At 47.3% G+C, this 125,602-nt stretch overlaps 5 protein-coding genes, 1 long non-coding RNA gene and 2 pseudogenes across 6 annotated transcripts; 7 read left to right on the top strand and 1 right to left on the bottom strand.

The window, feature by feature from the left end:
- Positions 1-26,393: 26,393 nt before the first annotated feature.
- Positions 26,394-28,638, top strand: LOC136147357 (uncharacterized). Its single transcript, XR_010659173.1, has 3 exons — positions 26,394-26,438; positions 27,996-28,092; positions 28,551-28,638. It is a non-coding gene; the product is annotated as an uncharacterized lncRNA (long non-coding RNA).
- A 7,684-nt stretch (positions 28,639-36,322) lies between these two features.
- LOC136147325 (myeloid-associated differentiation marker-like) lies at positions 36,323-37,667 on the top strand. The gene has a single exon (XM_065906694.1). The coding sequence runs from the start codon at positions 36,345-36,347 to the stop codon at positions 37,209-37,211; it is 867 nt and encodes a 288-aa protein (XP_065762766.1). The 5' UTR covers positions 36,323-36,344; the 3' UTR covers positions 37,212-37,667.
- Positions 37,668-41,697: 4,030 nt separating this feature from the next.
- On the top strand, positions 41,698-42,636 carry LOC136146933 (myeloid-associated differentiation marker-like). The gene has a single exon (XM_065906049.1). The coding sequence runs from the start codon at positions 41,698-41,700 to the stop codon at positions 42,634-42,636; it is 939 nt and encodes a 312-aa protein (XP_065762121.1).
- Positions 42,637-50,234: 7,598 nt separating this feature from the next.
- Positions 50,235-59,356, top strand: LOC136147459 (myeloid-associated differentiation marker-like). Its single transcript, XM_065906880.1, has 2 exons — positions 50,235-50,358; positions 58,392-59,356. The coding sequence occupies exons 1-2, from the start codon at positions 50,235-50,237 to the stop codon at positions 59,354-59,356; spliced, it is 1,089 nt and encodes a 362-aa protein (XP_065762952.1).
- A 16,698-nt stretch (positions 59,357-76,054) lies between these two features.
- Positions 76,055-77,072, top strand: LOC136147458 (myeloid-associated differentiation marker-like; annotated as a pseudogene).
- Positions 77,073-87,103: 10,031 nt separating this feature from the next.
- Positions 87,104-87,952, bottom strand: LOC136147414 (myeloid-associated differentiation marker-like). The gene has a single exon (XM_065906810.1). The coding sequence runs from the start codon at positions 87,950-87,952 to the stop codon at positions 87,104-87,106; it is 849 nt and encodes a 282-aa protein (XP_065762882.1).
- A 16,932-nt stretch (positions 87,953-104,884) lies between these two features.
- On the top strand, positions 104,885-105,718 carry LOC136147457 (myeloid-associated differentiation marker-like). The gene has a single exon (XM_065906879.1). The coding sequence runs from the start codon at positions 104,885-104,887 to the stop codon at positions 105,716-105,718; it is 834 nt and encodes a 277-aa protein (XP_065762951.1).
- A 15,375-nt stretch (positions 105,719-121,093) lies between these two features.
- On the top strand, positions 121,094-122,089 carry LOC136147456 (myeloid-associated differentiation marker-like; annotated as a pseudogene).
- The last annotated feature ends 3,513 nt before the right edge of the window (positions 122,090-125,602 follow it).

The raw sequence follows: 125,602 nt of genomic DNA, 5'->3' as shown, positions 1-125,602 counted from the left end.
ATCACTGGTTCTCTATTTCCACATCACTTTCATGCTTCCACCACCAATGCGCTATTACCTTCACTATCACTTCCTCCAGCACAGTTATCATCACCTTCAATTTTACTTCCATGGAGTCCACTTCCTTCATCACCTCCATTGCTGCTCTGTGATCTTCACTACCACTTCCACCGTCATGGCCTCTGTCATCATCACTTCCGTCTTCTCCATCATTACTTCCTGGCTTATTATCACTCATCAACTCCGCCATTATGACCACTGCTATTTATCTCTTTGACCTCTATCCTTAGCACCACCTCCTCATTATCAGATTTTTCTTAATTGTCTCCATGTCCCTATCTTCGACACGAACATGGAAATCTCCTATCTGGCCCTTGCCCATGAATGATATCTGTGTAAAAATGAGCCTCATTCTGTTGAGATTAAGGAGACCTGTATAAAGAAAGTCAAGTCAGATTTTGCTCAATCCCATGGACAAGGGCATTCACATCCCTTCTTGGGCACTAGAGCTTGGCACATATGTGAGTAGTGGGGGAAAAGAACATATGTTCAGTTCAGAGGGTGGCGCCACATGCTCAACAGCTCCTGCTCTGAGTCCCGCTGCCCTGTCATTATCAGAACCAGGGTTCCCTGGGCTTGAGGTCAGTGATGCAGGGAGCAGGAAGTGGCGCCAAGCCTGCTGGAATGAGTGGTCAGTTCAGCCCAACCCTTGGTCTGCCCTGTCTGCAGGCTTACTGGGAAAGCATGCTGGTGCTCCAAGACTCCAACCTCAGGTGGTTAGGCATAAGTGCCAAACATCCCTAGCTTCCCTTAATAATCACTTTGACTCTCCCACCCCTGAAATTATCAAAACCCTCCTTGAACCAATTCTTGTTTGCCTCCCTACCATCTCTAGGGTGGATTAATTCCAGATGTTTGCAGCTTCCTGGGCAAAGTACTGCTTCCTGTTTTTTTTTTTCTTCCCCCCAAAGCATCCCTTCCCAAGCTTCTTGGGGTTACTCCCTGCTTCTACCATTTTGAAGTGCTGAACTTTCTCCATATTTTTCATGACATGAACACTTTCTCTCTTCTCGATGCTCTTGAGAATGAACCAGACAAATAAGTAAATCTATTTGCAGACTAGGTTCCTGGATGCTCTAATAGGCTTAATCGATCTTTCCCCCTGTGTAATCATGCCTTTATCATTGGGGAATGGGGTGCATCGACCCTGGCTCTGTATCATGAAACTCATACTGTCAGGTACCCATCCAGTACCTAAGTATGTGCTTTCAGGGTAAATTCAGAAGAGGAGCAGGTTATAAAATTCTCTTTCAGATTTGGCCTCTCTCACCATCCTGCTTCCCTCCCTTAGCCCCCTGCCATCTGTTGAACAATCACAGCTCTGTGCCTTTGCCCTTGAGGCTTCTCCTCTTAGAAAGCCCTTCCTTCTCTTCCTCCTCTGGCTCAAGACCCAGCTCAGGCTCTGGGTCCCTAGAAGGCTTCCTTGATACTCCAGGGAGAGCCAGATGCCTTCCACTGGGCTCCCCAAGCTCCCTGCTCTCCCTCAATTAGAGCATTCATCACACTCCACTGTAACTGTCAGGTTAGGTACCCCCATCAGGCTGCACTATCTTTCCCCTAAACTGAGATCTTCACAAGGGGGTGGGGCATGGCTCCATCTCTGACTTGAAATAGTTCATACTATTGGTTTGAGATCTCTCCAGTAAGAAGTTTCTTGAATTATGTTTGTGACCTATGAAACTTATTAAGTCAGCTCATAAAAGAGAGGCTTGAGGATGAGAGAATTCATCCTTCTACAGAAGAGAGCTTACCGTTTAGATCAAACAGAGGAGGAATGCAGCTGGGGCTTGGATGGATCAGGACACAGTGCAGACACTGGGATACAGTGAGGTTCAGGACCAGCTGCCTCTCTCTGGTAGGGGGCTTCTGGGTTCCTGTGCTTCCTCAGACTCACTTCCCGTTTTTGAAAGCATCCTTTTTGCTCTGCGATGATCTATAGTTTCACTAGCCCAGTCAGCATGCATGTGTGCTAAGTTGCTCAGTCGCGTCCGACTCTTTGCGACCCTATGAACTATAGCCCACTATGCTCCTCTGTCCATGGGATTTCCCAGGCAAGACTCCTGGAGTAGGTTGCCATTTCCTCCTCCAGGGGATCTTCCCAACCCAGGGATCGAATCAGTATCTCTTTCGTCTCCTGGATTGGCAGGCGGGATCTTTACCACCAGCGCCACCTGGGAAGCCCCGACCCAGCCAGACAGGTTCATTATTTAGCAGCTATTTTGAAGTCCTAGCTCACATCTTTCCTGGACTTTCAATATGACATTTTAAATAGTCTGTGGCTTCCTGTGGACTATTTACTTTTAAAGCAGAAAAATGTTCTATTTATTTCTATTTTTCCCTAACAATATTTTCATAGTTCCTCTTACTAAAAATGACGGGTTTTTTTTTTTTTTTGGTTGTTCCCCTATCACCAGGAGGTAGAGTTTAATCAAGTGTGTGTGTTGAGGTGAGAGGTCTACCCAAATATTTCCTGTGTAAGAGCCAGGTGACTTAGGACCAAGCCCTGTGTGTGTCCTTTCCCTGCGGGTTCTAAAGCTATAGTGCCTACCCCAGGAAATGCTTGCGAATCTCCTTGTCAAACATCTCTTCCGTTCTGTGTTTGGACGAGGTTATTTCTGCTTTCAGAAAAGATGTCAGGTTGAGTGTGCACCATCACTGTGGGTGGATGGGTGTTCCTGGCCCAGGGGTTTCCAGGGTCACCACCCTGGCAGGGTGTGTGGAAGGAGAGGAGCTGACCAGCCTAGACGGGCTTCGAGGTGGCTGAGGTCCAGCTCTTGAGAAGCAGAATCAGCTTCACTGTGGGCTTGGGACCAGTGAACTTTATCTCAGTGTTCAAGAGTCATTGGGTGGTGGGTGCCTACTCATGCCACATAAAAGGGAGACATTTCCCCCTCAAAAGACTTCATTCTCCCTGGTCTCTCTGGCAGAGCCTTTCCTATCCTTTCCAACAGGGTACAAAAATTCCATCTAAGCAAGGGCCAAGGTCAGGGCTTCCCTGGTGGCTTAGTGGTAAAGAATCCACCCACCAATCAAGAGATGAGGGTTCAGTCCCTAGGTTTTGGAGATCCTCTGGAGAAGGAAATGGCAACCCACTCCAGTGTTCTTGCCTGGAGAATCCTATGGACAGAGGAACCTGGCCGGCTACAGTCCATGGGGTCTCAAAGAGTTGGACATGACTTAACAACTAAGCAACAGTATCAGGGCACAGGTTGAGAGACTGTTGCTCTCAAGCTCGTATACAGCTTGACAGGGCTCCCTTAGCTAGCTCAGATCAGGCCCGCCACCACTCCCTTTGCACCGCACCCCCCACCCCCCGCCCCCGCTGCCTCCACTTCCAGGTTCATCATCTGAGCAGAGTTCTTTTGGTACCATGTGCTTTTATTCCCTTTTGTTATCAGTCTCTTCTCTGAACAAAGCTGTGCAGTGCAGTCTTCCACGTATTCCTTTCTGGTGCTCTGTGTCCTTTCAAACCTAAGGCTGCGGACTTTCTTGCTGGTCCAGTGGTTAAGAATCATCTCCCAGAACAGTGTGGAGATTTCTTAAAAAACTGGAAATAGAACTGCCATATGAACCAGCAATCCCACTTCTGGGCATACACACCGAGGAAACCAGATCTGAAAGAGACACGTGTACCCCAATGTTCATCGCAGCACTGTTTATAATAGCCAGGACATGGAAGCAACCTAGATGCCCATCAGCAGACGAATGGATAAGAAAGCTGTGGTACATATACACCATGGAATATTACTCAGCCATTAAAAAGAATTCATTTGAATCAGTTCTAATGAGATGGATGAAACTGGAGCCCATTATACAGAGTGAAGTAAGCCAGAAAGATAATGATCATTGCAGTATACTAACACATATATATGGAATTTAGAAAGATGGTAACGATAACCCTATATGCAAAACAGCAAAAGAGACACAGATGTACAGAACAGACTTTTGGACTCTGTGGGAGAAGGCAAGGGAGGGATGTTTCGAGAGAACAGCATCGAAACATGTATAATATCTATGGTGAAACAGATCACCAGCTCAGGTTGGGTGCATGAGACAAGTGCTCGGGCCTGGTGCACTGGGAAGACCCAGAGGGATCGGGTAGAGAGGGAGGGGGGAGGGGGATCGGGATGGGGAATACATGTAAATCCATGGCTGATTCATGTCAATGTATGGCAAAAACCACTACAATATTGTAAGGTAATTAGCCCCCAACTAATTAAAAAAAAAAAAAGAATCATCTCCCAATGCAGGAGACGTGGGTTCCACCCCTGGTTGGGGAACTAAGATCCCATATGCAGTGGGGCAACTAGACAGCCTTTGAGCTGCAGCTACCGAGCCTGTGGGCTCTTGAGCCCATGCCCTGCAACATGAGAAGCATGCATGCTTCGGCGAGAAGCTGCAACAAAGACCCAGCACAACCAAAACAAAAACCAAAAATGCACAACAAAACAAAAAACCCTAAGACTAAAGTCACTTAGAAGACATTTCTATTTTATACTTTAAAGTATGCAGGGTATTGTGAATAAATCTGCTGTAGACATTTTTTTTTCATGTCTTTTTGGTGAACATTTGTACTCCTCTCTGTTGGTGGGATCACTGAGTCATAGAGTGCTATTCATCTTTAGTAGATTCTACCGAATGATTTTCCAAAGCAGCTGAACCGACTTACTCTCCCACTAGCACTGTCTGAGTGTTACGCTTCTCCACACCCTCCCCAACACTTGGGATTATCCATTTTTTAAATTTTAGTCTTCCTGGGGAGTATGTAGCAATGTCTCATTGGGTTATTGTTTACATTTCCCTGACAAGTAATGATGTTGGTTTTCTTTTTTCCAAAATAACCATTTTGGGCATCTTTTTTTTAAAGTTTCTTTTCAAATATTTTCCCTATTTTTTAACTGTTTCTCTCCTTATCACTGACTTGTGGAGTCTTAAAAGTAGTCATTCTAAATAGGACTACTTTGTCAGTATATATATTGCAAATGTCTCTCAGTCTTTGGCTTATCTATTTGCTTTCTTTTTTAAAAAGATTTTTTTTTAATGTGGACCACTTTTTAATGTCTTTACTGAATTTGTTACAATATTTCTTCTGTTTTAGTTTTTTGGCCATGAGGCATGTGGGATGATAGTTCCCGGACCAGGGATCAAACCCTCACCCCCTGCATTGGAAGGTGAAGTCTTAACCACTGGACCACCAGGGAAGTTCCCTCTATTTGCTTTCTTAATAGTGTCTTTTGATGAACAGGTTGTTAATTTTAATGTGTCCCAGAATGTGGGAACTCCTAGAGTCCTAAATCATTAGCTCTAGAAACAGTATTAGGACTCATTTGGCTGAGCCATCTCGTTTTATAGAAGAACCAATTAGGGCTGACAAGAAAGAGGACTGTAAAAATGAAAACTTGGAATAAACTCTTTATTCCTAAAAGCTAAAGGAGTTCTGGGCTTCCCAGGTGGTGCAGTGGTAAAGAATCTGCCTGCCAGTGCAGGAGATGCTAGAGACGCATGTTGGATCCTTGGGTTGGGACGATCCCCTTGAGTAGAAAGTGGCACGCCTCTCCAGTATTCTTGCCTGGAAAATTCCATGGGCAGAGGAGCCTGGTTGGTACAGTGCATGGGGCCGCAAAGAGTCAGACATGACTAAGCATACATACACGCATACATACACACGAAGGAGTTCTATGATCATCGTTATTATCTTTATCAACAAGGTCACTGAGATTTTACAGACTTACTTCATGGCAGGCACTATCTAATTAATCACCACGTAGGTGTATTTTTAGGGTCCCTGGTTAGTTCATCCACCCAGCTGATCTTTCACCTGGTCTCTTTCATGCATATCATGCCGTCAGCAAGAAGCAAGCACATCCTGAAGTTGACAGTTGACAGAACATGCTCTCCTGCTCTAAGGCACAACTTCTGGGCTGGAGTAGAGAGAACTCTGGTGGGAAAATTTTGCTGCTAATGTATTTATGGAATGAATGTATTTAATTCAAATCTGTATTCCTCTTTGTTGTTGTTTAGTTGCTAAGTTCTGTCCACCTCTTTGCGACCCTATGGACTCCTCTGTCCATGTAGGCCACCAGGCTCCTCTGTCCATGGGATTTCCCAGGCAAGAGTACTGGAGTGGGTTACCATGTCCTTCTTCAGGGGATCTTCCTGACCCAGGGATGGAATCTGTGTCTCCTGTATTGGCAGGCAGATTCTTTACTGCTGAGCCACAAAGGAAGCCCTGTATTCCTCTAGCAAGGATGAAAATACAAACTTTAAAAAAACAAATACAAAAAAAAAAAAAAAAAGCTAAGCCTTACCTAATTAATCCTCCCAACAAGCCTATGAGGAGGAGGCTAGTGTTAGCATGTGGGACAGATGAAGAGTGCAGAGCTTGAATGGGCCCAGGTCACACAGCTGTATCTGCCTGACCCAGGGCTGTCTGAGTCTTCCTAACGGGCCACTCTGTGCCCCTCCAGTGCTTTCATTGCTCAAACATGTGATTTCTGTAGGCTTCGGTGCTCATATGGTCTTTGAGTAGACCTGGCCCTCTGTTCCAGGAGGGCATGGGTCCACACAGCATCTTCAGGGTCCGCCCCAGTCTGCTGTGGTCCTGAGGCTACAACCATATGGGAGCTACCTCTAGATGTGCAGATGTGAAGGGCTCTCCCCAGAGCCTGTTTCCTTGCATACCTTCCCACTTTCTTTATCTCTGTCGGAGTCTCTGTCCTCTGTGTGGTGTTGGGCCAGTCCCCTTATGGATTCCAGCCACGAAGAGTGATGTGAGGCTGCATTTTGTGTGGACCCATGGAAGTCTTATGAGCAAGTGTGAAAACTGACTCACCTTCACACCAACCCACAGTTCCCCATAACCTGGGGCCCCAGAACTCATGTCCCAGATTTTCTCAATCTTTCCCTATGGAGTGGAGACTTTATAAGTAGAAGTGACATACTGAGAAGAAACCCTAAAATGACTTGAGATTCTTTTTCCGCCCTGCAGACCACGAGACCCCATTTGTACGTGCGTATAAGCCCGTATACATGCATCAATGGGGCCAGAGCCATGGGGCTCCAGGATTGGGGCTGCCTTTGACCATAGAGGATGATCTGTGTGGTGGGATTTAATGGGGCAAGGGGGGCTGGGAATTCATTTTCTTCTTGACTCACTTGGCCCATCCCCTAATATCTCTTTCCCTGGTGGGGAGAGGTCATTGCTTCGTGTTGGGGACAGACCTCTGTTGGGAGTCCTTCTTCCTGCCTGCAACTGTGCTGCGTCTCCAGGAGGTATAATCCCAGGGGGTCCCAAGTCAAGTGCAAGGAAGTGTTATTCCCACAGAATGAGGAAGAGCTGGCAGGACAGCCCAGAAACAGGGACTTTGACCCCCTTGCTCCCTGAAACCCTAGGCCAGAGGCAACCTTCAGTAGCCTCCTAACTACCTGGCTTTCCTTGGGGAGGGGAAGAGGAAAAAAAGGAGAGAAAAAAGAATGAGGAGGAAAAAGAGGGAAAAATAAAGAGAACACTCCCTCTTTCCCTGTCTCAATGGTGTGCCCATGTTGTCCTTCAGGGCCCTCTCTTGAGGAAAACGTAGGGCTGGAGACCAGCAGATACCTCATCCTTAAAGAAGGGCTTGTGATTTTTCAGACAGAGCCCCAGAAGGGGTCTGTTTTTTAATATAATCGTGGAACTGACTTGAAATATTTGTAAAGTGCATTGGTGTCAAGAGTTAGTCCTGTGCAGTCATAAATATAGGACACTGATTTATGTATTTGTTTGTCTCTCCAGCAAGGAAATATCCTCTGCCATGCTGGTCCCTGACACAGCAGACAGCAGAGGAGTCATGAACCCTGCTCTCAAGTCCAAGGCACTGGGGAGGATTTCCAGCAGAGGTAGGCAAAAATGGATGACGTTCAGGGTGTGGAAATTGATGAGCTGGAAGAGAGGGGAAGAACCAGGAGACAGGTAAGGAGACAAGACTCTTGTAGACCCAGTGGAGGGACCCCCGTTTTGTGTAACAGTTCTTTATTTGCATGTGGTCTGTGGCAGCAGTTAGACAGCTGGCTAGGGAGCAAGAATGCTGTGATGTGCCTTATGGAGAAAATACACATACTAGATAAGCTTAGTTCAGGCATGAGTCATGGTGCTGTTGACTGTGAATTCGATGCTAATGAACCAACAATATTATTAAATAAGATGCCCTTAAATAGAAACACACATAAAACAGAGCTATGAATTGATGGTGGATGAAAATGTGACCAGAGGCTGGCAGGAGCCTAACCCTATATTCCCCCAGAAGAGCAATACTTCAGTGTTTGCTAATTCAGTGTTTACAGTGACTTGTAGGACATTAGTGAGACTAAGGAGAATTTTCTGTAGATCAAATGGCAAGAAATAGACAACGTCTATTAGAACTGACCAAGAGAAGAGAGGGGAGCGTGGGATGAAGCGGAGGCAGGACGGACAGTGGGAAGTGTCAAGGGGACGGGGTTCTTGGGGCTGAACAAGGGGCCAGCAACCGTGAGGCTGTGAGGAGGACAGCTGGGCCATCGGCATTTTCAGTCAGAGGTCACAGCAAAGAGGGACCCACTTAGAGAAATGCCTGAACCCTGCAGGGATGCAGTGGGAGATGGGTCTCAGCTGGGATGGGGGCGGGGCAGGGTGCAGGTACACCTGGAAGGGAATTCTTTGACCAGGAGAGCATCCCAAGGTGCAGTGAGGGGTTGGGCCTTGAAGATGAGGGGTCATCCCTGCCTCCATGGTATGGGAGACAGAGTGGACAGGACTTCCTGATCAGCACCAGGCTTCCTGAACCTCAGGCACAGGCTACACACCTCCAGAACAAGGCCAGAACTGTCCTTGGAGCAGGGGAGTCCGTCCTGGGCACCAAGCCCGCCCTGTGGGCCAGCTGGCCAGAGACAAAGTCCGGGGCAGCGGGGCCTTAGCAGCCCAGGAAGAGGGGGCAGAATGTCAGGCCAAGACTGGGGACTTCAGGAGAGTGTCTGCCCTTTGTCCTGTGCTCCTAGGAGGGGTTGTGGACTGGGAACCATAAAGATCCCTCCATTCAGAAACCATCAACCCCAGGAAGACAGGCTGTGGTCAGAACTGACTTAGTCCTTACAATTGATCTGAAAGTCACCCACTCACACCTCATTATGTCACCCAGGCACACCTCATTATGTCAATGTTCTGTTTGCACACAAATAACCTTTTATTGACATTAAAAAAACAAAACAAAACTAGTAAGTCATAGGTTTTCAAACTGGAAAGTGCCTCCAGAAGTCCACTTCCTTACTAGGAGCAAGCAAAATATTATTGTGCCCACATGACAATTTAGGAAGAGGGCACAGGGGCCCTTATAGATAATATGGAGCAGATGGAGACTAGAATGGGGCTTCCCAGGTGGCGCTAGTGGTAAAGAACCCACCTGCTAATGCAGGAAACTCAAGAGATGTGGGTTCGATCCCTGGATCAGGAAGATCCTCTGGAGGAGGGCATGGCAACCCACTCCAGTATTCTTGCCTGGGGAATCCCGTGGACAGGAGCCCAGCGGGTTACAGTCCATAGGGTTGCACAGAGTTGGACATGGACTGAAGCGACTTAGCATGCATGCATGGGGACTTGAATGCAGGTCTCGTCTCCCTAGCTTGACTCCCCCTCATGCGGTTTTGGGACTTGACTTTTTCCATTCGATCCCTGTTTTCCTCCAACACATCTAAGGGAGTGTGTTGTAACAACACAGTGTAAGGGAGCCGTGTGCCTGCTGTGATGTGCACTCGCCTTTCTCTTCCTGCTCCTGATAACTTTGGCCCATCTGTCCCCCTTCATCCCTGACTCTCCCAGTCCTCTACCCATCGCTTCGCTCTGTGGTCCCAGAGAAAAGTGTCTGTGAGGGTGAAGACACGGGTGGGCTGCTTTGCACAGCAGGGTTCTGTGGCTCCTTGAAAAACAAGGTTTGCTCTGTGTGCCGTGCCATGGAGGCCAGCTGCTGGGGGAGAGCAAAGGAAAGAAAATCTGTTTCAGAAGGCCCAGGTGAAGGCGGCCAAGACAAATACACCCAGCCAAGGGAGTAGGAGGGCTGGAAGATTCCAGATGCAGAGGCTTCGCTACACCACCAGGACTTGACCAAGGAGCTGGGCAGAGGAGGGAGGGAGGAGAAGATGTCAGGCAGGCTGTCTACCTGCTGCCCCCGGAGCCCAAGCAGGAGACGTTTTCCTGGGGACTGGCCTTTTGTGGGTGGAGGAACTGAGCAGGGTTCAACCAACAACACAAGCTTCGCTTGGAACCCCAAGGCCCCACAGTGGGAAACGGGGGAAGGGGTATGTGGACCATGCCCGACGTTGTCCCAGGTGATGACCAGCTAGACCTTCTGCTTCCTGTCTGTCTCATCCCGCCCCCCCGCCTGCCTCTCTCTATGTCACATGGCTCTTCTGTCAACAATGGCTGAGCAAGAGGGGCCGAGGGGCCAAGGGGATGTGTGGGTCCTTCCTTTAAGGCTGTTCTGGGAACCAAAGTTGGGCCTCATGGAAATGTACGCTCTGAAAGGACAGCCCCTGGTCTCCTAGCACGAGACGTTTACCCAGGGCGGGCCCCGGTGAGTCAGGGGGCCATGCGTCCCCAGAGAGAGTCACGCTGGCGGGTTGCAGGCTTGAACAGTAGGGCATTCTGCTGCTGCCTGGCTCCTCACCCTCTTACTAGCACAGGGAAAGGGAAAGGCGAGCTGAACCAGCAGCAGACAACATGGGCCCAAGGGGGAGGACCACGCTGGCTGGAGCAAGTCCGAGGACCTGGCTGGGCAAATGGCCCTGGGGCTGGGCCACCAGGCAGAGGTGCTGGGATCTGCAAACGGTGCCCTGTCCTTGGAACCAGACACGTTCCAAGACACGTGTTGGCCTGATGTCAGACACACAGCTCAGAGTGGGCAGGGCAGCGGGACAGAGGCCTCTATGACCAGCCTCACCATATGTCTGAGGCCTCCTGGCTAAGACCCAAGGGTCTTTTCTGAAATTTTGAAGAACTGGTCTCTAGAAGAGAGTGATGCTGCTCTCTAGGGTCCCCCAAGGGAATTGGAGGGATGGATCAAAGAACCTGGTTGCTGCTGTTGTTTGGTTGTTCAGTCCATAAGTCATGTCTCTTTGCTACTCCATGGACTGTAGCCTGCTAGGCTCCTCTGTCCATGGGATTCTCCAGACAGGAATACTGGAGTGGGTTGCCATTTCCTTCTCCAGTGGATCTTCCTGACCTGCATCTCCTGCATTGGCAGGTGGGTTCTTTATTGCTGAACAACCAGAGAGGCCCCAAACCTGAAGATATCCTCAAAGTAAGGAAGAACTTGTCAGTAACTGTAAGATTTCTCACAGGACAGATGAGATTTGGGATTAGCAGATGAAAACTAGTATATATAGGATGGATAAACAACAAGGTCCTCTTGTATAGCACAAGGAACTACATTCAGTGTCCTGCGATAAACCATAATGGAAAAGAATATGAAAAGGCAAGTTTATATATATGTATAACTGAATCACTTTTCTATACAGCAGAAATTAACACAGTGTCAATCAACTTCAGTAAAATAAATTGAGTGACAACAAAAAAGAAAGAATGAATTATCTTTCATTAAATGTGTTCAGACAAAAGGTATGGTAACCACTTTGGCGGGATATCTGGAGGGGAATCATGAACCGATGAGTGGTTGCAGGAGATTCTCTCAAGGACATGTCCTATCCCAAAAGCTTTTAGGTCCTAGGAATTGAGTCAGTGGCATGCATGTTGGCAAGTGTTTTAATCTAACCAAACCTCAGTTTCCCCACCTGAAAAACAGTGTGTCTGGGTTGCATCATAATGAGGATCAAATGAGCTTTGACACTCCAAGGCTATAGTGACATGTAAGATGTCACTAACAGGTTCTAAGTAAATATGGGTGGCTATTAAATGATCAAAGTCAGTAGCTGACACTATGACATTACCCCTATATCTACTGAAGTCTCAAGTGCCCAGTCTTGCCTCACTGTTCCCTAAATCAACAGTCAGACTGGAACACACACACACACACACACACACACACACGCACTCACCTCCTCCCATTCTGAAGAATCTTTCAGTTTAGACAGAAAGCAGACCTGCTTCCTCCATCTGGCTTTTACCTTTTTAAAGTGTGAACTCAAAGATCATCTCTTTTAAGTTCTTATGACCTACTTGCCCTGCTTGTACTAGACTTTGCCTGAGATAGCATCCCTATAGTTCTTATCTAATGGTCTGTTTTTTGTTTGTCTTTCCCATCAGGCTAAGCTCCTGGGGGGCAGGGATGGTGTTTAGTGCATCCTCAAGGTAGAGGTGTTTAATGGTAAAGACTGCGTGCTTTGGTATTGAACATATCTGGGTGAGAGTCCTGGTCTGGTCTTGACTAACGGCAGGACCTTGGTCTCCTTGCCAGTAATTTGAATCTCAGCTTTCTCATCTGTAAATGGGAATCAAGTGAGGGTAAAACACTCAGAGCTCTTGAGAGGATTAAAGAAAGAAGGGATGTGGGAGTCTGGAAGAGAACCAGGTACACAGGAGGGCTTCCCTGAAGTCTCAGCAGTAAGAATTCACCTGCCAATGCAGGAGACTTGAGTTCGGTCTGTGAGTCGAACATCCCCTGGGGAAGGAAATGGCAACCCACTCCAGTATTCTTGCCTGGGAAATCCCATGGGCAAAGGAGCCTGGCAGGCTAGAGTTCATGGGGTTGCGAAAGAGTCAGTCATGACTTAGTGACTGAGCATAGGTATGCGGTAAACATCCAATAGATTTAGCTATTGTGATTGTGATTATGGATCACGTGTGCCCAACACACAGCAGTAGCTTAGTGTGGGTGACTGAATGGACGGAGAAGAGACTGAACAAATAGACATTTGCCTGTCCCCTGGCTGGCTGGGCTGAACTCATCATGACCTTCTGCGGTGGGCCCCAGGCACTCTGTCTCCCTGCAGTGGAAAGTGTATGGTGTTAGGGGTCAGGGAGCAAGGCGAGCCCCTTAAGGGCAGGGAACTGGGGTACCAAGGGGCCAAGACTTTATTGGGGTCCCACCAACGCTGCTCTGGAACACCGCACAGGAGGCCCAGGTGGGCGGTCCTTGTTGGGGAGCCCTGGCAGGTCTCAGGCACAGCCTGAGTCCCATCCGCTCTTGTGCAATCCTCACTCCCAGGGTGACTGTTGCTTCTGGAGTTTGTTTAAGGAAAGTGGCGGAGGGAGCATGAGCTTTGGAGCCACTCGGCGGCCGCTGTGGCTGCGCAAGCAGACACACAACAAAGCAGCCCATTGAAGGCCAGAACCACCAAGTCCCATAAACAGCCTTCAGAAGGGACACCTTGTCCCACATTTACAGAAATGCACCCCGGGCTCTATTTAAAGACCTACACACTGGAATAAGCACGAGTCGGTTTATTTCTGATTGTCCACATGGCCCCCTGGGATTCTCTCTGAAGAATGACTGCACACCCCTATTGACCCTACCCATCCCCAGCCATTTCAGCCTCTGAGTCTTTTCACTAAAATGAACAAACAATCTAGCCTATTCATTTAAAAAATTTTTTTCTTTCTGAAACATAGTTTAGCCAGATCCCTCTTAGAGGGCTGAGCTTGGGCCAAATATAGATGTTTAATAATTTAGTTATTTTGATGTTACTGAGTAGCAGAGACCAGGTGTTTATTTGGGGGGGCGGGGTGGGGAGGGGCCTGGAGGAGGCACAGGGTGTAAAATATAGGTCAACTGCAAACTCAGATCCCATGATGATTGTTCTCTGGGCAGAAAGAACTTTAAAAATGCAAACAAGAGACAAATGAGACCTGGGCCCAGACTACCCCCGCTTCTATCCAGCCACTTATCCAGCATCTCAAGTGACCCTGTGAAAACTGCTCCAAGCAGGTGAGAGGAGGAGCCAGGTTGTATAAGAAGTCTTACAACAAATGGCAGGTGGTCTGAACATCAAAAGATTATTGTTAACTAAACAAAAGCAGATATCCCAAGTTAAGGAATTCAGTGCCTTTCTTATGCATGGAGAGATATAAGAGTCTGGGCTCACTGAAATCATTAGTTTCATATGCATCTCAGCTATGGGGCCAGCTATCATATGCATCTCAGTTCCTCAGGGTTCACTGTAGGTAGTGGCTGCAGCCTGATGGCTGTCAGATCACAGGTATTCTCCTTCCTGAGTGCCCTTCAGTTCAGTTCAGTTCAGTCGCTCAGTCGTGTCTGACTCTTTGCGATCCCATGAATCACAGCATGCCAGGCTTCCCTGTCTATCACAAACTCCCAGAGTTTACTCAAACTCATGCCCATCGAGTCAGTGATGCCATCCAACCATCTCATCCTCTGTCGTCCCCTTCTTCTCCTGCCCCCAATCCCTCCCAGCATCAGGGTCTTTTCCAATGAGTCAACTCTTAGCATCAGGTGGCCCAAGTATTGGAGTTTCAGCTTCAGCATCAGTCCTTCTAATGAACACCCAGGACTGATCTCCTTTAGGATGGACTGGTTGGATCTCCTTGCAGTCCAAGGGACTCTCAAGAGTCTTCTTCAACACCACAGTGCGAAAGCATCAATTTTTCGGCGCTCAGCTTTCTTCACAGTCCAACTCTCACATCCACGAGTGCCCTTAGGGCTCAGGAAGTCACCTTTGGAGGGCGGGAGTTGCTGATGACCGTGACATCCTTGTTTACTGACATGGCAAGACATACTCTGTTTCTCAACACTCAACCATTATTATTCTCACATTAGAGACGAAGAGGGTTTCCCAGGTGGCACTAGTAGTAAAGAATCCACCTGCCAATGCAGGAAATGCAAGAGATGCAGGTTCAATTCCTGGGTCGGGAAGATCCCCTGGAGATCAGGGCAACCCGCTCCAGATTTCTTGCCTGGAGAATCCCATGGACAGAGGAGCTTGGTGGGCTACAGTCCATAGGGTCGCAAAGAGTCAGACATGACTGAAGTGACTTAGCATGCACAGAGACAAGGAATTAAGTCTTGCAGAGACCATATGAGTTGCTCAAGGTGGTAGAGCTAGCTGGTGGTGGAAACGGGTCTCAGGCCCTAATCAGCTTGATCCAGAGCTGGTGGACTTGCTCCCACCCTTCACTGCCAAGCAAAGGAAGGGGATTCCAGCTAAGTCTTGAGTTGAAGAGGCGGAGGGATCCCTTGCCTACCCTTTCCCATGCTCACAACCTTCAGCAATACGTGAACCGTGAAATTCCAGATGTTCAAGCTGGTTTTAGAAAAGGCAGAGGAACCAGAGATCAAATTGTCAACATTCGCTGGATCATTGAAAAAGCAAGAGAGTTCCAGAAAAACGTATATTTCTGCTTTATTGACTATGCCAAAGCCTTTGACTGTGTGGATCATAATAAACTGTGGAAAATTCTGAAAGAGATGGGCATACCAGACCATCTGACCTGCCTCTTGAGAAACCTATATGCAGGTCAGGAAGCAACAGTTTGAACTGGACATGGAACAACAAACTGGTTCCAAATAGGAAAAGGAGTATGTCAAGGCTGTATATTGTCACCCTGCTTATTTAACTTATATGCCAAGTACATCATGAGAAACGCTGGGCTAGATGAAGCACAAGCTGGAATCAAGATTGCTAGGAGGAATATCAATAATCTCAGATATGCAGATGACACCACTCTTATGGCGGAAAGTGAAGAGGAATTAATAAAACCTCTTGATGAAAGTGAAAGAGGAGAGTGGAAAAGTTGGCTTAAAGCTCAACATTCAGAAAACTAAGATCATGGCATCTGGTCCCTTCACTTCATGGGAAATAGAAGGGGAAACAGTGGAAACAGTATCAGACTTTATATTTTTGGGCTCCAAAATCACTGCAGATGGTGATTGCAGCCATGAAATTAAAAGACACTTACTCCTTGAAAGGAAAGTTATGACCAACCTACACATTATATTAAAAAGCAGAGACATTACTTTGCCAACAAAAGTCCGTCTACTCAAGGCTATGGTTTTTCCAGTGGTCGTGTATGAATGTGAGAGTTAGACTATGAAGAAAGCTGAGCACCGAAAAATTGATGCTTTTGAACTGTGGTGTTGGAGAGACTCTTGAGAGTCCCTTGGACTGCAAGGAGATCCAACCAGTCCATCCTGAAGGAGATCAGTCCTGGGTGTTCATTGGAAGGACTGATGCTGAAACTGAAACTCCAGTACTTTGGCCACCTTATGCGAAGAGTTGACTCATTGGAAAAGACCTTGATGCTGGGAGGAATTGGGGGCAGGAGGAGAAGGGGATGACAGAGGATGAGATGGCTGGATGGCATCACCGACTCGATGGACATGTGTTTGAGTAAACTCCGGGAGTTGGTGATGGACAGGGAGGCCTGGCGTGCTGCGATTCATGGAATTGCAAAGAGTCAGACACGACTGAGTGCCTGAACTGAACTGAACTGATAATAGGGACTAGGATGCTTTTTAAAGAAAAATCAAAATTCCTGCAATACAGGAGAATCTGCCTGCAATACAGGAAACCCGGGTTCAATTCCTGGGTTGGGAGGATCTCCTGGAGAAGGAAATGGCAACCCACTCTAGTATTCTTGCGTGGAGAATCCCACGGACAGAGGAGCCTGGCAGGGCTGAGCTGGGCAGTGGGACAGCACGGTTCCTGCCCTTGGGGAGCGTAGTCTAGTGGAGGTCCTGAAAAGGAGTGCTGAGCGACTGTGGTGCGTGGTGGATAGAAGCTTAAGGATGAGATACTTGGGAACACAAAGGTTTGGGAGCTCATGGAAAGCTTCAGGGAAGTCACCCAGCAGAGGGCGGGGCCATTGGAACCAGTTCCTCTTGTGTCCAAAGTCGTGTGCATGTGTGTGTGTGTGTGTGTGTGTGTGTGTGTGTGTGTGTGTGTGTGTGTGTGTGTGTGTGTGTACATGCATGCATACTCAGTCATGTCCGACTCTTTGTGACCCCATGGACTGTAGCTCGCCAGGCTCCTCTGTCCATGGGATTTCACAGGCAAGAATACTGGAGTGGGTTGCCATTTCTTTCTCCAGGGGATCCTTCCCAACCCAGGGATCGAACCCATGTCTCCTGTATTGACAGGCAGATTCTTTACCACTGAGCCACCTGGAAAGCCCACTCACCCCCTCATAGGAATGCGTTAAAGACAACTGTCTTTCCCTAAGCGGGGCTTTCTGGAGACATGACGCTCAGGCAAAGATGATCGTTTCAGTGATGAAGTTAGCAGGGCCTGTTTCAACCTCTCCAAAGCTGACTTAAACCTTTGGACTAGAGCTCCTTCCTCAGGACCCCTAACCTTCCTGCACTGGCCTCCCTGTCCTCTCTCCATCTCTCCTCCTGGAGCCATGTAAACCCAGGGGGCTGCCGCAACCGCAGCATCAGGGCTGAGCACCCTGCTCCCTGCCAGCTCTGAGGGGAGCCGCCTATTTGACCAGATTGCACCTTGGGATTCACTCCTGCTGCTTCACATATCAGGCTTTCAGGCACCACGGCGCAGAGCTTAAGCTCTTCCTTTTTCAAAACTGGGAGATTTCTGGCAACCTTGGGGCAGGATTTTTCTATTTTGTCTCCTTTTTTTCTTTAATAGCAAAGGGCTGGAAAATGCAGAAAACCCTGTGCTCAGCAAAAACCTCCCTCTATAAGGAAATAGCAGGAAACCGCGTTCCAGGATGAACACCAGTTTAGGTGTTTCTTGGAGGCTCTGGCTTGGTTACATAATGCCTGATGGCCCGGCGCATGCGAGCTGGCACCCCTGAAGCTTGGCAAAGCCCACCTTTGCTTTGTGAGCCCCTTGCCCGGAGCTGCTCAGGTCCTTGGGAAAGCACACACTCTCTCTGTGATTAACAGTTTTCTGTTTAATGCTGACTTCTCCGGTGCCCCCTTCTCCTCTGCCCTCCTGGCTCATTTTTCATGGAAAAAACAACAGTTTCCATGATGAGCTCAGAGTACAGGCAGGAACTGAACCTGTCTGGGCTTTTTGCTTCCCCACTGGAGGGTTTGTGGATTAAGTGACCTGTGGTTTTTGCTTGGAGCCAACATTCCATGATTCTATGGTTTTTCTCGAAGAGAAAAGCTTCTCCCTATTCTTGAGTCTGCAGACCGTGACTGAGGAGGAAGGCTTCCAGGCAGAGCCACGGAGTCCCCTCCTCCTTGGCTGTGACTAATCCTGTCCTCTCCCCACCTAGCAACAACACACACATACACACAGGGTCTTAAGCAAGCGTGCATCTTGTGGACTGCCTTCTTTCTTTCATTCATCTGCCCATCCATCCATCCATCCATTTATTTGCTTATTCATTCATTTGTTCCATGACTGCTCATTAAGTGCCCACTGTGTCTGGCAGACACAGAGGTGATCAGATCCCTCCTTGCCTTTGAAGTAGGGGAGGGGCGGCATGTGGATCAGTCAGGTCACGCTGAGTGAAAGGCTGAGTGTAGGGGTTGGATGAGGGGGCTGTGAGGAGAAGTGCCCACAAGCATCCTGGTCATATCACCTCCTCCTCAATTTATGCTTGCTCACACTGGACCCAGAGTGGATAATATGCCTGTGAAGTGCCCTAAACACTTTAGAGATGACATCTCCATCCTGTGCTTAGGAGAGCTGGCCAAGGTTCAGGACATGCATGCAAGTGGGGAAGTCAGAACCAAACCCAGGACCCCCTGAGTGTTGTTAAGTTGGTGATTCTTATCTTGATGACAGCTAGCAAGGTTCAGGACTCTGAAATAAGACAGGGTGGAAAAAAAGCATTCAGGCTTCACTGTAGAATTCCAGAGCCAAGAATTGTCATCTACTTCAGCCTCCTCTTGGCAGGTGAGGAAACTGAGGCATAGATTGGACAAATCATCCATCCATTGTCCGCGGCTTGGAAGAGGCTGAGCTGGGAGAATGCCCAGGTCTCCTGACTCCAAGCTATTCTCCAATAGGCCCTGGTTCAGCCCACTGCTGTAACTGCTTACACCCCCGCTTCCTAGAACTTTCCCTGGGAGGTCCTGCATCAGACTGGTTGGCCACAGCAAATGCTGCTGCGCTAGCAAACAGGGGTGAGCTCATCCCCTGGGGTGGTGTGGCAGGATGGTGGTGGTAGCCTGGGCCTCGGCTGCCATCTGAAATCATGGATGAAAATAGCTCGCCTGCGGTCTATTGATACCCAATACTCTATCATCAGATTGGGGAAGTCAATTAAAAGTGTCTGGTTTCCCTCCCCGAGGGCCTGGGAATTGCACAAATGCCAGAGACTAGTGGCCAAGGGGAAGAGGGCTGTAACCCTCCTTATTCAACACCAGAGCCAGAGGCCACACCTAGCTGGTCTGCAGGAAGCATCAGGCAGCTCCCAGGGACTGGCAAAGAGGGACCAGCTCTCCAGTCTGAAGAAAGGCTCAGACTCAGGTTGCATGAACATCTGGCCCTCCTGGAAGATGCACAGGAAACAGCTCCGGATGGGAGGGCCCTGGGACCGCCCTGGAACTTCCTCTGGCCAGTGGAGCTGAGGCCAGGAGACCAGGCTGGTATGAGATGGGAGCCACTGTGGCTGATTCCAAATGGGACCTCAGGGATCCTGGTTAATGTTCAGACCAGGGCAGAGGTATGAGTGTCCAGGGGACTGCAATCTCCTCTCCTGTCACCCATGAAACACAGAAATGTGGACCTCCTTTTCTCCAACTAGATGCTGACCTGGGCCAGCCAACACGAGACAGAAGTCAGGCTTGCCAAGCCCTATTCTGACTGAAGTCAAGCCATGCGCCTTCCCCAAGACAGTTTGGCCTCTGTGGGTTATAGGTTGGTAGAGTTCTGTCTCATTACCCAGCCAACTCCGCTTCCACCTTTTTCCTCCATTCCGCTTCCTCTTTTCAAGCCCCCAGGTTCCTACTTTCCTTGAGTGGATGGTGAAAACTGTGATACCATGCTGGACCAGCAGTAGTCCAAGTTGAAGATCCAACATCTGAATCACCTGTGAGGGCTTCTTAAAAATAGAGTGTTAGGTCCCTTCCCCAGAGTTTCTCACTCACTAGGTCTGAGATGGATCTAAAGAACATGCATATTGAATGAATTCCTGAGTGATGCTATTGGTCCAGGGACCACACTTTGGGAAATGCAGTTAATGACCAGATGAGGAAGGGGGCAACCTTAGCTGACACAACCAGGGAAGACCTCCCTGAGGAGGTGACATTGACCTGGAACTTGAAGGATAAGGAAGAGCCAGATGTGCAAAGGTATGTTGTTCAGTCACTCAGTTTTGTCCCACTTTTTGTGACCCCATGGACTGCAGCATGCCAGGCTTCCCTGTCCTTCACCATGTCCCGAAGTTTATTCAAATTCATGTCCATTGAGTTGGTGATGCCATCTAACCATCTCATCTTCTGCTGCCCTCTTCTCCTTTTGCCTTCAATCTTTCCTAGCATCAGGGTCTTTTCCAATGACTTGGCTCTTCGCATCAGGTGGCCAAATATTGGAACTTCAGTTTCAGCATCAGTCCTTCCAGTGAATATTTAAGTTAATTTCCTTTAGGATTGAGTGGTTTGATCTCCTTGCAGTCCAAGGAACTCTCAAGAGTCTTCTTCAGCACTACAATTCAAAGGCATCAATTCTTCATGTTCAGTCTTCTTTATGATTCAACTCTCATATCTGTACATGACTACTGGAAAAACCATAACTGACTATATGAACCTTTGTAGGCAAAGTACTATCTTTGCTTTTTAATATACTGTCTAGGTTTGTCATAGCTTTTCTTCCAAGGAGCAAGCGTCTTTTAATTTCATAGCTGCAGTCACCATCCGCAGTGATTTTAGAACCCAGGAATAAAAAATCGGTCACTGCCTCCACTTTTTCCCCTTCTATTTACCAAGAGGTGATGGGACCGGATGCCATGATCTTAGTTTTTTGAATGTTGAGTTTTAAGCCAGCTTTTTAACTCTCCTCTTTCATCCTCATCAAGAGGCTCTTTAGTTCCTCTTCACTTTCAGCCTTTCTGCAAAGGTCTAGGGGTTTCTAAACTCTTCTGTGCCACAGGCGCTGGGACAGTATGGTGAAGCCGATGGACCCCTTCCCCAAACGACGCTTTTAAACACATAAAACAATATACACAGGGTTACACAGGAAAACAATTAAACTGAAATTGACCTCAATCCATAGACTCTCCTGGTTAAGAACCCCTAAGGAAGGAGTGTTTGGGGTGAAGAGGGAACAGCAAGTTCAAAGACCCTGCGGTGTAAATGAACTTGGCAGGTTGAAGCCCAGGTTCAGTCTCTTGACTGAACATAGGGGTCCAGAGGAGTAAACCCAGGGGCCTGGAGTTGTGGGGGCGGGAGTGGAGGTGTGGGGATGTGGTAGGTTTTCATCCATATTCCCCCCTATGCTGGAAGACATCAGGGCTTAAAACAGGGTGGTGATCAGATTCATGTTCTAAAAGATCACTTTGGCTGCTGGATGGAGGTTGGTATGTCAGGGGGACAAGATAGAAGGCAGGAGACCCATGAACACTGTTGCCAGCCCCCAGGTAACGCACAGAGAGGGGATTGGGTGGGTGGCGGGGGTGTATGGGGGGACAGCTTGGGGAGTCAAGGAGGATTTGGGAGGCACACTTGAGTAACGTGCTTGTGTGTTGGCCACAGGGCAGAGGGAAGGCAGGACAGGGAGTTGGGGTTTGAGCCTAGTGCTGACTGTTCGTAATTGACCATGCGATCTTAGACCAGTTGCTTCCCCTCCCCTTCCTCAGGCCCTAGCGGGGAAGGGGAAGGATGGACTAAACTCTAGTGCTAGTCTATAAGCGTTTAGCGCAGGATTGGCGAACCCTCCGGCTAAGAAGTGCTGTTTGCCCGGGGAGGGTGATGCCCGCGGTGGCGGCGCCCCTGTGGCTGCCCAGCCTGGCCTGCGGGCTGCTCTACGGGTGGAGGGGGCGGCGCGGCGGCGGGGAAGGCGGCAGCCAGGTGGCGGAGCGACGAGGCGGCGAGGCGCCTCCGTCTGGCTGCCAGCGGCGGCTCGCGCGGTTCAGCAGCGCCCGCCCAGGGCAGCGAGGCGTCGAGGGAGGCTCCCGCGGCCGCGCGGGGGCGAGACTAGCGCCCTCCTCCTCCGTCTCTGCCGCCGCCGCCTCCTTCTACTCTTCCTCCTGCTCCTCTGGGCAGAGCCTTTGGAAAAAAGGGACGGGCAGAGGGGCAGACGGCAGTTGGCCGGCTCCGCGCCGCCCACCCGGGCAGCGAGCACTCAAGAGGAAAAACTACCACTTCTCAGCCCTGGCTCCCACCCACCCCCATCCCTCCTCGCTAGGTCCCGGGCCCCATGCCTGGAGGAGGGGGCTCCACCGCTCGCTAGAAGCCTGAAAGGGAAATGTTCCTCCAATTTCACTGCCACAGCCCATCATTTCCTCTCTTAGATCTTTGAATTGCAGTCTGGAGACTGCTTCTGGGAGGCTTGGTCATTTAGTCAATCAACAAACTTTATTGAAAAACCAATCCTTGCTGGCCCAAAGCTGGGCTCTGCTTGCTACACGTATTAAGATCCAGGCACTGCCCTGGAAGAGCACCAGTCTAACGGTGAAGACAGAAATGCGTGCTAACATGAATTGAGCACCTATTTATTGTTTGCCAGGTTTTAAAGGTAGGTGGTATTATGCTCATTTACAGATAAGAAGACAGATATCAACTGTACAGTATAGACTAAGATAATAGATGGGTAAAATTACATCTACAACACAGTATATAACCCCAAAGAAGTGAATCTCTTAGGATATACAGACCTCACTTACAAAACCCACTGGAGTGGCTACATTTAAAAAGACTGAAACTTCAAAAAAAAAAGACTGAAAGTATCAAGCATTGTCAAGGGTGAGGAGCAACTTGAATTTTCAAACGCCATTGGTAGGAGTGTCAGTTGGAACAAACATTTTAGAAAATGCTTGGCGGTGTCCATTAAAGCTAAACCTGATGCAGCAATTCCACTCCCAGCTGCACTTGGCACTTATGTCCACCCAAAAGCATGTTCAAGAATGTTTCTAGAAGTTTTATTCACAGGATTTCACTGGTGGTCCAGGGGTTGGGAATCCATCTTGCCGTGTAGGGGACTTGGGTTCTATCCGTGGTCAGGGAGCTGGGGTCCCACATGCCTCAGAGCACCTAGGCCCCTGAGTCACAACTAGAGAATCCGTGTACTGAAGTGAAGGATCCTGTGTGCTGCAACTAAGACCTGAAACAGCCAAATAAATAAATAGAAGCTTTATTCATATACAATAGCTCCAAATTGGAAATAACCTAAATGTCCAGCAATAAGAAAAAGGGTGAATTCAGTGTGGTTTAGGCACATGATGGAATATTATGCAGCACTAAAAAGAATGACCTAATGTTGCAGATAGCAACACAGATGGATCTCACAGATAATAGTTGGTGAAAAAGTGCATACAGTTTAATTCCATTTACATGAAGTTTCAGGGCTAATTTAAGGTGATAAAGGTCAGAATAGTGGCTACCTTAAGAGGTTACTGACTAGAAGAACACAAGGAACTTTGTGAATGCTGGACATGCTCTAAATCTTGATCTGGGCAATGGTTACACCAGTGTAAACACGTGCAGAAACTAACCAAGTTCCACACTAAATATCTGTGCACTTTACTTTTTAGAAGTTATTGTTGTTCAGTCACTCAGTCGTGTCTGACTCTTTGCAACCGCATGGACTGCAGCACGACAGACTTCCCTGTCCTTCACTATCTCCCAGAGCTTGCTCAAACTCATGTCCATTGGATCGGTGATGCCATCCAACCATCTTGTCCTCTGTCGTCCCCTTCTCCTCCTGCCCTCAATCTTTCCCAGCTTCATGGTCTTTTCCAGTGTGCTGACTCTTCTCATCAGGTGGCCAAAGTATTGTAGCTTCAGCTTCAGCATCAGTCCTTCCAATGAATATTCAGGACTGATTTCCTTTAGGATTGACCAGTTGGATCTCCTTGCAGTCCAAGGGACTCTCAAGAGTCTTCTCCAACACCACAGTTCAAAATCATCAATTCTTTGTCGCTCAGCCTTCTTTATGGTCCAACTCTTATATCCATATATGACTACTGAAAAAATCATAGCTTTGACTATATGGACCTTTGTTGGCAAAGTAATGTCTCTGCTTTTTAATATGCTGTCATATCTCAATACAAACAAAGCAAAACAAAGAACTCCTGCCTATCAGTAAGGAAAAACTAGGAAGTACAAAGTTTGATAGGCAAAGAATGCAAACTGGTAATTCACAGAATAAGAAATCCTAAGAGCTAACAAGTAATTGAAAAGATGCTCTGGAATTCCCTGGCAGTCCAGTGGCTAAGACTCCGCCTTCCAATGCAGAGGGTAAAGTTCGATTCCTGGCTAGGGAGCTAATATCTCACATGCCTTGCAGTCAAAAAATCAAAACATAGAGCAGAAGCAATATTGTAGCAAATTCAATAAAATCTTTTTAAAAAGATCCATATTAAAAAATCATAAAAAGAAGAAAAGATGCTCAATCTCATTAGTAATAAGATGAATATACATTGAAACATGATATCACTTGACACCCATCAGAATGGCAAAGATCAGCAAAGCAAACGGGTATTCAGCCCTGGCTAGGATGTGGAGAGATGGGGGCTGGAGCACTGCTAAAGGGCAGGCAGGTAACTAGTTGGCTCAGGTGGTGAGAAAATAGTCAAGTCAGCAGAGCTGAGTGATATAAAGTAAGTGCACACCTTGGGACCCAGAGATCCAACTCAGTGCTTGTACAGATCAGCAAGGGGACTGGAAGGATGACATGTTTCCAGTGGCACCATTTATGGGAGGGCGGGATTGGGCGCAACCTTGGAGTTGATCAAAGGGAGGGATAGGGATCTCCCTGGTGGTCTAGTAGGTAAGACTCTGAGCTCCCAATGCAGAGGAGCTGAGTTTGATCCCTGATTGGGGAACTAGAGACCGCATACCACAACTGAGAGCCCGAATGAAGCAATGAAGATTGGTGTGCTGCTTCTAAGACCCAGTGCAGCCAAATAAATATTTCTTTTAAAGGGAAGGATAAGTAAAGTGATGGGGACACACTATGAATGCTGCATAGTAATTAGAAATAACAAACTTCTAATTGCAGAGTATGCATAGTGGAGCTCCCAAAATAAGATCAAGTGAAAAGGTAAGAAACAACTAGATTTACAGCAAGGTATGTAAGGTAACCCCCCACCGCCCACCACATACACAACAGCTCTGCTCATTTTATGAGAATTTGTTCATAGTTAAGGGACTATGTTAAATATCAGAGTGGGTGCTTAAAGGAGAGGGAGAGTAAAGGTTGGGAATGAAGAAGAAAAATAAAATATGACCCAGTCATTATACTTCGAGAGAGAAATGAAAGTATATGTTTATACAAAGTTTTCTACATACATGTTCACATTATTTGTAATAGCCCCAAATTGGGAACCACTCCAATGTCCATCAACAGATAAATGGTTAAGCAAATTGTACTATAACTGTACAATAGGCTGCTTCTCAGCAATTAAAGAGGAAAAACCATGATACACAAAACAGTATGGGTGGCTTACAAAATAATTATGCAGAATGAAAGAGTCCAGACAGTATGATTCCATTTATATACATTTCTAGGAAACACAAACTAATCTGTAGTGACAGGAAGCAGATGAGTGGTTGCCCCCAGAGTGGGGGATAGAAGGAGGGGGGTGGTGGGGGGAGAGATGACCAGAGGGCATGGCGGTGATGGATTTGTTCACTACCTGGGTTATGGTGATGGGTTCTTCAAGTGTATGAACATGCCAAAACTCATCAAATCGCACACTTTAAATATTCTATGTCAATTAAAGCTATAAAAAGAAATAAGAAAGGGCTTTGCACTAACTAATGGTGATCATATATTTTGAGCTAAAGGATATCATTAACCAACTTGCTGTGCTTCAAATTAAAAGCTAAAAACAACAACAAATGCAAATAAGTTTAAAAAAAAAGAAAAGAAAAGCTTAGTTGGTTGAATTGGCCCAGGCCTAACAGCTGGGATGCTGACTCCAAGACTGTAACCATTAGTCTCTGTGGCTCAGGGCTTACACTAGTTCAAGGTGCTCTATAAGCAACTGTATTGGTGGGGAAAGTAGAGGCAACCACATTCACCCAACCTTTAGGGGTCATCTCTGGGAAGGAACCCAGGTACTCAGAGATGGGGTGCAAGGCCATGACCTCTAGGCCCTCCCCATCTAGTCAGAGAGAGATTCTTAGACAAATGGTCTCAATGCTGAGTGAAGTCAGGGAAAGCTTCCTGTAAGAGGTGATGCTTGAGTTCCAATAACTGCTTGGCCCGGAGTCAGCACTCACCAAATATTATCTATTTGTTTTTTACTATTCCCCATGATTTTAGAGAGAGTAGAGTGGAGAGGAAGATGGCATTCCAGACAGAGGGAAGTACACCATCCAGGGCAGGTAAGCATGTTGGGGATTCATAGATGATTTGGTTTGGCTGTGACTGGGCAGTGGGGCAAAGTACCAGAGAAGTCTTCTTGGGGCTGGTTGACATCCCTCTGAAAGCAAGCCCCCACTTGGACATGGGGGCATGGGATAGTTCAGGGTGGGTGTGATGGAGGGATCAATGAGCATTCAGTTGTTCCCCCAGCTATGCAGTTCGGCCTGGAGTTTTGCACGACTGACCAGGAATCTCAAGAGTAATCTTGGCGGCTGCCCGGAGCCTTGCCCGGTGCCGTCTAATCTGCAGATGGCTTTAGTCCATCCAGAAGTGGTGTCTTCACTGAGTCCCTCACTTTCCTGACACTTAGTAGAAAATCAACAAGCCTTGGGTCCTGTCTCCTTCCTTTCTCCAAATTCTTGCAGACTGTGCCCAATACATACCCAGGAGGCCACTTGACCAAACAAGGACTTGACCAGAAAGTAGGAAGACAGGCCTGGGCTGGGCCAGATGGATCTGAGTCTAGAAAATGTTAGTCGCTCAGAGGTATCCAACTCTTTGTGACCCCATGGACTGTAGCCTGCCAGGCTTCTCTGTCCATGGGATTCTCCAGACAAGACTACTGGAGTGAGTAACCATTCGCTTCTCCAGGAGATCTTCCTTACCCAGGGTTTAAACCTGCATCTCCTGTATTGCAGGCAAATTCTTTACCGTCTGAGCCACCAGGGAAGCCTGGCTAGTCTAGAAAGGGTCAGGCAAAGGCTATGGGGACCAGTAGCCTTTCAGCCGGGTGGAGAGAGGGAGGGCCGCTTTTGATTCTCTGCCGTGAAAAAGCCCCATTGTGGGGTCTTCAGGGGAGAATATATTTATTTTGTTTCCTGAGCTGTGTGAACAGGGCACTGTGCTGCCTGGGTTGAGAGGCTTCTGTGTGGCTGGGGAGGGATCACACCCCCCTCCTGGGTGGTGTGCTATGAAAAGGCTTCATTCAGCCGGGCCTGGCGGCCCACCGGCAGCCCAGGCTCCTGGGCTGTCCCTGGGGGCGGCCTGGCTTCCCTCCCTCTCTCCCTGAGGTACGGGCTTGGGGCTGGGTGTGGGTGTGGAGGCCGCCAGGTCAGGCCCAGTCCCCGCGGGGCCCCGTCACCCTCAGGTTCGGTCCCTCAACTGCACACCTCGGTGGGGAGCTGACCGAAGGAGAGGGAGGACACAAGAGCCGTTTGGTCCCTGTCTCGACTTGAGATGTAACTCACGTTGAGAGAAGTTTCACACATGCAGTCATAGAGAACTGCTGAGGCCGACCTTCACCAAACAACTTTAAATCCTTGTTCATTGCTAGGCCATGTTGCCAAGTTGGGGGTTGGGGGGGGCGAGCTCTGAATGTTTGCATAATTTCTATGATTATTTTGTGAATAGCACAATTATGTTGCATTATTTTGGGGTGTGTGTGTGTGTGTGTGTGTGTGTGTGTGTGTGTGTGTGTGTGTGTGAAGAGTGTTAATTTGTTCACAGGAAATGCTTTAAACACACCTCAATTTTTGGAGCCCTGTTTGGCATCTTTCTATTTTTTGGTACACTGGTAGACTCAGTCCCTGGAAGTGGATCAAGATCGTCTGGACCTCTGAGGGCCCTTGGCAGAGACAGCCTGCCTCCTGAGCACGTCTGGATGCGAGGGGTGAGGTGAGCGGGCAGGATGCCCGAGTCCTGGGCAGCCATGGGAGCCGTGGGTGGAAGGATTGCCTCCTGGCCAGCCGTCCCTGTGAGCGGGCAGAGAGGCCAGGGAGGGGTCCTTCTGCGAAACTGACTGGCTTCCCAGGTGATCAGGCTCCTGGCGGCGAAGATGAAGTTCAAATCCTTGTGGGGCCGTTCTCTATCTGCCTCTTCTACTGTGCTAGGCTCCCAGGCCAAGCATGGGCTCTCTCTCACTGGACGTGCTCCCCACCCCGCTCAGACCCCCACCCCAGTTCTCTACTGCCGTTCTGGGCTCACACCACCCACCTGGCTCCACCAGCAGAAGCCATCTTACTCAAAGTTTAAGGAGGAAAGCCCAGAACCCCCAGCTGCCGTGGGGTCTATCTCAGTGAGTGGGTGGCTCGCTGTGACTATCCTGCCTGTCACACTGGCCCTCTGTCTTCTAGTTCCAGCTCTGTCTCTGCCTCACTGAATGACCGTGGGAGGTCACTGAGCCTTGGTCTTCTCATCTGCACAGGGGAAGGACTGCATTGATTGGTTGCTGAGGGCCCTCAAAGCTCCAATTTTCTGTCAGTCTGGAAATCTGGATGCAGGTATACTGCAATCAGACTGGAAATATCTTTACACGAGTACATGGGAGGTTATGCCTGGATGCTAGCCATTCTGCGTGCTGCAACACTCCCCAAAGGGGGTTGGTTTCTCCTGGACATTTGCCTCCACATTAAAGATGTTTGACTGGGGCTTCCCCGGTGACTCAGTGGATAAGAATCCAGCTGCCAGTGCAGGAGACATGAGTTCGATTCCTGATCCAGGAAGATCCCACATGCTGCAGAGCAGGTAAGCCCATGCACCACAACTATTGAGCCTGTATTTTAGAGCCCGGAAACCACAAATGGGAAGCCCGTGCACCACAACTAGAGAGTAGCCTGTGCTTGCTGTAAGTAGAGAAAAATCCTTGCAGCAACGAAGACCCAGCACAGCCAAAAATAAATAAATAAAATGAAATTATAAACAAAGATGTTTAACCAGTATACAGCCCCCCTCATCCCTCCCTCTCTTTGCAGACAGTCTTAGAGCAGGGCTGGATGCTGGTGTTAGGAGCGGAAGTTGGGGAGTAAGGCAATGGGGCTAAGGAGGGAGGGAGTTGGGAGTGGGCTGCACTGGAGGAGTGACTGCTCAGCCCTGGGGAGCCCTGAACTCTCAACTGCCTATTCTGAAACAGGGTCTGGTTTCAGGTTATGGGCCATTGAGCCCCTGGAGAGGTTCCCTTCCCAGAGGAGCAAGAGGGCCATTTGCTCTCCAGCAAGACTTCCTGATAGGGAGGCATCTCAGTGGCCCTGCACATGCTCTCAGTCTTGGACTTGTACTCAAGGGTGAAAAGAAGGTGAGGGAAGCATCTGGCTGGGCATGGCTCAAATGCCTGAGAGATGCATATACCAGCAATTCTAGCTGAGATGTGACACTCTGAACTTGCAGGAGAGGGATCTGGCTTATCTGACACACGACGTAGTCATCCCAGAGAAAGCTGGGATGTTCTCAAAGGATGAAGGATGAATTCACAGATAGATGGATGGATAAAATTAAGCTTATCTGAGAGAGAAATCTCTAATGACTTTATGTAGTTGACTCATTTATTTAAGAGAGAAAAACTGAATTTCATCTCAATGTTTTGAGCCTGATGGACTAAGAGAATGAGTCTGAAAAGGAGGGCTGCTGGTCAGGGTTGTGGAAAAGAGATGAATGTTCAGCTTGCAGAATGGGGATCAGGCAAGGATGACTTGATCAGAGATCTGTTGGGTTTGAAGCAGCAGAACAGGAGCCAAGTGGGACAAGGGGTTCTTGTCAAGGTGGGGATGTAGATTTGGAAACTTCATACACAGAGATGATAGCTGACAGTCTGTGAATGAGTCAGTCCTCAAAAGAGAGACATTATGGCAAAATATGAAGAATAGGGATCTTAAAGCTTGAATTAATATCCTTTGGTTTATAAATGGGCAAACTGGGCTCCAGAATTTGCCATTCATTCACCTAGCAATCCATCCATCCAACCATCCATCCACTAAACAAATATATTTATCCAGAAGTTATAATGTACAAGGTAATATTCCTGATAATGTTCATGGTTAAGGGCCTGACAAGGGATAGTGTCAGCAAGTGGGCAGTGGAGAGAGAAGGATATGGGAACCAAGGAAGGAGGATGTTCAGGAAAGCCAATAGCATCCTATCTCATGGAGCTCAAAGAGCAGGAAAGTTAAAGAAAACAAGTTGGATTTGCTCTCTGATGGATCCTGGGAGAGAGTTTTGGTAAACTGTTGGCAAGGAGGAGTCATGAATGAAGGAGTTAAGGAGAGACTGTCTATGCTTCTGGAAGATGGACAGAAATGATGTTTATCTTCTGCATCATGCTTTTCAGTGGTAAAGCACTACATCTGTGCAACCAGCATATTAATCAATTACAGATGTATTGTCTGCAATGTCTAAATATGGTTCCATCAGGACAAGTTTCCCTGATATAGAGCAGGTGCTCTATTGCCTACCATCAGTCATTTATTAGTGAAAGCATGTGCTTTGGGAAAAGCCCTGTGCCAGACAGCGAAGACCTGGTTTTGAGTCCTGGCTTTGATGTCTGTCAACCAACCAGATTACGTTGGCCAGATCATTCAATAAGAGCTTTTTATCCGTACACAAATGAAGTTACTTCCTACCCCTTATCTGGTATTGCTGTTCACTTTGGACTCTCCGCAAATATATTACTTGCAAATTGTGGCTGCTAAATAAATACATTTGTTGTGTCGATGGATGAAAGGATGGATGGCTAGGTGGATGAGCTACAAATTCTGGAGCTCAGTTTGCACATCTGTAAACCTAGGGACATCAATTCAAGCTTTCTGAGAGTCCTTCCATCTCCAATCATCTATGATCTTCTATGACTAAGCTTTTAATTAAAATCACAAGCAGAATTCTTCCAAAGTTGTTTAGAGCTAAGACACCTGGACCAATTAAGCTTCTATAGATTATCCCAGTGAATCTCCTTGAGGTTAGAGACTGGACCATCTATTATCATGGCTCCAAAACCTTTCTTCTATGATCAGAGATAAAATTTTAAAAGGTTGATACTAAGCATTCACTGAAGGGAAAAGGAATCACTTCCAAGTATACTCTGATTCTCTAGAGACACTTAAGGATGCATAGCATATGGTTGGGGCTTCCCTGGTGGCTCAGACGGTAAAGAATCTGTCTGTAATGTGGGAGACCTGGGTTCGATCCACGGGTTGGGAATATTCCCCTGTAGGAGGGCATAGCAACTCACTCCAGTATTCTTGCCTGGAGAATCTACATGGATTCTTGGGTAGGCCACAGTCCGTGAGGTTGCAAAGAATTGGACACAACTGAGCACGTGGTTCTCATGGTAGACAACATGCCACAGTGTTTGCCAGCAACTCAAAGATGTCCTTGATGGCAGGACATGTCCCTGTAGCTCGTTTCTGGTGAGCCACCCCTATGTGGCTTGGCATTTTCAGGTTTGAGCTTGTTTTTTCCCTGATAGCTCAGTTGGTAAAGAATCTACCAGCAATGCAGGAGACCTTGGTTTGATTCCTGGGTCAGGAAGATCCACTGGAGAAGGGATAGGCTATCCATGTCAGTATTCTTGGGCTTCCCTTGTGGCTCAGCTGGTAAAGAATCCACCTGCAATGTGGGAGACCTGGGTTTGATCCCTGTGTTGGAAAGATCCCTGGAGAAGGGAAAGGGCACCCACTCCAGTATCCTGGCCTGCAGAATTCCATGAGCTGTATAGTCTGTGGGATCACAAAGAGCCAGACACAACTGAGCGACTTTCACTTTCTACATCCATCAGTCCATCAACTCAGAATCCGGATCATCAGCACAGAATCCCAGTTACAGTGTGAAAGGGAAGCTGACCGTTTGGAAAGCATCCAGAGGCAGGTGGCCAGGAGGGTGAAGGGTCTGGAAATGCCTGAAAATGAGGAGCGATGAAAAGAATGAAGGGTATTCATCCAGAAGAGAAGATGACACAGCACCTGCTGCCAATAGTGCTGTCCAAGCTCATTGGGACTAGAGTTTGTACTTTTTTCTCTGCATGGTCCTCCTGAGAACAAACCTGTGACTGGTGAATGGGAGGAACAGGGAGGCTGATTTCACCTCATTCTAAGAACCTCAGGAGGTTTTTTTTTTTTCAGCCAAGTTATAAGAATATAGAATTGACTGCCCAGGGAAGCAAAGAGTAGGCTGACAATTGCCAAGGATGGAGGAACACAGATTGCCGTAAGCTGGGTAGTTACACCAGGTGACTTCTCAGACTTCTTTCAGTGTGGAGGTTCTAGGATCCCAAAGAATTTCGAAGTGGAGTAAGGAGAAAGCTCTTTGCTTTGTCGATTTAGAAATTGTCTGCTGGTCTTAACTGTGGTTCATCTCATACCTGCTGATCTTCCCTAAACACATTTCTCTACTCAGTGGTTTGGGTCTCCCAGCTGAAATGATTATAAACCTCTTTTCTCTCTCTCTTTCCTTATTAAAGGATTTTTTTGGGGGGGATCTTTTTCTTTTCCAAATAAAGAACTTAGGAAGTCTCAGGAAGACTGGACCTATGTGGAGAAATTCCATAAGAAATAATTAACCAAACAAACAAACAATAAACCTCCAAGCCAAAATTATATGACAGTGAAGTGCACACCTCCTAAATTCAGGTTGTCCGGACTGTCCAGAGCACAGAACTTTTGTCTGTCTTCAATATCTGATGGATTTGCCTGACCCAAGATTGGACTTCTTAAGTTTGATTCTGAGCATGGGTAGGTGGGAAACCCTCTGAAGCTCACATCTCCTGAAGATGGATAGAGAGGGAGAAACTTGGTTTCCATGGCAATGAGGGGTCCCAATCATAAGCAACCATTTTTTCTACCTGGAGTCAAGTCTTCGAAAAGTGACTCAGCCTGAGGTTTGCACATTGGGGACCTCTTATCTGGTGGTTGGTGATGTCAGTGGTGAGATTTTCATGGAATTATTCAGAGTATGGCCCGCAAAACAGAAATTAACCTATCAGCTGCAGGGCCTAAAATAAAAACTGATTCGCAACCACTTTGTGACAACACCATTGCTAACCAGACGTAGCCTTTGGCTCCCAGATCCAGGGTTCAGTTGGAATTTTTTTCACAGTAGCATAAACTCTCAGAGCCAGCATGGCTCTTCGGGATTGTCCAACCCCCTCATTTTACAGATGAGGTTTCGTTTGAAGCTAAGTTCCAAGCAGGATTTGCATCCAACAGGAAATCATTAACATTTTCCAGAAGCCGCCCTTGCGTCTCTGGTGAAGGCTGCTTTAGCACAAAAGTCCGTGTCTTGTTTCAATTAGCTTGCATGCTCTGGGCACAATTACTGGAAAATGAGGAGCAGGGCAGAGGAAGTGACGTCACTGGAGACCCCGGTAAGAGCCTGGTGATGTTTTGACAGTCACTGAGGCCCTCACTAATGTGATTGGTGATGGAGACAGGAGTGAGGCTGCTGTTCCTGGAGAAGCTGGTTCTAGGTGGCAGCTACTGGTCCTCAGGGGCCATTATGGGAGCGGCACCTGAGTGTCAGGCCTCAGGTAGGGGTGGGAGCGTGTCCACGTGCTGAGTACCAGATACAAGAGCGCCACCTACTGTCTGAGGAGATCAAGTGGCCCTCTGCCTCCACTGTGGGCAAAGAAGCTGTAAAATATGCTGGGCGGCTTCTCCAGGGCTCTGAACTGTTTGAGGAGGACCATTTTCTCCAGCTGTTGTCCCCAACACCCTCCCCCTCCGCCAACGTTGGTTCCTCCACCTGCTGCATCTCGCAGGGGAGCTAGGTTCCACCACGCTGACCGGGGTCACAGAGGATGGGCTCCAGTTCCCTGGGTCATGGGCTTTCTATGGACTCACAGAAGCCTCTGCCTCATGGGTTTCTCTTCTGAGCATATGTGTGTGTGTGTGTGTGTGTGTGTGTGTGTGTGTGTGTGTGTGTGTGTGTGGTGTGTCTTGGGGAAGGGAGGGTAGAATGAGGGAGTTGGTGCTGTTGTGCTGACAATGCAAGTCCTGTTCTGCAGCCCAGAGGAAAAAATTAGTACAAACTAGAAGAAAGAAAATTTTGGTGTTTCCAAGAATACTTAAATAATGCTGCTATTCTGGCCCTGAGATTGTTGGTTTGTTTGAGTAATATCTCTGGCCTGAGTCCTTAACACCACTCTGGCTCCCAGAGGCCAGGCTGGCTCTGTCACATCTGTAAGGATTTCCTCAGAATGTGCGATACTCAGAGGGACTCCGTGGTGACACAAAGGAGCCAAACACTGGGCCATAAGGAGAGATGGTGAAGATGGCATGTCACTGTCCAGGGACACCTCTTGGGGCTCACAATTCATAGCATTTCAGACGTGTTAAGGCTTTCATGGGGCTTCTTCAGTTCCACTCCAGGCCTCTCCTCCATGGGGAAGGTTGGCTCCATGCCTGCATCCCTTCTGGGTCAGAAGACACCTATTGGACTGCCTCAGGGACACTGGTACCCTAGAATTCCCCCCAAGTCGTCTCCACTCTGTTCCCCCCAGCCCCGCCACAATCCCAGGTGCATCCTCAGGGCTGTCTCCTCCAAGGAGTCCAGCAGGTGCCTCCTCTTTCAGCTTTTGCCTTTATAAAGGGGCTGATCATCCATCCATCCCCACCCACTCCCTGGGATGCCCTGAAAGCCTCCATTCAGCATCAGACACAGCATCCTTGTTCATTTCCAATCCCTTGGTTCCCAGCTTGGAAGCTGCTAACCAGTCTCCCAGGCCAGGAAAATCCTGCTCAGGTAGGACTGCTCCTAGATCTTTCCAGACCTCCACCTGGATGGCAGCTTTGGAGCTTAAGAGCCAAACATGTTAATTTATTCTATGGTTCCTCCATAATCCTCTACCTTGGAGTCATGCTGGATTGGGGTCTCCCTTCCCCAATGTGCAAGAGTTACATGTTAAGGTAAAACTTGGGGGAGGGGATTCAGAACAGTCCCTACTTCCCATGTCATCTTGTCCCCACAGCCTTGCTCTCACCCCATGGCTCCTCCCTCTTCACCCCTGAAGCCACCCTCCTCCGGGTGGGGCCGTGTCGCCTCAGATGGCAGCTCCTTCTAGTGATGGCTGCAAGGAGGAAAGGCCGGGACCCATATGTCTTCAGGTTGCTGTGGAAGGAGGCCGTGGCCTTGAAAGTGTGTTCTGGGTCGCAGAGCCTTGAGCTTTGGTCCTGGGCTCCCACCCATGGGCCCTTTTGACATGTGGGCTATAGAGCAAAGCCTTCAAATCCGCAGCTTTGGCATTGTTATTTGGGTTCCCATTTCCTAGTCATGCAACCTTAGTATGTGAGTGTGCTCAGTTGTGTCTGACTCTTGGCAGCCCCATGGATTGTATCTTACCAGGCCTTTGTCCATGGGATTTTCCAGGCAAGAATACTGGAGTGGGTTGCCATTTCCTTCTCCAGTGCCACCTTTGGGAAGGACTTAATTCCCCCAACCTTAGTTTTCTCATCTGTAAAATGGGGTTAGCAGTACAATCCACAGTCCCTTTTCTGAAACCATGTGGGTCAGATATGCTCCAGGACTCCGAACTTTTCAGCTTCATTTATGTAACATGGTGCATCTATCCTACATGACATAATACCCCATTGGGGTCTGAAACACCTTGTAATCAAACATATTAGTGTTTCTGCAACTGAATTTTGAACATTCACACTACATGAAATAAAGACCATAAATGGTCTGGTTCTGTTCAGTTCAAATTTTGTTACCAAACAATTTTTTTTTTTAATTCTTGTTCAATTTTCAGAACTTTGAAAGGTTGGAGTTGCAGATAAGGGTCAGGCTACCCTGTGTCTCCACAGATAATGGGACGCAGCAGAAAGAGGTGAAGAAGTGTTCATGGTCTGATGCCAGACCCAACCCAGCTGTGAGCTTTGGGATAAGACAAGTCTTGTGAGAAGGTCAAGGGTGATGGGTGAAGGAGAACCATTCGGGGGCAGCTGTGCTGTTACCCGAGTGTCTGAGCCATTGATTCCAACTCCACAGATCCTGAGCCTCAGCCGTCACAGGGCCCTGAGCCTTTCCCTGGCATCTGACTTAATCCCCCTCCAGGGCTGGACCTTTCTCTGGTGGATCCTCAGCGAAGACCCCTGCCATACCGGTGACCAGTAAGACCAGAACGACTACCACATGATCGTCCTCAGGCCCCGGGCTCCCCGACCATTATGGGCTGCTGCCTCCGACAGCTGCAGCTGTTCTCCACCTGCATGGCCTTCTCTCTGGGGGCCAGCGTGGGCACCTGGAAGGGGGCCATAGGTAACTGGTCCATGTTCATCTGGTGCTTCTGCTTCGTCCTGACCCTCCTCATCCTCATAGTTGAGTTATGTGGGCTGGAGGGCCACTTCCCCTTCTCCTGGGACAACTTTCTCATCACCTGCAACTGCTACTCCGCCCTCCTCTGCCTCTCGGCCTCCATCATCTACCCCATCATCTACGTTCAGCTCTTGTCCAACAGCCACGACTGGGACCGCACCATCATCTCCACTGCATTCTCATGCCTCGCCTTTGTGGCTTATGCCATGGATGTGACCTGGACTAGGGCCCAGCCCAACATGATCACAGGCTATATGGCCACTGTGCCAGGCCTGCTTAAGGGGCTGGAGACCATTGTGGCCTGTGTCATCTTTGTCTTCCTCAGCAACACCTCCCTGTACCTGCACCAGCCGGCCCTGGAGTGGTGTGTGGCCGTGTACTCCATTTGCTTCATCTTGTCATCCGTAGCCATCCTGCTGAACCTGGGCAAATGTGACAACAGGCTGTCCATCCCCTTCTCCATTTTCCAGCTTGTGCTGACGCTACTTTCCGTCCTCCTCTACACCACTGCTCTGCTCCTCTGGCCGCTCTACCAGTTCAATGAGGAGTTGGGCAGGCAGCCCCAGCGGTCCAGTGATGTGAACTGCAGCAGTGGACTCCCCACCTCTGTGTGCATCTGGGACCAACAACTGGCTGTGGTTAGTTTGACAGCCATCAACCTGCTGATTTATGTGACTGACCTGGTGTTCTCTGCCCGCCTGAATTTTAACAGCAGCTGAGGTTTTGCCCAAGGGCTCCCAGTTCTTCCCTTGTCTCACCTGAAGTTCATTACCAAGCTCTGATGTCCTCTTTCTGGCTCTCCTCTTTCCCTTCTCACATCCTTCTACATTCATCTCACTCCCTTTCCCATTTCCTTCCCACCTTCTGCTCTGCCTCCTTCCTATTTTCTTTGGTTGCCTATGTCCTGTTTTGCCTTTTTCTTGTTTCTCTCATCTTTTCTACATTTTCTGCTTTTTTCCCCCTTTCTGGTCATCCTTGGTTTTTTCATCTCCTATATCATGACCACCTCTCTCCATTTTCCTTCTTCTGATCCATCAGGACCTGAGACTCCTTCCTTCTCTGCCCACCACCCCCTCCCACCTCCTAAGGTGCTGACTCCACAGCACACAGCCCTCTGTGCAGCTGTCTACACCCTGGGCCTCCGGAGGGGCCTCTTTGCCAAAACGTGTCTGTCCCCCTGGTATATGTGTGATAGGTTTGGGAATGGGGGTGTATAGCTAGGCATTGGGTCCTCTTTCTTTGTGTACAGTGTGTCTCCCACTTAAATAAAATCAGTTAAATAAAACCAGTTAAAATAAAAAATCTCTGGAGGTCAGTAATTTCCAGCGGGTGGGACTCTTGAAGCAGAGACCCTGGGTCTCTGGGCCCAGCTGGTGGTTGGCCTCGTCTGACATTGGCTCCAGAATTTTTCCAAGCTTACTGAAAATGCACTGCCTGCAGAGGCCATCTTAAAGGAAGCAAAGACTGAATGCTTCCCTATCCCAACTACTCTCTGGGGAATCAAAGTAGGAGCTGGTGAAGAACCCCAGAGTCTTGAAGACTCCTGTCTGCAGTATTGGTGAGGGGCAATGACGTGGCCTCCCTGCCTCAGTGATCAAAAGAGCAGGTCCTGTCTCTGCAGTGAGAAGAACATTGCCCTGCCAGCCTTAAAGCTGATGTCAGCCTGCCTGGGATTTTTTGTTTTCTTTTTCTGGTCAGGAGGACAAAATTGACTGAATGGACCTGTTCTTAAAGGTGAAATTTCTTTTCTGTTTTTCTGGGGAAGGTGGGTTGACTGAGTGGGGATTTTAACTGCTGTAGTCAAATGAATTGCAGTACTTGTGTGTGTGTGCACACACGCGTGTCAGTGGCTTTTTGCCACTGCTTTCTGCTTTTCTGAGACTCAGGCATAAAGTGACCTATATAAATGTAGAAAAAAAATATGTATGGTTTCTTTTAATTACCTGGAGTTTCCAATCCCCATCAGCCCCTGCTGTCAACCATAGAGAGAAATCTTGTCCTTTCGTCCACATCCACAATGTTCTTTTTTTTAAAACCTCAAAGATAAAATAAACAGAATGAAAATGAAACCAACAAAATCCACAGGTCCTAATTGCCCAAATTTGACTAGAAATCAGAAAGAGCCTAGGTCTTAAAGGGACCCGGTTAGCCCTTGGATGCCTGTCTTTAAAGGTGTGTGGTTTGTGCATACTGACTGTGTGTGGTTGTGTGTGTGTGTGTGTGTGTGTGTGTGTGTGTGTGAGTGGGCAGGCATACATTAAGACCAGCAACCCTTTAAATAACTGACAAAGTCATCTCAAGCCTTCTTCCTTACCTGTTCTCAGCCACAAAGGCTCAGAGTCCAGCATCCTAGAGTCACCAGGGCCAGAGGGGCCAGGCAAGCAGAGCTGTGGGGGAGGGGAGGGGAAGGACCCCCACTGCTGCCCCTCACCCCTGTACTGGGATGAAGCATGTGATCTTCACCCAGAGGCAGGTGGGGTGGAGGGGGAGGGCTCCCAGGAGGTGGTCCTCGTGGCAGGAAAATCTTAAGAAGCAGTACAATAAAATTCGTATTTGAAGACAAGAAAAATTTATTTGGCCAAATACACCTAAAGTTGGGTTAAAAAGTGAAACATATTTCTTTTTTGCAGGACTTCTTAGGACTAAAAGAGATCTATGGCAGTAAGTGAATCCCAGACTTATGTGATCAGGGAACTGTTTTTTCCCATGGAATATCATGGACAATATTCAATGGGATACTCTTTGGGAACCATCAGTCACATCCCCCTCCCCCAAGACTGGTTCAACAGCTTGACTGGAAAGGCTCTAACAACATCACCTCCCACAGTGGGCCATCTTATTTTGCAGCAGCTTTCATTCCTTAGGGAGTGCAAAGTCCACTTGCCTTGCTCTCTGAACTTGCACAGAGAATTTCAATCTCTGCTCAGCTGTAGAGTTCTTTGAAAAGTCCTCAAGAGTCCTTGGCTCTCCTCTGCTCACTTACTCTAGACAGAATGTCTTTGCATTGATTCAGGTGCTTGTTCAGGGCAGGAATTGGGTTTTGCTGTGGGATCTGCAGTGCCTGGCACACAGTGAACATACAGTAAATAGTTGTTTAGAAGAGAAAGGCATAGAGCCTCCCTGGATGGCTCACACAACCACAATAGTGCCTCCATCTCCAGAGCTTCCACATTCCTGGCTGCTTCGTTGTCAAGCCACAGGCTTTCCCAGGGTTTATTATCAGCAAAGGTGACCAGGCCCCTGATGGCAGGAAGCTGGCTGGGGCTCAGGGTGCTGGCCCTTCAGCCCTGGGGGCCTCTCAGCAAATAGTCCCTTGGAAACAGGGCAGCTGTCCCTGAGGAGGGGCGGGCTGGAAGGGGCCTCACTCCCCCCACACTGGACCCTGGAGGAGCCCCTGTGTGAGCAGGACTGCAGCCCTGGCTGGCAGGACTGCCTTGGGCAGGTGATCTGGGCAACTCCATGGTCTCCAGGGTCCCCGCCACTCTGGCCACGTGTCCCTGTCACAGCCCTGAAACCTCTTCAGGCCCCTGTTCTCCTGTCTCAGTTCCAGTCCAGGCCCCTCCTACATGACGAAGGTTGGCTCCAAGCCTGCATCCCTTCTGGGTCAGAAGACACCTACTGTGCTGTCTCAGGGTCACTGGGATCCTAGAATCCCCCCCAGTCATCTCCACTCTGCACCCCTTCACCCCTGCCCCTGTCCCGGGTGCATTCTCAGGGCTGTCCCCTCCCAAGGGTCCTGCAGGTGCCTCCTCTTTCAGCTCCTGCTCTTAAAAGGGGACCGACCATTTGTCCATCCTTACCCCCTCCCTGGGATGCCCTGGAAGGCTCCCCATCAGCATTAGACACAGCATCCTTATTCATTTCCAATCCCTCTTCCCAGCTTGGAAGCTGCTAACCAGTCTCCTGGGCCAGGAAATTCCTCACTCAGGTAGGACTACTTTCTAGATTTTTCTGGACTCTTACCTGGATGACAGTTTTGAAGCTAAAAAAATCAAACATGATGTCAGTTTATTCTGTGGTTCCTCATGACGCCACCCCAGAGTCATGCTGGGTGGGTGTCTCCTTTCCCCAGTGGGGAAGAGTCACATGTTAAAGCAAAATTAGGGGGTGGGAATTTAGAACAGTCCCTACTTCCCACGTCAGCTTGTCCCCACGGCCTTGCTCTCACCCCATGGCTCCTCCCTGCTCACCCCAGAATCTTCCCTCCTTAGAGTGGGACTGTGTCCCTTCAGATGGCAGCTCCTTCTAGTGATACTGCAGGAAGGACAGGCCAGGACACGTGTGTCTTCAGCTTGCTATGGAAGGAGGCCGAGGGCCGTGAAGGTGGGTCCTGGGTCCCAGAGCCCTGCGGTTTGGTCCTGGGCTCCCACCCGCGGGCCCTGCTGACATGTGGACTGTAGAGCAAAGTGCTCAAACCCACAGCTTTAGCTGTGTTTTCTGAGTTCCCTCTTCCTGGTTGTGCATGCCACCTTAGGTGAAGGCATTTGATTCCTTGAGCCTTAGTTTTCTCATCTATAAAATGGGGTTAGCAGTATAATCCACAGTCTCTTTTCTGAAACCCTTGGGTCAGATATGCTCCAGAATTCAAAATTTTTCAGTTTCAGACAAAGTGACATGGTACATCTATTCTATATGACATAACATCCCACTGGGGTCTAGAAGTTCCTTGTAATCAAGTACATTAGTGTTTCTACAACTGCACTTTTGGGCACTCATAATACATAAAATAAATGAAGATCATAAATTATCCTAGATCTGTTCAGGTCAAATTTTTCTACCAAATGAATTTTTAAAAATTCTTGTTCAGTTTTCAGAGGATTGAAAGTTTGGGCTTGCAGATAAGGACCTTCCTACCTTGTGTCTCTATAGATAATGGCACACAGCACAAAGAGATATAAAAAATGTTCATGGTTGAGGCCTGAGCCACCCCAGCTGTGACACTGGGATAAGACAAGTCTCTGGACAAGGCCAAGGTTCTCCCCACAATGGGTGGGGAGAACCATTTGGAGCGGCTGTGCTTTTACCCGAGCATCTGAGACATTGGTTCCAGCTCCACGGATCCTAAGCCTCAGCCCTCATGGGGCCCTGAGCCTTTTAAAGGTGTGTGAGTCAATCCACTTCAGGAACTGGATCTTTCTCTGGTGGGTCCTCAGGGAATACCACTGCTGTACTGGTGACCGTGACCTGCCTGACCATCACAACACCATGACCACCCGGTCGACATCCCCAGACTGGGACGCCCTGTTTGGCATGTGCTGCTGGCTCCGCCTGCCGCAGCTCTTCTCTACCTGCGTGGCCTTCTCGCTTGTGGCTGACATGGGCTTTCGGAGAGGGGCCATAGGTAACTGGTCCATGTCCTTCTGGTGTGTCTGTTTCGCCATGACCTTCATCATTGCCATAGTTGAGTGTTGCAGGCACCCGTCTCACTTTCCTTTCTTCTGGTACAACATCTGCGTCACCTATGCCTGCTACGCTGCCCTCATCTGCCTCTCGGCCTCCATCATCTACTCCATCACCTACGTCCAGTTCGTGCCTTATGGTCCTTACCGGGACCGGGCCATCGCCGCCACTGCTTTCTCCTGCATCGCGTCTGTGCTGTATGTCATAGAAGTGACTGTGATGTGGGACTTGTATGAGCTCAAGGAGATCTTCTTCTACAAGCACACCTTGCGAGCCCTGCTGAAGGTGCTGGAGACCTTCATGGCCTGTGTCATCTTCGCCTTCCTCAGCAACACCTCCCTGTACCTGCACCAGCCGGCCCTGGAGTGGTGTGTGGCCGTGTACTCCATCTGCTTCATCCTGGCAGCTGTGGTCCTCCTGCTGGACCTGGCTATATGGGAATACATACCGTTCAGGCCCTTTTCCATTTTCCAGCTTGTGCTCACCCTGCTCTCCATCCTCCTCTACGTCAGCGCTCTGGTCTTCTGGCTGCTCTACCAGTTCAATGAGGAGTTCGGCGGACTGCCCCAGCGGTTCATGGACGTGAGCTGCATTGATGGACTCTCCTACGACATGTGCACCTGGGACCAGCGACTGGCTGTGGCCATCCTGACATCCATCAACCTGCTGGTTTACATGGCCGACATGGTGTACTGGGCCCTCCAGGTTTCTGTACAGACTGGGAGACAGCTCACAGACTCCTGATCCCCTGCTCATAGGAGGTATTCTCACTGAGCTCTGACATCCTCCGACATCCTCTTCCTGGCTCCCTCTCTCCCCATGCATCTCACTCTCTTTTCTGTTTCCTTCCCTCCTGCTGCTCTGTCTCCTTCCTGGTTTCATTGGTAGTTCAAGTCCTGTTTTGTCTCTTTCTCTTGCTTCTTTCATCTTTCCTTCATTTTCTGCTTTTTGGCCCTTTTCTGATCATCCTTGATTTTCTCATCTCCTGTGTCCTGACCGCCTCCCCCCATCTTCCTTCTTCAGATCTGTCAGGACCTGAAACTCCTTCCTTCTTTCTCTGCCCACCGCCCCCTCCCACCTTCTAAGGTGCTGACTCTGCAGCACACAGCCCTCTGTGCAGCTGTTCACACCCTGGGCCTCAGGAGGGACCTCATTGCCAAAGCATCTCTGTCCCCCTGGCAATGCCTTATTGGTGTGGTTGGGAGAGTTTAAAGGGTGTGGGAGGGTAGGAAGGGATTGGGCTTTTTTCCTTCGAGTGGAGCAACTATACTGTACACCTCCCCTTTAAGCTAAAAAAAACCTCTAAAGGTCAATAATTTCTAGTGGGCGAGATTCTTGCATGAGATACTCTGGGCTCCTGGGCCCCACTTGGTGCTCAGTCCTCCAAGAGATTGGCGCCAGAATTTTTGCAGGCTCACTAAACATCCGTTGCTTAGAGGGCGTCTTAGAGGAAGCCAGGGGTAGATGCCTTCAATCCCAACTACTCTCTGGGGAATTAAAAAAAATAAAGAACTGGTGAAGAACCCCAGGGTCTTGAAGACACCTGTCTGCAGTGTTTATGAGGGGCAGCAGTGTGGTCCCCCTGACTCAGTGATCAAAACAGCAGATCCTGCCTCTGTAGGGAGAAGAGCATGGACACTGCCAACTTGTCTGGGTGTTTTATTTTGCTTTTTTCCCCCTTTTTTTCCTTCTGTTCTGGGGACCAAAAATTACTGAGTGACTCTGTTCTTCAAGAGAAAGTTTCAAATTTTCTTGGGCAGTCTGTTTGTAGGGGTTGGGTGTTGCTGCTTTCATTGTCATTGTATTGTTTGTATTGTTTGAGTGTGAGGGGACACACACATGTGTTTTTCTGTGTCAGTTGCTTTTTGATGTTGCTTCCTGCTTCTCTGGGACTCAGGCATAATTTGAACTATATAAATGTGCACAATTTAAAAAAATTTTCTGAAACTTCTTGTTCCTATCAGCACTGCTGTCAATCATAGAGAATGGCTTTTTCTATTCCCCCACATTCATAATAACCTTTTCAATCTCAATATAAATGTGAAAGAAAAGAAAGAAAGCAAAACAAAACAAAATCCACATACTCTGCTGCTACTGCTGAGTCGCTTCAGTCTACTTGCCGCAAATTTACCTAGAGCTCAGAGGAGTCCCAGTCAGTTTCCACCCTCACCCAAACAGAGGTCTCTGGGAGCCCCTCCCACTGACTCCCCACCCAGGCCTGGACTAGAGCCTGGGGTGTGACCCAGTCTGTAACACTAGATGTTGGGCCCCCCCCCAGTGCCCAGTATCCTGTCCCCTAGCTCTTAAAGGGGCTGTGACAGCATCTGGATGCCTTGCTATAAAGGTGTTTGCTTGTGTGCATGCTCAGTGCACATGTGTGTACATGTGTGTGTGCCCTTGTGTTCCCTTGCATTGAGATCAGCAGACCTTTGCAGTAACTGGTGACTGTGAAGGTCCCACAAGTCTCCTGTCCTCAGTCACAAAGCCTCAGAGCCCAGCATCTTGGTGTCACCAGGACCAGAGGGGCCAGGCAAGCAGAGCTGCGGGGGAGGGGAGGGGGAGGACCCCCTCTGCTGCCCCTCACTCCTGGACTGGGATGAAGCGTGTGATCCTCAACCATTGTTAGGGGGGTGGAGGGGGAGGGCTCCCAGAAGGTCATCCTATGGCAGGCAAATCTTAAAAAGGAATGAAATAAAATTCATATTTTAAAGCAAGAGAAACAAGTAAACTCTCAAGGGTGAAACAGATCACCAGTCCAGGTTGGATGCATGAGACAAGTGCTCAGGGCTGGTGCACTGGGAAGACCCAGAGGGATGGGATGGGGAGGGTGGCGGGAGGGGAGATCGGGATGGGGAACACATGTAAATCCATGGCTGATTCATGTCAATGTATGGCAAAAACCACTACAATATTGTAAAGTAATTAGCCTCCAACTACTAACACATATATATGGAATTTAGAAAGATGATCATGATAACCCTATATGCAAAACAGAAAAAGAGACACAGATGTACAGAACAGACTTTTGGACTCTGTGGAAGAAGGCGAGGGTGGGATGTTTCGAGAGAACAGCATTGAAACATGTATATTATCTATAGTGAAACAGATCACCAGCCCAGGTTGGATGCATGAGACAAGTGCTCGGGCCTGGTGCACTGGGAAGACCCAGAGGGATCGGGTAGAGAGGGAGGTGGGAGGGGGGATCGGGATGGGGAATACATGTAAATCCATGGCTGACTCATGTCAATGTATGACAAAACCCACTACAATATTGTAAAGTAATCAGCCTCCAACTAATAAAAAAATAAATAAATAAATGAAAAAAAATTGCAAATAAAATGTTTCTCTGCCCATTTGGGCCTCTTCCTTCCTGCTAGTATGCATTGTGCATTAATCTGACCTCCTTCTGCTGCTGCTGCTAAGTCACATCAGTCGTGTCCGACTCTGTGAGACCCCATAGACGGCAGCCCCCATAGACGGCAGCCGTCCCATCCCAGGGACAGGGGAGCCATCCCTGGGATCCTCCAGGCAAGAATACTGGAGTCGGTTGCCATTTCCTTCTCCATTGCGTGAAAGTGAAGTTGCTCAGTCATGTCCAACTCTTAGCAACCCCATGGACTATATAGCCTACCAGGCTCCTACGTCCATGGAATTTTCCAGGCAAGAGTACTGGAGTGGATTGCCATTGCCTTCTCCAATCTGACCTCCCAAAGAGCAGAAATATCTGCTCCACCATAGAAATCAATTTTTCTAGCCCAAGTCATGGAACTTCTTAGAAGATAACATTGCTTACTTACTTACAACCTTACTGAGGTCACTAGATGTATTACTTGTGTTCTTCCCATTTTACAAGATTCTTGTTTCTTGAGTCAACGATGAAAAAAATAACTAGGCTACTTGAACCCACCTGCAATGCAGGAGACCCTGGTTAGATCCCTATGGCGGGAAGATCCCCTGGAGAAGGGATAGGCTACCCACTTCAGTACTCTTGGGCTTCCCTGGTGTCTCAGTCAGTAAAGAATCCGCCTGCAATGTGGGAGACCTGGGTTTGATCTCTGGGTTGGTAAGATCCCCTGGAGGAGGGCATGGCAAACCACTCCAGTATTCTTGCCTGGAGAATCCCCATGGACAGAGGAACCTGGCGGGCTGTAGTCCATGAGGTCTCAAAGAGTTGGACACAACTGAGCGACTAAGCATACATAAGCACAGGCTACTTGAAATGAAATATAATACATAGTTCTCTAAGATCCATGATTGTAATAGTGTGATTCTAGATATGAGAAGAAGCAACAGGTAGAAACCGTCTCCTGGAACTGAGAGACTTGTAAGACTTGTAAGACAGGTGGTCCAGCTGTCTTTTAGCTACTGTTGTCAGGACAGGGTGAGTAATAGCATGTGAGTGGTCTATCCGTGAAATCCCCAACTGACCTGAGAATGAGCATTCCTAGCACCCTGGGACAAATTTGTGAAAAATGTCTCCTAAACCTTGGCTGAAATTAAGACAGAAACAGAGGGAATTGTGTAATAAAGAATGTTGCCGATTACCCAATTCTACAAGAATCAAGCCCAAACTTCCTTGGTGGTCCACTGCCTATGACTCTGCACTCCCAACACAGGGGCCCTGGGTTTGGTCCCTGGTTGGGCAACTAGATTCCATATATTGCAACTAGGACCCAGCCTAGCCACATACATAAATAAAAATATATGCTTTTGAAAAAGAGAAACAAGTCATTAGCCACTGCAGTCACTGATCTACAATCCACCCTGGAAGGGATTCAGGGTGAAAATCAGTATAAAGTACTTTGTGCTCTGGGACAAGTGTAAGAACCAGACCTCAGATAGTTAGATATTTTCAGAAGAATTTTTTTTATGAGCCCAGTTTCTTGCATCTTCCCATATTCAGAAAAGCACTAAAACCATTACCCAAGATATCTGGTCCTCATGAAGGGCAGTAACCTATACCAAGCTATATGTCCCCAAATCACATACATCCTGTTCTTCTTGCTTCTCCAGGACAGGTCTCAGAGCTTCCTGAGAGACTGTCTCCCCAATTATACTCTTCAGGTTGGCTCCAATAAAACTTCTTTTTCTTTCTTAAGTTGACTATTGACTAATTTTTCATCGATAAACACACTGACACACCCAATTTGTGTGCAGGAGTATCATATTCTTATATTTCCTGAATCAAATGGAACTCAGCCCTGGGACCTCACTTCCCAGGAGGATGGAAATGCCTCTGTGCTTTAGTAAAAGAATTGCCCAGGGTGGGCTCACCTGAGGGGCTCACTGTCCAAGACTGGTGGTTATCAGGGCGGCTGCTCCACCCCTCCTGTTGACGGGTTAAGGGTCATTTGTCACAATTCCAAGGCTGGTCCAGTCCCCTCACTGTGGAGCTCAAAAGAGAGTGTAAAGGTCCTCTGCTTAGTCCAACCCTCTCATCATAGAGGAGGAGCAGCTGGACCCCAGGGAGGGGCAGGACGTTTCCAGAGTCACCTGTGTGTGGCAGAGTCAGAGTCAGGACCAGGTGTCCTGTCCCCAGGCCGGCTGTCTGTCCATGGCCCCATGCTACTTGTGACAAGTGTGGCAGCAGCATTCTCCAGGCTGGGATTCTGCCCCGTCCACCCTCGTTCTACACAAACCTGCCCCGTCCCCTTGAGTAGGTCACTCACTGCTGCTGAGTCGGTTTCCTAATCTGCTAGATGGGGGAGGGGTGCCAGAGACCCCTGGTCCTTCCCAACGCCACCTTTCCCTGATCTTTTCTGCTGGGAGTACAAAGGGACTATTCCCAAATAGAAGAAATGGAAACCCAGCATGAGAAAGAGGTAGATGGGGGTCCACAGCTCGGTCCACAGTTACATGTGGTCCTGCCTCCAGTCAAGTGGCCCCACAGCCTTGGTCTGGTCTCCCTGGAGATGAACCATGAGTTGCATGGAGAGCAGAGCCCAAGAGATCTGGTTTCTGGTTTCAGTTCTGCCACAGGATAACTCATGAGCATGGATGAGTCTCATCACTGATCTGAGCTCCAGTTTCTCGTTCATGAAATAGGAAAATTAGTCTAAAATCATGGGTTTTGAGCTAAGTCCTGTGGAGACCTTTGTTTCTAGTGAGATGATGGGGTTGCAAGCAGGGTGTTGGCCCACCCAGCATTTTCTCTAACCAGAGCAACCTGGCTTGAATCAAACTCCCACTCAAGATCTCATTTGAAAATAAGATTGGAAAGATTGGAAGTGATTCATATGCTCATCTTTAGGGTGGTTGTTAATAAACTATGTTGTAGACAGGAGAAGGAATACTAAACATCTGGGAAAAAATGAGGTTGCTCTCAAATAATGATAAGGAAATATCTCCAGTATATACAAAGTAAAAACAGTAAGATATATAGTATGCTATTTTAAAATGTATAATAGGGAAAGAAATAAAAATAAAAATATCTATAGATGATTGGTTTGCTTCAAGAAACACAGAAAGGACCCCCAGGAGTTCAGTGGAGCAGATGCCTGGTCTTAATCAGGAAGAGGAACTGAAGAGAGAGTAGATGGAGCCACAGGTAGAAGTGAGGTTTCTCAATATATGGCTTTTAAAAGAATATTTTTATTTTGAGTCATGTAAATATATTACCTTTTCAAGAACTTAAAGTTTAAGTTTGAAAAATATACCAACTGGAGAAGAAGGGTCAGGGGAGGGATAGTTGGCAGATGGTCTCCATGTTCCCTGCAACTCTGATGGACAGTCTGGGGGAGGATATGAGAGATTCCCACACAAACCTGTCTCCAAAGGCAGAGGGAAGGGAGGTGTCTTGGGTCTAGGGGTCTGGGGAGGGGGAGCTGTGGCCCTCAAGACCACCTGCTATGACCAGGACTCCCCCAGTCCTTTAGCACACACAGCTGATGGAGAAGACCCCCGGTGCCCAAGCCTCAGGCCTTTCCCTTGCTCCCTGCATGGCCTAGGCTCCCTGTCTTCTGGGGCAGTGGTTAGAGGCTCCCTTCTCAGCCGGCCAGCCAGAGCCTCCTCCAGGCAGCATGACTCTAGCTTACGCCCCTACCCCCCAAGACTGTGGCCTGAGCTGCATCCAGAACAGAGCCCGGGGCACAGATGTTCCCATTCTCTGGCTCTGCAGCAGCTTCTTGGAATAATCATGGAGATAGCCTTCCTTAATTTACATTTGAGTGGAGAGAAGAGGATTTCTTCTCTCCTGGGGCATCAGGCACCTGGTTATCTGCCCTGGGAACCAGTGCAGGATGCCAATCCATGTGGCCTTTGTCTGTGTTTTTGTCTCCTGTCTCAAGGTGTCTGTACGGAGGCAGATGAGCTGAGGAGAAGGCAGTGTCTAAGGTCTCCACGCTCCCTCTGGCATTTTCTGGCTGGCTTGTCAACAGAAGTGGTCTGGCAGAGATGAGGGCACTGCTGCAGGACCTCTGGTTGGGGCACTGCAGTTAGAGCAGGACAGACAGGAGCCCAGAGATTATTCCTGGACCCAAGAGAAGAAGGAGGGGGCTCAGCCTTTCCTGAGGTTCTACTACCTGCTGAGTTTTGCAGGAAGCCAGACTTGAAATCCAGGCTCTGACAAGGAGTAACTGTGTAACCTTGAGCAAAAGATATAATGTAGTTTTTGGGCCTCAGTTCAACATCTATAAAATGGGGATGACAATAAATATATCTCTGAAGATGAAATAGAGATAAGTAACCTAGTCAGACTGTTGTTGCTGGAGAAATGGCCATTCCATTCCTCTTGGGTCTAGGGTGCAATGCCAAATCCAGGGAGAGTTTAAGATCTTGAACCAAGTATCTAGGTTCAAATCCCAGCTCTGTCACTTCCTATCTGTGTGATCTTGGCCGGTTGACCTTTCTGTGCCTGTGAAAATGGGGACACAGAGTGCATAGTCCAAGGGCTGTTGGGAGGAGCAAATGAATTCACAGCAGCGCTTGACCTGCAGTGAGCATGACACGTGTGACCTTTTGTAACTATCGTGTCCACAGCAGCCCCGCTGCAGCCCAAGTCCTCAGGGCCCCTTTCTCAGCCGACAGAACCTGTGAGCTATAACCTGAGGTCTCTTCTGGAGCCAGGCTGGGCTGGTGAGCGTTTGCCCTGTTGCTCATTTCTGGATCTGCTTCTGACCAGGGGTTGGGAGGTAATGATGGGAGCTCCATTCAAGCCCATCTCCTCACCCCAACTCCAACCAGCATCTATTTCCATAAATCCCTCGAGTGCTTTGTCTGGAAGAAGAGTGAGCTTCCTCAGGCAACAAAGTTCTCAGAAACCATCCATCTGGGCAGCTCGTGGAGTGGGGCTCCCTCTGGGCATCCTCCCCTCCCTACATTGACCCTGACAAACCTTAGGACAAATGACACCCTCTCAGCACTACAGCCAAGGGAAGGCACTCCTCTGGTCCCAGCTGCAGCCTGCTTGCCCCTCAGGCTCCCAGCTGCCCACTGCTACCAGCAGCACGCCATCCCTCAGGCCACCAGGTGACCACAGTGGTCCATGTCCATGCTGAGCTGGGGCCAGCTGCCCATCAGTCCAGACCACTGCCCCCAGTAACACTCTCGTTGCTAGTCTGGGACCACACTTTTTGCTAATCCCTAAGAAGAAAGAGCCTGTGTTTCTTTCTGTTGCTCCAGGTGGAAAGAAGGATTCCAGAATATTCTGTTCCTGGACCCTGCAGAGGCTGGCAGAGACCCAGATCCCTCCATCATCTCAACCTTTGCCCCCCACCACAGCACCCTGGCATCCCTGCTTTCTCCTCTTCCCGCTCCACAAACTTGTTTTAAGCTTTGTTCTTGGTGTCAAGAAGTTGCTCCTTATAAGCATGTAAGGAAACAGTGTTCTGCATCATCGAGCAAATAGGGGGACAGAGTTCCCAGTCCATTTGTAGGAAGCTGTCATTTTTTTGTTGAAACAGGCCTAATCTGTTATGTGTATATTATTATGGCCTATTGTAAAATAGAATGCAAAACTATACATTCAGCTTCAAGTAAACTATGAGGCTTCAAACATAAACACTACAATATAGATGCACCAAGTAGAGCATTTACCTCTTTCACTCATGAATATATTCCCAGCACTGAACTGGGCTGACACAAACAGGTATTTGTTGAATGAATATGACTTTATAATATAGCCTTATGAATATTGCCTTACAGCCTCAGAATCCAGGTTGAACCTCCTGACCAGGATACATTCTGTTCTTTCTGTCTTTAGTGGAAATGTTACAGAATCACTGGGTTTTGTGTTATCTCTTTTAATCTCCTAACAACATCATGGTCGTGTATAATGGACACATCTGTGAAGCAGAATCACTGAGAATGTGAACTCCCCCCTATATTAGAGGATGTCCCTGCCATGTGAGTTTTGGGGAGAGACTGGGCCTGAACCTCAATAAGAAACATAAATGGGCAGATAAATAATTAACCTGACACACATGGGCTTGGACACACACCCAAGGAGCAGGTGACAAACAGACACAGGTCAGATCATTTGCTTCTGCGGGGCCTGCAGTAGCACCCAGTGTGTGATTCCAATGGCCACGGTGCCTGAACCAGCTGCCCTTGGCTGTGCCCTGGCTACCTAGCTCCTGCCTTCCTGGTCTGAGCCTATTTCTGAGACTGGTCCCACCTTAATAATTCTCTAAGCTACCCAGCAGCTCTCTAGTACAGTTGTTCTCTTCTTAAGTTGCCAGAGATGTTCTCTGCAGGTCTAATCAAGAGCCCATCATATCTAAAAGCAGGTGCTAATTATCTCTATTTTCTGGATGATGAAACTGAGGCTTAGAGTGGCATTGACTGAGCACAGGACTGCCATATTCCAGGCTGAGCTCTGGCCTCAGTTCAGGGTTGGGGGACATGTAGATATGTCAGTGGAAAGGCACTGAGATGACCAAGAGGAATTGGGAGAAGTTCTCAGTGGCTGGAGGGAGGGAGGCAAAGAGGCAAGAGAGATAGAAAGAGGTGTTAGCTTGCGGGGCTTTGGAGGTGATATTTTGGAATGTGTGTTTCATCTTGAGGGAGCAAAGAGAAGCCTGAAAAGTTTTCTTAGTTAAGTTCACTCCAAAGCAGACATTCAGGTAAAAAATGGAAACAGAGTCATTAGCAGGAAACTTATGGCAGGAGAGCAAGTGAGGGGATGGATGCATCTGGACCAGGTGGTGACTCTAGAAATGAAGAAGAGAGAGGATGGATTCACAAGTATTTTGTGAAAAGCATCTGTGAAGGTGCTGCCATTGACTGAATGCGAAAGATGAGGAAGGATCAGCATGTTTTGGGACCAGGAGTTTCAAGAGGTGGAATTGGACATGTTGAGTGTGAGGTACCATACATGATTCAGAGAGAGCACTCAGGAGGTAGCTGAGATTAGCTCTGGAGGCAGGAATTGGGGATTTGTCATCATTCAGCCAATTTGCTTCATTCAGCATCTTCTTAAATGTCACATCCAAGGAGCAGTCTTATCTACTCCCACATTCCAATAACTCCCTCTTCACCTGTTTTCCCTTTGTCATTATATTTATTACCAGATAACATGCTATTATATATTGGTTTGCATATTATCCATCTAGATAGGTAGGATTCGTGAGGGAAGAAACTATTGGTTCCATTTTCTGCTCTCTGTCCAGTGACTAGAACACTTAAAGTCATCTGACTGGATAAGGACTAGAAGGTGCACAGAGAAGAGGGGGTCTAGGCTGGAGTCTGAGGACCTGAGGCCCTCAGACAATGGGAGAGGAGGAGGAGCGGGGAGAAAAGGAGGGATGAGAGGCTGAGTAGCAGGGGGACCATCACTCCAGAGAATGGTTCCTGGTGAATTGTGTGGAGAGATCTATTTCTTAATAAACTTTCTTCCTCTAGAAGCACACAAGCTGGGCCTCAGGAGCAGATGGAAGAATAGCACGTGTATCTGGAGGGACCTCAAGGAAGCGTGGAGGCAGGAGCTGAGGCTGCCTCCCTGAGCTCCAGCTGGTTCCCCCTTTCTTGGCCTCCCTTCCCAAAGCACTCAGTGTGTGGTGCCCAGAGGGAGTGGCGGGGCGCTGGGAGCACCTGGGACAGAGTGTTAGTTGTTAAGGGAGCAGGAGGGAGAGGTGAGGTTACAGCTGTCCCGGGGGGCATCAAGTGTCAGTAATCGTGGTCCCTCCCCTCATCAAGACCAGCTGAATGTTTGCTCTCAAATATTTCAAAAATCTGCCCCTGCCCTCCACCCCTGAAGTGTCTTTGCTCAAGGCCCATCATCACGTACCTGGACTATGGAATCAACCTCCAAACTGGCTACCCACCTTCTTGGCCAGCCTCCATTCCATTTTCCTCCTACAGCCAGCATCCCAGTTCCAGAGTGGGCCCCTAATGGATCAGCCCCTCCTTAGAGAATGTCAGTGAGGCCTTATCACTTACAGCTAAGATCCTACTTGTGTCTCTGGTGTCCATGTCCATCTACATTGAGCCCTGTCTGCTGCTCCTGCAACACTTCCCTTCCTCCCCACCTCACCTGTTGTGCTCACATGAGACCTAGGAGCTTCCCACATCAGATTACTTCACAGAAGTGTCACTCTGAAAGCAATCGGAGATGGAGTTGGTGGAATCAAGGAAGACCTCCTGGAGAAGGTGATTAAAAGTTAAGTCTTAAAGGACATATAAAAAGGTTAACAAAGCAAAGAAGTGAGGAAGAGTTTTGGGTTGTGTGATTTGCTCAAGGGTCTCATGAAGTTTCAATGGCAGAGTGGATGTGACTGCTGCTTGTGTGTGGGAGGAGGGAGAAGAGAGAATTGAACATGGCCAACTAGAGGCTAGTCTATATGCCCACTTGGGTCAGGAATGAGGTTTGGGGTGGCAGAAAGTAAGGAGTTGGAGCTGAGACACTTCCCTAAAGCCAGGACCACATTGCAACCTCACCTAGAGTAGACAAGGAAAACCATGCCCTTCAGCAAGAGGAAAGGTCAAAGCTGATCCCCACCTTGACAGGAGTTTTGGATTTTTTTTTAAGTCTCCACAAGAGAAGCAAAATCTAAGTCTTCATTTCCGGTGAAATGGGTCCAAATATACATGACCTCTGAGGTCAAACAATGCCAACCTGGAAATTAACACAATTGGCACCCAACAGGTGTTTGGTCTGGAGTGTCCTGAGCAGAAGCAAGTGCAATTATTCTGGGTGAAGCGTCCAACAAAGATGTGAGGACTCTCCCAGAAAAGTGGGTCCTGTAAGAGGGGGTCACAGTTTAATAACAAAGCACATGAAGGATCAACCCACTGTGAGTCCCAGGAGCTCCAGTGAACACACACTAATATGAAATACTCCGCAAACCAATACACTTTGATAAACAAATACACTAATGATAAACACATTAGAAAAAGACACCATGAAAAAAAGACAGGAAGATAGGAAAGAGAACTGTAATGGGTTGAAGAGGGTCCTCTTGAAACTCATGTCTACTCAGAACCTCAGAACGCGGCCTATTTATATAGAAGTATGGTGATGCAAACATACTTAATTAAAGATTTGGGGATGGAGATCATCCTGGATGGAGGGTGGGACCACAGTCCAGTGACTGGTGTCTTTACAAGAGAAAGGACACAGAGATTTACACACAAAGAGTTGAGAGAAGATGAGCACATAAAGACAGAGATGGAGTTAAGGGGGGGGGGGCTACAAGACAAGGGGTCTCCAGAAGCTAAAGCAGGCAAGGACGGACCCTCTCGGAGCATCACAGGCAGCACAGCCCTGCTTACACCTTGATTTCAGACTTATGACCTCCAGAACTGTGAGAGAATAAATCTCTCTTGTATTAAACCACCAAGCTCATGGTAACCTTATGCAACAGCCCTTATGCAACAGGAAATAAAAATAACTAAAACTTGGAAAATATAGTCTCTCGTATTTTTATAAATTACCAGATAAGCTAGCTGACCTATTCTAGAGCATGGTAGTCACATGGATCCCAGGACCCCTTGTTATTTCCTGTGTCCCCCAGTGTCTGAGACTCACAGGGGAGGGTCCACTGATCTAGAGAAGGGGAGTCAGTCCAAATGCCCACAGGAGCCAGGAAGGAAGGAAATAAGTAAAGGGGATGGAGAGGACCAGGGCCCCTGGAGAGGACCACCTGCACCTGTCAGGGGTGGTGGAAAAGAAGGAGGCCCTGTGCATGACACACTCTCATGTGTATAAAATGGAAAAAAAAGATACAGATATGCCCTACAAACATGTGCATTTATGTACACACAAGTCTACATATTTCAGAACATGTGAAATGTGTTGAAGGCTGTACATGGGGTTAAGGACACAGATGCTCCCTGGATGGAGAGGTGGACATTTCTGTGAGCAGGCAGGAAGCCTGGTCATGCCCAAGAGAAAAAATCAGGACATGTGAGATGATCATAGACTTGCTTTATGTCAATTATACAGAAGAATAAGAGAAATATAGAAAACTACACGAAGATATGAATGGAAAACTATATAGAGGACATAGCCTCATCAGCTCCAGTCCCCCAGCCCCCCAAGGACACACAGCCCAGTGACACCAGACCTCCTGAGGCTTCTAAAGGAGCTGGGAGTCTGAATTTTCGTGTGAAATTAAAGCACTGCAGCTTCCAAACCCTTAGGGAAAGAGATATTAATGCTAGTGATTCTACATCATTTCTTCATAAAAACACTGTGATAGAAAACTGAACACATCAAGAGTCCACCTCCAGTGCAAACTGGTTTGTAGCCCCTGACCTGGAGCAAATCAAGCTTCATATGCCTATGTCCAGAGTGGGGCCAGAGCCTTCTGGGTCCTCTGTGAGGGGGGCGGGGAGGGGAACAGATAGGGGGCATGGATTGAGAGCGCCCTGTCAGAGACCCTCTGAGGAGCCCTTCACGTGCTTTTATTCATTTAATTGACACATAGTTGGTTATAAGCCCATTGCACAGATGGGGAACCTGAGGTTCTGAAGAGTAAATGGACAGGATCATCCAGTTATGAAATGTCTTATCCTTGTCACTCTGGTGTCCATTTTCCCTCCTCCTTCTCTGTCCTTCTGGCACCTCCTCCCTCCTTCCTCTGTACCGGCCATGACCTTCCCCGCTCCCTATCTTCCAGTCCACACGCCTGGCTGCTGGGCAGGCAGGGCTCAGCCACATCCAGGCTGGGCTCTGACAGGGGCGCCACGTCCAAGCTCACAGATTAGTGTGGGGAGACTCAGGCAAACCTGCTGATTTCCAGGGGGAGGAATGGGGGCCCAGAGAGGGCACAGGCCTGACCCAGGGTCACACAGCAGGAACCTCCATGCCTCTCCTTCCCCAAGTCCTCCCTCTGTGCTATTAAATGGATCTAAAGTTGTCTTTTAGCCTTAGGTGTAAATTGCAGGGTCATTTTGTCTAGGTAAGTTGGGAACAGCTTTGGGGACAGACACTCCCATCAGCCCTCAACCCAGTGCCCCTCCCCACCCCAGCAGTGCCCACTGGGAGGCCCGCAGGCTCCAGGGCTCCACTGGCAACTGGGGCTCAAGGAGCTCTGGGAGTCCAGGGAGGTTCTCAGGTTTGCTCTGTCTCTCTTTCCAGCCTCAACTCGTCCCAGGGTTTATTATCAGCAAAGGTGACAAGGCCCTTGATGTCAGGAAATGGGCTGGGGCTCAGGGTGCTGGCCCTTCAGCCCTGGGGGCCTCTCAACAAATAGTCACTTGGAAACAGGGCAGCTGTCCCTGAGGAGGGGCGGGCTGGGAAGGGCTTCACTCCCCCCACACTGGACCCTGGAGGAGCCCCTGTGTGAGCAGGACTGCAGCCCTGGCTGGCGGGACTGCCTTGGGCAGGTGACCTGGGCAATTCCATGGTCTCCAGGGTCCCTGCCACTCTGGCCACGTGTCCCTGCCAAAGCCCTGAAACCTCTTCAGGCCCCTGTTCTCCTGTCTCAGTTCCAGTCCAGGCCCCTCCTCCATGGGGAAGGTCGACTCCAAGCCTGCATCCCTTCTGGGTCAGAAGACACCTACTGGGCTGCCTCAGGGCCACTGGAATCCACACCCCCTGACCCCCAGTCATCTCTAGTCTGTCACCACAACCCCCACTCCAGTCCTGGGTGCCTTCTCGGGGCTGTACGCTCCTAGGGGTCCAGCAGATGCCTCCTCTTTCAGCTCCTGCCCTTAAAAGGAGGCCAGTCATCCATCCATCCCCACCCCCTCCCTGGGATGCCCTGAAAGACTTCACATCAGAATCAGATATAGCATCCTTGTTCATTTCCAATTCCTTCTTCCCAGCTTGGAAGCTGCTAACCAGTCTCCCAGGCCAGGAGAATCCTCACTCAGGTAGGACTACTTCTAGATATTTCCAGACTCACATCTGGATGGCAGTTTTGGAGCTTAAAAGCTAAACATTATGTTAATTTATTCTGTGGTTCCTCCAGGACACTCCACCTTGGAGTCATGCTGGGTTGGAGTCTCCCTGCCCCAGCGGGGAAGAGTCACATGGGAAGCCAAAATGCGGGGGAGGGGATTCAGAACAGTTTCTATTTTCCGTGTCATCTTGCCCCCACATCCCCACGGCCTTGCTCTCACCCTATGGCTCCTCCGTTTAATCTCTGAAGCTGCCCTCCTCAGGGTGGAACTGTGTCCCCTCAGATGGCAGTTCCTTCTAGTGATGGCTCCTGGGAGGACAGGCCAGGACACGTGTGTCTCCAGGTTGCTGTGGAAGGAGGCTGTGGCCCTGAAGGTGTGTCCTGAGTCTCAGAGCCCCGAGCTTTGGTCCTGGGCTCCCACCCACGGCCGGGCTGACCTGCTGAACTGTAGAGCAAAGTGCTCAAACCTACAGCTTTGGCATTTTCATCTGGATTTCCCACTCCTATCTACGGGGCAACCTCAGGGAAATACTTAACTACCCAGCTTCAGTTTTCTCATCTGTAAAATGTGGTCAGCAGTACAATCCAATATCCTATTTTGAAAACCTTTGGGTCTGCTCCAGAATTCAGAATTTTTCAGCTGCAGATAGGTGACATGGTGCATCTACTCTACATGATATAACACTCACGGGGGTCTGAAAACACCTTGTAATCAAATACATTAGTGTTTCTGCAACTGAACTTTTGAATGTAAATTGTCTCATGTTTGTTTAGGTCAAAACTTGTTACCAAATGAATTTTTTCAAAATTCATTTTTCAATTTTCATAGCCTTGAAGGGTTGGGGTTGCAGATAAGGACCAGCCTAACTTCTGTCTCCATAGATAAAGGTACACAGCTCAGAGAGATAAAATATTCATGGTTTGAGGCCAGACCAAACATGGCTATAAGGTTTGGGATAAGACGAGTCTCCTGACAAGACCAAGGCTGATGGGTGGGGAGAAACATTCTGGAGCAGCTGTGCAGTTACCCGAGTGTCTGAGCCATTGGTTCCAACTCCGCAGATCCTGAGCCTCAGCCCTCACAGGACCCTGAGGCTTTTCCAGGCGTCTTGACTCCACAGCTGGATCTTTTTCTGGTGGGTCTCAGCAAAGACCACTGCCGTATGGATGACCTAGACCTGTACAACATCACAACTTCCACATGACTGTCCTCAGGCCTGGACTCTCTGACCATCATCATGGGCTACTTCCTCCGCCTGCTGCAGCTGCTGTCCACCTGTGTGGCCTTCTCACTGGTGGCTGGTGTGAGCACTTTGCAGGTGGCCGCAGGTAACTGGCCCATATTTGTCTGGTGCTTCTGCTTCGTCGTGACCCTCATCATCCTCATAGTTGAGTTGTGTGGGCTTCAGCCCCGCCTCCACCTCTCCTGGGACGGCTTTCTCATCACCAGCGCCTCCTGTGCCACCTTCTTATGTCTCTCAGGCTCCATCGTCTTTGCCACCGCCTGCATCCAGTTGCTGCCTCACAGCCCCTTCGGCAACCATGCCATTGCGGTCACTGCCTTTTCCAGCCTCGCATCTCTGGCTTATGCCACTGAAGTGGTCTGGACCTGCGCCTGGTCTGGAGAGTTCTCCTGCTCTGTGCTCACCTTGCCAGGCCTGCTTCACAGGCTGGAGATCTTCGTGGCCTGTGTCATCTTCGCCTTCATCAGCAGCCCCCACCTGTACGTGCACCAGCCGGCCCTGGAGTGGTGCGTGGCCGTGTATTCCATCTGCTTCCTCCTGTCAGCCGTGACCCTCCTGCTGAACTGGTACAACTGGGACAACAGGCTGCCTGTCCCCGTCCCCCTTGTGCATTTGGGGCTGACCCTGCTCTCCGCCCTCCTCTACGCCTCAGCTGTGGTCCTCTGGCCGCTCTACCAGTTCAATGGGGAGTTTGGCGGGCAGCCCCAGAGGTCCAGTGATGTGAGTTGCCATGATAAACTCACCTACTATATGTGCACCTGGGACCAGCGACTGGCTGTGGCCGTCCTGACAGCCGTCAACCTGCTGATTTATGTGGTTGACCTGGTGGACTTGGCCCGCCGCTTTTTTTATCAGCTTCTGAGGCTCTGCATCAGGCCCCCCGATTCCCTCTTGTTGTCAGTGGAGGCATCTTCACCAAACTCAGTCGTCCTCTGATGCCTCTTCCTGGCTCCCTCTCTCCCTCCTCACATCCTTCCCCATTCATCTCACTCTCTTTTCTGTTTCCTTCCCTCCTTCTGGTCTGATTCCTTCCTGGGCTCTGGTGTGGTTGCCCACATTCTCTTTTGTCTGCTTTTCTTGCTGTTCCGTCTTTCCTATATTTTCTACTCTTTGTCCCTTTTCTGAGTATTCTTAGTTTTCTCATCTCTTGTGTCCTGACCACCTCTTCCCATCTTCCTTCTTCTGATCCATCAGGACCTGAGACTCCTTCATTCTCTGCCCACCACCCCCTTGCACCTCCTAAGGTGCTGACTCCACAGCACACAGCCTTCTGTTCACACCCCTGGCCTCTGGAGGCTCTGGTTGTCTGTCACCCTGGCTGTGTCTTAGCTGGTACAGATGTGTGGAGTGGGGTGAGTGCGGGTAGCTAGGGATTGGACCCCCTTTCTCCCAGTGGAGGTGGTTGTACAGTGTCATTGTTGTTCAGTCTCTCAGTCATGTCCAACTCTTTGCGACCCCCATGGACTGCAGCACACCTTGCTTCTCTGTCCTTCACCATCTCCTGGAACTTGCTCAAATGCAGTCCATTGAGTCAGTGATGCCATCCAACCATCTCATCCTCTGTCGCCCCCTTCTCTCCTGCTTTCAATCTTTCCCATCATCAGGGTCTTTTCTAATGAGTCAGCTTCTTTTTAAGTTAAAACAAAATCTCTGGAGGTTGATAATTTCCAGTGGGTGGGAGTCTTGAAGCAGAGACCTTGGGTCCCTGGGCCCCACCTGGTGCTCAGCCCCACCTGAGATTGGCTCCAGAATTTTTGCAGGCTCACTAAACCCACTGCCTAGAGGGCTTCTTAGAGGAAGTTGTGATGACTTCCATCCCAATTACTTTCTGGACATCGAAGTAGGAGCTGGCAGAGAACCCCAGCAGGTCCTGCCTCTGCAGGGAGAAGAGTGTGGCCCCTGCAGCCTTAAAGGTGATGTTAGCCTGGATTTTTTTTTTTTTTTCTTACTGATCAGGAAGGCAAAAATTAGTGAATATCTCTATTCTTAAAGGGGAAGTTTCTTTTCATTCTTTTTCCCAGTGGGGTTACTTCAGAGGGTGGAAATTGCTTCTACCATAGTGAAAGGAATTACATCCCTGACTGATGCACATATGATTCTGTGTGTCAGTGGCTTTCTCTGCTGCTTCCTATATCTCTGGGATTCATGAATAAGATGGTCTATATGAATATATAAGTATGTATATCTTATTCCCAGGAGCTTCTGGTTCCCATCAACCCCCTGCTGTCAATCATAGAGAAAATCTTGTCCCTTCTTCACAATCATAATGTACTTTTTTAACCTCAATACTAAGATAAAGGAAAACAAAACAAAACAATGCCTTTTCCCCTCCTCACCAATCAAGAGATCCTAATTAACCCAAATTGATCTAGAGCTCAGAAGAGGCCTAGCAGATTTCCCTCCTCACCCACCCAACCCTGGGTGGGGTCCCTGGCTGGGGTCCCTCCCACTGTCTTCCCACTGTCACCTGAGTTAGACCTTAGGGAGTGGACCATCTCTGGAAAACTAGAGTTTAGGCCACAGCCCAATGCCCAATATCCCATCACATAACTCTTAAAAGGCTCCTGCCAGCTCCTCGATGTCTTTCTTTAATAATTTGTGCCAGGGACTTCCCTGGTGGTCCATTGGTTGAGACTCGTGGCTTCCACTGCAGGGGGAGTGGGTTCTATACTTGGTCTGGGATCTAAGGTCCCACCTGATGTTCAGCGCAGGCAAAAACATTTTTTTAAAAAGAGTTGTGTGCCTGTGTGCATGCACAGTGTGTTTGCCTGTGTATGAGCATGCGTGTCCGTGTGCACGCTGGCATTGGCACCAGCAGCCCTTTGTATAACTGTGGTGAGGAAGTCACTCCAGACTTTCTTCCTCTCCTGTTCTCAGCCACAAAGCCTCAGAGACCAGCATAGTAGCTTCACCAGGGCCAGAGGGGCCAGGCGAGCAGAGCTGTGGGGGAGGGGAGAGGGAGGACCCCCACTGCTGCCCCTAACTCCTGTACTGGGATGAAGCAAGTGATCTTCACCCAGGCGCAGGTGGGGTGAATGGGGAGGGCCCCCAGGAGGTGGTCCCTATCGTGGGGAAATCCTAAGAAGGACTAAAAAAAATTCATATTTAAGGCAAGATGAAAATTTCAGCATAAAATTGTTCTCTGACCATTTGAGCCTCCTCCCTCCCCTCTATAGTGCATTGTGCACCTGCAGTATGTGTTAACAAACCTCTCTGCTCAGCCACAAAGGTGATCTTTTCTTCTTATGGCCTCCGCCACATAACTCCTTAGAAGATTAACACAACTTATGACCTTATTAATGTCATAGCTGTACTATTTGTATTCTGCCTATTTTACAAGATTATTGTTACTTGCATTGCTAAATGTGTGATTGAGCCTCTGGTAAAAAATAATGTTGACCTGAAGTGATTGACTTGATGTATAGTCTATAAGATGCTTGATTGTCATAGTGTGACTCTAGATATGGGAAGAGGCAATAGGAAGGAACCATTTTTTGGAGCTGACATTCTTTTAAGACAGGTGGTCCAAAGGATTAAGGCTACTGTTATCACGACTGGGTGAGTAATAGCACTTGACTAGGAATTGACCTTCTTAGTGACCTGTGACAAAATGGCCACAAAATGCTTCCTAAATCCTGGTCAAAATTAAGATAAAAAAGGAGAGGACTGTGAAATAAAAAATGTCACCCACCACTCAGTTCTACAAGAATCAAGTAATTAGCCACCATAGTCATTGATCTACAATCCACCCTGGAAGGGATTTAGGCCGAACATCAGGATGAGACACTGTGATCTATTAAACTGGACCTCAGATAGCAAGAGTTTTTCAAGAGAAAGTTTTATGAACCCCGTTTCTTGCATCTTCCCATACTTAGAGAAGCACTAAAACCGTTAACTAAGGGAGCTATTCTTCATGAAGAGCAGTAACATCCTACCAAAACTATGTGCTTGGTTGCATGTACCCCTTCCCTGAAATCACATACATACTGGCCTCTCCCCTTACCTCTTCAGAACAGTTTCATAGCTTCCAGAAAGATTGTCGCTTGGGTCATATTCCTTGTTGTTGCTGTTTAGTTGCTCAGTTGTCTGACTTTTTTGACCCCATGAACTGTGGCCCACCAAATTCCTCTGTTCATGGGATTTTCCAGGCAAGAATACTGGAGTGGGTTGCCATTTCCTTCTATAGAGGATCTTCCCGACCCCAGGATCAAACCTGCACCTCCTGCATTGGCAGGTGGATTCTTTACAGCTGAGTTCAAATAAAAAACTCCACTTCTTTCTTAGATTGACTAATGATTCATTTTTCACTAACAAAAGCAAGCATACACAGACTTCACCAGGCTTCCTTGACGGTTCAGTGGAATCCCAGAGTGAGAGAGAGAGGCAGATCTGGGGTCCACGTTTGGGTTCACAGTCACATGTGGTCCTGCCTCTAGTCCAGTGGCCCTGCCTCTAGCTGTGGTCTGGTCCCCTTAGGGATGAACCATGAGGAGAATGAAGAGCAGAATCCAAGAAATCTGGTTTCTAGTTCTAGTTCCACCACCATATAACAGATGAGTCTTGTCCCTGATCTGAATTTCAGCTTCCCATTTATAAAATGAGGAGTTTGGGCTTAAATCATAGTTTTTGAGCTGTGCTTTCCAGAGCCCTTGGTTTCTGGTGAGGTGATGGGAGTTGAAAATAGGGTGTTGGCCTCACCTACCACTTTCTCTAACCAGAGCATCCTGGTGAGAATCAAGGTCCCACTCAAGATCTCACTTGAAAATAATTGAAAAGATTGGAAACAACTCACATGGTCATGTTTAGGATGCTGGTTAATAAAGCAAGGTGTAGACAGAAGAGGGAAAACTATACAGCTGGGAAAAATGAGGATGCTCTCAAAATAATGAAAAAGAAAATTTCCAGGATACCCCAAGTAAAAATAGTAAGATACAGAACAATGCATTATATTCTTTTTTAATGTAATGAGAGTAGGAGAAATAAAAAATAAATCTGTATGTACTTGATCTGTATCCTGAAGCACTAGAAGGGCTCCCATGAGTGCAATGGAGCAGTCACTATCTGGTACTGATAAGAGAGGGTAGCTGAGGGGAGAGTGCATGGAGCCAATTGTGGAAGCGAGGTTTCTCAATATGTGGCTTTTTAGAGCATTTTGATTTTGAAACATGTAAGTAAATTACCTTTAAGAAAACAAAATTTAAGTTTGAAAAATAGACCAAGTGGAGAAGAAGGGTCAGGGGAGGAATAGTTGGCAAATGGTCTCCATGTTCCTTGCAGCCTTGATGAACAGGCTGGTGGAGGAGCTGAGAGATGCCTGCATGGGCCTGTCTCCAAAGGCAGAGGGAAGGGAGGTGCCTTGGGTACAGGGGTCTGGGGAGGGGGAGCTGTGGCCCCAAAGCCCACCTGTTGGATTCCCAGGGCCTCTCCAGCCTATAGCAGAAACGGTTGATGGAGAAGCCCTCTGGTGCCCAAGCCTCAGGCCCTTCTCTTGCTCCTTGCCTGGCCTGGGCTCCCTGCCTCCCAGGACAGTGGCCCTACCCTTGCTCCTCTGGCCTCCTCCATGCAGAGTGTTTCCAACTGACGCTCCCCCAGACTGTGGTCTGAGCTACATCCAGAACAGAGCCCGCGGCACAGATGTTCCCACTCTGGCTCTGACCAGCTTCTTGGAAAAATCACAGAGTCAGCATTTCTCAATTCTCCTATGAGTGGAGAGAAGAGGGACCCCTCTCTCCTGCAGTCTCAGGCACCTAGCTGTCCACTCTGGTTGGGGGCGGCAGTATTGGCTGCCAATGCATGTGGCCCTTGGCTGCGTGGCTGTCTGCTCTCAAAGGTCCCCGTAGAGAGGCTGGTGGGTGGAAAGAGGATAGTTATGTTCCATTAGCCCCTGCCTAGAGTCTCCACACTCTCTCTGGCATTTTCTGGCTGGCTTTCCAACAGAAAGTGGTCTAGTTGTTGCAGAACCTCTGGTGGGTCCAGCCAAAGCAGGGCACACAAGAGCCAGGAGATGATTCCTGGACCTGAGAAAAGTGAGAAGGGGCTCTGCATTTCCTGAGGTCTATTACCTGCTGAGCTTTGCAGGGAGACAGACCTGTATTTAAATCCAGGCTCTGACAGGGAGTAACTGTGACTTTGTTTAATTTACATAATGTACTCTCTGAGCCTTAGTTTCATCATCTATAAAATGGGGATGACAATAATAATCTCCCTAAAGAGAAAATGAATAAATGTAATAAGTCACCAAATCAGATGGTTAGTATGAAAAAATATTGGTTACTCTCTTCCTCTGGGTATAAATTGCAAGGTGAATGCCAAGCTGAATTTAAGATCCTAACCTCCCATGACAGGGTTCAAATCCCAGCTCTGCCACTTAAACCTGTGTGATCTTGGCCAGTTGACCTTCCTGTGCCTGTGAAAATGGGTACAGTGAGGACCTAGTTCAGTGACTGCTGGCAGGAACAAATGAATCAGAGCAGAGCTTGATCTGCAGTGAGCACGACACATGTGACCTTTGTAACTGTTGTGTCCACAGCAGTCCCGCTGCAGCCCAAGTCCTCAGGGGCCCTTTCTCAGCCAACAGAACCTATGAGCTGTAACCTGAGGTCTCTTCTGGAACCAGGCTGGGAGGGTGAGGATTCATCACAGTTGGTCTTTTCAGGGTCTGCATCTAACCAAAGGTGGGGAGGTGGGGTGGGGAGCTCAATTCAAGCCCATGCTCTCACCTCCACTCCAGCATATGTTTCCATAAATCCCCCCAGTGTTTTGTCTGGAGGGAGAGTAAGCTTGCTCAGGCCACAGAGTTCTCCAAAACAATCCATCTGGATAACCAGGCTGTTCATGGGATGGGAGTCCCTCAGGGCTCCTCCCCTCCCTACATTAACCCCAACAAGCCTTAAGGCCAATGACAGGCTGTTAGCACAACTGCCAAGGGAAGTCACTCCCAGGTCCCAGCTGCAGCCCGCCTGCCCCTCAGGCTTCTGACTGCCCACTGCTGTCTGCAGCACGCCATCCCTCAGGCCACCAGGTGACCACAGTGGTCCATGTCCATGCTGAGCCGGGGTCAGCTGCCCATCAGCCCAGACCACTGCCCCCAGTTACACTCTTGTTACTAGTCTGGGACCACTCCTTATGCAAATCCCTTAAAACAAAAAGAGCTTGTTCTTTCTGGTGCTTTGGGCAGAAGGAAGCACTACCAGAATATTCTATTTCTTGAACCTGTCAGAGGCCAACACAGTCTGAGATCCTTCCATCATCTCTCTTATTCTCTGCCCCCCTCCCATAGGACTCTGATACCCCAGCTTTCTCCTCCACCCACCCCAAACTCAGTTTAAGCTTTGTTCTAATGTAAACCAGACTTGCTCAAATACAGGCATATAAACACATCATTTTCTGTATCTTCAAGCAAATAGGGCAGCACAAGCACCAGTCCATTCATAGAAATCATAACTTTGTATTGAAACATGACATGTTATGGGTATATTATTATGGCCCTATTTGAATGGATGGATCACAGGTGAGTCTTTCTACAAGGCTGCCTTTCACCAGCCCCCCAGCCCCCTGCCCCGTGCCCAACCCATCACATTATTGTCTTTGACCCTCACACTAACCTGGAACAGTTATTATTATCCCTTATCTACACATCAGGAACCAGAACATCAGCGGGGCTAGAGCCCAGGACCTCCCAGGCCGGGAGCCACTGAGCGGGCCTGGCCTCCAGCCTCTGCCAGCCAGGTCCTACCCTTCCTGCAGCTACACCTCAGGCCAGGCTCCTGGGGCTTCCAAACAGCAGGGGAGCCTCAGCCTGATCGCTGTCTTCCAGCCTTTCCTTCCCTTAGAGGACAGATGCTAACTCACGTAGAGAGAATTCTTATTACAAATCCACCCCTCGTTCTATAGACTCCAGTGAGTCCTGGGTGCTGTTAGACCGAACCACCAGGCCCTACCAGCTCCCCTGCGGCCTGAGCTCTTCCTCCAGACGGCGGGTCCTGGGTGGGAGCCCGTCAGGCCAAATAATTCCAGCCTCCACGAGGATCCCATGGGGGGCAGAGCTGGGACTGACTGGCAGGGGTGTCTGCAACCCTCTCCCTCTGTGCGAGCCCCAAATCTCAGGGGATGGGAATCCTGGCTCCTCTCCTTTCAAGGAAGCCTGACCCTTTGGAAGGAGCTTGGGCTGGGAGTCAGGGAGCTTGGGGTCACCCTCCAGGTCACTGCACCACTGCTCTGGCTGCCCTGAGCCTCAGCTCACGGGTAAGTGAGGGCATCTAGAGAGTCCTGGAGCTTTCCCCTATTCATATTAAAGACCCAGCCCCTCACATCTCCTGCCAGAGTGACTCTCAGGCTGATTCTGCCTGCAAGTCAGCCTTAGAGAGAGATGGTCCAAGGGCTCTACCTGGTGGCCACTCACAGCCAAACAGGCAGTCCCACCCAGCGGTTTTCAAGGTTCATAAAAACCATAACTGAGGAGGTCAGGACCCTGACCCTGGGAGACAGGGCAGGAGAGAACCCTGAGAATTCAATCTGCCCGTCCTCTCACACCTGGTTCCTGGGTGTCAGTGGTGGGAATAGGAACCACTGTCATTGTAAAACTGTCTGAAAAGCACTGGCATTGCTGTCAGATGGGACTAGATTTCAATCCCTTGAGTTCTTAACTTCAGCCCTGTAGTGGGCTGTTTAAGACTCGTCCTACAGGGCTGTGTCCTCTCTCTGCATGAATAGGCAGCCAAGGTAGATGGCGGGGTGAGGCTGGACCAGTGAGAAGAGTCCCCCTGGTGGTGCTCAGCCCTTAGGCCAATGGCTCATCCGTGGCTGCACATCTCAATGGCCTGATGTGGGCAGTGCTTCTCAAACTGTGGTCTCTGGACCAGCAGCAAGGCATCAACAGGAGATTTGGGGGACTGCAGATTCCTAGGTTCCCCTACCAAGACCTGCTGAGTCAGAAGCTCTGGATGGGGCCCAGCAGACCCCAGGTGATGCTGAACCTCGTGCAGTGAGAGAGAACGCTGTGCTCACGTATCAGGGGACGCTGAGAAGGCACCATATGTGATTTGAGTGTCTTACGCATCGGAATCACCTCTGGAGGTGGAAATACTAACCAGTGCCTGCCACACCCCCACTGCCCCACTCCAGTGATTCTTGACTTTGTAGCAGAGGGCAGTGGCTCTCCTAGACTGGCCTGTGGTCTACAGAAGAGTCATCAGTTATTGTCACTTGGTGGCTGCTTGAGCTATGACAGGCATGGTGCTCTGTGTGGAACATCTCCCAAGAACCCTATGAGTTGTTAGATTCTCTTGCTTCATAAATGGAGAAACTGAGGCACAGAGAGGTTGAGTAACTCAGCCTAGGTTATGCAACTACTTAATGGCAGGATTCCAAACTGGTTACCTCAGACTCCAGAGTCCACCACCTTTTCTTCCTCATTTTACAAATGAGAGGAGGGATGAGGTGCTGAAGGTCACCAGGGGGCACCCATCACTCCTCCTGCACCTTTGCCTGGAAGCTCCCCAGTGCAGGGGCACCAATATCAAGATGGGCTGAGTTGACCTCTGAGCTGGGTGTCACCCCCAGGAAATAATGCCTCCCTCCTGGGCATAGACACAGCTGGAAAAGTGAGGGGGTGCCATGGGTGTTAATTAAGTCACCAGCACTACTCCTGGACCCACAGGATTCAAGATGTTAAGGAAATTGACACTCACCCCCATCCCAGCTCAATTGCTTATTGCCCTCTCAGTGTGGGGCAGTGTCCACTGACACCCAGCTCAGAGAGAAGAAATAAAAAGACAAGAGGAGGATCTGGAGGAGTAGAGCGCATATGGAGCCATGTTAATGCTAAAAATGCGCTGCTCTAAAGCAAGAGGGTTGCTGTCCTGAGAAGACAAAAGTCTCCAATCCTTGGGGAGGGGGTGAAATCCACCAGGCAGGCAGCGCTCACTGCTATCGAATTCTCCTGGAGATCCAGTAGAGCTCCATGGCTACCCTGGCGTCTTCCACCGAGTTGTCCTGTAGATACAGGACAGAGAGGGGACAGGGGGCTGAATCCAGGCACCATGGGACGCGGGCCTTCCCTGCTCACACCCTGAGTCCAGGGCTGAAGTGGGCCAGGGGTGAGTCTCCCAGGCCCCTGACACCCTGGACTCAGCAGGTGTCTGGAGCAGGCCTGGCTTCACCCATGAGCCCGGGGCCCAGGCAGGACCAGGCACAGAATCCAGGTCCTGAGGCCAAGTGTGCCCTCCAGGGGCTCCCATCGGCTGAGGGGGTGGAGGGGGATGAGTGGGGCACTGCAGACTTGGCCTCAGACCCAGAGGGGCTGGAGCAGTTCTCACAGGAGCCCAGGATCAGAGAACATGGACAGAGATGTTTCTGGAGTGCTCCTTGCTCAGCACATTGAGAAAAGGGCTCCTCAGTGAATCCAGGAGCTGACACTCTGTCCTGGGTCCCTGATGCCGTAAGTCCTGCAGAGGGGCCCAAACTCAGGTCCATCCCTTGCCTCCTGCACATTCTGGCTTCCCAGACAAGACCCCGACTCCTCAGACTGGGGCTTGGGCTCTCGCCTCTCCTGCCTTCTCCACTAAGACACAACTGCACCCTCCACTCAGGCCTGGTGTCCTGTCTGTTCCCTGTCCTCCATCCCTGCTCAGGACACCTGCCCTTCTCTCTGACACTCCCCACAGATGTGCTGATGGTCAGGTCATGGGCCTCCTCCCCTTCAACCAAGAGTTTCTCAAGAATGAACCGGACCTTGTTTATCCGGATTCTCAGCCTCTGATCCAGAGCTGATGATTCATAAACATCCACTGAACTGGAAGGGCCCACATGTGGCTGCAACTCCTAATGTCCAGCCTGCCTCCCTGGGCCCTTCCATCTCAGTGAGCTCCCAGCCCGCAGCACATACTTGCCCCCGCCTGGGGCTTTGAGGGGCCTGCTCATCCAGGGTCTTTGAGTTCAAGATCCCTCTCTCTGTTTTTGGAATGCCCCTCATTGCATACTGAGGCTTCCTTGTGAGTAAATGTTAGTCCTCTGGTTACATCTCAGCACTACTTTCCCACTGAGTCCCAAATACTTAACGTGGCACCCAAGGCTGTGAATGACTGCCCCTGCCAGATTCTGCTCCCCCCACCCCTGTCTCTATCTCTCTCTCCTGCATCTGACAGGATCCAGACTATGTGCTCCTTATGAGAATCTAATGCCTGATCACCTGAAGTGGAGCTGAGGTAGTGATGCTAACACTGAAGAGTGGCTGCCACTGTCTTTCATCACCCTCAGTGACACTGTCTATTTGTAAGAAACAAACTCGGGGCTCCCACTACTTCTATATTATGGTGAGTTGTATCACAATGCAATAATAATAGAAATAGAAATAAAGATAATAATAAAAATAAAAAGGTAAAAAAAAATAATAGAAATAAAGTTCACAATAAATGCAATGTGCTGCAATCATCCTGAAATCACAGTCTTCCCTCTGGTCCGTGGAAAAATCATCTTTCACAAAACAGGTCCCTGGTGCCAAAAAGTTTGGGGACTGATGCTCCAGAGGACTCTCTTGTCTATATGGGGACCTCTGGCATTTGGAAGATCCACAAGAGGAGCCCTGAATATGAGCCCAGGACTCTGCTCACCCACACCTGAGAGATAGGTGGTGCAAGAATCACCTGACTTACTCCTCCAAGGCCGCTTTCTGCTCTGAGCTCTGTGGATCCACTCATGTCCTGGGATGGGTTATAGGAGGGCTACAGAGTCCTCATAGTGAGTGCAATATTTCCAGGGTATGTGCATGCATATTCTGGGGATAGTCATATTCTCAAAGAGATTTTTGTGTCATAAAAGGTTGAGTTTCCAAGGGGCTCTTTCATACCTTCCGAAAAAGTAGGGTCTCTTAATATTGCTGAACCAAACCAAGTAAGTGAGGGAGCGTGGATCTGAGAATCTCTTTGTGTTTTCCATCTGGAATAGTGACTTCCCTTGGCATCAGGAGAAGCTCATTCAGAAAAACCTTCTAGCCTCTCTGAGCATTTAATTGCCCCAGATTGTCTCCTTCCCAAACCACAGCATCAGAGCATCCCTGAGTGGAGAGATCACATTAGGATTTCAATTCAGTTCTCTACCTTATAACCCAACCCTGATCTCACCACTAACTTTGTTCATAGTAATGCTTCTTAAGGCCCTCTTGACTTTACACTCCATCATGTCCATCTCTAGGTGAGGCACCACACCATCATGTCTAAGACCTTTTTTTGTATAGTTCTGTGTATTTTTTTAAAATTTTTTAAATTTTTCAGTGGGTTTTGTCATACATTGATATGAATCAGCCATAGAGTTACACGTATTCCCCATCCCGATTCCCCCCTCCCACCTCCCTCTCCACCCGATTCCTCTGGGTCTTCCCAGTGCACCAGGCCCGAGCGCTTGACTCATGCATCCCACCTGGGCTGGTGATCTGTTTCACCATAGATAATATACATGCTGTTCTTTCGAAACATCCCACCCTCACCTTCTCCCACAGAGTTCTGTGTATTTTTGCTACCTCTTCTTAATCTCTTCTGCTTATGTTAGGTCTTACCATTTCTGCCCTTTATTGTGCCCGTCCTTGCATGAAATGCTCCCTTGATCTCTCCAATTTTCTTGAAAAATTCTCTAGTCTTTCCATTTTATTGTTTTCCTCTGTCTCTTTGCAATGTGCATTTAAGAAGACCTTTTTTATTTCTCTTTGTTATTCCCTGGAACTCTGTAATCAGTTGGGTGCATCTTTCCCTTTCTCCTTTGCCTTTTGCTTCTCTTCTTTCCTCAGCTATTTGTAAGGTCTCCTCAGACAACCACCTTGCCTTCTTGCATTTCTTTTTCTTTGGGATGATTGTGGTCACTGCTTTCTGTACAGTGTTACAAACGTCCATCCATAGTTCTTCAGGCACTTTGTCTATCAGATCTAACTGCTTGAATCCATTCATCCCCTCCACTGTATAATCATAAGGGATTTGATTTAGGTCATACCTGAATGGCCTCATGGCTTTCCCTACTTTTCTTCAATCTGAGCCTGAATTTTCCAATAAGGAACTGATGATTTGAGCCCGTCAGCTCCGGGTCTTGTTTGCTGACTGTACAGAGCTTCTCTGTCTTCAGCTGCAAAAAACATAATCAATCTGATTTCAGTATTGACCATTTGTTGATGTTCATATGTAGGGTCATCTCTTGTGTTGTTGGAAAATGGTGTTTGCTATGACCAGTGTGTTTTCTTGACAAAACTGTTAGCTTTTGCCCTGCTTCATTTTGTACTCCACAGCCAAAACGTGTTGGCCTCTTATCCCAGGTGTCTCTTGAATTCCTACTTCTGTATTACAATCCCATATGATGAAAAGGGCATCTTCTTTTGGTGTTAGTTCTAGAAGGTGTTGTAAGTCTTCATGCTGCTGCTGCTAAGTCACTTCAGTCGTGTCCAACTCAGTGTAACCCCATAGACGTCAGTCCACCAGGTTCCCCTGTCCCTGGGATTCTCCAGGCAAGAACACTGGAGTGGGTTGCCATTTCCTCCTCCAAAGCTAGAAAGTGAAAAGTGAAAATGAAGTGGCTCAGTCATGTCCGACTCTTAGCGACCCCATGGACTGCAGCCTACCACATTCCTACATTCATGGGATTTTCCAGGCAAGAGTACTGGAGTGGGGTGCCATTGCCTTCTCCATAAGTCTTCATAGAACTGGTCAACTTCAGTTTTTTCAGTATCAAGGGCTGGGTCCTAGCCTTGGATTACCGTGATGTTGAATGGCTTACCTTAGAAATGAGCCAAGATCATTCTGTCATTTTTGAGATTGCACCAAAGTGCTGCATTTTGGACTCTTCTGTAAACTAGTAAGATAAACTAAAACATCTTAGGAAGTTTGGTAGATTTCTAATTGTGTTGTCTATTATTAAGTTATAGACTTTCTATCTATTCTATTTTCTTGATACTAGAAATGAATAATACAATCCTTGTCATATTTTTTAAAAGTTTCCAGAAATGCTTGCCTACTTCCTACTCTAGAGCATGATGACCACATGGATCCCAGAACCCCTGGCCATATCCTGTGTCCCCCAGTGTCTGAGACTCACAGGGAAGGATGCACTGATCTAGAGAAAGGTGGTCAGTCCAAACACCCACAGGAGTCAGGAGGGAAGGAAATAAATAAAGGGGATGGAGAGGACTAGGGCCCCTGGAGAGGACCAGCTGCACCTGTTGAGGTTGGTGGAAAAGCAAGATGCTGTGTGCATGACATGGTCTCATGTTTATAAAACAGGAAGGAAAAAAGATACAGATATGCTCTACAAACATGTGTGCTTGTCTGTACCCACATGTCTACATATTATATCAGAGCATGTGAAAGGTGTTGAAGGTTCTACATGAGGTTGAGGACATGGATGTTCCCTGGATGGAGGGATAGATGCTCCTGTGAGCAGGCTAGGCAGCCTGGCCATGCCCAAGAGGGAAAACCAGGACATGTGAGATAATCATTTGTTGCTGTTCAGTTGCTCAGTTGTGTCCAACATTTTGCGACACCATGGACTGCAGCACGCCAGGCTTCCCTGTCCTTCCCTATCTCCTGGAGCTTGCTCAAACTCCTATCCATTGAGTTAGTGATGCCATCCAACCATCTCATCCTCTGTCGTCCCCTTCTTCTTCTGCCTTCAATCTTTCTCAGCATCAGGGTCTTTTCTAATGAGTCAACTCCTTACATCAGGTGGCCAAAATATCAGAGCTTCAGCTTCAGCATCAGTCCTTCTAATGAATATTCAGAATTGATTTCCTTTAGGATTGACGGGTTTGATCTCCTTGCAGTCCAAGGGACTCTCAAGAGTCTTCTCCAACACCACAGTTCAAAAGCATCAATTCTTCAGTGTTCAGCCTTCTTTATGGTCCAACTGTCACATCTGTACATGACTACTGGAAAAACCGTCAGTTCAGTCACTAGTCATGTATGACTTTTAGCAACCCCATGGACTGCAGCACGCCAGGCTTCCCTGTCCATCACCAACTCTCAGAGCTTGTTCAAACTCATGTCCATCGAGTCAGTGATGCCATCTAGCCATCTCACCCTCTGTCGTCCCCTTCTCCTTCTGCTTTCAATCTTTCCCAGCATCAGGGTCTTTTCCAATGAATCAGTTCTTCGCATCAGGTGGCCAAAGTATTGGAATTTCAATTTCAGCATCAGTCCTTCCATGGAAAAACCATAGCTTTGACTATATGGACCTTTGTTGGAAAAATAATATCTCTGGTTTTTAATGCACTGTCTAGGTTTGTCATAACTTTTCTTCCAAGGAGCAAACGTCTTTTAATTTCGTGGCTGCAGTCACCATCTGCAGTGATTTTGGAACCCAAGAAAATAAAATATTTTTTAGTTTAGTTCTTTTAAAATAGTTCTGCTTTGTGTCAATTATACATGAGAAGAAGAAAATATAGAAAATACTAAACAAAGATGAGAGTGAAAATCAGTGTAAAGGGCATAGCAGCTGATTTTATGAGACTCGTAAAGGATCTGGAAATCTGGATTTTTATATGCAGTGAAAAAACCATGCATTTATCAAACACTTCAGGAAGAAATAAAACTGATTCTATACCATCTCTTCCTGAAAACACTGTAAAGGAACACCAAACAAATCCCTGGGCCACTTCCAGGACACACAGGTTTGCAAGCCCTGATCTGGAACAAATCAAGCTCGCATGTGCTTATGTCCAGAGTGGGGCCAGGGCCATATGGCCCCAGCCCCTCTTTGAGGGGGAGGGGAAGGGGAACAGGTAGCTGGCATGATTCCAGTGTGATCAGGTGCCAGATCCTCTGTAAGCCCTTCATACAGCTTCATTCATTAAATTGACATACTGTAGGTATTAAGCCCATTGCACACATGAAAAAACTGAGACTCTGTACAGTAACTTACCAGTTTCCTCCACACCCCACAGCCTCCCTGTAACTCTGAGCGTCCATCTCAGCTCCTCCTCCTTCCTCTGTCCCGGCCATGACCTTCCCAGCTCACAGTCTTTCAGTCCACATGCCTGGCTGCTGGGCAGGCAGGGCTCAGCCACATCCAGGCTGTGCTCTGATGGGTGCACCACGTCCAGGTTCACAATTAAAGTGGAGGAGGGACTGCTGGAGAACCCCAGGCAAACCTCCTACTTTCCAGGTGGGGAACTGAGGCCCAGAGATGGCAAAGGCCTTGTCCAGGGTCACCCAGCTAGAAACTCCATGCCTCTCCTTCTCCAGTACCTCCCTTTGTGCCATTAAATGGAGCCAAAGCCTCCCCATCAGCATCAGACACAGCATCCTTGTTCATTTCCAATTCCTTCTTCCCAGCTTGGAAGCTGCTAACCAGTCTCCCAGGCCAGGAGAATCCTCACTCAGGTAGGACTACTTCTAGATATTTCCAGACTCGCATCTGGATGACAGTTTTGGAGCTTAAGAGCCAAACATTATATTAGTTTATTCTGTGTTTCCTCCATGACGCTCCACCTTGAATCATGCTGGGTTGGGGTTTCCCTGCCCCAGTGGGGAAAAGTCACATGTGAAGGCAAAATTGAGAGCAGGGGTTCAAATAGTTCCTACTTCCTGTGTTATCTTGTCCCTACGGCCTTGCTCTCACCCCATGGCTCCTCCCTGCTCACCCCTGAAGCTGCCCTCCTCCAGGTGGGGCTGTGTCCCCTCAGATGGCAGCTCCTTCTAGTGATGGCTGTGGGGAGGAGAGGCTGGGACATGTGTGTCTTCAGGTTGCTGTGGAAGGAGGCAGTGATCCTGAAGGTGTGTCCTGGGTTCCAGAGCACCAAGTTTTGGTCCTGGGCTCCCACCCGTGGGCCTGCTGACATGCTGGGCTGTAAAGGAAAGTGCTCACACCCACAGCTTTGGGATTTTTATCTGGGGTTCTGTTTTCCTAGGGTGTTGACATTAGGGAAGACACTTAAGTCCCCCAGCCTTAGTTTTCTCATCAATAAATGGGATCAGCAGTACAATCCACAGTCCGTTTTTTTTTTTTTTTTTTTTTTTTTTTTTAATCCTTAGGGTTAGATATGCTCCAGAATTCAAGATCTTTCAGCTCCAGACAGATGGCATGGTACATCTATTCTACATGACATCACACCCCACTGGGGTCTGAGAGCACCATATAATCATACACATTGCTGTTTCTGAAACTGAACTTTTGAACATTCACACTAAGGGAAATAAATAGAGATCATAAATTCTCTAATATCTGTTCAGGTCTAATTTATTACCAAATAATTTTTTAAAAATTTGTTTTCAATGTTGAGAGGCTTCAAGGGATAGGATTGCAGATAAGGACCATCCAACCCTGTGTTTCTGTAGATAATGCCATACAGCTCAGAGAGAGCCAAAATGTTCATGGATTGCAGCCAGACCCAACCCAGCTGTGAGGTTTGGGATAAGACAAGTCTCCGGACAAGGCCAAGGCTGATGGGTGGGGAGAACTTTTCTGGAGAGGCTGTGCAGTTACCCACGTGTCTGAGCCATTGGTTCCAACTCCACAGACCCTGAACCTCAGTTGTCACAGGGCCCTGAGACTTCTTCAGGCATCTGACTTGATCCACCTCCAGAGCTGGATCTTTCTCTGATGGGTCATCAGTGAAGACCATTGCCATACTGGTGACTGTGACCTGCTGGATTTCACAACACCATGCCCACCAGCGCGACATCCCCAGAAAAGGATGAATGGGGCAAGGTGTGCTGCCTCCACCATCTGCCACAGCTCTTCTCCACCTGTGTGTCCTTCTTCCTGGTGGCTGACATGGGCATTTGGAGAGGAGTCATAGGTGACTGGTCCATGTCCATCTGGTGCATCTGTTTTGCTGTGACCCTCATCATCTCCATTGTTGAGTTATGTGATCTCCTGTCCTGGTTTCCTTTCTATTGGTACAGCCTCCCTGTTACCTATGCCTGCTATGCCACCCTCATCTGCTTCTCGGCCTCCATCATCTACTCCATTGCATATGTCCAGTTCCTGCCTTATGGTCCTTACCGGGACTGGGCCATCGCTGCCACTGCCTTCTCCTGCATCGCGTGTTTTATGCCTTATTTTATGCGTGTTTTATGCCTTGAATGTGGCCTTCACGTGGAACTGGTATGATCTTGATGATGTCACCTGCTACGTGCACACCGTGCCAGGCCTGCTGAAGGTGCTGGAGGCCTTTGTGGCTGGTGTCATCTTCGCCTTCATCAGTAGCCCCTCCCTGTACCTGCACCCCGTTGTGCACCACACGGCCCTGGTGCGGTGTGTGGCTGTGTACTCCATCTGCTTCATCCTGGGAGCTGTGGTCCTCCTGTTGAAACTGAGTGAACGGGAATGTAGACTGTGCACCCCGTACCCCATTTTCCAGCTTGTGCTCACCTTGTTCTCCATCCTCCTCTACATCAGCACTGTGATCCTCTGGCCTCTCTACCAGTTCAATGAGGGGTTCGGGGGGCAGTCCCAGCGGTCCAGTGTTGTGAGCTGCAGTGATGAGCTCGCCTAAGACATGTGCCTCTGGGATCGCCTACTGGCTGTGGCCATCCCGACAGCCATCAACCTGCTGATGTACATGATCAACCTGGTGTACTGGGCCCGCCAGGTTTCTGTAGGGACTGAGGATGTCCCCAGTGCCCCTGATTCTGTCCAGTCCTATCCCGTGTCTTCACAGAGTGAAGACATCCTATAATGTCTTCTTCCTGGCTCCCCTCTCTCCCTCCTCACATCCTTCCCCATTCATCTCACTCTCTTTATGTTTCCTTCCCTCCTTCTGCTGTGTCTCCTTGTTTTGTTGCCCACATCCTGTTTTGCCTCTTTCTCTTGCTTCTCTCATCTTTTCTACACTTTCTGCTTTTTGCCCCTTTTCTGGTCATCCTTGGCTTTCTCATCTCCTGTGTCCTGACCACGTCTCTCCATTTTTCTTATTCTGATCCATCAGGACCTGAGACTCCTTCCTTCTCTGCCCACTCCCACCTCCTAAGGTGCTGACTCCACAGCACACAGCCCTCTGTGCAGCTGTTCACACCCTGGGCCTCCGGAGGGGCCCCATTGCCAAAACGTGTCTGTACCCCTGGTGGTGTCTTAATTGGTGCTATCGGGGGATGGGGGTTGGAGGTGTGGGGGTGGGTAGCTAGGGAATGGACCCCTCTTTATCCATTCCTCCACTGATGAACATCTAGGCGGCTTCCATGTCTTGGCTATTGCAAACAGCGCTGAAATGAATATTGGGGTGCAGTATTTTTCCAGATAATGTTTTTCTCCAGATACATGCCCATAAGTGTGATTGGAGGGTCATATGGTAGCTCTATTTTTAGCTTTTTAAGGAACCTCCATACTGTTCTCTGGGCTTTCCTGATGGTTCAGACAGTAAATAATCCACCTGCAAGGCAGGAGACCTGGGTTCAATTCCTGGGTTGAGATCCTCTGGAAAAGGAAACGGCTACCCACTCCAGAATTCTTGCCTAGAGAATCTCATGGACAAAAGCACCTGGCAGGCTACAGTCCATGGGGCCTCAAAGAGTCAGACACGACTGAGTGACTTTCATATACTAGTCTGCATAGTAGGTGTATCAGTTTACATTCCCACCAACTGTGTAGGAGGGCTCCCTTATCTCCACACCCTCTCCAGCATCTATTGTTTGTGGATATTGTTTGTGGATTTTTTGATGATAGTCATTCTGGCTGGTGAGAGGCGATATCACATTTTTAAAATTTGCATTTCTCTAATAAATAACAATGCTGAACATCTTTTCATGTTCCTATTGCTATCTGTGTGTCTTGGAGAAATGTCTTCTTATGTTTTCTGCCCATTTTTTGAGTGGATTGTTTGTTTGATGCTGCCAAATGTCACAAGCTTTTTGTAAATATTGGAGACTAATTCCTTATTGCTCATGTTACTTGCAAATATTTTCTCCCAATCTGTGGGTTGTCTTTTCATCTTGTTTATTGTTTCCTTTGCCTGCAAAAGTTTTAGAGTTTAAGTAAGTAAGTAAGTATTAGTCACTCAGTCGTGCCCAAGTGTTTGCAACCTCATAGACTGCAGCCCACCAGCTTCCATTGTCCATGAGATTTTCCAGGCAAGGATACTGAAGTGGGTTGCCATTTCCTTCTCCAGGGGATCTTCCCAACCCAGGGTTTGAACCCAGGTCTCCTGCACTGCAGGCAGATTCTTTACTGACTGAGTTTAAGTAGGTCCCAATTATTTATTTTTGTTTTTATTTCCATTATTCCTAGAGACAGATCAAAAAAAGATATTGCTGTGATTTATGTCAGGCAAGGCAACCTGTAGATTCAATGCAATCCCTATCAAATTACCAATGGAATTTTTCACAGAACTAGAACAATAAAATCTCAAAATCTGTATGGAGACACAAAAGATCCTCAGTAGCCAAAGAAATCTTGAGAAAGAAAAGTGGAGCTGGGAGAATCAGGCTCCTTGGCTTCAGACTATACTACAAAACTACAGTCATCAAAACAGTATGATACTGGCACAAAAATAGAAGTTATAGATCAATGGAACAGAACAGAAAACTAAGAAATAAGTCCACGAACCTATAGACCCAGTGACGGAACTGGGTCTCTTATATCTCTTGCATTGGCAGGCAGGTTCTTTACCACTAGCACCATCTGGGAAACCCTATGGACAATTAATCTATGACAAAGGAGGCAAAGCTATCTATTGTTGGAAAGACTGTCTCTTCAACAAATGGTGCTGGAAAAACTGGACAGCTATATGCAAAGAATGAAATTAGATCATTTTTAAACTGCATGCACAAAAATAAGCTCAAAATGGATTAAGGACTTAAATGTGAGACTGGACCCTATAAAACTCAAAGAAGAAAACACAGGCAGAACACTTTTCAACTAGCTATGTTTTCTGTACTTTTTTTTTTTTTTTTTACAAAATTATTGTTTCTTGTACTAACAAATGTGCGATTGAGCCTCCAATAAAAATAATAATGACAAGGTGACTTGAAATGATTGACTTGATGTATAATTTGTAAGATTCATGATTGCAATAGTGTGACTCTAGATATGGGAAGAAGGAATAGGATGAAATCATTACCTGGAGCTGACAGACTAGTAAGACAGGTGGCCTAGAGGCTTTTGTGTACTGTCAACAGAAATTGAGTAATAGCACATTGAGTGGCCTATATACAAAATCCTCTCCCCTCCTGGGAATGAGCATTCCTAGGACCCGGGGAAGAATTGGTCAAAAGTACCTCCCAAGCCTTGCTTGAAATTTAGAAGGGAATGGCCATAGGATTGTGTAATAAAGAATGTTCAAACCACCCAGTTCTACAAGAATCAAGGCATTAGCTACTGCCATCACTGACCTAGAATCCGCCCTGGAAGGAATTCATGGCAAAGACTACGATAAGGCAATTTGTGCTCTGGGAAAACTGGCAGAACCAGTCCTCAGATACTTAGACATTTCCAGTAGAAATATTTACAAACCAACTTCTTGCATCTCGCCATACTAGAAAAGCACTAAAACCATTAACTATGGCATCTGGTCTTTTTGAAGATCAATAACTTTGTCAAGAAGTGTGTTTGGTTGCATGTTCCCTGAATCACATACATAGTGGCCCCAATTTACCTCTTTGGAACAGTTCTCACAGCTTCCTGAAAGAATGTCTTCCTGGTTATAATTCTTAAATTGGCTTGAATAAAAATTTTCATTTCTTTCTTAATTGACTTTCACTCATTTTTTCATAGATATGAGAGAGTGTGCATTTATAAATATTTCCATAAGGTAAGGGAAGGAAATTCATATTCTTATATTTTCATGAATTAAATTGAACATAACTCTGTGACCTCACTTCCCAGGAGGATGGAGGTGCCTCTGTGCTTTATTGAAAGAACTGTTGTCCAGGGTGGGCTCACCTGAGGGGCTCACTGTCCAAGTCTCATGGTTCATGAGGGTGGCTGCTCCATTCCTCCTGTTGGGAGCTAAGGGTCATTTGTCACAATTTGAAGGCTGGTCCAGTCCCCTCACTGTGGAGCTCAAAAAAGAGTGTAAAGATCCTCTGCTTAGTCCAACCCTCTCATCATAGAGGAGGAGCAACTGGACCCCAGGGAGGGTCAGGACTTGTTGAGAGTCACCCTATGTGTGCAGTCAGAGTCAGAGACAGGACCAGGTGTCCTCCTTCCCAGGCTGGCCATCTGTCCATGACCCCACGCTGCTTATTATAAGTGTAGCAGCAGCATCCTCCAGGCTGGGTTTCTGCCCCATCCACCCTTGTTCTGCACAAACCTGCCCCGTCCCCCCGAGGAGGGCACTCGCTGCTGCTGAGTCAGTTTCCTCATCTACTAGATGGGGGAGGGCTGACAGAGACCCCTGGTCCATCCCAGCCCCACGTCTTCCTGGGGCCCCTGGACTTAGCAGTCTTGGAGACTCAGACATGGAGATGGAAGCCGGCTCCCTCCCCTCTGTCCACCCTCTCTGCTTGTTTCCTCTTGGCTGCTGGGTCCTGTTTATTGGTCACATTCTTCCTGATTACACAGACCCTCCTTCCCCACCACCTCTGCTTGGTGGGGAACATGTTTCTCTTTCATAACAAGAGTTTCCTCAGTCACTTCCCAGTGGTCCAACTCTCCAGTGATTCTTGTCAAAAACACAAAATGCTTCCAGGTGCCCCTATAGTCTGAGGTATCCCAGGTTCCCTTGTTCTTACACCTTCTTGACTTTCCACTTCTTTGGAGTCCATCTCAGCAGCCATTTGTAGGAAAACATTACTTTTGTGGGATTTCTAGGTGGTTCAATAGTAAAGAATTTACTTGCCAATGCAGGAGACACAGGAGACACTGGCTTGATCCCTGGGTCAGGAAGATCCCCTGGAGAAGGAAATGACAATCCACTCCAGTGTTCTTTTCTGGGAAATACCATGGACAGAGAAAGCTGGCAGGCTACAGTCCATGGGGTCACAAAAATTCAGACATGACTGAGTGACTGAGCATGCATTACTTTTGTATTGAAACAAGGCCTGATATGTTATTGTTATGTTATTATGGCCCTATTATAAAGAAGAATACAAAACTCTCCATTCAGTTTCAAATAAAACAGAAAGATAAACACTAAAATCTAGAACCAACATGTATGTGTATTCCCAGTGCTAAGAAGAGGGTTTGACACATGACAGATGTTTTCCAGTGCCAAGTCCTGAGGACCTGAGACCCTCAGATGATGGAGAGGAGGAAGAAGAGGAGAAGGAAGGAACAGAGTCTGAGCAGCAGGAGGATCATCACTCCAGAGAAGGTTTCCTGAAGCAGGTGCATTGTGCTGAGAGACCTGGTGATGAGAGGGTAAATATACCTTGAGTTGCCCACATGCTGCTCAGTGGTGAACTGGTGAGAACATTTTCCATGGAGAGGTGGGAACAGAAGGCAGAGGGGGGTTACAGCAGATGAGAGGAGGGAAGATTCAGAGAGCGGTGTAGATCATGTTCAGGATGCTTGTGGAGAAAGACTGCAAAGGACAATAGCTGGGCAGGTGTAGGACCAAGGGTTTGCTTTTGCTTTGTTTTAAACTGCAAGATGCTACAACATGGTTTGCACATGACACATGCCATATATGTTGATTGAATTCCATTTCCTCATGCTAGAACTCAAAACCCTTTTTATTGGCAGAATCTGACCAGTAACTGAATATTTTTGGTTCATGGCCTCACCCCTAGACCTGAGTGTAAAAGAAAGGAGAAACTAGAGTTCAAATGATTTTCCATCAAACTTTCAAACTCATTGGTAACTTCTTTCCTAATGCCAAATTCTGTAGACTCAGTGTTTGTGTCCCTCCAAAATCCATATGTTGAAGCCTAAATCACAAATGTGTTGGATTTGGAGGTGGGGCTTCTAGGAGGTAATTAGATCATGAGGCTGTGGTCTGTGTGAATGGGATTAGTGCCCTTAAGAGAAGAAACAGGACAGATGATCTCTCTCTCCATTGTATGAGGACATAGCCTCATACAGTGGGAAGACTGCAACCCAGGAGGAGAGCCCTTACCAGATTTCAGCTCTCCAGGAACTTTGATCTTGAACTTCCTAGTCTCCAGAACTCTGAAAAGTAAATGTCTGCTATTTAAGCTGCCCAGTCTATGGAGTTCTGTTATAGCAGCTCAACTGGCAAAACACTGGGTCCTGGCATTATATCAGGAAGTACAGTTTGTTGAGTTGGAGTGTTTCTTCCAATCAAAGCCTATGGGGCAGACATAACAGATCTGGGAAGAAAACTGTCATCTTCCTGAAGGACCCAGAGACAACTGGTCCACCAAGTATTTCCAGGCCTAGTGCCCTCCCCCACCCTCACCAGCTGTTATTCCCCTCTTCCTCCATCAAAACCTCCATGGTGCATCTTTGTTCAAGGCTGCCTTTCACTGGCCCCCCTCTCTGCCTGGACCTTCGTATCATTGTCCCTGACTCTCACACTAACCCTGGGAGGGTTATTACTAGCCCCGTCTACACATCAGTACCAGAACCTCAGCAAAGGTAGAGCTCAGGACCTCCCAGTCTGGGAACCACTGAGCGGGTCCTGCCTTCAGCCTCTGCCAACCAGGTCCTGCCCTTCCTGCAGCTGCACCTCGGGCCAGGCTCCTGGGGCTTCCAAACACAGGGGAGCCTCAGCCATGATTACTGTTTTCCATACTTTTCCTTCCTTTAGAGGACAGGTGCTAACTGACAAAAACATAATTTTCATTAAAATCCACCCCTCCTTCTGTAGACTCCAATGAGTCCTGGGTGAAGATAGGCTGAACCACCAGCCCTACCAGCTCCCCCTTGGCCCGAGCTCTTCCTCCAGATGGAGGGTTCTGGATGAGGGTCCATCAAGAAGAATGCTTCCAGCCCCCTCTGAGGACCCCTCGGGGGCAGAGCTAGGACTAGCTGGCAGGATGGAGTCTGCACCCCTCTCTCTCTGTCCTAGCCCTAAACTCTGGGAGATGGGAGGAGGATGAAGAGGTGAGGATGCCCAGTCTTGAGCAAGGGTCGAGTTCAGGACCCTAAACAAGATCCCCACCAGTGTCTCCAGGGCTCCACCTCCTGGCAGCAGAGACCAGCAATTCTACCAGGTGACACAGGTACCCTCTGAACTCAGGATGCTGGGCCAGGCTAGCGTTTGCCCTTTTCTCCCGTTTCTCAGCAAAGCCACTCAAACCCTCTCATTCCTCAGCAGGAAAGGCTTGTGTTCTTTCCACATAGAGGAGAAATTATGCTCCAAGTGAGTAAGTTTCTTGGCTGCAGAGCCTGGCCCAGACAGCAGCACACTGGGCAGGAAGTGGGTGGCATTCGCATCACTCCTGGGACCAGACTGGCTGGATCCTCACCTTCAGAGACAGTGATGCTGTCTTGATGGGGCTGGGTGCTGGGGAGCAGGGTGGTGGGACGTGCGCCTGGAGACAGCAGGTGAGGGTGGAAAATCCTGTCCCTGAATAGAAGGTCTGTCTCCATCGGGTGGGCCTGGGGGCAGAGGAAGGAGGGGAGGAGGGGTGGCTAGAGGGTGTGAGAGGGGTAGGCACACTTCCCAATCCCCTCATTACTCCAGCTAACAGGTCTGAGTCACAGGTGCCCCAAGGGAGCTCAGTAAGGCATGGCCACTGAAGACAGTCCCTTCAGACCACCCCCTAGATTTCCCTTGGTTCCTCCAGGGTTAGTTGGCAGAAAGGGATCACGTCCCTGTCTTCTGGTTCATTTTGCCAGAACCTCAGGAATGTACAGGTCTTTCCAAAGCCAGCCCTGGGATGGAGGACACGCTGGATCCCCCGGCTGAGCTGAGTTCTGATTTTCTTCCCACCTTTTTCTCATTTGTTAATAATCCACTGTGAATGGATTTGGGGGACATGGGCAGAGAAGGGACAAGAAGGCCAGGGTGTTGGGGTTGTTGGTGGAGCAGAGGTGAAATACAATCCAGATAAAGGAAAAAAATTGAAAAAATTGGGGACATTTAACCTGGAAAGTCAAAGATCCAGGGTTGAGACAGACATGAGGATGAGGTAAAGATGGGTGACAGGTCACCATGTGGAAGTGACACTGGATTTGTACTGGGTGGATGCTTCAGTGGGGAAAGTCCTGTGTGTATAAACCAGGGACCCAACCCTCTGAGCAGTGCTTTCCAGACAGTGACTCCTCTGTCCTTGGGCACATCCAGACCAGGGTCCATGGCCCAGGTGAAAGGAGTCAGGTGGCAGGTGGGCTAGGGCTCAGGGCTCAGGGCTCAGCCTGGTGCCCTGTGGTTCAGACACAGCCCTAAACGTGTTCCCATGAGTCAACATTTCTTCACAGACACCATCAGCTGGGCTGAGAGGCACCTGCCCAGTGCAGCCTGCTTTCTCAGTCCTGACAAGCATCAGGCTGGGGTCACTGGCTTGCTTCTGGATCAATCACTTAGGCATTTAGAGTTGTGAACCCTGGAGCAGAGGCGCTGACCACACTCATCACTCTTCCCTTCTCTAGGTTCACCAGCAGGCCCACCTGGTCATCATCATTTTTATTGGAGCCTCAATCTCACAAATTACATTTGTTAATATAAGAAACAACAATATTGTCAAATAGGCAGAGTACAAGTTAAATAGCTAGTGAAATTAATAAAGCCATAAGTAAATAGTGTTATCTTCTAAGGAGTCACATGGCTGGGGCCAGAAGAAGAAAAATTCATCTTTATGGTGGATCAGCTATTTCTTTCCTTGGGGAGGTCAGGTTAACACATACTGCAGATGCTCACTGCACTCGAGAGGGGAGGGAGGAGGACCAAAAGGGCAGAGAAAAAGAATTGTGTTGAAATGTTTCCTGTCTTGCCTTGAAATACAATTTTTATTTCATTCCTTCTTAAAATTTGCCTGCCATGAAGACCACCTCCTGGGAGCCCTCCCCATCCACCGCACCTGCCACTGGGCAAAGATCACATGGTTCATCCCAGCACAGGATTGAGGGGCAGCAGGGTCGGGGGGGGTCCTCCCCTCCCCTCCCCCACAGCCCTGCTAGCCTGGCCCCTCTGGCCCTGGTGACACCAGAATGCTGGGTTCTGAGGCTTTGTGGCTGAGAGCAGGGGAAGAAGATGGCTTGTGGGGGCTTCCTGGCCTCCAGTTACTGTAAAGGGCTGTTGGTCTGAATTCATCCATGAACAGGGTTGGGGAGGCACATATACACACGCACTGAGCCTACATCCAGGCACCTTTAAAGAGAGCATCCCGGTGCTGGCAGAGGTTTTTAATAGCTAAGGATTTGGGACTTTGGAGTGGGGCTAAACTGCTAGTTTCCTTTAACGGGCTGAAGCCCTAGCTTCAGCCTGAGGGGGCATGGGGAGTCGCTGACTGCGGTTCACAGAGGGGGTCTTTTGGGTGAGCATGGAAGTCCAAGTTGACTAGGCTACTTCTGAACTCTAGACACATTGAGGGCAGTCAGGACCTGCTGATTTTGTTTTGCTCTGTCTTTGTCCTTTATATTAGGTTAGTAGAAAATAAGAACATTATAATGTAGAACAAGAGACAAGGCTTCTCTCTATGATTGCCAGCAAAAGCTGATAGGAAGCTCCAGGGAATTTAACACACACACATATTTTATATATGTGCACACACACACACACACATATAATACATTATGTAGGTTACATTATGCCTGGGGCCCAGAGCACAAGGAAGCAATAGTAGAAAGCAGCTGACTCATAGAAACACACATGTGCACCACACATTGAAGCACTTCAGTTTCTTTAATTACATAAGCAGCAATTCCCCACCACCTCAACACACCTGCCCAAAAAAAATTTGAAAAGAAATGCCCCTTTAAGAACAAGGCCACCCAGTAAATTCTGAACCCCTGACTAGAAAAGTAAAAAAAAAAAAAAAATCAAGGTAACAACAGCATTAAGGCTTCAGTGTCCATGGTCTTCTCCCTGCAGAGGCAGGACCTGCTGTTTTGATCACTGAGGCAGGAGGGCCACATCACTGCCCCTCACCAATACTGCAGATAGGTGTCTGTAAGACCCTGTGGTTCTTCATCAACTGCTTTTCTGATTCCTCAGAGAAGGCATTCATCCCTTGCTTTCTCTAAGAGTCCCTCTGGGTGATGGGTATTTAGTGACCCTGAAAAAATTCAACCAATCTCTTGGAAGAATGAGTACCAGATGGGACCTAAGGATCCAGGGATCTCTAAGATTTCTGCCACTGAGAATTGTTGACCTCCAGAGATTTTTCTTTTAAATAAAAGGGAGATGCACCATTCATCCACTGTGAGAATGGGGGTCTGATACCTAACTAACTACCCCAATCACAAATCCACACACACCAACTAAGGCACCCCCAGGGGGACAGACACGCTTTGGCAGTGAGGGCCCTCCGGAGGCCCAGGGTGTGAACAGCTGCACAGAGGGCTGTGTGCTGAGGAGTCAGCACCTTAGGAGGTGGGAGGGGGCGGTGGGCAGAGAAGGAAGGAGTCTCAGGTCCTGATGGATCAGAAGAAGGAAAATGGGGAGAGGTAGTCAGGACACAGGAGTTGGGAAAACCAAGGATGACCCGATAAAGGACAAAAAGCAGAAAATGCAGAAAAGTTGAGAGCAGCAAGAGAAAAAGGCAAAAAAGTGTGCGGGCAACCAAAGAAAACAGGAAGGAGACGGAGAAGGGGAGAAGGAAACTGAAAACAGAGTGAGATGAAGGGGGAAGGATGTGAGGAGGGAGAGAGGAAGCCAAGAAGAGGACTTCAGAACTCTGTAAGGCCACCTCCTGTGAGCAGACGGGATCAGGAGACCCTGGGCAGAGCCTTAGTCTCCACAGAGACCTGGCGGGCCCAGTACACCAGTTCGGCCACGTAAGCCAGCAGGTTGATGGCTGTCAGGACGGCCACGGCCAGTCTCTGGTCCCAGGTGCACATGTCGTAGGTGAGCTCGTCCCTGCAGTGCTCATCACTCGACCGCTGAGGATGTCCGCCGAACTCCTCATTGAACTGGTAGAGCAGCCAGAGGACCAGAGCGCTGATGTAGAGGAGGACAGAGAGCAGGGTGAGCACAAGTTGGAAGAGGGGGAAGGGCCCAGGCAGCCTGTATTCCCATTCGCCCAGGTTCAGCAGGATGGCCAGTGCCGCTGGGATGAAGCAGATGGAGTACACGGCCACACACCACTCCAGGGCTGGCTGGTGCAGGTACAGGGTGGTGTTGATGATGAAGGAGAAGATGATGCCGGCCATGAAGGTCTCCAATACCTTCAGCAGGCCTGGCATAGTGAGCACATAGCAGGTGGTCTTGTAGATCTTGCAGCGCTCCCACATTTTTACCACTTCCATGGCATAAAACACAGACGCGATGCAGGAGAATGCAGTAGCAGCAATGGCCTGGTCCCGGTAAGGACCATAAGGCAGGAAGTGGATGTAGGTGATGGAGTAGATGACAGAGGCCGAGAGACAGAGGAGGGCAGAGTAGCAGGCGTAGGTGTTGGATAAGCACCAGAAGAAAGGAAACTCGGGTGGGAGCCTACGTAACTCAACTGTGAGGATAATGAGGGTCATCGCACAACAGAAGCACCAGATGCACATAAACCAGTTACCTATGTACCCCCTGTGAATGCCCATGTCGGCCACCAGGGAGAAGGACATGCAGGTGGAAAAAATCTGTGGCAGGCGGAGGAACCGGCAGGTGGTGTCCAGGTCAGCCAGGTATAGAGTCATTCCTGAGTTGGACATGGTGTTGTGATGGTCAGGCAGGTCACAGTCACGGGGGTGGCAGGATCTTCCTGAGTAACCACTGTAAAAAGATCCAGTTCTGGAAGCTGATTAAGACAGATTCACCTAGAAAGGCTCAGGGAGCTGTGACGGCTGAGGCTCAGGGTCTGTGGAGTAAGAACAAATAGCTCAAATGCTTGGGTAACAGCACAGCTGCTCCTGAATGTTTCTCCCCACCCATCACTGTTGGCCTTGTCAGGATACTTGTCTTATCCCGAACCTCAGAGTTGGGTTGAGTCTGGCCTCAAACCATGAACATTGTGGATCTCTGACTGTGTGCCATTATCTATGGAGACACAGAGAAGGATGGTCCTTATCTGCAATCCAAACCCTTCAAGTCTCTCAAAATTGAAAACAAATTTTTGAAAAATTGTTTGGTAACAAAATTTGACCTGAACAGACATGAGACAATTCATGATCTCTATTTAATTCACTTAGTGTGAAATTTCAAAAGTTCAGTTGCAGAAACACTAATGTTTGAATATAGGGTGCATTCACACCCCAGTGAGATGTGATGTCATGTAGAGTAGATGCACCATATCACCTGTCTGGAGCAGATCTGACACCAAGGGTTTCAGAAAAGGAACTGTGGATTTTACTGCTAACCCCATTTTACAGATGAGAAAACTAAGGCCGTGGAATCAAATTCCTTCCCTAGGTGGCGTGACAAGGAGGTGAGAACCCAGATAAAAATGCCAAAACTGTGGGTTTGAACACTTTGCTCTAAAGCCCAGCATGTCATCAGGGCCTGTGGGTGGGAGCTCAGGACCAAAGTCTGGGGCTCTGGGACCCAGGACACACCTTCAGGGCCACAGCCTCCTTCCACAGCAACCTGAAGACACACCTGGGACAATCTGAAGTATCCTGGCCTCTCCTCCCTGCAGTATCACTAGAAGGAGCTGCCATCTGAGGGGACACAGCCCCACCCGGAGGAGGGCAGCTTCAGAGGTGAGCAGGGAGGAGCCCATGTGATGAGAGCAAGGCTGTGGGAACAAGATGACGTGGGAAGTAGGGACTGTTATGAATTCCCGCCCCGCATTTTGCCTTCACTTGTGACTCTTCCCCCCTGGGGAGGAGAGACCACCCCCACCCCAACCCAGCGTGACCCCAAAGTGGAACATAATTGAGGAACCACAGAATAAATTAACATAATTTTGGGTTCTGAAGCTCCAAGGCTGCCATATAGGTAGGAGTCTGGAAAGATCTAGGAGCAGTCCTACCTGTGAGGAGTTTCCCGGCCTGGGAGACTGGTGAGCAGCTTCCAAGCTGGGAAGAAGGGATTGGAAATGAACAAGGATGCTGTGTCTGAGGCTGATGGGGAGACTTTCAGGGCATCCCAGGGAGGGGGTGGGGATGGACAGCTGATTGGCCCCCTTTTAAGGGCAGGAACTGAAAGAGGAGGCACCTGCTGGACCCCTGGGAGGAGACAGCCCTGAGGATGCACCCAGGACTGGAGTGGCGGGGGCTGCAGAGTGGAGATGACTGGGGGGGATTCCAGGGTCCCAGTGTCCCTGAGGCAGCCCAGTAGGTGTCTTCTGACCCAGAAGGGATGCAGGCATGGAGCCAACCTTCCCCATGGAGGAGGGGCCTGGGCTGGAACTGAGAGAGGAGAACAGGGGCCTCAAGGGGTTTCAGGGGTGTGACAGGGACACGTGGCCAGAGCAGCAGGGACCCTGGAGACCATGGAATTGCCCAGGTCACCTGCCCAAGGCAGTCCTGCCAGCCAGGGCTGCAGTCCTGCTCACACAGGGGCTCCTCCAGGGTCCATTGTGGGGGGAGTGAGGCCCCTCCCAGCCCGCCCCTCCTCAGGGACAGCTGCCCTGTTTCCAAGGGACTATTTGCTGAGAGGCCCCCAGGGCTGAAGGGCCAGCACCCTGAGCCCCAGCCAGCTTCCTGCCATCGGGGGTCTGGTCAGCTTTGCTAATAACAAAGCCTGGAACAAACAGGCTGGAAAGGAAACATAGAGCAAACCTGAGAACCTCTCTAGACTCACAAAGCTCCTCGAGATCCAATTGTCAGTGGAGCCCCGGGGCCTACTGGCCTCCCAGTGGGCACAGCCGGGGTGGGGAGGGGCACTGGGGTGAGGAAGGCTGGGGGTGTCACTCTGACTGTCCCTGAATTTGTTCCCAATTTACTGTTAAAATGACCCTGTGATTTACACTTAAGGCTAAATAATACCTTTGGGTCCATTTAACACCACAGACGCAGAGCTTGGGGAAGGAGAGGCATGGGGGTTCCTTCTCTGTGACCCTGGGTAAGCCTGTGCCCTCTCAGGGCCTCAGTTCCCCCACCTGGAGAGCAGGAGGCTTACCTGAGTTTCCCAGCAGCCCCTCCTCAACTCTATCTGTGAGCATGGACATGGTGCCCCTCTACCTGGCATGTGCTACATCAGAGCACAGTCTAGATGTGGCTGAGCCCTGTCTTCCCAGCATCAGGCATGCGGACTGGAAGACAGTGAACCAGGAAGGTCATGGCTGGGACAGAGGAAGGAGGAGGAGGTGTCAGAAGGACAGAGAAGGAGGAGCGGAGATGGAGACTCAGAATGACAAGGAGGCTATGGGGCCTGGAGGAGACACTTTAGAGCTGGATGATCCTGGACAAGTTATTCATCAGAGCTTCAGTTTCCTAATTTGTACAATGGACTTAATACCTGATTTGTGTCAATTAAATGAATAAAAGCATGTGAAAGGCTCCTCAAAGGGTCTGAAAAAAAACACAGTCATGCCAGCTACCTGTTCCCACTTCCCCCCCGCCCCACCTCCCTGCCACAGAGGACCCAGAAGGCCCTGGCTCCACTCTGGACACAAGTGTATGCAAGCTTGATTTGCTCCAGATCAGGGGCTACAAACCTGTGTGTCTTGAAGGTGGCCCAGAGATGTGTTTGGTTTCTCTTAAGAGAGTTTTCAGGAAAAGAATGTATAAAATGTGTATTATTTCTTCCCTAAGTGTTTGGTAGCTGCAGTGTTTTTATTTCACACGAAAACCCACATTTCCAGCTTCTTTTGAAGCCTCAAGTTTCTGTTTGTGCCCTCCAAGAGTCTGTTTACCCAGTCCTGTAGAAGTTCTGTAATCAAATCCCACTGGCCTCCAGTCAGATTTGCTGGGGATTCTCAGTCCCTCTGCCAGATCCCCAGGTTGGGAAGTCTGTTGTGGGTCCTAGAACTTTCTTAACAGTTTGAGAATTTCTTTGGTATAATTTTTCTGCAGTTTGTGGGTCATCTGCTTGGCAGCTCTGTGATGGGGTTAATGGCGACCTCCTCCAAGAGGGCTTATGCCACATGGTACGTGACCCAGGCCTGCTGCAGCCAGAGCCCCTGTCCCCATGGCAGGCCACCGTGGACCCATGCCTCCATAGGAGATACTCAAACACTCAAAGGCAGGTCTGGTTCTGTCTCTGTGGGGCCTCTGGGTCCTGGTGCACACAAGGTTTTGTTTGAGTCCTCTGAGCGTCTCTGGTGGGTATGAGGTTTGATTCTAATTGCTATTTTGCCCTTCCTACTGTCTTGTTGGGGCTTCTCCTTTGCCCTTAGATGTGGGGTATCTTTTTTTGGTGGGATCCAACATTCTCCTGTTGATGGTTGTTTAGCAGTGAGTTGCAATTTTGGAGTTCTTGCTGGAGAAGATGAGCACACGTCCTTCTACTCCACCATCTTGTATTAGTCTAAAGAATAGCAAGGAGAGATAAAAAAGCCTTCCTCGGTGATCATTGCAAAGAAATGCAGGAAAATAATAGAATGGGAATGACTAGAGATCTCTTCAAGAAAATTAGAGATACAAAGGGAGTATTTCATGCAAAGATGGGCACAATAAAGGACAGAAATGGTATGAACCTTCTGTTAAGAAGCAGAAGATATTAAGGAATGGTGGAAAGAATATACAGAAGAACTATACAAAAAAAATCTCTGTGACCCAGATAACCACAGTGGTGTGATCACTCATCTAGAGCCAGACATCCTGGAGTCTGAAGTCAAGTGGGCCTTAGGAAGCATCACTACAAATAAAGCTAGTGGAGGTGATGGAAATCCAGATGAGCTATTTCAAGTCCTAAAAGATGATTCTGTTATTTTTTTTTTCATTTATTTTTATTAGTTGGAGGCTAATTACTTTACAATATTGTAGTGGGTTTTGTCATACATTGACATGAATCAGCCATGGATTTACATATGTTCCCCATCCCGATCCCCCCTCCCACCTCCCTGTCTACCCAATCCCTCTGGGTCTTCCCAGTGCACCAGGCCCGAGCACTTGTCTCATGCATCCAACCTGGGCTGGTGATCTGTTTCACTATAGATAATATACATGTTTCGATGCTGTTCTCTCCAAACATCCCACCCTTGCCTTCTCCCACAGAGTTCAAAAGTCTGTTCTGTACATCTGTGTCTCTTTTTCTGTTTTGCATATAGGGTTATCATTACCATCTTTCTAAATTCCATATATATGTGTTAGTATGCTGTAATGTTCTTTATCATTCTGGCTTACTTCACTCTGTATAATGGGCTCCAGTTTCATCCATCTCATTAGAACTGATTCAAATGAATTCTTTTTAATGGCTGAGTAATATTCCATGGTGTATATGTACCACAGCTTCCTTATCCATTTGTCTGCTGATGGGCATCTATCTAGGTTGCTTCCATGTCCTGGCTATTATAAACATTGCTGTGATGAATACTGGGGTGCACGTGTCTCTTTCAGATCTTGTTTCCTCGGTGTGTATGCCCAGAAGTGGGATTGCTGGGTCATATGGCAGTTCTATTTCCAGTTTTTTAAGAAATCTCCACCCTGTTCTCCAAAGCGGCTGTACTAGTTTGCATTCCCACCAACAGTGTAAGAGGGTTCCCTACCTCAACATAATAAAAACTATATATGACAAACCCACAGCAAGCATTACCCTCAATGGTGAAAAATTGAAAGCATTTCCCCTGAAATCAGGAACAAGACAAGGATGCCCACTCCCACCACTACTATTCAACATAGTTTTGGAAGTTTTGGCCACAGCAATCAGAGCAGAAAAAGAAGTAAAAGGAATCCAGATAGGAAAAGAAGAAGTGAAACTCTTGCTGTTTGCAGATGACATGATCCTCTACATAGAAAACCTAAAGACTCTACCAGAAAATTACTAAAGGTAATTGATGAATATAGTAAAGTTGCAGGATATAAAATTAACACACAGAAATCCCTTGCATTCCTATACACCAACAATGAGAAAACAGAAAGAGAAATTAAGGAAATAATACCATTCACCATTGCAACAAAAAGAATAAAATATTTAGGAGTATATCTACCTAAAGAAACAAAAGACCTATACATAGAAAACTATAAAACACTGATGAAAGATGATTCTGTTAAAGTGCTGCACTCATTATGCCAGCAAATTTGGAAAACTCAGTAGTGGCCAGAAGGACTGAAAAAGGTCCGTTTTCATTCCAATCCCATAGAAAGGCAAAGCCAAAGAATGTTCAAACTAGCACACGATTGCACTCATCTCACACTCTAGCAAAGTAATGCTCAAAATTGTCCAAACCAGGCTTCAGCAGTATGTGAACTGAGAACTTCCAGATGTTCAAGCTGGATTTTAAAAAAGTAGAGGAACCAGAGATCAAATTGCCAACATCCATTGGATCATTGAAAAAGCAAGACGGTTCCAAGAAAACATCTACTTCTGCTTCATTGACTAAGCCAAAGCTTTTGACTGTGTGGATCACAACAAACTGGAAGATTCTGAAAGAGATGGGAATACCAGACCACCTTACCTGCCTCTTGAGAAATCTGTATGCAGGTCAAGAAGTAACAGTTAGAACTGGACATTGAAAAATGAACTGGTTCCAAATTGGGAAAGGACTACATCAAGGCTGTATGTTGTCACCCTGCTTATTTAACTTATATGCAGAATATATCATGTGAAATGCCAGGCTGGATGAAGCTGGAATCAAGATTGCCAGGAGAAATGTCAATAACCTCATATATGCAGGTGAAACCACCCTTATGTGGTGGGGTTAAAGTGAAGAAAACCAACAGAAAGTGAGGAGGAATTAAAGAGCCTCATGATGTACGTGAAAGAGGAAGGTGAAAAGCTGGCTTAAAACTCAACATTCAGAAAACTAAGATCATGGCATCTGGTCCCATCACTTCATGGCAAATAGATGGAGAAACTATGGAAACAGTGACAGATTTAATTTTCTTGGGCTCCAAAATCACTGCAGATGGTGACTGCAGCCATGAAATTAAAAATTCTTGCTCCTTGGAAGAAAAGCTATGGCCAACCTACACAGCATATTAAAAAGCAGAGACATTACTTTGTCAACAAAGGTCCATCTAGTCAAAGCTATGGTTTTTCCAGTAGTCATGTATGGATGTGAGAGTTAGACCATAAAGAAAGCTGAATGCCAAAGAATGAATGCTTTTGAACTGTGGTGTTGGAGAAGATTCTTGAGAGTCCCTTGAACTGCAAGGAGATTCAACCAATCAATCCTAAAGGAAATCAGTCTTGATTATTCATTGGAAGGACTGATGCTGAAGCTGAAAATCCAATACTTTGGCCACCTGATGAGAAGAGTTGACTCATTTGAAAAGACCCTGATGCTAGGAAAGATTGAAGGCAGGAGGAGAAGGGGATGACAGAGGATGAGATCGTTGGATGGCATCACCGCCTTGATGGACATGAGTTTGAGCAAGCTCCGGGAGTTGGTGATGAACAGGGAAGCCTGGGCTGTTTTGCCTTGCGGCAGAGGGGTGGAGCTGAGCAGATGCTACGTCCTATACTTTATATTGTTTTTCATTCTTATATTTGTTTAGTTTTTTATATTTTCTTCTTCTCATGTATAACTGACATAAAGCAAGACTATGATCATCTCCCATGTCCCGGTTTCCCCTCTTGGGCGTGGCCAGACTTCCTGACTGCTCAGAGGAGCATCGCCCCTCCATCCAGGAAGCATCTTCTCAACCTCTTGTACAGCCTTTAGCACATTTCATATGCCCTGAAATCATATTTAGATATGTGTGTATATATGCAGCTTCCCAAGTGGCTCTAGTGGTAAAGAATCCGCCTGCAATGCAAGAGATGTGGATCCCATCCCTGAGTTATGACTATCCCCTGGAGAAGGGAATGGCAACTTACTCCAAAATTCTTGCCTGGTAAAATTTCATGGATAGAGGATCCTGGTGAGTTACAGTCCATGTGGTCACAAAGAGTCCAAGAAGACTCAGTGACTGAGCATACATATGCATGCATATATGCACATGTTTTGTGATACATATTTGTAGATTTTTTTTTTTGCAATTTTATAAACATGAGATCATGTCATGCACAGGGCATCTTGCTTTTTCACCAGCCCTGACAAGTGCAAGTGGTCCTCCCCACGGGCCTTAATCCTCTTACTTTCCTTCCCTCCTGGCTCCTGTGGGCATTTGGACTGACCACCCTTCTCTAGACCAGTGGCTCCTCCCCTGTGAGTCTCAGACACTGGGGGACACAAGATATGACAAGGGGTCCTGGGATCCATGTGACCACCATACTCTAGTGCAGAAGGTTGGCAATCCTCTTTGTAAACTTTTTAAAAATATGAGAAGACTCTTTTCTTCATTTCTGGAAACTTTTTGGTTTCCTAGGGCTACCACAACAAGTTAGCACAAGTTAGGTGGCTTAAAACAACAGAGATTTATTCTTCTCACAATCCTGGATGCCCACAATCTGAAATTAAGGTGTCAGCAGGGCTGTGATGTCTGTGATTCTCCAATAGGGTCCATCCTTGCCTCCTTCAGCTTCTGAAGGCCCCTTAGCTTGTAGCCACTTAATTTTATCTCTGCCTCCACCTTCATGTGCTCATCTTCTCTCAACTCTGTGTGTGTGCAAGCCTCTCTGTCCTTCATCTTATAAAGAAACCTGTCACTGGACTGTGGGCCAGCACTCCATCCAGGATGATTTTCATCCCTAAACCCTTAACTAAATATGTCTGCAAAGACCATACTTCTAAACATTCTGAGGTTCTGAGTAGACTTGAATTTGGGGGATATTCTGCAACCCATTAAGGTTCTCTCTCATATCTTCCTGTCCTTATTTCATAGTGTCTTTTTCTAATGTGTTTATCACATTAAGTGTATTTATTTGCTTTATCTTTTAGATTGGTGTTTGTTCACTGAAGTTCCGGTGACTTACAGTGGGTAGATCCCTCATGTACCTTGTCATTAAACTGTGAGCCCTGTTTTACAGGACCCCCCTTTTCCTGGGAGGATCCTGCTGCTCGGGTTGGGAGCTTCACCCAGAATAACTGTACTTGTTCCTGCTCAGGACCCTCCAGGCCAATCTCCTGTTGGGCACCAACTGTGTTAATTTCCAGGTTGGAGTTGTTGGACCTCAGAAATCATGAATATTTGGGCTCAACACACAAGAAGTAGACATGACATTGTTATTTCTCCTGTGGAGACTTAAAAAAATCCAAACTCCCATGGAGGTAGATATCAGCCTTGACTTTTCCTCTTGCTGAAGGGTAGGTTTTCCTTGTCTACCCTTGCTCCTAGGCTGCAGGCCACGTGGTCTTGGCTTTAGGCAAGTGTCTCAACTCCAACTCCTTACCTTGCGCTACTCCAAAGTCTCATTCCTGACCCAAGTGGGCATATGGGCCAGTCTCCAGCTGGCCAGGCTCAATTCTCCATTTCTCTTTCTCTCAAACATCCAATCAGTAGTGACATCAGCTCTGTTACTGAAGGTTCAGAGACCCATGAGTAAAGCATCTAATTGTACAACTCCTTCCTCTCATCTGTGCCTTGTTAATTCTAACTTGCCTTGATCCCAAATCACCTCCTCTAGGAAGACTTCCTGGATCCCACCAGCTCCATCTCTCATTGCTCCCAGACTGATACATCTCAACCTTGGTCCTCTGGGAAGCAGAGGTTGTGGACAAGTCATTACAGGGTCCTTCATCTTATCTGAGCATCACAAGTGAGGTGGGGAGTGACAGAGTTGTTGAATGGGCCTGAACACTGTAGAAATAAGTTGGATTTTATGTGAGTGATGATGCCTCACTGACATTTTCTACAGTTGGGCCATTCAATCAGATGTCCACACTGAAAGTGTGCCTCCAGTTGTTAGGAGGAAAATGAAATGGAGGTCAGTGAAGAAGCAACGCAGAGTATAGTAGTCATGTGGAACAACTGGAGCATGCGTACATAACTGTGGGTGTGTAAAAGCTACACTCAAGGGTCTGATAGTTTCTTATATAATTAAACATAAACTACCCCATGATCTGGCAGTTTCACACATAAGTATTTTCTCAACAAAAATGAAAGTTGACTCTGTAAGACTTGTATGAGAATGTTGATCACAGCTCTCCCATAATAATCTCACACTGGAAGCAAGCAATACATCAATTAACTGGGGGATGAACAAACAGTAATATATTCAAGGGAGGTTTCCCTGGTGGCTCATTGGTAAAGAATCCACCTGCAATGTGAAAGATGCTCGCAGAAGGCATGGGTATGATTTCTGGTCCAGGAAGATCCTCTGGAGAGGGAAATGGCAATTCACTCCAGTATTCTTGCCTGGGAAATCCCATGGACAGAGGAGCCCGGTGGGTTACAGTTGTGGGGGTCGCAACAACAAATATATTCAAAACTAGATTATCACCCACAATACAAATGAATGAGCCATACATCTACACAAACATGGATGCATCTCAAAAACTGGATGCTGAGTGAAAGAAGCCAGGCACAAAAGAGCTATACACTGTAGATTCTGAAATAGGTTCAAGTAATCTGTGAGGACATGCTGCATGGTGTGCTGTAGTCCGTGGAGTTGCAAAGAGTTGGACTTGACTGAGCAACTGAACTGAACTGAACTGAATCTATGAGGCAAAAAAGTCAGAAACAGTTCCCTCTTGGGTGGGGGACATGGATACACTTAGAAATGTATGAGGAAACCTTCTGAGGTGTTTTTATTGCTTTTATTTTAACTGTTTGCAACACTTGGGTGTTTGCATTTGTCAAAACTCATTGAATGGTGCACTTAAGATTTGCACCAGTCATTGTATATAAAATTTACCTAAAGGAATAAAAGAGAACCATAAACAAATGCTGAACCCCAGTTAATGCTAGCAGTTCTGAAGTACTCAGGGCTGAAGTGAAGCATGTTTGAAGCTTACTTTAGTACATTTTTAAAAAGACTTATTAGTGGATGGAAAGAGAAATGGATAAGTAGACAGATATGTGATGGAGTAAGTACCTATATTTATTGAAGAACTAAGTAATGAATGTATGGGTGTTCACTGTGTAATGCTTTCAAATTTGAAAATTTTCATTCCACATAGTAATCCCAAGAACACACATTTTGAACAAAAATCTAATATATTTGTTTTGGATTGATGAAAATGTGAAGAACTAAAGAGCCTCTTGATGAAAGTGAAAGAGGAGAGTGAAAAAGTTGGCTTAAAGCTCAACATTCAGAAAACTAAGATCATAGCATCCGGTCCCATCACTTCATGGCAAATAGATGGGGAAACAGTGGCTGACTTTATTTTTCTGGGCTCCAAAATCACTGCATGGTGATTGCAGCCATAAAGTTAAAAGACACTTACTCCTTGGAAGGAAAGTTATGACCAACCTACACATTATATTAAAAAGCAGAGACGTTACTTTGTCAACAAAGGTCCGTCTAGTCAAGGTTATGGTTTTTCCAGTGGTCACGTATGGATGTGAGAGTTGGACTATAAAGAAAGCTGAGCACAGAAGAATTCTTGCTTTTGAACTGTGGTGTTGGAGAAGACTTGAGAGTCCCTTGGACTGCCAGGATATCCAACTAGTCAATCCTAAAGGAGATCAGTCCTGGGTGTTCATTGGAAGGACTAATGTTGAAGCTGAAATTCCAATACTTTGGCCACCTGATGCGAAGAGCTGACTCATTGGAAAAGACCCTGATGCTGGGAAGGATTGAGGGTAGGAGGAAAAGGGGATGACAGAGGATGAGATGGTTGGATGGCATCACCGACTCAATGGACATGGGTTTGGGTGGATTCTGGGAGTTTGTGATGGACAGGGAGGCCTGACGGTGCTGCAGTTCATGGGGTCACAAAGAGTCAGACACGACTGAGCAACTGAACTGAACTGAACTGATGACAATGTTAGTCACAGGAGACAAATGGGAGTAAATGGCTTCTGTGTTTTGCTTTACCAATATCCATTGTACAGAAAGAAGTCTTATAGGACTATAATAGGGTAAGATAAAGAGATTTTATAGTAACTTCATCAAGCTCAGGATTGATTTTTTGGCTACTTTCCAAGCAAGGTAAATGCTGACCATTTAAAAAATTATCTTTAGTGTTTCTTTAGTAGACAGTATCAATAATTAGTCTGTAACACTATAATTTCCTATCACTATAAGTTTATTATAGTTTAACTTTAATTGAAAGAAATAGATTCTGAACCCATGAATTTTTTGTGCATGAATTTTCTTTTGAGTAAAAATAAAATTTAAGATGTCCTCTCATTCTGTAAAGTGTTTGATAACATTTTACAAATATGCAGTTTCAAGACATGCATATGCCACCTTTTGATAATGTTTTAAATGATGGAATACTTTATAACAGTCTGTAGAAATTCTGTTTTTCCAAATTTCCAATTTTAATTTTTGCCCCTTCATCTTATATGATATTAAAGAGCATGGTGATATGAAAACATCTTGAGTGTACATCAGTGGGTAAATAGAATAAGAAACATATGTGGAATACTATTTAGCCCTAAAAAGGAAAGAGATTCGGTCATTAGCAGCAACAGAGACAAACCTGGAGGACGTTACACTAAGTGGAAAGGGAGACACAGAAAAGCTAGCAAAATCTCACTTATGTGTGGAATCTAAAATATTCAGGTTAACAGAGGCAGAATGTAGAACAGTGGTTACAAGGGACAAGGAGGTGGGGAAATGGGGAGATGTTGCCAAAGGATATGAAGTTGCAGTTCAATCCAGGGATGCTCTGACGATGTGGTTTGGGAAGGAAACAAGCTGGGGAAATTAAATGCTCAGAAAGGCTACCAAATATTTCTGAATGTGCTTCTGCTGATGACAATGGAGGTCACTGCTCCAGACAGACAGCCTGGAGAGAACCTCAGATCCATGCTTCCTCACTTACTCTGTTTGGTGCACAATATTAGGAAACTCTACTTGTTTAGAAGATATAAGAAAGCCCCTTGGAAACTTTTCCAGCACCCAATTCCCTTTGAGAATATGACTATCCCAGAAATATGCATGCACTTACCCTGGAAATACTATATTCACTTACAGGGCTCTGTAGACCTCCTAAAATCCATCTCAGGACATTGGTGGACTCATGTGCCTCAGAGTAAGAAGTAGCCTTGCAGAAGTAAGTCAGGTGATTCCTGCACTATGGGTCCCTAGTTCATACCCAGGCCTCCCTCACTGGTGCCCCCACAAATGCCAGAGGTCCCCAGATAGACAAGAGAGTCCTCTGGAGGCAGACCAAGGAATCTGAATCCTGACAAAGATGCCCACACTCATCTTCATGGTCCCCTTTTCTTTCTATGACTCAGGAGTTCTGGGACCCCTGCCACAGGACCCTCAGAAAGTGACTATTGAAGCCTTTGGGGAAGGTGGAGTGCTGCTGTATTTTCTACTATTTGGATCAAATTCTTTTCAGAGAGTTGATTGTGGTCTAGAGTTTTCATCTTGTGGGGCTTCTGAACTAGGACTCTGATAGGGGAGGGGTAATTCTCACAGGAGAAGCCAGAGGCAAAGAGGACTGAGCAATGTTTATGGGAGAGAGAGAGTAGAGTCTGGCAGGGACAGGCATTCACAGTCTTGTGCACCACAAGACTCTCACTTTTGAACCCCCCTCATTGCATATCTGTCTCTTTCCTATCTGGAAGGAATTCCCAGAGGCTTCTCTGTAAGTGAATGTTAGTCCCCTGTCTACTTGTCAACAATGGTGTCCTACTGAGTCCCAAATGCTTAATGTGCCCCCAAGGCTCTGAATGCCTGTCCCTGCCAGAGTCTACTCTCCTGTGTGTGTATCTGTGTGTCTCTGTCTCTCTCCATCATAAACATTGCTCAGACCACCCACCCTGGCTTCTCCTGCTCACTATGAGAAGTGCCCTTCCCCAGCACAGCCCTGGTTCAGGAGCCCCTCATTTCCTCAGGATGCTCACTCCAGACCATGGTCCACTCTCTGAAAAGGGTTTAATCCAAATATTGGAAAATACAACAGCAATGCACCCTTGCAGAGCTTAAATTGTCACCTTTGAGAGGGTCATACAATGGGGTTCCCAGAACTCCCTTGTCATATCCTGTGTCCCCAGTGTCTGAGACTTGCAGTGGAGGGTCCACTGATCTAGAGAAAGGAGATCAGTGCAAACGCTCACAGGAGCCAAGAGGGAAGGAAATAAGTAAAGGAGATGGAGAGGACTAGGGCCCATGGAAAGGACCAACTGTACCTGTCAGGGGTGGTGGAAAAGCAATGCTGTATGTGTGACACAGTCTCATGTTTATAAAACAGAAAAAAGATACAGATACACCCTACAAACATAAGTGCATGTGTACACACATGTCTACATATGATATCAGAGTATGTGAAATGTGTTGAAGGCTGTACATGAGGTTGAGGACATGGGTGTTCCCTGGATGAAGGAGTGGATACTCCTGTCAGCAGGCAGGAAGCCTGGCCATGCTGAAGAGAGGAAACCCAGCACATGTTGAGATAATAATAGTCCTACTTTATGTCAACTGTACATGAGAAGAATAAAATAAAGGAAACTACACAAAGATATACATGGAGAGCAATATAGAGGGCATAGTCGCTGCTCATCTCCAGCCACTCCCCCAAGGGAACATAGCCCAGGGATATCAGATCTCCTGAAGTTTCTAAAGGAGCAGGAAATCAGGAGTTTCATGTGAAATTAAAACACTGCAGCTTCCAAACCCTTAGGGAAGAAACAATACCCATTCCACACCATTTCTTCCAGAAAACACTGTGAGGGAAAACTAAACACATCAGGGGACCACCTTCAGTACAAACCAGTTTGTAACCCCCAATCTAGAGCAAATCAAGCTTACGTGTACTCATCTCCAGAGTGGGGCCAGGGCCTTCTGGGTCCTCTGTGAGGGGAAGGGGGACAGGTAGCTGGCATGACTGTGTTTTGTTTCAGACCCTTTGAGGAGCCTTTCACATGCTTCTATTCATTTAATTGACACAAATCAGGTATTAAGCTCATGGCACACATGAGGAAACTGAAGCTCTAATGAATAACTTGCCCAGGATCATCTGGCTCTGAAGTGTCCCCTCCAGACCCCACAGCCTCCTTGTAACTCTGAGTCTCCATCTCGCCTCCTCCTTCTCTGCCCTTCTGGCACCTCCTCCTACTTCCTCTGTCCCAGTCATGACCCTCCCAGCTCACTGTTTCCCTGTCCACAAGATGGTGCTGGGCAGGCAGGGCTCAGCCTCATCCAGGCTGTGCTCTGATGGGGACACCATGTCAGGCTCACAGGTTAGAGTGGAGGAGGGGCTGCTGGGAGACTCAGGCAAACCTGCTGATTTATAGGTAGGGGAACCGAGGCTGTGATTTCAGTTCCTGTGACCCTGTGACCCTCCTGTGACCCAGGGTCACACAGCAGGAACCACCACAACTCTCCTTCCCCAAGCTCTGCTTCTGTGGTGTTAAATGCATCCAAAGTTATTATTTAGCCTTAGGTGTAAATCACAGGGTCATTTTAACAGTAAATTGGGAACAAATTCAGGGACAGTCAGAGTGACACCTCAGCCTCTCTCACGGCCCACGGGGAGGCCCGCAGGCTCCAGGGCTCCCCTGGCAACTGGGGCTCAAGGAGCTCTGGGAGTCCAGGGCGGTTCTCAGGTTTGCTCTCTTTCTCTTTCCAGCCTCAGCTTGTCCCAGGGTTTGTTATCAGTAAAGGCGACAAGGCCCCTGATGGCAGGAAGCCGGCTGAGGCTCAGGGTGCTGGCCCTTCAGCCCTGGGGGCCTCTCAGCAAATAGTCCCTTGGAAACAGGGCAGCTGTCCCTGAGGAGGGGCGGGCTGGGAGGGGCCTCACTCCCCCCACACTGGACCCTGGAGGAGCCCCTGTGTGAGCAGGACTGCAGCCCTGGCTGGCAGGACTGCCTTGGGCAGGTGACCTGGGCAATTCCATGGTCTCCAGTGTCCCTGCTGCTCTGGCCACGTGTCCCTGTCACAGCCCTGAAATCCCTTCAGGCTCCTGTTCTCCTCTCTCAGTTCCAGTCCAGGCCTCTCCTCCATGGGGAAGGTTGGCTTCACGCCTGCATCTCTTCTGGGTCAGAAGACACCTACTGGGCTGCCTCAGGGCCACTGGGACCCTGGAATCCCCCAGTCATCTCCATTCTGTCCTCCCTCACCCCTGCCCCAGTCCTGGGTGCATCCTCAGGGCTATCACCTCCCAGGAGTCCTACAGGTACCTCACTCCTTCCCTTAAAAGGGGGGCTGATCGTTTGTCCATCCCCACCCCCTCCCTAGGATGCCCTGAAAGTCTCCCCATCAGCATCAGACACAGCATCCTTGTTCATTTCCAATTCCTTCTTCCCAGCTTGGAAGTTGCTAACCAGTCTCCCAGGCCAGGAATATCCTCACATGTAGGACTGCTCCTAGATCTTTCCAGACTCCCAGCTGGATGACAGATTTGGAGCTTAAGAGCCAAACATTATGTCAATTTACTCTGTGATTCCTCCAACACACTTCACCTTGGAGTCATGCTGGCAGAGGGGATTCACAGCAGTCCCTACTTACAATATCATCTTGTCCCCACAGCCTTGTTCTCACCCCGTGGCTCCTCCCTGTCCACCCCTAAAGCTGCCCTCCTTCGGGTGGGGCTGTTTCCCCTCAGATGGTAGCTCCTTCTAGTGATGCTGCAGGGAGGAGAGACTGGGACACATGTGTCTTCAGGTTGCTGTGGAAGGAGGCCATGGCCCTGAAGGGGTGTTCTGGGTTCCAGAGCCCCGAGCTTTGGTTCTGGGTTCCCACCCACAGGCCCTGCTGACATGTGGGCTGTATAGCCAAGTGCGCAAAGCCACAGCTTTGGCATTGTTATCTGAGTTCCCACTCCTATCCATGGAACTTCGTAGTAGACGTCTTGGTTCCCTGAGCCTTATTTTCTCTTTTGTCAAATGGTAAGCAGTACAATGTACAATTCCTGTTCTGAAAACTTGGGAGTCAGATCTTCTCCAGAATTCAGAATTTTTCTGCTTCAGACAGGTGTCATGATGCATCTACTGTATATGACATCATACCACACTGGGGTCTGAAAGCACCTTGTGATCAAGCATAGTAGCATTTCTGCAACTGAACTTTTGAAGTTTAACACTAAGTGAAATAAATAAAGATCATAACTTGTCTCATGTTCATTCAGGTCAAATGTTCTTACCAAACAAAAATTTAAAACTCTTTTGGATATTTTACAGCTTTGAAGGTTAAGATTACAGATAAGGACCATCCTACCCTGTGTCTCTGTCAGTAATGGCAAAAAGTTCAAAGAGATAAGTAATGTTCATGGTTTGATGCCAGACCCAACCCAGCTGTGAGCTATGGGATAAGACAAGTCTTGTGACAAGGTCAAGGGTGATGGGTGGGGAGAACCATTCTGGAGCAGCTGTGCTGTTACCCAAGTGTCTGCGCCATTGGTTCCAACTCCACAGATTCTGAGCCTCAGCTGACACTGAATCCTGAACTTTTTCTATTTGTCTGACTCAATCCACCTCCTGAGCTCCTTCACGAAGACCACAGCCATCCTGACATCAGTGATCCACGTGAACACGTGGTCGTCCTCAGGCCTGAGCTCTGTGACCATCATGGGCTTCTTCTTCCGCCTGCTGCAGCTGCTCTCCACCTGTGTGACCTTATCCCTGGTGGCCAGCGAGAATGCTTGGAATGCGGACCTAAGTAACTGGTCAATGTTCATCTGGTGCTTCTGCTTCACCGTGACCCTCCTCAGTCTCATAGTTGAGTTATGTGGACTCCAGGAGAAATTTTCTTGGTCCTGGGACAACTTTCTCATCGCCTACACCTGCTTCTCTGCCCTCGTCTGCCTCTCAGCCTCCATCATGTACCCCATCATCCATTTTCAGCTGTTGAGTTATGGCACCCAGCAGAACCATGCTATCGCCGCCACTGCATTCTCCTGTATTGCTTCAGTGGCTTACGCCGTGGAAGCAGTCTGGACCTGTGTCAAGACTAGTGAGTCCTTCTGCTCCTTTATCGGCCTGCTCAAAAAGCTAGAGATCACTGTGGCCTGTGCCATCCTCGCCTTCATCAGCAACACCTCCCTGTACATGCACCACTCAGCCCTGGTGTGGTGTGTGGCTGTGTACTCCATCTGCTTCATCCTGCGGGTCATATCCATATTATGGCACCAGTGTGACTGTCATGAGAGTCTGCCCTCCTCCCGTGCTGTGTTTGGGCAGACTGTGCTCTCCGTCCTCCTCTACATCTCTGCTGTTGTCCTCTGGCCTCTCTATCAGTTCAACGAGCAGTTTGGCGGGAATCCCCAGCGGTCCGGAGACGCAAGCTGCAATGTTGGGTATAGTGTGTGCCTCTGGGACCAACAACTGGCTGTAGCCATCCTGACAGCCATCAACCTGCTGATTTACGTGGTTGACCTGGTGATCTCGGCCTCCCTGATCTGAGGCTCTGCCCAGAGGCTCCTGATTCCCTCTTCTCACTGGAGGTTTCTTTACCGAGCTCTTACATTCTCTGACGTCTTCTTCCTGGCTCCCTCTCTCCCTCCTCACATCCTTCCCCACTCATCTTACTCTCTTTTCTGTTTCCTTCCCTCCTTCTGCTCTGTCTCCTTCCTGTTTTGTGTGGTTACCCCCACCCTGTTTTGCTTTTTCCTCATTTTCTACTCTTTGTCCCTTTTTGGGTCATTCTTAGTTTTCTCGTCTCCTGTGTACTGACCACCTCCCCCCATTTTCCTTCTTCTGATCCATCAGGACCTGAGACTCCTTCCTTCTCTGCCCACCGCCTGCTCCCACCTCTTAAGTTGCTGACTCCAAAGCACACAGCCCTCTGTGCAGCTGTTCACACCCTGGGCCTCCGGAGGTCCTCATTGCCAATGTGTGTCTGTTCCCCGACAGTGCCTTAGTTGGTATGTGTATGTGTGTTTGGTAGGGCGGAGGGGGTTGTAGCTAGGGATTGGGCCACCTTTCTCCCTGTGTAAGGTGGTATACAGTGTCCCTCCCCTTTAAGGTAAAAGAAAAACTCAGGAGTTCAATAATTCCCAGTGAGTTGCAAGCTTAAAGGAGAGACCTTGGATCCAGAGACCCTACCTGATGCTCTGTCCTACCTGAGGTTGGCTCCAGAATATTGTGGACTCATTAAATACCTGCTGCCTAGAGCTCATTTTAAAGCTAGCGTAGGGTAGATAACTTCCAGTCCAACTACTCTCTGGGAAATCAAAAACTGAACTGGCAAAGAGCTGCAGTTTCTTGAAGACAACACTCCAGAGTATTTCAGAGGTACAGAGATGCGACCCACCATCCTCAGTGCTAAAAACAACAGGTCCTGCCTCTGAAGGGAGAACATGGACACTGCCAGCCTTGAAGTTGATGTTACACTGGGTACAGTTTCTGTTCTTTTTTTTATCACAAAGGTTAAAATTGCTGTGTGGCCTTATTCTTAAGGGGGAAGTGCCTTTCAACCCTTTTTGGATTAGCAGGTGGGTTGGTTGAGTGGGTATCATTGCTTCAATAGTCCAAGTATTAATAATCGCTTTCCTTGACTGTGTTGCACACACGTTTCTGTGTGCCAGTTGCTTTCTACTGCTGTCTCTGCTTCTCTAGGGATCACATATAATGTGATCTATATGCGTGCTCGCTCAGTCACTTCAGTTGTGTCTGACTCTTGGCTACGCCATGAACTGTAACCTGCCAGGCTCCTCTGTCTATGGGATTCTCCAGGCTAGAATAATGAAACAGGTTGCCATGACCTCCTCCAAGGGAATTTCCCAACCCAGGGATTAAACCTGCATCTGTTATGTCTCCTGCATTGGCAGGTAGGTTCCTTACCATTAGTGCCACCTAAATGTATAAAAAATTAAAAAATTCCCTGGAGCTTCTGGTTCCCATCAGTCCCTGCTCTGAATCAAAGAGAGAAGCCTTCTGCATTCGCAATGTACTTTTAAAAATTTCAGTAGAAAGATAGAAAAACTCCACAAAATTAACATAATCTAATTGACTCAAATTTGTCTAGAGTTCAGAAGCAACTAAGCAGATTTCCATTCTCACCCAAACAACCCTCTCTGCAAGCCTGTCTGACTGTCTCCCAATTTCCACATTGGCCGGAGCCTAGGAGTTTAGCCCAGCCATGGAAAAGTAGCCTATGGGTTCTACCCTATTACCCAATATCCTGCCCCCTGGCGTTCAAAGGGCCCCTGTCAGAACCTGGATGCTTTTCCATAAAGATGTGTGCCTGTGTGCCTGCTCTGTGTGTGTTCCAGGCCACGGGTACACTGACACAAGCAGCCCTTTATAGTAACTGGTGGCTAAAGTCTCCTGTCTTGAGACACAGAGTCTCAGAACCCAGCATCCTAGAGTCACCAGAGCCAGAGGAGCCAGGCAAGCAGAGCTGTGGGCCAGGGGAGGGGAAGGACCCCCACTGCTGCCCCTCACTCCTGTACTGGGAGGAAGCATGTGATCTTCATGCAGTAGAAGGGAGGGTGGTGGGGGAGGGCTCCCAGGAGGTGCTTTCCATGATAAGAAAATCATAAAAAGTGATGAAACTCAAATTTGAAGGCAAGACAAGAAAAATTTCAACATAAAAAATTTTCTCTGCCCTTTGGCCCTCCTCCTCCTCTAGTGTCCATTGTACATCTGCATTGTGCGAAACAGGCCTCCTCAAAAGAGGGTTTGGCCAAAAAAATCAATTTTTCTTCTAGTGCCAGCCATGCAACTCCTTAGAAGATAACACTGCTTACCTACTAATGATTTGATTAATGTCACTACTTACTTTAATTTATTCTGCTTATTTTATAAGATTGTTATTTCTTGCACTAATGAATGTGTGATTTAGACTGTGGTTAAAAACTAATAATAATGATGATGACCAAATACTTGAAATGACTGACCTGATATATAGTCTATAGGATCTATATGATTATAATAGCGTGACTCTGGTTATGGGAAGAAGCAAAGGAGGGAAACTTTTCCTGGAGCTGACAGACTAGTAAGACAGGTGGCCCAGACAATTAAGGCTACTGTTACCAGGCCTAGGTGAATAATTGCACACCGAGTGGTCAGTCAGCAAAATCCTCTCCTGACTTAGGAATGAGCATTTCTAGACTCCTGGAACAATTGGTCAAAATGCTTTCCAAACCTTGCTGGAAATTAAGTGGGAATTGGAAGGGATTGTGTAATAAAGAATGTTGCCCACCACCCAGTTCTACAAGCATTAAGTCATTAGTCACTGCAGTCACTGATCTACAATCCACCCTGAAAGGAATTCAGGGCAAAGATCATGATGTGGCCCTTTGTGCTCTGGGAAAACTGGCAGAACCAGCCCTCAGATACTAATGAATTTTTAGGAGAATATTTTATAAACATGGTACCTTGCATCTTCCCATACTTAGAAAAGCACTGAAACTATTAACTATGGTATCCGGTCCTTTTGAAAAGCAGTAACTTTGTCAAGATCTGAGCTTGATTGCATGTATCCCTTCACTAATGTCACATACACACTGCCCTCAACCCCTAACCGCTTTGGAACAGTTTTCACAGCTTTCTGAAATTGTCTCCCTGGTTATAATTCTTATGTTGGCTTGAATAAAAATTTCCATTTCTATCTTAACTGACTGTTAATCAATTTTTTTCATCGATATAAGCAAGTATGCATTTATCTCCATAAGTTCGGTTCAGTGAATCTCATAGTCTTATATTTTCCTGAATCAAATTGAACACAACCTTGGGACCTCACTTTCTAGGAGGCTGGAGATGCCTCTCTGCTTTAGTGAAAGACCTGTACAGGGTGGGCTCACATGAGGGGCTCACTGTCCACGCCTGTGGTTCATGATGGTGGCTGCTGCATACCTCCTATTGGAGGGTTAAGAGTCATTTGTCACAATTCCAAGGCTGGTCCAGTTCCTTCACTGTGGAGCTCAAAATAGAGTAGAAATGTCTTCTGCTTAGTCCAACCCTCTTGTCATAGAGATGGTGCAGCTGGACCCCAGGGAGGGACAGGACTTGTCCAGAGTCACCCTGTGTGTGGCAGAGTCAGAGACAGGACCCAGGTGTCCTGTCTCCAGGCCGGCTGTCTGTCCACGGCCCCATGCTCCTTGGGACAATATGGGAGTAGCATCCTCCAGGCTGGGATTCTGCCCCATCCACCCTAGTTCTGTACAAACCTGTCCCGTCCCCCCAAGGAGGGCACTCACTGCTGCTGAGTCAGTTGCCTCATCTACTAGGTGGGGGAGGGGTGCCAGAGACCCCTGGTCCCTCCCAGTCCCCCCTCTTCCCAGGGCCCCTGGACTTGCCAGTCTTGGAGACTCAGACCTGGAGATGGAAGCCGGCTCCCTCCCCTCTGTCCATCCACCCTCTCTGCTTGTTCCCTCTTGGCTGCTGGGTCCTGTTTATTGGTCACATCCTTCTGATTACACAGACCCTCCTTCCCCACGACCTCTGCTTGATGGGGAACACCTTTCTCTCTCATAACCTGAGTTTCCTCAGTCACTTGCTAGTGGTCCAACTCTCCAGTGACTCTTGTCAAAAACACAATCTGCTTCCTGGTGCCCCTACAGTTTGAGGTGTCTCAGACTACCTTGTTCCTGCATTCTTGACTTTCCACTTCTTTTGAGTCCAGTTCAGCAGCCATTTGTAGGAAGCCACTTCTTTTTGGGCTTCCCTAATGGTTCACTGGTAAAGAATCCGCCTGCCAATGCAAAAGACACGGTGGTTCGATCCCTGATCCTGGAAGATCACACATGCCTTGAAGCAACTAAGCCTGTGCACCAGAACTATTGACCCTTTGCTCTAGAGCCCAGGAGTCAAAACTACTGAAGTCTGAGTTCCTGACAGCTGGTGCTCTGGAATAGAAGTCATCATAAGGGAGAAGCCCAAGCATGACAACTCGAGAAAGCCTCCCAGCAATGAAGACACAGCACAGCCGTAAATAAATAAATAAATAAAATTATTTTTTAAAAAATCACCTGACTTACTCCTCCAAGGCCAGCTTCATACTCTAAGCCCCATGAATCTACTGATGTCCTAAGATGGGGTCTAAGAGGTCTACTAAAGCCTAGTAAATGAATGCAAGATTTCCAATGTATGTACATTTGTATTTCTGGGATAGTCATATTCTCAAAGAGATTTATGTGCAGAGAAGGTAAGAGTTCCCAAGGGACTTTCATAACTTCTAAAGAAGTAGAAGCTCCTAAAATTGTTGAACCAAACAGAGTAAGTGAGGGAGTATGGATTTGAGAATCTCTCTGGGTTGTCTGTCTGGAGCACTGACCTCCCTTGGCCTCAAGAGAAGCATGTTCAGAAACATTTGGTAGCTTTTCTGAGCACTTAATGTCCCCAGATCATCTCCTTCCCAAACTACATCATCAGAGTATCCCTGGGTAGAGGGACCACTTTAGAACTTTAGTTCAGTTCTCTACCTTCTACCCCAACCCTGGACTCATCCTTTATTTCCCAGAGAGAGCTTTGTACAGTGCTCCTCAGAGTGTGGTTTGTGGATTAGTGCTGATTGCAAATTGTTCCTTGTCCACAATGAGATGAAGTACAGAGAGTGAGAGGGAGCATTTAAAGACTTTTAGAGCAACTTGGCATTGTGCAAAGACCCAGGAGTATGACCAGAGTCAGCAAATTGGAGTTTAAGTTTACTGTATCAGTGGCAGGACAGTCATGACCCAGATGAAGGAGGCTGGGCCAGTGAATCAATGCTCTGCTTCCTTCATCAAGGATGTCTTGCCAAAAAAAAAAGTTAGTAAAACTGAACAGTGGGCTTAGTGAAGATAGAAAAGTGTGAATTACACAAAAACTAATATGTCAGATTATTGTCTTTTATTTTGTGATAATATGGGAGCTAATTGCCAACAACTATTGCTTCATACAGGGCTTGCCTGATAGCTCAGTTGGTAAAGAATTCACCTGCAATACAGGAGACCTGAGTTCAATCCCTGGGTTGGGAAGATCCCCTGGAGAAGGGAAAGGCTATCGACTCCAGTATTCTGGCCTAAAGAATTCTATGGATTGTATAGTCCATGGAGTCACAAAAAGTCAGACATGACAGAATGCCTTTCACTTTCACACTTTCATTGTTTTATACAAAGTAAAAGTGTAATTGAGGGGAAGCTCCTACAAAAGTAGTCAAACTATGGAACAAACTCCTGCAGTTTCTGCAAGATAATTTTATTCCAACTTTTTAAACATGCCAACTGGACAATTAGATTAACTTATCTATCCTATAACTTCAGGACTTCAGTGATTTATAACTTGCATTCTAATAAAAAAAGTTACTATGCTTTTTATTAGATTTTTTCATGCTGTATCATTTTTATTAAATTCACCATTGTATGAACATATGACACATTAATCTTTCTTAAACTTATTTATTTATTTTAAACAGTTACAAGATGTTAGTTTGTTCATTTATTATGTTTTTATTTGGCCCCTCCACACAGTATGTGAAGTGAAAGTGAAAGTCACTTAGGCATGTCCGACTCTTTGTGACTCCATGGACTATACAGTCCCTGGAATTCTCCAGGTCAGAATACTGGAGTGGGAAGCCTTTCCTTTCTCCAATGGGAAGCCTTTCCCTTCTCCAGGGGATCTTCCCAACCCAGGGATTGAACCCAGGTCTCTGGCATTGCAGGTGGATTCTTTACCAGTTGAGCAACAACTATGTGGAATCTTAATTCCCCAACCAGGGGTGGAACCTGTGCCCCCTGCATTGGAAGCGCAGAGTCTTAACCATTGGACCACCAGGGAGTCCTGTGAAACTTTATTTTAAAAATTAAATCAAGCAAGGATCTAATTCAGATATGAAGGAGAATTCAAAAGCTTTACAGACAAACAAAAGCTGAGAGAATTCAGCACCATCAAACCAGCTCTTCAACAAACGCTAAAAGATCTTCTCTAGACAGGAAACACAGAAAGGCTTGTATAAACACGAACCCCAAACAACAAAGTAAATGGCAACGGGACAGTACCTATCAATAATTACCTTAAATGTAAATGGGTTGAATGCCCCAACCAAAAGACAAAGACTGGCTGAATGGATACAAAAACAAGACCCCCATATATGCTGTCTACAAGAGACCCACCTCAAAACAAGGGACACATACAGACTGAAAGTGAAGGGCTGGAAAAAAATATTTCATGCAAATGGAGACCAAAAGAAAGCAGGAGTCGCAATACTCATATCAGATAAAATAGACTTTAAAATAAAGGCTGTGAAAAGAGACAAAGAAGGACATTACATAACGATCAAAGGATCAGTCCAAGAAGAAGATATAACAATTATAAACATATATGCACCCAACATAGGAGCACCACAATATGTAAGGCAAATGCTAACAAGTATGAAAGGGGAAATTAACAATAACACAATAATAGTGGGAGACTTTAATACCCCACTCACAACTATGGATAGATCAACTAAACAGAAAATTAACAAGGAAACACAAACTTTAAATGACACAATGGACCAGCTAGACCTAATTGATATCTATTGGACATTTCACCCCAAAACAATCAATTTCACCTTTTTCTCAAGTGCACACGGAACCTTCTCCAGAATAGATCACATCCTGGGCCATAAATCTAACCATGGGAAATTAAAAAAAAATTGAAATCATTCCAGTCATCTTTTCTGACCACAATGCAGTAAGATTAGATATCAATTACAGGAAAAAACTATTAAAAATTCAAACATATGGAGGCTAAATAACACGCTTCTGAATAACCAACAAATCATAGAAGAAATCAAAAAAGAAATAAAAATATGCATAGAAATGAATGAAAATGAAAACACAACAACCCAAAACTTATGGGACACTGTAAAAGCAGTGCTAAGGGGAAGGTTCATAGCATTACAGGTTTACCTCAAGAAACAAGAAAAAAGTCAAATAAATAACCTAGCTCTACACCTAAAGCAACTAGGGAAGGAAGAAATGAAGAACCCCAGGGTTAGTAGAAGGAAAGAAATCTTAAAAATTAGGGCAGAAATAAATGCAAAAGAAACTAAAGAGACCATAGCAAAAATCAACAAAGCTAAAAGCTGATTTTTTGAAAAAATAAACAAAATTGACAAACCGTTAGCAAGACTCATTAAGAAACAAAGGGAAAAGAACCAAATCAACAAAGTTAGAAATGAAAATGGAGAGATCACAACAGACAATACTGAAATATAAAGGATCATAAGAGACTACTACCAGCAGCTCTATGCCAATAAAATGGACAGCTTGAAGAAATGGACAAATTCTTAGAAAAGTATAACTTTCCAAAACGGAATCAGGAAGAAATAGAAGATCTTAACAGACCCATCACAAGCAAGGAAATCAAAACTGTAATCAGAAATCTTCCAGCAAACAAAAGCCCAGGACCAGATGGCTTCACAACTGAATTCTACTAAAAATTTAGAGATGAGCTAACACCTATCTTACCCAAACTCTTCCAGAAAATTGCAGAAGGCAAACTTCCAAACTCATTCTATGAGGCCACCATCACCCTAATTCCAAAACCAGACAAAGATGCTACAAAAAAAGAAAACTACAGGCCAATATCACTGATTAAGATAGATGCAAAAATCCTTAACAAAATTCTAGCAAACAGAATCCAACAACATTTAAAAAAAATCATACATAATGACCAAGTGGGCTTTATCCCAGGAATGCAAGGATTCTTTAATATCCGCAAATCAATCAATGTAATACACCACATTAACAAATTGAAAGATAAAAACCATATGATTATCTCAATAGATGCAGAAAAAGTCTTTGACAAAAATCAACATCCTTTTATGATTAAAATTCTCCAGAATGCAGGAATAGAAGGAACATACCTCAACATAATAAAAGCTATATATGACAAACCCACAGCAAGCATTACCCTCAATAGTGAAAAATTGAAAGCATTTCCCCTAAAATCAGGAACAAGACAAGGGTGCCCACTCTCACCACTGCTATTCAACATAATTTTGGAAGTTTTGGCCACAGCAATCAGAGCAGAAAAAGAAGTAAAAGGAATCCAGATAGGAAAAGAAGAAGTGAAACTCTCGCTGTTTGCAGATGACATGATCCTCTACATAGAAAACCCTAAAGACTCTACCAGAAAATTACTAGAGCTAATCAATGAATATAGTAAGGTTGCAGGATATAAAATTAACACACAGAAATCCCCTGCATTCTTATACACTAACAATGAGAAAACAGAAAGAGAAATTAAGGAAACAATACCATTCACCATTGCAACAAAAAGAATAAAATGCTTAGGAGTATATTTACCTAAAGAAACAAAAGACCTATACATAGAAAACTATAAAACACTGATGAAAGAAATCAAAGAGGACACAAATAGATGGAGAAATATACCATGTTCATGGATTGGAAGAATCAATATTGTGAAAATGACTATACTACCCAAAGCAATCTATAGATTCAATGCAATCCCTATCAAGCTACCAACGGTATTCTTCACAGAACTAGAACAAATAATTTCACAATTTGTATGGAAATACAAAAAACCTCGAATAGCCAAAGCATCTTGAGAAAGAAGAATGGAACTGGAGGAATCAACCTGCCTGACTTCAGGCTCTACTACAAAGCCACAGTCATCAAGACAGTGTGGTACTGGCACAAAGACAGAAATATAGATCAATGGAACAGAATAGAAAGCCCAGAGATAAATTCATGTACCTATGCACACCTTATTTTCGACAAAGGAGGCAAGAATATACAATGGAAAAAAGACAACCTCTTTAACAAGTGGTGCTGGGAAAACTGGTCAACCACTTGTAAAAGAATGAAACTAGAACATTTTCTAACACCATACACAAAAATAAACTCAAAATGGATTAAAGATCTAAATGTAAGACCAGAAACTATAAAACTCCTAGAGGAGAACATAGGCAAAACACTCTCCGACATAAATCACAGCAGGATCTTTTATCACCCACCTCCCAGAATTTTGGAAATGAAAGCAAAAATAAACAAATGGGACCTAATGAAACTTAAAAGCTTTTGCACAACAAAGGAAACTATAAGCAAGGTGAAAAGACAGCCCTCAGAATGGGAGAAAATAATAGCAAACGAAGCAACAGACAAAGGATTAATCTCAAAAATATACAAGCAACTCCTGAAGCTCAATTCCAGAAAAATAAATGACCCAATCAAAAAATGGGCCAAAGAACTAAACAGACATTTCTCCAAAGAAGACATACAGATGGCTAACAAACACATGAAAAGATACTCAACATCACTCATTATCAGAGAAATGCAAATCAAAACCACAACGAGGTACCATTACATGCCAGTCAGGATGGCTGCTACCCAAAAGTCTACAAGCAATAAATGCTGGAGAGGGTGTGGAGAAAAGGGAACCCTCTTACACTGTTGGTGGGAATGCAAAGTAGTACTGCCGCTATGGAGAACAGTGTGGAGATTCCTTCAAAAACTGGAAATATAACTGCCATATGACCCAGCAACCCCACTTCTGGGCATACACACCGAGGAAACCAGATCTGAAAGAGACACGTGCACCCAAGTGTTCATCACAGCACTATTTATAATAGCCAGGACATGGAAGCAACCTAGATGCCCATCAGCAGATGAATGGATAAGAAAGTTGTGGTACGTATGCACCATGGAATATTACTCAGCCATTGAAAAGAATTCATTTGAATCAGTTCTAATGAGATGGATGAAACTGGAGCCCATCATACAGAGTGAAGTAAGCCAGAAAGATAAAGACCAGTACAGCATACTAACGCATGTATATGGAATTTAGAAAGATGGTAATGATAACCCTATATGCAAAACAGAAAAAGAGACACAGATGTACAGAACAGACTTTGGGACTCTGTGGGAGAAGGCGAGGGTGGGATGTTCTGAGAGAACAGCATCGAAACATGTATATTATCAAGGGTGAAACAGATCACCAGCCCAGGTTGAATGCATGAGACAAGTGCTTGGGCCTGGTGCACTGGGAAGACCCAGAGGGATGGGGTGGGGAGGGAGGCAGGAGGGGGGATCGGGATGGGGAACACATGTAAATCCTTGGCTGATTCATGTCAATGTATGGCAAAAACCATTACAATATTGTAAAGTAATTAGCCTCCAACTAATAAAAATAAATGAAAAAAATAAAACATAATTCAGGTTCTCATAACCATTGTTCAAAAAAATCATAATAAAAATAAAAATTAAATCATTACCCTTCTCAAAAATCTCAGACATTTTTTGCAAGAACAGTTAAGAACCTCTACAACTTGGCCCTAACTTGTGTTCCTTGCCTTATTGCTCACTGTTTTGTTTTTCTTTTTAATGATAATTGTATATGTTTAAGGTGTGAAATGATATCTCATTGAGGTTATAATTTGCATTTCTCTCACTATTAATGAGTCTGAGTAATTTTTCATGTGTTTACCCACCATTCACATGGACATCCCTGGTAGTTCAAATGGTAAGGTATCTGCCTGCAGTGCAGGAGTCCTGGGTTCGATCTCTGGGTTGGAAAGATCCCCTGGAGGAGGGAATGGCTACAGACTGCAGTATTCTTGCCTGGAGACCCCATGGACAGCAGATAGTGAAACTTAGGCACAGTGTTAAGTGGTAGGGCCAGAACTTGAACTCATGACTATTTGATTATAAAATTCATGGCTTCCTGGTTGTTCCATGCACTCTGCCCAGAAAGATGAATTTTTCAGACCAGACTCTGACATTTAACATAAGAAAGAGAAGCCACAGAACTTGTCACTCAGTCTGGGGCTTGTCCTTCAGGGTTTGTGTGTAAAGAATCCCATGAACGAATTCCATGGAGCCTGGTGGGCTACAGTCCATGGAGTTGCATAGAGTCGACACAGTAGAGCAAATAACACCATTCCCATTTCTGTCCTTGCAAAATATTTTGGCCTATTTTTTGTGATCAAACTGTGCCATTTGAATTAAATGATCTATTTCTTATATTAAGTTTCAATTTTCCAATATACCACAACTATTGATTAGCACAATTTATACACTTTCCCAAAAGAGTACGAGTACTGATTAGGTGAATTTACTGTATCTAAATCATTTATCTCTTATATGAATTTCAGTTTTGTAAAATAGTAGCCATTCTCGTAGACTCATAATGCCTTGAAGCAAGACTTAGAGGGTAAAATACCAAATTAAAAATTTTAAATTAGAGTTCCATGGTACCTAAAGAAATTATTAAAAATTATCACATTTAAATCAGTAAGATAATTAAAACATCTTAGGAAGTTTAGTCAATATTTAACTGGCTTGTCTATTATTAAGTTGTATAATTTCTTTCTACATTCTAGCTACTAGAGATGAAAAATATAATCTTTGTTATAGTTTTAACAAATTTCAAGAAAAGCTTGCTGACCTTCTGCCCTAGAGAAGGATGATCACATGGATCCCAGGACCCCTTGTCATATCCTGTGACTCCAGCGTCTGAGGCTCACAGGAGAGGGTACACTGATCACCACAGAGAAGGGTGGTCAATCCAAATGCCCACAGGAGCCAGGAGGGGAGGAAATAAGTAAAGGAGATGGAGAGGACTAGGGTCCCTGGAGAGGATCAGCTGCACCTGTCAGGGGTGGTGGAAAAGCAAGATGCTGTGTAATGATACGGTCTCAAGTTTGTAAAATCGAAAATATTTATAGGTGTGCCCTACACACATGTACATATGTGAAATGTGTTGAAGGCTGTACATGAGGTTGAGGACATGGATGCTCCCTGGATGGAGGGGTGGACGCTCCTGTGAGCAGGCAGGAAGCCTGGCCATACCAAAAAGAAGAAACCGGGCACATGTGAGATGATCATAATCCTACTTTGTCAGTTATGCATGAGGAGAAGAAAAATATAGAAAACCAAGCAAAGATTAGAATCAAAAAGAATATAAAGGACATAGCATCTGATCTTATGAGCTAGAAAAGCTAAAAGAGCTAGAAATCTGGATTTCTAGAAATCTGAAATGAAAACACTGTGCATCTACCAAACACTTCAGAGAGAAATAAAGCTGTTTCTACACATCTCTTCCTGAAAACACTGCGAAGGAAAACCAAACATATAGGCAGATCACATCCAGGACGTACAAGTTCGCGGCCCCTGTTCTGGAGCAAATCAAGCTTGCATGTGCTTATGTCCAAAGTGGAGCCAGGGACTTCTGGGTTCTCTTTCAGGGGGAGGGGAAAGAGATTGTATGGATCCAGGGTGCCAGGTGCCAGGCTCTCTGAGGAACCCTTCACATAGTTTCATTCATTTAATTGACCTATAGTAGGTATTAAGCCCATTGCACACATGTGAAAACGGAGGCTCTGTAAAGTCACTTGCCAGTTTCCTCCACACCCCACAGACTCCTTGTCACTATGAGTGTCCACCTCCCCTCCACCTTCTCTGTCCTTTCAGCACCTCCTCCTTCTTCCTCTGTCCTGGCCATGACCTTCCAGGCTCCCTGTTTTCTAGTCCACACGCCTGGCTGCTGGGCAGGCAGGGTACAGCCACATCCAGGCTGGGCTCTGATGGGGGCACCATGCCACACTCACAGATTAGAATGGAGGAGGGGCTGCTGGGAGACTCAGACAAAGCTGCTGATTTACAGGTGGGGGAACTGAGGCCAGAGAGGGCACAGGCCTTATCCAGGGTCACACAGCAGGAACCCCCATGCCTCTCCTTCCCCAAGTCCTCCCTCTGTGCCATTAAATGAATCTAAATGTTCCCCATCAGCATCAGACACAGCATCCTTATTCACTTCTAATCCCTTCTCCCCAGCTTCAAAGCTGCTAACCAGTCTCCCAGGCCAGGAAAATCCTCACTTAGGTAGGACTACTCCTAGATCTTTCCATACTCCACCTGGATGGCAGCTTTGGAGATTAGAAGCCAAACATTATGCTAATTTATTACTTTTTAATTTTTTTAATTATGAAAATATGATAACACATTTACAGGAGACTTGCAAAATATAACACAAAGTTACATATGTATATGTAATATAGGTATGTATGTAATATCCAGCATATATTACAATTACTTTTTAAGTAGATAAATTGCAATTTTTAGTTAGAGTTTTAATAGCAAACTCCAAAAATTAGTAGAATGAAAATGCGGAAAAGTATAGTAGAACTGAAAAGCACTATGAACCATTCAACATAATTAAGATTTATACAGTTTTCACACAACAGCAGGACACAAATTCTACTCAAGTTCCCATAGACGATAAACCAGGAGACACTGAACATATCCAGGGACATAAAACAAGTGCAAAAATTTCGTGCAGGACACTCCTCCTTGGAGTCATGCTGGGTGGAGGTCTCCCTTCCCTAATGCGTAAGAGTCACATGTTAAGGCAAAACTGGGTGGAGGGGATTCACAACCGTTGCTACTTCCCACATCATCTTGTCCCCACGGCCTTGCTCTCACCCCATGGCTCCTCCCTGTTCACCCCTGAAGCTGCCCTCTTCCAGGTGGGACTGCGTCCCCTCAGATGGCAGCTCCTTCTAGTGATGCTGCAGGGAGGACAGGCCAGGACCCTGTGTCTTAGGTTGCTGTGGAAGGAGGCCGTGGCACTGAAGGCATGTCCTGGGTCCCAGAGCCCTGAGATTTGGTCCTGGGCTCCCACCCCCAGGCCTTGCTGACACATGGGCTGTAGAGTGAAGTGTTCACACACACAGCTTGGCATTTTTATCTGGGTTCCCACTTCCTAGCCTTTCAACCTTAAGGATGGCACTTACGCTCCCTGTTGAGGCAGTCTAAGTGCAGGTTGGAGAAGAATTTCTGGACACAGCATTTCAGAAGGAACTGAGTTTATTAAAAAGAAAGAGCGGAGATAACAAATTGGGCACTGCAAGCACAGCAGGCCGACCTGACAGACCAGGGAAAGTCGACAGTTTTTGACAGTAGCCAATTTTTATAGCCTCAAGACAAAGAAAATTCCTGCTGAAAAGTTGGTGTTAGGCAACTGGTTAGGGCGCTATAAGGTGACTCCCAGGGTGAGCTTTTTTTCCTCTTTTGTCTTGGGGTCAGAAAGCCTGCTGGTGATGATCTGGGGGTCTTTTGGCCATGGTGACAAAGGAACTCAGCTTCTGAGGTGACCTGGGTTCTCGGTTCCACTTCTATGGCCTTGGTACAAGGTCTTGTACCTGTGGCCTTGGGGCAGGACTTAACATCCCCCAGCCTTAATTTTCTCATCTGCAAAATGGGTTAGCAGTATAATCCACAGTCTGTTTTTTGAAACCCTTGGGGTCAGATATGGGCCAGAACTCAGAATTTTTAAGCTTCAGAATATGGTGATATGGCGCATCTACTCCATATGACATACCATCCCACTGGGATCTGAAAGCACCTTGTAAACAAACTTATTAGTATATCCTCAACTGAACTTTTAAACATTCACACTAAGTAAAATGGCTGTTCAGGTCAAATTTTGTTACCAAATAGTTTTTTAAAATTTTGCTTTCAATTTTGAAACACTTGAAGGGTTGGGATTGCAGATAACAACCGTCCTACCCTGTGTCTCTGTAGATAATGACACATAGTCAGAGCAACCCAAAATGTTCGTAGTTTGAGGGCAGACTCAACCCAGCTGTGAATTTTGGGATAAGACAAGTCTCCTGACAAGGCCAAGGCTGATGGGTGCGGACAACCATACTGGAGCAGCTGTGCTGTTACCCGAGTGTCTGAGTCATTGATTCTGACTCCACAGATCCTGAGCCTCAGCCATCACAGGGCCCTGAGCCTTTTCCAGGCATCTGACTTAATCCACCTCCAGAGCTGGATCTTTCTTTGGTGGGTTTTCAGTGACCACTGCTGTAGCAGTGACTGTGATCTGCTTGACCATCACAGCGCCATGTCCACCAGGTGGACATCCCCAGACCTGGATGGCTGGGTCCAGGTGTGCCGCTTCCTCCGCCTGCCACAGTTCTTCTCCACCTGTGTGACCTTCTTGCTGGTGGTCAACATGGGCGTTGAGAACAGGGACATAGGTAACTGGTCCATGTTCAGTTGATGCTTCTGTTTCACTGTGACCCTTATTATCTCCATTGTAGAGTTACGTAGGCTCCATCCAGCTTTCCTTTCTTCTGGTACAACCTCCCTGTCACCTACACCTGCTATGCTGCCCTCATCTGCCTCTTGGCCTCCATCATCTACTCCATTTCACTCATCCAGTTCCTGCCTAAGGTTTTTACTGGGACCAGGCCATCACATGGCCAGGACATCACCAAGCCAGGACAGGCTTCTCGTGTGCCTTTTATGCCATGCATGTGGCCTTCACGTAGAACAGGTACAAGCTGGGTGATATCACCTGCTGTGTGCACACCATGCCAGGCCTGCTGAAGGTGCTGGAGACCTTCATGGCCTGTGTCATCTTCATCTTCTTTAGCAACACCTCCCTGTACCTACACCACCCGGCCCTGGAGAGATGCGTGGCCATGTACTCCATCTGCTTCATCCTGGGAGCCGTGGCCCTCCTGCTGAAGCTGACTGAATGGGAATATTGGTTGCCCATCCTGTACCCCAATTTCCAGCTTGTACTCACCCTGTTTTACATCCTCCTCTACTTTAGTGCTCTAATCTTCTGGCAGCTTTACCAGTTCGACGAGGAGTTAAGGGGCTAGCTCCAGCAGTCCAGCATTGTGAACTGCAGAAATGAGCTCACCTACACCATTGCACCTTGGACTGGGGACTGGCTATGGCCATCCCGACATTCATCAACCTTTTGGTTTATGTGGCCGAATTGGTGTACTGGGCCCACCAGGTTTCTGTAGGGTCTGAGGATGTCTCCAGTGCCCCAGACTCTGTTTGGTCCCATCCGGGGTCTTTACAGAGCTCTGTTGTCTCCTGATGTCATCTTCATGACTCTTTCTCACCCACCTCACATCCTACCCCATTCATCTCACTCTCTTTTCTGTTTCCTTCCCTCTTTCTGCTCTATCTTCTTCCTGTTTGTGTGGTTGCCAGTATCCTGTTTTGCATCTTTCTCTTGCTGCTCTCATCTTTTCTACATTTTCTGCTTTTTGCTTTTTTTCTGATCATCGTTGGATTTCTTATCTCCTGTGTCCTGATCACCTCTCCACATTTTCCTTCTTCTGATCCATCAGGACCTGAGACTCCTTCCTTCTCTGCCCACTGTCCCCTCCGGCCTCCTAAAGTGCTGACTCCATAGCACATAGCCCTCTGTGCAGCTGTTCATACCCTGGGCCTCTGGAGGGACCTCACTGACAAAGCATGACTATCCCCTGGTATATGTGTGATGGGTTTGGGGGTGGGGGTGGGTAGCTAGGCATTGGGCCCTCTTTTTCCCAGGGGAGGGAGTATACACTGTGCCTCCCCATTAAGTTAAAAAAAAAAATCTCTGGAGGTCAGTAATTTTCAGCGGGTAGGAGTCTTGAAGCAGAGACCCTGGTTCCTAGGCCCCAGCTGGTATTCAACCCTGCCTGACATTGGCTCCAAAAATTTTCCAAGCTTACTGAAAACCCACTGCCTGCAGAGGCCATCTTAAAGGAAGCAAAGGTTGAACACCTCCCATCCCAGCTACTCTCTGGGGAATCAAAGTAGGAGCTGGTAAAGAATCCTAGAGTCTTGAAGACACCTGTCTGCAGTGTTGGTGAGGGGCAGCGATGTGGCCTTCCTGCCTCAGTGATCAAAACAGCAGGTCCTGTCTCTGCAGGGAGAAGAGTGTGGCCCCTGTAGCCTTGAAGGTGATGTTAGCCTGCCTGGGATTTTTTCTTTTCTTTTTCTGGTCATGAGGACAAAAATGACTGAATGGACTTGTACTTAAAGATGAAGTTTCTTTTCTATTTATCTGGGGAAGGTGGGTTGACTGAGTGGGGATTTCAGCTGCTGTAGTCAAATGAATTGCAGTACTTGAGTGTGTGGTGCACACACACATGTGTTTCTGCATGTCAGTGGCTTTTTGCCATTGCTTTCTGCTTCTCTGAGACTCAGGCATATATTGACCTATATAAATGTAGAAAAAAATACATATGGTTTCTTTTAATTACCTAGAGTTTCTGATCTCCATCAGTCCCTACTGTCAACCATAGAGAGAAATCTTGTCCTTTCTTTCACATCCACAATGATCTTTTTTTAAAACCTCAATATAAAGATAAAACGAAAATGAAACCAACAAAGTCCACAGGTCCTAACTGTCCAAATTTGACTAGAAGTCAGAAGTAGCCTAGGCCATAAAAAGGCCCTGCCAGTCCCTGGATGCCTCTCTTTAAAGGTGTGTGCCTTATGCATACCGACTGTGTGTGGTTGTCTATGTGTGTGTCAATGGGCAGGCATGCATTAAGACCAGCAGCCCTTTAATAACTGGTGGTTGTGAAGTCACGCCAAGCCTTCTTCCTCTCTTACTCTAAGATACAAAACCTCAGAGCCCAGCATCCTTTATGTCACCAGGGCCAGAGGGGCCAGGTAAGCAGAGCTGTGGGGGAGGGGAGAGGAAGGACCACCCCCCAGGCCCCGCTGAAACTCACTCCTATACTGGGAGGAAGTCATTTGATCTTCACCCAGTGGCAGGTGGGGTGAATGGAAAGGGCTCCCAGGAGGTGGGAAAATCTTAAGAAGGACTGAAAAAGTTCATATTATAAGACAAGCTAAGAAAAATTTCAACATAAAATTTTCTCTGCCCATTTGAGCCTCCTCCCTCCCCTTTAGTGAGCATTATGCATCTGCAGTATGTGTTAACCAACCTTCTGGGGGCAGAAATACCTGCTCAACGGTAAAGATGAACTTTTCCTTCTTTTGGTCCCAGGCATGTAACTCCTCAGAAGATTAACATAATTTATGACCTTATTAATGTCCTAGTTGTATTATTTGTATTCTGCCTATTTTACAAGATTATTGCTTCTTGCACTAACAAATGTGTGATTGAGCCTCTGGTCAAAAATAATGTTGACCTGAAATGATTGACCTAATTGTATACTCTGTAAGATCCATGATAGTAATAGTGTGACTCTAGATATGGGAAGAAGCAATAGGAAGCAACCATTTCCTGGAGCTGATAGTCTAGTAAGACAGGTGGCCCAGAGGATTAAGGCTACTGTTACCAGGACTGGGTGAGTAATAGCACCTCAAGTGACCAGGAATAGGCATTCCTAGGGACCTGTGACAAACTGGCCACAAAATGCCTCCCAAATTCTGGCCAAAATTAAGACCAAAAAGAAGACTGTGAAATAAAAAATGCCGCCCACCACTCAGTTCTACAAGAATCAAGTAATTAGCCACCACAGTCACTGACCTACAATCCACCCTGGAAGGAATTTAGGCCGAACATCAGGATGAGACACTGTGATCTATAAAGCTGGACCTCAGATAGCAAGAGTTTTTCAAGAGAAATTTTTGTGAGCCCAGTTTCTTGCATCTTTCCATACCTAGAAAAGCACTAAAACTGTTAAAAGGGGGCTATTCCTCATGAGGAGAAGTAACATTCTACCAAAGCTATGTGCTTGGTTGCATGTACCCCTTCCCTGAAATCACATACATACTGGCCTCCTCTCTTACCTCTTCACTACAGTTCTTACAACTTCCAAAAAATTGTCTCTCAGGTCATACTCCTCATTGTTGTTTACTTGCTCAGTCATGTCTGACATTTTTGACCCCATGAACTGTGGCCCACCAAGTTCCTCTGTTTATGGGATTTTCCAGGCAAGAATACTGGAGTGGGTTGCCATTTCCTTCTCTAGTGGATCTTCCTGACCCCGGGATCAAACCTGCACCTTCTGCATTGGCAGGTGGATTCTTTACGGCTGAACTCAAAAAGAAAATTTTGCTTCTTTCTTAGATTGACTAATGATTCATTTTTCATCAAGAAAAGCAAACATGCATAGACTTCCCTAGACTTCCCTGATGGCTTAGTGGAATCCCAGAGTAAGAGAGAGAGGCAGATATGGGGTCCACATCTGGGTTCACAGTCACATGTGGTCCTACCTCCAGTCCAGTGGCCCCACCATTGTGGTCTGGTCCCCTTAGGGATGAACTGTGAGGAGTATGGAGAGCAGAATCCAAAAAATTTGGTTTCTAGTTCTAGTTCCACCACCATATAACAGATGAGTCTTGTCCCTGATCTGAGTCTCAGTTTCCCATTGATGAAATGAGCAGTTTGGGCTAATATCATAGTTTTTGAGCTGTGTTCCCTGGAGCACTTGATTTCCGGTGAGGTGATGGGAGTTGAAAATAGTGCGTTAGCCTCACCCATCACTTTCTCTAACCATAGCAGTCTGGTGAGAATCAAGTTCCCACTCAAGATCTCACTTGAAAATAAGATTGGAAAGAATGGAAACAACTCACATGGTCATGTTTAGGATGCTGGTTAATAAACCAAGGTGTAGACAGAATACAGAATACTATACAG

This window comes from Muntiacus reevesi, chromosome 15 (assembly GCF_963930625.1).
Source record: "Muntiacus reevesi chromosome 15, mMunRee1.1, whole genome shotgun sequence".
Classification (NCBI taxonomy): Eukaryota; Metazoa; Chordata; class Mammalia; order Artiodactyla; family Cervidae; genus Muntiacus; species Muntiacus reevesi.
The sequence above is the reverse complement of the archived record's forward strand: the minus strand, read 5'-3'. Positions and strand labels throughout refer to the sequence as shown.

Bases quoted from the DNA above. Each gene is read 5' to 3' on its own strand.
- LOC136147325 (XM_065906694.1), top strand. From the start codon at position 36,345: ATGGGCTGCTGCCTCCGACAGCTGCAGCTGTTCTCCACCTGCATGGCC.
- LOC136146933 (XM_065906049.1), top strand. From the start codon at position 41,698: ATGACCACCCGGTCGACATCCCCAGACTGGGACGCCCTGTTTGGCATG.
- LOC136147459 (XM_065906880.1), top strand. From the start codon at position 50,235: ATGACACCCTCTCAGCACTACAGCCAAGGGAAGGCACTCCTCTGGTCC. The intron at 50,359-58,391 runs GTGACCACAGTG...GACTGTCCTCAG, and splicing joins GCCATCCCTCAGGCCACCAG to GCCTGGACTCTCTGACCATC.
- LOC136147414 (XM_065906810.1), bottom strand. From the start codon at position 87,952: ATGTCCTTCTCCCTGGTGGCCGACATGGGCATTCACAGGGGGTACATA.
- LOC136147457 (XM_065906879.1), top strand. From the start codon at position 104,885: ATGGGCTTCTTCTTCCGCCTGCTGCAGCTGCTCTCCACCTGTGTGACC.